The sequence below is a fragment of the Danio aesculapii genome, chromosome 7 (assembly GCF_903798145.1).
Source record: "Danio aesculapii chromosome 7, fDanAes4.1, whole genome shotgun sequence".
In the NCBI taxonomy this organism is placed as follows: Eukaryota; Metazoa; Chordata; class Actinopteri; order Cypriniformes; family Danionidae; genus Danio; species Danio aesculapii.
Window position 1 is genome coordinate 31,060,067 of NC_079441.1, and position 127,516 is coordinate 31,187,582.

The 127,516-nt window shown below is 35.9% G+C and overlaps 2 protein-coding genes across 3 annotated transcripts; one reads left to right on the plus strand and one right to left on the minus strand.

The window, feature by feature from the left end:
- Positions 1-38,198: 38,198 nt before the first annotated feature.
- Positions 38,199-103,079, minus strand: kcna4 (potassium voltage-gated channel, shaker-related subfamily, member 4). 2 transcript variants are annotated; one of them, XM_056461614.1, is made up of 2 exons: positions 99,387-103,079; positions 38,199-40,201 (listed from the first exon to the last, which is right to left on the minus strand). In XM_056461614.1, the coding sequence occupies exon 1, from the start codon at positions 102,611-102,613 to the stop codon at positions 100,604-100,606; it is 2,010 nt and encodes a 669-aa protein (XP_056317589.1). In that variant the 5' UTR covers positions 102,614-103,079; the 3' UTR covers positions 38,199-40,201; positions 99,387-100,603. The 2 variants fall into 2 exon arrangements, with proteins under 2 accessions (XP_056317589.1, XP_056317590.1); XM_056461615.1 differs by lacking the exon at positions 38,199-40,201 and adding an exon at positions 75,484-75,561.
- Positions 103,080-113,286: 10,207 nt separating this feature from the next.
- fshb (follicle stimulating hormone subunit beta) lies at positions 113,287-116,869 on the plus strand. The gene is made up of 2 exons (XM_056462849.1): positions 113,287-113,460; positions 116,512-116,869. The coding sequence occupies exons 1-2, from the start codon at positions 113,287-113,289 to the stop codon at positions 116,728-116,730; spliced, it is 393 nt and encodes a 130-aa protein (XP_056318824.1). The 3' UTR covers positions 116,731-116,869.
- Positions 116,870-127,516: the final 10,647 nt, after the last annotated feature.

The following is a 127,516-nucleotide window of genomic DNA, read 5'->3' on the forward strand; positions in this document are numbered from 1 at the left end:
ATCTTGTTTTGATTATAGGAGAATCAGACCAAGGAGCAAAGTCTTCTCCAGCACATTCCAAAGATTCTCAATAGGGTTGAGGTCAGGACTCTGTGTTGACCAATCTATTAGAGGTGTGAACCTACACTGGTCTCACGGTTCGGTTCGGTTACGATTATCATGCTATCTATTCGGTTCAATTCGATATCTTGGTGTATCGCGGTTCATTGACAATGCTTTCCATACACAGTTTTAGATTTTCTTCACAGCAGCAATTCTTGTATTAAAATGTATAAGTATATTTATATACTATTTGTAATACAATTTTGTCATTTAATACAAACAGTCAGATATAGAAACTGTACCTTTTAACAACACGAGCATTTATAGCAAATAATATAAACAAATATAAATATCCTGCTCGCTTTCTGATCCTTGTCCACCAAGTTCTCTTACTTTGGCTCTAGTGCGCTGCGCTCTTCACAGATGAGTGACACTGATAAGCGGAAGCAGCGATCACAGGAAGTTCAGGTCATTTTACTGACTCTTACCTTTGAGTCTTGTTCATTGAGATGGACGAATCTTTTTTAGAGTCATTTCGTTCTTTTCGTTCAATTTGCCAAAATATTATTAAAATGTTACAAGTTGCTTCTAAACTCATCTACAACTAGCACAGACATTGACCACACTACAAACTAGTCATAACTAGAATGCTATAAGAAAGAGAAAATCATCATTTATTGTTCACCTGGTGTTTTGTCTATGATTATCAGCTCACCTTTTTTGACAGTATTCAAATTTAAGTGGTTCGTTCACGTCACACAGACCCATATAAGTTAAGCTTAAACAATACACACAGTCGGAGCTGAAAAGAGCCGTTCATCACGTGGCAGCATGTAAAGAGAGATGAATCAAATCCAAAGACTCGAGAAATGAACAAATCTAATGTCTTTCACGCGATGAACGAACGACTTAAACTCGATAAAAGACTCGAAAAAATAACTAATCTTCTGCTCCCCCTGCACAGTTGTGCGCATGTGCAAATGAACGAATCACTCTGAAAGGACTCGTCGCTCTCGAGTCATACAAAAGATTCGTTCAAAATGAACGAATCGTTCAAGAACGACCCCTCGCTAGATAACAGCTTATTCATGATAGACACAGTGGAGAAAACTCTGCAGGCACGCGCTCGTGTCTGTATCAAGAAGTATCGCTGTAAAACAGCCGAAAGGAGAAGAAAAGTCATGCCAGCAGGTTAAATGGGCCACAGTGAGTGAGAAAGAGAGAGAAATTAAGTTTACTTTCATTCTCTCAATCGCAGTGAAATAGAGTCTTCTGCTGTAAGTGTCAGTGAAAGACTGATCCAGCAAACACACATGCAGTGAAATAGTGCACAGTTTCTGTGTTTTTAAGTAGTTGGAGTGTTGTAAATACTCGCGTTCAGCTGCTCGCCTTCCTTGCCATAGTCAGCTATAGCACATATGAGATAAATGTCAGTACATAATAACCGGTTATGATTATTACTGAACCGACACCGAATTGTCCGCTTCTGCATCTCGGTGCACCGAAGAAACAATTAATTTCGACACCCCTACAATCCATGTGTAACGATGATGCCTTATTCTCTCTGAACCAAGGCTTCACTGTCATCTTGGAATCTGAAAAGAAAAAATGCTATTAATGGATTAACTTGGTCATTCAGTATATTCAGGTCAGCAGACCTCATTCTTTGGACACTTTGTAGAACCTACAGACCTGACCAACTCCAGCATCCCCAAATCACAGCACTGGCCCCACAGGCTTGCACGATAAGCACTATATGATGGATGCATCACTTTATCTGCTTCTCTTCCTATTCTTATGTGCCCATTTCTCTGCAAATCTGGACTCATCAGACCACACAACCTTCTACCATTGCTCCATAGTCTAATCTTTTTAAGGCTACACAGCTGTTTAGTCCCAATAACTTTCCCTTTATTTTCCCTAAAAAACATAGCGAGACAAGATTTACTGTTTTTTTATGATTCGATTGAGCTTGACATTTTTTTAATACTTCCTCAAACATAATGGTTCCCCATGATTCTTCCACTTTTTAATAATGTGTTAGATAGTTCTTAATCCAATTTTAGTACTTTCAGCAATCTCCCTTGATTCATGCCAATAATTTGACCCCTTTGAAATAGATGAACATCTTTTCACAACCACAGGATATGTGTCTTCTCACATGGTTGTTAAAGAAATGAGAAGCGTCTCTCTTCATCAGTTGGGGTTAAATAACTTGTTACCAGCTAAAACATAATCATCCATGCAGTAATTATCCAACAGAAGGCTCTTACTCTTAAATCCAGTTGGTGTTATATTATATTATTCATTTATTCATTTTCTTTTCGGCTTAGTCCCTTTATTAATCAGGGTTCGCCACAGTGGAATGAACCACCAACTTATACAACTTATGTTTTGCGCAGTGGATGCCTTTCTAGCTGCAACCCACCACTGGGAAACACCCATATACTCTCATTCACACACATACACTACGGCCAATTAAGCTTATTCAATTTACCTACTGTATACCACATGTCTTTGGACTGTGGGGGAAACTGGTGCACCTGGAGGAAACCCACGCCAACACAGGGAGAACATGCAAACTCCACACACAAATGCCAGCTGACCCAGCTGGGGCTCGAACCAGCAACCTTCTTGCTGTAAGGCAATCATGCTTCACACTGCGCCATCGTGACTATATTATATTATATTATATTATATTATATTATATTATATTATATTATATTATATTATATTATATTATATTATATTTTTAATTGTGATATCTAATTTTTACATTCATTTATATTTCTTCATTCATTTATTTTTTTGAGAGTGTCTGTATTCATGTACGTGTCTTGTATTCACAGTGCTTATTTAGTCAAAAATACAACAAAAATTGTAATATTTCGAAATGAGATTACAATTATAAAAAGCATTTTATATTCTAATATATTTATTAACATTTATTCCTGTGGTGGGGAGGCAGAATTTTCATTAGCCATTACTGCAGTCTTCAGTGTTGCTCGATCTTTCTAATCAAAATCATTCTAATACGTGGATCAAGAAACGTTTGTTATCACCATCGTTTTTTAAAATGGTTTTACTGCTTGATATTGTTGTAGAAACCATGCCACATTTTTTAGGAATCTTTATGAATGAAAATCTAAAAGAGCAGTACTTACAGAAATCTTTTGTAACATTCTAAGTGAAGTTTTACAAACAAATTTCAAGAGGAGCTAATTGATCGCAGCTGTCTCTCATCTGTAATCAGCAATGATCTAATTAGATTGATTCAAGTTTACACTAAACAGACAGATTTTGCCCTACTACCTTTTCTTCATTTTAGAAGAATCCCCCCTTCCACTCCATCTCCTCCTTTTCCTCCTGGGAGCTCTCGAGACCAATCTGATCTCAGACCCCCTAATATGCTTATTGACCAGGAGTAAGCTCTGGGGTTCGTTCTTCGTACGTGAATTACTCAGTTAGCTGGATTTGGTTATTGACGATTTGATGTGTGTATATATATCAGTTTGAAAATATATATTAATAAAACGTAATTAATAAATTAATAAAAAATCTGCAGTCTGAAATAAAATACAAAGACTGTCACCTACTGGTGGTTCAAAGAGAAAATTTATTGATATAAACTTTTTAAATACAAACGTCTACAATCGCATTAGTACAATTTTTGTTTGATAATAGACATGCACAATATTCAACTTTTTTGAATAATACATTTATGCAGTCATGGACATGTTTTGACAGCTAATATGAGGGTGATTTGATGCTTTACAAAAGTTGCAGACACCTTTACCAACATCAAAATGTTTTTGTGATGCAAAATTATTTTAAACATCCAGTTATTCTTTACACCGATTAAGAAACCGGCTACTATAATAAAGAAAACCCGCTGTAGCTGTAAAACTAAATGAATTGTTAAATACTCTTGACAGATGAAAGTGTAAAGCCTGTAGCCTACAAAAAAGTTGAAAAGTTATTGCGTATCGTATTTAACAAACCGTTTTCTTAGAATTTTATGTAATTCATGGATAATTGAATATTAATTAGATGATGTCATGATGACAGTCAGCCAATCGTTGCATACACAACATGCAGCGATCTCAGATCAGTTCATCCAGACATTTTAATCTGATTTGCGAACTTGTTTGAAGAACCAAATTAGCCAGAGATCAGTTACCAAGATTAAATCCAGGGTCTGTCAAATCATCTTAGATCATTTAAGCGTACGAAGAACGGACGTCTGGACTTGAATTATTTCCAAGCTCAGGATTCTCTCCCCGGACAGCATGCCAAACCTGCTAATAATGTCAAGCAATATCTAAGCGTGAACTCTTGAAATATATTTTCTGTTTTCAGTTTAATTAATCCTGCATGAGTAAATAAAAAAAAAATGAAAAAAATATCCCAAACGTTTAAATGTTAGTGTAAAATAAGAATATTTCAACATTTACGTTTCTGTTTGTTGTGCACTCGAGCTATTAAAATTTTTCAATTATATTTGTTAATTATTTGCATATATATATATATGAAATGACATTACATTACAAGAAATTAATCAAACATCACATCATATAATTGTATTTTGCAAGTAAATATGCATTTCTATGACTTAGAATTGTACGATTGAGTCACATGGACAACATTTTTTTGTCGTAAATCCCATGAGGTTAAGTTAATGATGGCACAATATTCACTTTGGAGTGAACTAGCCTGTGAAGTGATTTGATGAGGCCTTTATTAGCCCTTAACCGGTGATCCACTCAGAGATTATGGCTGCTGTATGCAAAAGGCCAAGCGGGAAACATGTGTCACTTCACTGTGTCTGATGCAGGTAAGACTGAGCTGCTGGCTTTTATGCGGACTCTGGCTGAGATGTGGCCTGGATTTAAATGTGCTTTGATTCAGACGGCTGATGGGGATCAGTTTATCACCAAGAGCAGCGACACTGGCAGTGTTTCTGCAAAAAGGCCAAGTAACAAACATGGTAAAAATGAACCTTTTAGCTTTTGGGCTGCTGCATTATATTTAGAGAAAAAGTCCATTAGTACATTAATACTGTGCTCTTAAATCCAGCCCGTGATTTTACAATACAATTAGAGCTGTTTTGATTGAGCCAAGATGGCTAAAGCAAAGCCAACTCCACTAAATGACAAGCATTATGTTTGAAAGTCAAGACATTGCAGAGGGGTTTCTCGACACTCTTTAATGATTCACTGGAGGCACATCAGATAAATTTTGCCCAGATGTGATGCAATGACAGCGTAACATCATCCAGAGGAGACCTTGGACAAAGAGTAGACACACACACACTTACACACACCCTCTATTAAAACAAACATTGTGCAAAAGGTGCTGCTTGTGCTTTCTTTTTTAAGATGGGTTAATTATAAATATGTGAGAAGCAGCTCTAAGGACAAATGTGCCATCTGTTTGCAGCAAGGGAGAGTCTGTCCTTTGCCACCCAGTTCAATGTCAGGACACCACTTCCTGTTTACTGTCTGCTGGAAACCCTGGACTTTAAAAAAACAACAACAAATTGACAAGTAAAGATAATTTTGCCTTTTAAAAGACATATTATTCAGCATTCACTTATACTGTTGCATTGACTGATGTGTGTCCATAGTGTGTATAATAAAAGCCAGTGTACAATAGTAAACATCAATGATCTGATCCATTAGCATAAATCAGTAAGAATCATTGATTTCATGATGCCAATGACATTGTTGAGTCATTAACAGTGAGTGATTTTCTATTTTTCTTTTGTAGTTTGATTCATATTAGCAGTATAGACACCAGTGGGGACTCTGTATTACGCTGCTGTCATTTTAATAGACAGATCATATACTGTATACATGTGATTTGTTTCAGAGCTGTTTACAATCACAGACGTGACTGTGTGTGTTTGTGAAATTTGTGGTTTTTATATAAGCTTGTGTGTATCTAACAGGGTATATGCGGTAAGAACTAAAGAGAACTTAAAGTTAACATATACATGATGTGCCGTCTGTCCATGCCGTGCTTTGAATGTGTGCGCTTGGAAAAGAGTTTATCAGGAGTTTTGTGCAAATGTACACTTAAGAAAATTTCTGTAAATTAGCAGTTTTCCATGTTTTGTGATTCATGTTTTTATTTTAAATTTTTTTTATCCCCACTTATTCGTTTGTTGCTTGATCAGATGGGCGGCACAGTGGGTGCTGTCGCCTCACAGCAAGAAGGTTGCTGGTTCGAGCCTCGGGTGGGTCAGTTGACATTTCTGTGTGGAGTTTGCATGTTGAATTGGGAAAGCTAAATTTTCCGTAATGTATGTGTGTGAATGACTGTGTGTGGGTGTTTCCCAGTGATTGGTTGCAGCTGGAAGGGCATCTGCTGGATAAAACATGCTGGATAAGTTGGCGGTTCAATTCGATGTGGGACTAAGCTGAAAAGAAAATGATTGATGAATGCCTGATCGGATACGTTTGCTGCCGGAAGTTAACGAGAATTGATTATATTATTTATTTAATTTCCCATTAATTGTATTTTATGAACCTCTACCTCTACCCCAACCCTAAACCCTAGCATCACAGTAATTAAAAACAGTAGATGTACAGAGTATTTTTATGTTAATCATTAAATTACCCAATAAATTGTATTTTTTTAAATGTTTACCCCTACCCCAACCCTAAACAGTACACAGTACTGTCACAGTACTGTAAAAATATTAATTATGGTTATACAGTGTCACAAAAATTATGCTATATTGATTTGCATATCCGCAGCTGTATCCTACCTAGACTTTACCCATTTATGCTTTTGAATTGCATTATGGGGCCTAATCTTTCTTCTAACAACTTTTTAAACTTTGAAAGTTTAAAGTGATATATTGTCTGGGTTGGTGTTGTATTTATCAAAAACCTTGTAATATACTGCCAGTACATTTTCTGTTCTTTTACAGACTTATTTATCTACAGTATATATTACTTCTTATACATTATTTTATTTCAAACTACTAAAATATCAATAAAAGTCACTTTGTTGAACCTAGCATTGATTTTTCAACATCAAAGGTCAACAGAGCAGAAATCAAGGTCCTATAATGCAATTCACAACAATAAATAAATAGAAAACACTAAATAAATAAATAAATAAATAAATAAATAAATAAATAAATAAATAAATAAATGTAAACTGTTAATTAAGATATTTTTACAGATAACAAACCTTGATGCAAAACTGCAGTGGTATTTGTGATTTAAACCAAACAGATGTTTTGTCTTACACTGGGTGTAAAGGCTCTGCCTTCTATAAATGGGTGGGGAGCATCAGTTCATTTGCATAAAAACAGCTTGTCTTTTTAAAATATGAGCATTGTGGCCTGTCAGGTAATTTGATCTGAATCTTTCTGGGGACATCCAAATAAAAAAAAATTGCATGATAGCATTGAAACATTTTAGGATGTTTAAAACCTAGAAAAGGAGCATTTGGTGTAGCTGAAAATTGTCATATTAGAAAGGCAGTACAATTCTAGACCTAAAACGTTGTGACAAAATCATGAATTATTTACATTTCATTATTAAAACAAGCTTTGCAACTCTACATATTCAAATTAAACACAGAAGTGATTATATAAGTTATTTTATATTATATAAATAGATTATTTTTTAATAGTAAGGATGCTTTAATTTAGTCCAAACTGACAGTAAAGACATTCAAAATGTTCCTGCAGTTTCAATGTTATTTGTTTCAGTGTTATCTAATCTTTCAGTAACTTTAATTTTTTAAGTATTTTTTATTTTAATTTATAATCAGCCAGATTAATTTATAATCTGCTTTAATCTGCTTATGTATGTTGTTGTTTTGATTTTGTAATCTTTAAAAATACTGTATGTCTATGTAGCTTTAATATTTATTCATTTTTTATGCTAGTTTTTTTTTTTATTTCAGTTATCATTTAAATATTACAATTTATTTTATGTTTATAGTTTTAGTTTTAGACAGAGCTTCATGGTTGACACAAATACTAAGCAGCATAACTAATTTCTACATTATTGATCATATTATTTTCTGAAGGATTCTGAAGTAATGAAATCTTATTATTGACATTAATATTTTAAAAATGATTTAGTGAAAAAGTAAAATATAAAATATGAAAAAATGTAATAAGAGTTCACAACAATATTGTTTAATCTTTATTTATGATTAAATAAATGGAGCCCTCTATAAGAGAATTCATTCAAAAGCCTTACAGAGTTTACAATGTAGAATGTGAAATGCTGTTAGATCTTCTCGTGTGTCATGATGGTGAAACCTCAGTGTTCTTGCTGGAGCCTCTGGCATCTTTGCGTTGTCCTGGCAGCTTCCTGAGGGAAGACCACTGGGTACGAGGAAGCTCAGAGCCAGAGCTCGCAGGGCCCCTCTGTCTTGTTTGGCCCTGCCGAGTTTACAGTCCTGGTGACTGGTGCCAAGTAACAGTCTCACGCCGCTACTGAATCATGAAGCGTTTCGCATTGAAGTAGAGAGTGTGTGAGACTGAGGACAGATTGAATGATTGTATCCATGTACAGTCATGCTGGTTCATGACCGCTGCCCTGTGAGGCACTTACAAGAGATTACAGTGACTTCTCAAGTGCCACATATCAGGTTCTCCTTTATTTTTAAATGAGCGCTTAGGAGTTTAGTCTTTACTTATTGGGGCTGATTTAGTTCAGATGAAATTACGTTATTTAGAGAAGAAAAAAGCAAGAAAATGAAGGTCAGCAATGAAAATGAAATCAGCTAAGATAGTACAATAATTACATTGTCAATGTAAGCACACAGTTGGTTGTATTATTGTTTTTAAATTATTAGTAAACCACAGTACAATTTCTGACAGTATTACCGTTTAAAATTTTCATTTTCATTCAAACAGTGATTGATTGTTGTGATTTTGAAAACTCACTGTAAATCTTGTAACATTTCGATAGACTGTTAATAAATATATATTCATATATACTGTTAAAGTGCGTTTTACTTAGGCATGGGATGAGAACCGTTTAAAGGTTTACTGTGGTTTGGAAAAGTCCAGGTTTTGTGTTGAAGGAAAATGTTCTGTAATATCGTTCCTAAGGTATATGTATGTTTTTTTAACGAATATTTAATTTAGTTTTTTAGGGCAACAGTATTTTTAGCAGAAAAGGACCTTCCATGTCAAAAGCTAGTGGTCAGCCCACGATTCTGCAAACATTTGAAAAACTAATCGCTAATGCACCAACATCCCTGCTTGCTATAGACCTAAACAGTGTCCAAAAAAAGAAAGATATCCAAAGATCACTTTTAAAGTTATAAAGTAATCTGTGTTTTTGAAATGAATAAAAATAGCAGAAGTCAATGATTTATTTAATTATTTAGCCTGACATTTTTACTGTTCCAAAATATTTATAATTTAAAAAGAACATATTTTAGAGCAATGATCACAATACCGTGGTACAGTGAAACTGTGATATTTTAATTCATCATACCGTCAGAATCTTATAATGGCATGCCTAATTGTGCTATTTGAAGTGTGAGGATAATTTATAAGTTTGACTTCACAATATTTAAATGCAAATCAAATTCAGTAAGAAAGATGACAATAAGATATTTTGGTCAAATTTCACAGCGCTTTTTGGGTTTTATACAGCAGTTTTGTGAAAAAAGACATGGTAAACATGGAGCATGTAAGGTAGCTTTACAAGTGCAAGTAAAAGAAAAAAGCTGGAATGAAAAATCATAAAAGCTCAAATTAAGTACACAAAACAATACAAACATGAGCAAATAAATTGCTATAAAAGTGCAGAGATCCACGTTTATGTTGTATTAGCACAAAGTTGTATACAGCTGCAAATTTGATTCGTTTTTTTGTTAATTTTCACATCACCAAAACTTGGTGGAATGCTTAAGTGTTTGTGACGTATACTTTGAACATTTTCAAGTCATTTTAACAAACCCATGATAATATTGATATCTGTGGTAATTTTGGTCACTATGAAATTTTCATAGCATTATATCTCTAGGCTTTATACTATGTACTTTTCTGCTTTATATATATATATATATATATATATATATATATATATATATATATATATATATATATATATATATTTGGTTCAAGCCTTTATCTTGATCTGAATTCATTTTAATCTGATCTGTTCCTACAGTAGTTTTCTTAGTCTCTGCCCTGTGAGGGCAGTGTAACTTTGGCTTTGTTATGCCTCGAATTTGAAGCATCAGATGCACCTTAACTTTTGTCAGGGTCTGCCGCTCTTCTGATTCAGACACACCACACAAAGTAGGAAGAAAAAAAGCTAGACAGAAAAAAAGAAGCGGAAACTGCAAGGCCACTCAATGAGGCGAAACACTGCAACAAGACACTTTTTTTTTAGTATATGCCAATTTTGAGATTTGCTGGGCGTTTTGGCTTTTTAAATATTTTTTAAGTGTAATATCAAGAAAGAATTCAAATGACATGTTTAAGTATTTTTGTGACACTTTATCATTTTGTGTCTTTTAGATTCTAGTTCAAGTCAAATATTTAAAGGGTGTTAAGATACAGATTGGTCAGTCTAGACTTCAGCAGCACGTACAGACCCTAAACTTTACAGTTTTATTCTTATCCATACTGTAAAGGGTTTTTTGTCCAAGGATTATGTTTATATATGATTTGCCTAATTATATACCACATATTATTCTGCAGTGTTTTCAGAAATACCAACTGATTAACATATTCACAAAATTCACAAACCTTTAAGTCTAAATTGTAAAAAAAAAAAAATCAATGAATATAGAAATAAAATAATAGAAATATTATGTCATGCAGGTGTCGTAAGCAGAGCGCGTCATTTGTGACATGATTTTTTGGCCAAACAATCTGTCTGCTGTGTGGAAATATGAAAGCAGTCCAGCAGTGAGGTGGCGGCAGCAGAGCTTCTTTCAGCACTGTCAGTTTGATAAGACACCTAAAGGTTGAACACTCAATGCAACACAATGCGTTCTCTGAGGGAGTTCATGCAAAGACAGTGATGCTATCACTTTCCTTGGTGTGGAGTAAAGAGTTCTGAGTAAGCTGAAAGTTTATAAAGCAAGAGTGTAGGTATAAAGAAAAGTTCAGAATAATGACACAGTGTTGATTCACAGAGTGTTTGTATTGTGTTCTTTCATTCTCTGTAGTTAGCTACTTTTTGATTCATCAAGATATATTGATATACAGTTGAAGTCAGAATTATTAGCCCTCCTCAATTAGCCCCCTTGTGTATTTTATCCCTAATTTCTGTATAACGGAAAGACTTTTTTCAGCACATTTCTTAACATAATAGTTCTCATTTCTAATCCCTGATTTCTTTTATCTTTGTCATAATGACTAGATTACTAGATATTTTTCAAGATACTACTATTCAGCTTAAAGTGCCACTTAAAGAGTTAGCTACACTGAAAAAAATTATTCAAAGATGATTCCTTGGATTTACTCAATTTTTTTACGTTAAGTGGTTGTAAACAATTTATTTGGGCTCAATTTAAACAAACAAATTAAGTTGAACATTATTCAACTTAATTTGTTTGTTTAAATTCAACACAAATAAATTGTTTGCAACAGTTTTGCATGCAACACTTTTTTTAGTGTAGGTTAATTAGGCAAGTTAGGGTATTAGGCAAATCATTTCATGTTGATGGTTTGTTCTGTAGACAATCAGAAAAAAATATTGCTTAAGAGGGCTAATAATATTGACCTCAAAATGTTTTTAAATTTTTTTTATGCTATCATTCTAGCTGAAATAAAACAAACAAAATTTTCTCCAGATGAAAAAATATTATAGGAAATACTGCGGAAAATTCACAGGAGGGCTAATAATTTTGACTTCAAGTGTATATGCATGTTTTTTTTTTATTGCATGCATGCAAACTAATGAAACTAACTAGAATAGAATACAGTTGTAATATTTGTTGAATGGTAAACAGAGCTAGATACAGTAAACACAATCTGGCATTTGTTAGATGTCACCATTGCTATTTTCCCAAGTAACATCAAAACTTACCAAATTGGAAGAAACATTCATTCATTCATTTTCTTGTCGGCTTAGTGCCTTTATTAATCTGGGGTCACCACAGCGGAATGAACCGCCAACTTATCCTGCATTTGTTTTACACAGCGGATGCCCTTCCACCCTTTCCATCTCTGGGAAACATCCACTCACACACATACACTACGGACAATTTAGCCTACCCAATTCACCTGTACCACATGTCTTTGGAGTGTGGGGGAAACCTGAGCACCCGGAGGAAACCCACGCGAACGCTGGGAGAACATGCAAACTCCACACAGAAATGCCAACTGACCCATTCGAGGCTCGAACCAGCGACCTTCTTGCTGTGAGGTGACAGCACTACTGCTCCACTGCGTCGCCCATTGGAAGTAACATTCGGACTCAATTGCAAAAATATCGCTCCATTATTGCTGTGGTAGTCAGAACTGGAAGACTGGGGAATAACCTTCCTTGAGTGCATGTGAGGATAGAAATGTGCAGGGGTTAGGGCTGCACGATATTGGAAAATTCTGATATTGCGATATTTTATTTTTCTGCAAAAGATATTGCGATATGAATACAGTTTCACAAGACAGTTTGAATAGCAACGTTTGATGGTTTTCTGGGCAGTCTAACAATATTCAGGTATTTTCACAATGCAAAAAAAAGCTATATAGTCCAAATATCAAAAAAAAAAAAAAAAAATTAGACCAAGTAAAAGTATTGGTTAGTTTTCACCATCAGAAGAAATAAGTGAAAATTAGGAGTTTACTTGTTTTAAGGAAATTTTCTGCCAATGGGGTGAGTGAAATAATCTTGTCTTCACTTTGACATGTAGATATTTGGAATAGAAACAAGACAAAAATTCTAAATAAGAAATGTTTTTTTTGCATAATACAAATAAATACAGCTCCTGGCTCCTGGTCAACTGTAATTCAGACTAGACATTGCATATGTTTTGCGATGTGACACAACCATGTGCATATTGCGAGATCGATGCTGAAATGATATATTGTGCAACCCTAGACAGGATCTAGAAATTGAATTGAAATTGCATCAAATTTAAATAAATGCTGCATGATTTTCAAATAATTTTTAACTATGTTCCATGTTATATATTAATCTGCAGATTTGTAAATTCCTTGTTTTTTCCAATTAATTTCAGTATATTCTTGTTAATTCTCATTTTTTTCTCATTAATTCCCATAGAAAGTTTCCACCTTTGATGATTCCCAGGATTTGTAACCCGAATTAAGATATATGAACACACATACAACACTGTCTAATAAGACTTCACAATATTAGAAAAAGTTTACATAGTAATATATATATATATATATATATATATATATATATATATATATATATATATATATATATATATATATATATATATATATATATATATATATATATATATATATATTTTTTTTTTTTTTTTTTTTTTTTTTTGCGCTATACATTGCGATATGAATACAATTTCACCAGATTACTTAGGCCCAATTCCAATTCTACCCCTTAGCCCTTCCCCTTATCCCAATTCTCTTTAGCTTGAAGGTGTAGGGCTGAGGGGAGGGGCTAGATAGCCCTTGACATGGAGATTTTTCAGGACCACACACGAAACCAAGGGGTAAGAAAATTTCCCAGAATACACCAGCTACAACCACAACATGGCTGCACATGGAAGTAAGGAGATCCACAAATTAGTATTTCTTTGTCATTATTACAAATTTTTACAACAAACAAGCATATGTTTTAATACATTCAATATGATTTACCGTCACGCTTAAAGAATTAAAAACCCCGCTAAATCTCGCTATCTATAATCCATAATAATAACTCCAGTAAAGTAATCCCACAGCATACTTTAACGGTGACTGGGAATGACCTTTTTACAGTGTCTGGTATAATGTTAATGTTGTTTTCGTGTGTGTTTAGATAAATATGGCCATGGTGTAAATACACAGTACAGTTACGATCTGATTGCCACATTTTATCGTTACGATAACATGTAAATATCATTGCCTTCAGTGATTTCTTAAAGATAAATACCACATAAATAACACATTTTCCTTGTGGTTCGTGCTATTTACAGTGCATTTTTGTATTTGCATGTGTTGTGAGTATTTTCTTATAACAATCTATAAATGCAGTCAAGTGTTTCAAGTCTAACAGTATTGAAGTACAGTAACTGAATGATGAAAATAAAAATAAAATCAATAAAATAAATCGTAGTTAAGGTCACAAATAGTTCAATTTCTTATACCTGAATACTTTTAAAAATCATACAATCACTGGCATCAAAAACACATGCAAATTGAAAACAAACTCAACGTTGCATATATCCTGCGGTGTGACTTGCGAATGATCACGTTGCGATATCGATGCTGAAACAATATATTGTGCAGCCCTACTGTCTAATTACAATGCATCTTTGTCTTGCTTTTTTGTTTTCTGCAATTCGCTGTTTGTGCAATTATCAAGATGTTCAAGAGTACCGGACTGCATTATTGCCAGCCGATAGCATAGTTTATTCTCCTAAAACACATTAAAAGCAGGGCTGCTGTACAATATATTACAGTTATTATTCCTCTGGCTCGTGATAACACAGGCACACTTTATCACCACAAGTCAACTGCTCTTACATTGCTAAATTCTAGATATATGAGCCAGCGCAGGCAGTGTGACAGAATAGCTGAAGAGCACATTAAGATCACATATTCTGTTTCTGGGAGTGATGGCAGTAGAGAGGGTGAGTTATGCACACACACCTTGTACACATTCATAAGATAAGCAGACCCTGGAGCGGCTCCGGGTGAGTAGCCACAGGATGGATGTTTTAGAGGGATTTACAGCCGCGATGGCTTGTAAACATTTTTAGGCACGTTGCCAATAAGAAATAGATGTAGCTGCAGAATACAGAGCTCGGCTAACCCTGCTTTTCCTGGCTTCACCCGAGGAATCGTTTTCAAGCAGCCATTAGCTAGAATTAGGATGTTAACGCTGCCGTTTACAAATCTCTACGATTGCGAGACAATAAACAGATGTTCAGGCGACATTTTCGCATGCGCGCTGTTACCTCGCACGTCGCCGAATCACTTTCACACTCCAGAATTCCAGACGGAGTCAGAACTCAGCATTTCACAGAGGCAAAATGTTTGTAGCCGAAACAGTGAATGCAGATCTCAGCCCAGCATGTAAGATCTTTTCATATGGATTTATTTATTTATTTATTTCCACAGACGAGCGGCAGACCCTCTGCAGGTAGTCCTGTTCATCACAGAGACAGCATGTGGATCTGAGCTTAGCCAAGTCCAATCCCAACCTCTCTCCGCCTGTCACTTAGCCAGCACAGTGTGACACATTCAAAGCCTCTCCACTATTCATTAGCATAGAGGCTGTGTAGAATGAAATAAATATCTTTCCCTGCCTCATCAGTTTGAATTTGAGGAAGGAATGGGTTACGTAAGTCTGCTAAATTTATCAATGCTCATTTCATGCAAAGCCCAAGCTTACAGGCGGAGCTTGTGTGGTATTCCAACAGGAGGATGCCTTTCGTTTCCCTCCAAGCCATTTTATTCTATTTCTGTCCATGAAAAAGGAAGACAAGATGCAAGATTTAAAAAAAAAAGAGCATTGCCATTTTTAGTGGGAGTTTCTTGGTTTGGGGGCAAAAAAATAAGCTTGTATTTGCAGTCTGTCAAATTAGACGTCCATAGGAATTCATTTGTCATTTGAATCACTGTGTTTGGGTACAAAGCGCCGCAAGAGAAAAGAGAATGTACATTTTTAAAATAAACATACTTCACCGGCATTGATGGTTCCATGAAGAACCTTGAAAATATTCTTTACAGTGACAAATGTGTCTTTAGAAAGGCTTTTTACACCAAGAAAACATCATTCTTTTAAAGTTCCCTTGAGATATAAATAATTTTTTTAAGATGTTAGTATCAGTATGTTAGTCCCAAGGAAATCTGTAAGATAGTGCACTTCAAAAGAGTGACAACATTTGCATTTAGAAGATATGAACATACAAATCTTGCAGTTTGAAACGTCCACCTTTTTTCTTACTCCGCCTTTTAATTTATTCTTCAGTTTCTCATCAAATCTTCTGAGCAATCACTTGCTCTGTAGCAGAGGTCACCAAACATGTTACTGGAGGGCCAGTTTTGCAGAGTCCAGCTCTAACTTTAATAAAACACACCTGAACAAGCTAATCAAGGTCTTACAACAGTAGTTGTACTTGAACCTTCCAGGCAGGTGTGTTGACGCAAGTTGAAGGTAAACTCTGCAGGAACACCAGCCCTCCATAACTGAGATTGGTAACCCCTGCTCTCTAGTATCTGAGATTACTCACACACTTAAAAGTGCTGTGTGTAGGATTTTGACTCTTCTGAAGCATAAAAATACCATATTATGTTTGCAGATATTTAAGAACCATGCTAAGTGAACAATCTTGTTATGTCTGAAAAAAAAAGATCAAGTCAGATATTCTGCTTTGAACGGAACGTCTGTCTTTGTTTAGGTCCCTTTAACCTGCCCAATGCCACTTTAGCCAATTATATTTCAGCACCCTGAGTTGCCTTGGTGGAAAACAGTGCATTTCATTCATTTATTTATTCGAACAAAATCGCCACTTCCTGATCATCTGGCACCAAATATCTACAGTAAAAAAAGGAATTTGCTGCGGTAGGAGAAGCTGCGTCAATCTTTTCTTAATTTAATAAATGGATTGGCACGCAGTGGCGTTTGAAGGCGTGTGACATGGAGCACAGACAATCTTGACAGTTCTGGAGGTCATTAATAATATAATAACACTAATACTGAAATGTTTTCGGCGTTTTAGAATGACCAAAACAAGCTCAGCCTGCTGGTTTATCCATTCGCAGACATTTTTATCCTCACATGATCTCTTAAAACAAAATCACATGACCATGCGCATAATGGAATTTCTTTGGTAAAAGTGTTTCCATCTTTTCTTATCGAATAGTTTATCCTACTCAGGTATGCGCATGTTTTTATGCGCAATTTCAAAATGTATGCACATCACAGCGTTTCCATTAACCGTTTTTATGCGCATATCCAAAAGGAGCATAATAGGTGGATGGAAACGTAGCTAATTTCAGGTGTTGGTTAGAACAAAAACTTCTTTTAATATGAAAAATATTCTTCTGTCATGTGCTGTTGCTTTTATTTAGAACACGGTTTAAATCAGCCTTTAGGCTCGAGACTCGCTCCTATTGGTCTTCAATCTGGCAACATTCGATTGCATTTGTTTTGATCCAGGAATGCAAAACCTATAGTTCAACCACTGGGTGTCGAACTTACATACTGCACCTTTAAAGATACTTTTCATTAGCTTTTTAATTCATTATTTGTTGTTGATCTCAACCCCTCTCATTGGCAGAGGTATGTTAAAAACAAAACAATATTGGCTGTTTGTTAAAAAGGGGAGTAACTACAATATGCCCGCCCTTTCTTTAGGTTTGAGTTGAAATTACATCACACATCAAATAAAACTAAACATTTCAAAGCACTTTATGGGATCTTTAAGAACTGTTTGTTTTTTAAATATCCACTCTTTGGAACCTTTATATTTAATGTACAACATATAATAATAAATTGTTCAAAAGGGAACCATTTCAGGTTCATCAAACTTTTTTTTTTTTTGTTTGTTTGTTAATATTAAAAACTTTTTTTTGGTCTTAATAAATAAATGTAATAATATTTTACACAATTTGAATAGGTTTATAATTTTAATCAACGCTTTTCTGTGGATTTAAAGGTCCTTCGTGAAAACATTGGTCCCCATAAAGAACCATTATTTTTAAGAGTGTATGCTCAGCCTTTGAAACAGCTTTGTACAGTACATGGCCAAATGAAAGGTTTGTTGTTGTGTGTGTGTGTGTGCGTGTGTGTGTGTGTGTGTGTGTGTGTGTGTATGGTTTGAGTCTTTGATGAATGAATTGGTATTCTACCAGTGTAAGGCTGGAAGTGAACTGCTCTGCTCCCACAGGAAACTGTTAGTGTCCCTCTTTCTGTCTCTCTCCTCTCTCTGTAAGGCTGAATGATATGCCCCATGCCTGTGAGCTGCTGAGCCGTGTACAGAACTGACTGACAGCTCCCTCCGAGCAGCTTAAACTAAGACGGCACAGCACAACACAGCTCAACAATACACTGCATATCACTTACCTGCACCACTCAAAATTAAACGTGCAACAAAACGCTGCACGTGGCCAACGTTCCACCTTACCTTAGTGTTTCACAATCAGATGAGAAATATATGTGGCACAGCTTGTGTTTATTCATACCAGATAATGAAAGGTTCGTCGTTGAGCATAACTTGGAATATTTCTGATGTTGTGTATTGATGTTTCATAACCCATTTTTCTTGATATGTCTAGAGCAATTCACATAACAAGAGTTTTGCAAGAGTGAATGAATGGATTGTTCTGTAACTCTGTAACTCAGGAGTTTGAATCAGTCTGACAAATCCTCTCTCGATCTATGTTAGCTAATGAATCAGCATTTGACTCACTTACTGAACTGCAAGTTCAGTAACAAAGCATTATTATTAAAGCAATCAAGTAAAAAAAAAATATATATATATATTGTGTTAATCTTTATTTGTAGCTTACCACACTCATTGTTATACAGTAAAATAAAATTTAAAAAGTAGACATAACTAGAGTAATGCTATATGACATGAAAATAAAATAAATATTCGCAGACATTTTTATCATCACATGATCTCTTAAAACAAAATCACATGATCATGGGCATACTGGAATTTCTTTGGTAAAAGTGTTTCCATCTTTTCTTATCAAATAGTTTATCCTACTCAGGTATGCACATGTTTTTTATGCGCAATTTCAAAATGTATGCACATCACAGCGTTAATAAAATAATAAAATGGTCCCAGTGTGTGGCACGGTGGGTCAGTGGTTAGCACTGTCACCTCACTGCAAGAAGGCCGATGGTTCTTGTCAGTTGGTTCATGTCAGTCAGTTGGAATTTCTGTGTGGAGTTTGCATGTTCTGTGTTAGTGTGGATTTCCTCCGGGTGCTCCATTTTTCCCCACAATCCAAGGACATGCGCTATAAGTGAATTGGATTAACTAAATTGGCCATAGTGTATGAGTGCATGTGAATGTGAGTGTGTGTATGGGTGTTTCCCATGGCTTGGCATTAACACCCGCCAACTCGGGTGGGTTCTCTTTGGAATAGATTGAAAAAGCGATTCTTATTTACCAACAGTCGTCCTGTTTTTTAAATCAGGGCTTGAGATTTTTTGTAAGCAGGAGTGGTTGCCGCTTTTGCTTTAACCATTCTTTGGACAGATTATTAATATGCCTAACATTAACAACGTGGTTGCAATCATTCTTTCATTATCACACACAAAATGTTTTTCACATGCTTTCTTACAGTTATTTTTGTTAAAATGGTTTAATTATTATCCTTTATAATTACATTGCTGTAATATGTTTTATGTAAAGTTAACTGGCGATTTTTGTTGAATAAAAGGCACATGTATACAGCTATATTTTGACACATTATTTAGAATTTGTGAAATAATTAGTTTGGTGAGAAATAATTAGAAATAATTAGTTTGGTGTGGCCATAGAAAAAATGTGTAAATCCTTATAGTGTTGACCCCTGAAAAGTCCTCAATGTGCTCATGCACATTGAGCAAGGTCACACACAAAAAGTTAAATGAACGAGGAGGCATGTAGAAATAACACAAAATTTTAATCAACTAATTTTAGCATACCAAAGTCAAATTTTTGCATATAAAATATATTTCCCCAACAACAAAATTGTGGCTAGTGAAAATGTCAAGCCCTGGTGTTTCCCAATACTGGGTTGCGGCTGGAATGGCATCCGCTGTGTTTAACATATGCCGGAATAGTTAGTGGTTCCCTAATAACAGGGATGCCAACTTTTGGCTTTAGCTTGGAGTGAGAATTTAAGCCCCGCCCATATCCACAAGCCATGCCCCCCACAACCAAGCCACTCCCCGTTTATTTATAAATATATAAAATGATAAATATATAATTTTAATAAATACTTTTTAAAATATTTATTACAAATTAGAGTATCATTCCTATTATACAATTATTCTATTATAAATAAATAAATGAAAAAAAAATCAATTCTAAATGTAACTGAAAAACAATGTAAAGATACAACTGAAGTGATATGCTAAGATCATTTAAGAAATCTTTTGCGTAAATATATTAATTTCAGGACAGCAGTGGCTCTGTGGTTAGCACTGTAGCCTCACAGCAAGAAGGTCACTGGTTCGAGTGACACATGTGCTATAGGGAAATTGATGAACTAAATTGGTTGTAGTGCATCAGTTGGAGCATGAGTGTGTATTGGTGTTTCCCAGTACTGGGTTGCGGCTGGAAGGGCATCCGCTGCGTAAAACATATGTCGGAACAGTTGGCAGTTTATCCCGCTGTGGCGACCTCTGAAATAGAGACTAAGCAAAAGGAAAATGAATGAATGAATGAATATTAAATTAGAAGGAAATTCTACAGATTGTATAGAACACAAACAATTTGTGTGTTGTCTTAGACCTGACCTATGGCCAAAAATTAGGTTTATTAAGTCTAAACTCCCTAACTTCATCCCTCCTTTCTGTCAGGAGATATGCTAGTCAAAATAAAATCATCATCATATTAGTTAAACTTTAATTTTGTCGATTTCCAAAACTCCCTGCTTGCGAAAATGTGCAACTTAAATTGATCATTTTTAATAACATCATTATGACACTGAGAGTAAACCCTTCCCTTACAGAAGATAACAGGTTTGTTTTTGGAAACTTAGTGCGTGTTAAAATGTGTTTCACTTATTGTTTTTGCTTTATCCATCAAGATAATAATCAGATTACGTTTTAGTCAATTATGGCCTTCATGTCATAATCAATTATGGTTTTTATGTAGACTGAGAATCCCAATGCAAGTCTATGAAAGGCAGGCCCGGATTAAGAATTCAGAGGCACTGGGCACAATGTCTTGTAGGCCCCCTATCTGGCTGCACCCCTATAGTTGAATTAAAAAATAAGGCCACAATGTCTTGTATGCCTCTTACCTGGCCGCACCCCTAAAGTTGAATTAAAAAATAAGGCTAATAAAATATTTTTTTATAAAATTAATCTATAATGTATTGCCTGAATTTTTAATATATGATACACAGTACATATAAATGATACACAGTACATATATTTCTAGTCTACAGTCTTTCACAGAAACAGTACTAAAATGTATATTTAAGGGTATTTTTAATGTATAACTTCTACAACTGTATAATGCATATGATTTGGATATAACAGCTCTCCAATCCAGTTCTATGAGTCTTCCATAATATACACACTTATTAATGATTCCTACCTGTCTTCCTCATGGTGAAGAGTAGGCAAAATCTCATATGAAGTGGGGGAAAAAAAGAAGAACGTGTTCATCAGACGCTGGATTCAAACCGGGTTCATAATCGATCGCGTCAAAACAGGATGCAATGCGCTTGACAAGCAACGCCACTCAAACTGCTATTTATCGCTCTCTTTAGTTATGTTGTCTCTGTCAATCAAACGGTGATGGGCGGGAATCACTCAACTAGCTTATTCCAACGAGGTGCGCTATTTGCAGCTAGCCTAAATAGGGGTGCGTTTCTCGGCACTACACCTGTTGCACAACGCATGAGCAGCGCCTATTTTTTTCGGCATGCATGTTCACAACCGGGTTTCATATCGGGAGCGGCAACGCGAGCAGAGCATCAGCGTCAAGCAGGGACGGTGCGAGAGTCGCGCTGGTATGTTTTCTGCGCGCATGCGTCAGTTTGTTTTTGATTGCATTGCTTTCACCAGCGTTGAATCGGTTGCACATACAGAGAATAACATCTTTATAAAACGATAAAAGTCTTTAACACCGTCTTTATTATAACAGAAAAAATATTCACGTGATGATTTTTGTGCGTGAGAAAATGGATGTGTAGCGTGAGAGTGTGAGAATATGGTCAATTGCGTGACTCTCATGCCGAATGCATAAGAGTTGGCAGGCCTGCTGATAAATAAGACGAAGCTGAAGGAAGATGAATGAATGAATAGTCCCAGTGTATATGGAGTATATTTTGTATTTAGTTATCAAAAAGATTATTGTTAGATGCAATATGCTTATCGTTTTTATGTTGTATTGAAAATTCAATGTGTATCAAGGTCATGTAAAATGGTCATGTAAATACAAGTCATGTTTTTAAAGGTAGTATCTTTTGTTCTTTAAGGCTGTGTTTATTTAACCAAAAACACAATAAAAACAGTAATACTGTGACATATTCCATTTTTAAATAACTTTATCATGTGTTTTTTTAATGTAATTTAATTTTGTGTTTGTGATTCAAAACTGAACTTTCAGGCTCCAGTCTTCAGTGTCACATGACCCTCACTGTAATATGCTGATTTAGAATGAAAGAAACAGTTGCATTGCTTTTATATATATATATATATATATATATATATATATATATATATATATATATATATATATATATATATATATATATATATATATATAAATATATATATATATAAATATATATATATATATATATATATATATATATATATATATATATATATATATATATATATAAATCATTAAAAAGCACCCAAAAACATTCATCAATTACACATAAAATAATTCAGAAGTATTTAAAAATTATTCCAAATAAATTTTGTCATTTTAAATGTTCTATTCATCAAAGAATCCTGAAAAGTAAAATTTATCATTGTTTTTCTACTAAAATATCTAGCAAAAAATTTATTAAACATGGATAATAATAATTAAAACTTATTAATAATTGAGCACCAATAAAATTTAGTCATAGTAGAGCAGCAATTCAGCATATTAGTGTTGATGACACTATAAAGTGGGCCAAAAGTGACTTAAAAGATCAAATCTACACAATCTGTGGCAGTTCATAATCATTGTATAATTTACTGAATCAGTGGATTTTTTCATATGCTTCCATATCTCATTTCTCATCTAACGTCACAGCCATAATTATGTTTGATTATCATGATTACTTCTTTTTTTTATAATATATATATTTTTTTTAAACAGCAAAAACGTTCTGGGCATATTGATTTGTAACAAATGCCTTAATTTCTTTATTTCTCTCTGAAAGGTTTTGCTGTGTTTTAGGATTTATGACCTCCCTCAGTGGCTCCTAATGTAAAATAGTTTGCGAACCCTTGTTCTACAGCACACTTCATCACCGAATGCTGCAGTTCTATGCATCATAAATGCTAAACAGGAATTCTAAAATTGTGCACCACAGCATGTCTCAACACAGGGGGCAAATCTCAGCACGGGATAACTCAAATAGGAGAGCATGACACTTATTCAAATAATCCCTAAACTGTCCTGCCAATCAAACCACACGCTTGCATAAAATCCTCACGTCACTTGCATTTGCAGCCTGTTCTCTGCATGCAGTCTCTGTCACTGCGTTTCTATTTCATCCCAAATTACCACACACTCTTCAGTCCTTATTGAAATCAGCTAGTGACTCACTGTAGGATCAAAACACAGGGCTTGCAAGAATTCCCGTTTTCTTCACATCAGCGCCATCCATTATCGCAACCTCCTCTGAACATTCCTGGTTGAAATCTGAGTTGAGAGAGAGCTCTGAACCCTTTTCAATGTTTATGCTGCAGCTCTCATAAATGTCTGCCCATTGTACACGTGAGGATGTTTTACAGTGCATGAGTGATCACATGACCTCTTCTCAAAGTAGGATGCTGTAAACACAAGACTCAGATCTGATATCTAGATTTTTTTTTATCCAAAACTATTTGCAGTACTTTAAAGATTGGCAGGGATCATGAACCGTTGTGCTTTTTATTGTCTTATGTTTAAATTAATTAAAGCTTCATACATTTTTATTTAAATGAAAGTGTAAATGGGATGAGCCTAGACACATTTTAAGGAAGAAAATGTGTGTATATATTTTTTTTCTCAGGGTTTAATCATAGAAATTAAATTTGTATTATAAATTGTATTTGTTACTGAATATATTTACATAGAAAATGGATTGAAATAATATTTCACAATGGACCCTTTTCGCCAATCTGATTTCACCAAGTAGGACATGTTCCTGGATTAACATCTACGTTGATCCTGGAGCATCATTATAATCAGCCAATCAGAATTAAGTGGTAGGTCTACCGTTTATATTAAGTTTATGCTTACGGTTAAGTTTATGCACTTCTACATGATTGTTATCCAACTATTATTGCCCTCTGATTTGGGGAATAATTTACAGTTGTGATTGAGATTATGGGTAGGGAATAGGTATGGATTACATTTTCAAACAAAAATTATGTACCAGGATCAACATAGATGTTAATCCAGGATCACATCGTACTTGGCAAAATCCTGAAGTGCATCAGTTTCACACATTTAAAAAAAAATTTTTAAAGTCATGAAAACATTATTATGGAGTTTTTCTTTTATTATTTAAGCAAATATGAATGTACTTTTTTGTGGTACTCTGCTATTCACAGCTCTCTAATGTTACCCAACTATGATGGCTTCCGCTGCTGAGATACCCTGAAATGTGAAAAGGGTCGCACGTCATGATTTTGCCAAGTACGATGCAATTAGATGATGCAATTTTACCAAGTATGATTATTTGCTCAAATAATAAAAGAAAAACTCCATAATAATGTTTTCACAACTTTCAAAAAAAAACACAAAAATGTATGAAATTGACAATGGCAACCAGAGGTGATAATAATTTCAGATTACACCTTGCATATGCTCTAATTAGTTTTTTGTAATTTCATGCACAGATGATGTAATACAAAGTATAGCTTCATAAATGTACATACTATTTTTTTTTAAATCAATACATTTAAAACTTTCAAGGAATTAATATGTTGATGACAAATAAAAAATATTTTATTGTATTTTATTGATTTTATTGTATTTTTGGTTAGTAGACAAAATGTAAATCTTTAAAATATATAAATATGTGTGCTACTATTTCATTAAACTATAAAAAATTGTAAATAATTGTATTATTAGTGGCTGGGCAATATGCCAAAAATGCAATCTCTGTAATTATTTTCCATATTGAATGATAACGATGTATATTTCAATATACAGTTGGTTAATAATGCTTCCCGATTTAAAAGAGTATCCCAACAATGAAGCCATAAAAATTAGAGGGTCTACTGTCTATTAAATGGCACAACATTTTTTTGGCCAGTAAATTTGCGGTGGCCGAAAATTTATTACATCTCTAATATCAACACACTTTTAGATTATCATTGTTGCACATTTGCTTTGTGATTGGCACTTAGATCAATATAGAGTAAAAAAAGTCCAGATATTATCATTGTTATTGACATAAATGTTATCATGATTTGAAACATCGTTTATCAGCCCTATATATTTAAATACATTGTTATATATTATATGTTTGGTGGGTGTACATAATGTAGCAAATAAAATACAATATAATAATACATTTTTTTAAAATGTATTTACCATTTTATTTAATAATGATTGACATGATGCGGGAATTTGATTCTGATCCCAAAATACTGGTAGTAGGCCCAACCAGCATGATTCAAAAACTCTTTCACATAGTCAGCATAGTTAGTCCAAACAGTCATTGAGCTGTGCAGAATGGATTTCATTCTCATTTGGTCTGAAACTTAATTTGAAACTCTAATCCCTAGTCTTACGCAAACACATGCATACATACACGCATGGCCACCTAGGATGACGAGGGCACTGGCAGGTCAGGGGTGTCACAGCTGAAAATATCAGACCGACTCCTGCTGCTCAGGTTCAGCCCAGGCCCCCAATGACTGGCAGAAGCCTTTGAAAGAGTGTGTGTGTATGTGTCCGTAATGCGTTTGTGCGTCAGTCAGAGGCCTTTCCAAAAGGACCCAGTGCATTGTGTGCTCCGAAAGGTTGAGCGGGCGAATGGAAATATCCATTGTAGATGATTGACAGGGCCTGACACCCTTATATATCACTCTGTAGGAAATATACGTCCCTCCTTTCCCCTCCCCAGTCGAAATCCTCTGGGATAGAGCCGCTTAAGCACAGCGTTTCTGCACGACTGTGTTCATGCACTATTCACAGGCATGAATGTACCATTCAGTCGCTCACAATCAGAATAAATGTAACCAGACACCTATTCGGCTGTGAGAAGAACGCCTCTGCGTATTTAAATATCTGCAGTTAGACTTGAGTAATCTATCATATCAACTTCAGAAACTCAACAAATCCTGGTATTCATGTTTGTAGGCAAGCTTTAGCTGGGAGCCTTTTGCAATAAGCAGTTTACGTTTGATAGTGAAAGAGTGCACCTCAGTTTATATACAGTTGAAGTCAGAATTATTAGCCCCCCTTTGAATTTTCTTTTCTTTTTTAAATATTTCCCAAATGATGTTTAACAAAGCAAGGAAATTTTTACAGTATGTCTGATAATATTTTTTCTTCTGGAGAAAGTCTTATTTGTTTTATTTCGGCTGGAATAAAAGCAGTTTTAAATTTTTTAATAACCATTTTAAGGTCAAAATTATTAGCCCCTTTAAGCTATATTTTTTTCTTGATAGTCTACAGAACAAACTATCGTTATACAATAACTTGCCTAATTACCCTAACCTGCCTAGTTAGCCTAATTACCCCAGTTAAGCCTTTAAATGTCACTTTAAGCTGTATAGAAGTGTCTTGAAAAGAATCTAGTCAAATATTATTTACTGTCATCATGACAAAGATAAAATAAATCAGTTATTAGAAATGAGTTATTAAAACTATTATGTTTAGAAATGTGTTGAAAAAATAAATCTTCTCTCCATTAAAAAGAAATTGTGGAAAAAATAAACAGGGGGGCTAATAATTCTGACTTCATCTGTATATATCTTATTCATACATCCCCCTTTAGTAGATCTACCATGTGACTCTTCTCTTCTCTTCTCTTCTCTTCTCTTCTCTTCTCTTCTCTTCTCTTCTCTTCTCTTCTCTTCTCTTCTCTTCTCTTCTCTTCTCCACTTGTATTTTTGCTCCAGACAATTCACACTGGCAGTTTCCATGACAACAAATAGAAATTTCCCTTCACACCTCATGCGGGTGCATTTCACCGCCAGTGCATCGAAGACAGCGCCCGCCTCCCATGTCACAAACTGTCTGTGCTACGCTCTTGTGCTCCAACCTCCATTTCTTCCCCCCAAAAAAGGCCCTCTCCCCCCACCACTACCCATGTCACTAAGCCTTAGCTCCAAGCTACAGCCCACTAGCTTCTTCAAGGCCTCACGCTGGCCGCGAGGGCACGAGTGTCATATAGAATCACGCTCTCCGGACCTCATTTCCTTATCTCTCGGAGGCTGGTTTGGTATTATGGGTGGGTTAAGATGAGTCCCATGTATGGAGTTATCAGAGCTGAGAATGATGTCAGTAATTGCACAGAGCGGCTGAGGATGTGCTGTGTGCCCGTGGCGGTGTATGTGTGTGTGTGTGTGTGTGTGTGTTTTATGGATGGCTGAGTACGTGCAGTCTTATGTGTTCTGTTCTCTTACAATTCAATCGTTTCTGCATCAACAGTCTTCTCTCTCTCTGCCAGAGCATTACTTCCATTCACTCTGTCATGCTCCTATTCTTGTTCATACATTTTTTTTCTTCTGCACTCTTTCACAATTTTATCTCTTCCTCTCATTCCCGTGGAACTGTCCCTCGACTGTTATTCTGCTCTGTCATCCATTGTCCTACTCATTTATTTGAGTCTTTTTTCACTCTCTGCACCTCTCCCTGTCTCTTATCTTCCTCTCTTTGTTTCTCATAGTCCTGCAGAGCTACCAGACTAGTCTAACATATATTCATAGATGCCGAAGGGACCCATTTCAAAAGAGAGCTTCTGTTGCCAAGGCAGCAGATTTTCTCTCAGCAAATATTACGGTATGTAGTTACAGCACATTTAAGGGTGAAGTAATGTTGTCAGCCCTTTGTATGCCTTGTTGAGAAGTAACTCATAGTGATTGCCATCATCCATCAGCACGCGAAGAACTGGCTCCATTCAAAATCACGAGCTGATCGGGCCACACCCCAGAGGACTGGAATGACAGGAAGTGGAATTTACTGAGGCGTAATTCGGAGGAGGTTCCATTCACAACATTTAAAGTTCAAGGCTTTTAAAACAGCGCTGGTAATATTTGCAAGTTCAATTTCAGTGTAACCAGGGTTTACGCGAGGTCTTAAAAAGTTTTCAATTTACTGAAATATTTAGTTGTACATCTTAAATCTTTTTTAAACAGGTCTTAATTTTCCTTTGTTCATGTAATGCTACCCAGTCTGGCCTAAACCCATACAATTACCAACAATCCATCTCAATAAAACTTTAAACTTTTTATTTAAAAGGTCATTTTTAACTCTATTTATCATAATGGTTTAATTATTGTCCTTACAATAACATTTGTTTAAAAGTGCTCCATGTATTTACTGCTGAGGACACTGACCTGGGGTGCGTTTCCCAAACAACAACAAAATTCGTGGCTGAACTATCAGCTGAACGATGTAGTGATGAGTGTTTGCCAAAACCATAGTTTCTTTGTCGCAGACCCATCATTTAAACCATGTTAGTTATAACATAAAAGGTCCATAATGATGCTTTAAACGGGGTGGAGTAACAACTTCTTTAGAGAAAAACCCCATCATTTTTTGCCCAAATTTAATTGTTTCACACGTGCACGCTTAAAAAAAAAATCCTATATAAGTTTTAGTAAAAACATGCACTGGCTTTTCATATTAATTTATATATGTTAACGGCACAAATAGGGCCTATGTTTCCTTTACAAATATTAATGAGAATATTTTATATTCTATTCTAAAACATAAAACCACCTGGCTAATGTATTGGAATCTCATATATAAATCATATAAATCCTTAGACTAATGGTTGTAATTTACAGTAGGCCATTTATTAAGAAAAGAACAAAAAGCCTACTAAATAATAATAATAATTATTATTATTATTACTATTAACATTATTTATTATTATTGTTATTAGTATTATTAAGTAGGATAATGCTTATTTTTTACAATTACTTTAAATTACAATTAAAAATGTAAAATTTTTACAAGTACTTTTACAATTTGGCACATACAAACCACTGCAGAAATGTTCTAAGCAACAGGCCCATGTCATATAGGCCTACAGTACAGATACATTTCTTAATAAATAACCTACTATAAACTGAAAGCATTAATGTATGCTATACATTTTTGTTTTCACAAGCTTTGGAGACGTAACGTAAATTCTGCTTTTAAATAATAGGTCACCTATAACTTTCGTCATGAGCCAAGGCTGTGTTCAAAATGGCATAAATATTTTCAAAGTGCACTATGAAGTGAACGCAATTGTCAATATGAAGATCGCTAAAACTGAACTGTAAAAAATACTTTGAAAGTAAATTACATGTAAGAGAGATGACTAATGTTTTTTAATCATTTTAAGTTTGAATGTTGGAATGTTCTAAATGAATAGGGCAGAGGGTTGATAACTGGAAATATAACACAACCAGGAACTATGCATCTAACTTCAGCTCGAGAGGTGTAGTTGCAAACGTACAAGATTTCGACGCAGTTTGCGAATGTTCGTTGGATCGATGGATTTGGGAAAGGCCAAATCAATAAACTATGTTTGTAACGACGGAACATTCAACCTTACTTGGCTAATAATGGCTTTCGGAAACGCACCCCTGGACAGATTGTTTTGCATAGATTTAGTTTATTATAGTTTTTAAAACTTTTAAAACATTTGTTCATTTTTTTTTTTTTTTTACAGAAAGTTTATGTTGGAAAAAAAAGAGCTTGCTTGTTTTTACACAATATTTAAAATATTTTTCTAAGAAATATCTAAAATATATCTATAAAATATTTTATTATTAATTTATTATTGTATTATTAAATGCATTAAATTATAATATTTTTTTATAGGGAAAATAAAAATCTTTTCTATCTGGGCCATTTAAAAAAATCCTTAGTGTTTAGCTCTTTATGAGTCTAAAGTTTCATTCATAACAGTCTTAAAAATGTCTTAAGTCTTAAATTTAACTTAGTGAAACCTGCAGAAACCCTCGTAATTCTGTTTGCAGTTCTGCATCCTGTTTACTGCAGGAATTTAAATTGGATTAACTGTACTGGAGCGTGTTGGCACGTGAACAAGGGACGAACTTTGACATTACACAAAAAGGCAACCATAAAGCCGCGATCTTTGAACTCAACCTTCACAAAAGACAAATGGAAGTTAGTGTTGCAAACACTGGGCAAATATTCAAAGCTTTCCAATTAAAAGATATGCATCACGTTGATCATTTAAGAGTTGCAGATCCTGACAAGTGTGTCATTTATTATGCACACATCTCATAAATGATGTTAAAAAACACAATTGAGCTCCTGCTCAGTTGCTGTCCGAAGGGGGAAAATAATTTGTCTAAATCTTCCTCGGCCCATGACCGGCAATCATTTTTGGGCAAATCAAAATTTTGATTACCACTTGATTGCTTTAATTGGTTGAGAATCAAACGCCGCCTGGAGAGGCCCTGGGAAAAGAGCTGGTAATTAGGATACAGACTCGTGATGAGGACGAGGGCACGATAGCATAGCAGGAGAGAGATTGGACATTATCTGAGGACGAATTGGGGGAACCTAAGAATGGGGGAGATTAGGCTGAAAAGCCAGAACAACCAAGGGTACGGCGCAGAGAGAGTCAGGTTAAAGGAAACTGTTGGAGCGTAAAATGGTGTAGAATTTCTATGGACAGTAACAGGCCAGGCATTATGTTTCCAGCAGTGTTAGGGATAAGACTAGCCGCTTACTGCCACGTTCCCTGGTAGTGTGAATGCCACAGAATGCCCACCATGTGCTTGGCTATTGTTCTGTGTCAGGTTTAATGTTACACCTTTGAGTGATGTGGCCTATTCCTGGAAGACAGCCACAAGCCCTGAGTCAAAGCCAGCAAGATTGACTCCAAACCAAATATAATGCTACTCCGCACAGGACATTCATGGCCTGTTTCATTCAATGACCTTGCATGAGGATGATGCATATGGGATCGTGCTTCTCAGACCAAACACAACGAGCTCATTGGCAAGCCAGTCAACATAAATGAGTGTATGCACCCTGACTGTTCCGGCCAATGGTAACAAACATGCTCGGACACAGCTAATGCGAATGTGACAGCTGACATTCCACATCTGAAACATTACGTAAGCGTGCTGAAGCACACATGCAGAGTGGAAGCAAAGACGGGAGGACCTCTCCGATTGTTCCGGGTCCTCTGGCAAGTTCACCCCGTTTTTCAGACAGCAATGATGGGCGCCAGTCTATAAATATCAGCACCCCAGCGCTGATTTACACCCTGTGGCCGTAGCCCAGAGTCCACAGGCACTGACCTTCAAGGCGGAATGCAAACACACAAAGACAAATCTGTCCCTTTCCATGTCAGCTTCAGTACAGTTTACAGTAAATAAAAAAGCCTACAGAGAGCGGGACGATCTATAATTAAAGTAGAAAGGTCACCTGTACCCTAGTACCTGTTGACTCTTGTCCTCTAGCCACTGGTGACTTTTCCCTGAAGTCAAACAACAGCGAGAGATAAGACTGGCACTAATTAACACCTCATTTATTTGGTGCACTGGTGTGGACAAGTGAATGTGCGTAAAAGAGGAAGGACCGCATCAGCATTCAAGTGTTATTGTGTTTACATCGCCGCGTTTGAGCGTATGCGTGTGACCCCTGGATAGAGCGCAGCGGTGCTATTTTCTTTGCAGGGTGTGAGCTCGGGCACATTGTCTTTAGTGTGAGTTCGGCTACCGTGTCTGGAGCAAATCCAAGAGTCTAGTAATTGCTCCATGCAGCTACTATGTTAAATATTTAAAGGCTGCCATAGATGAATGACTGGAGGATCAGGTGTCAAAAACAAGTCTGTAGGCCCTCGCAAGCAGAAAATGTCCCGTAATGGCAAAACTCTTTTTCTTGCTTTAATTGGAGACACCCTGAACACATGGCGAGGGACTCAAGTTACACCAACTGTCACACACAAATGGAGATTTGAGTCTCAGAAGTAGAGAAGGATGAGCGCTAACATAATGAAGAGTTGGATTACCAAATTGACTCATTGAAAAATGCGCACACACAGAAGAAAGATAAGAAAATGGCCTTCTTTGTTTTTATTTAATATATTATGTTTTGTTTTTTTTAAATTTTCAACATTGCACATAAGTTCATTTCCATCACATCTCATATTGCTGCCTACAAAATGATATGCATGTAGAAAAATCCAGAAGGTTGATGAATTAACCCCCTCGAAATAAAAATCAACTAAAAGAAAGTAATGATACAGGGTCTCCAATATACAAAAAAAGTAATAAATAACACAAATACATCGTCAATCAGGATGCAAGTTTTCAAAACCAAAGCATCATGCAGAAAGAAAGGGCAAGCCCATCCAAAACTCACATGAATAGAGGAACATCTGATTATGTATTTACTTTTTTGAAGGGAGGGTGATTCTATACACTTTCCTGCCGTCCGCATTGTTCACGGTTTGAACACAGACTCGCCGAGCGCATCTCCCTCTGCATGCTTGTTAGGAGGCACAAAAGCTGACCCAACACACACCAACACACCTCTCATCGAAGTGGAAATTCCACCTGTGATCACCAAAATGATCCAATATTAGATTCATATTTCTGCCATGCTGTATGATTGACGCTGGAAGTAAGGTGATCTGGTAATTGAATAAGATCAATATTCTTCTCTGGTTTTGGTTACTGTGTGGGAGCAGTGGGAGCAGTCAAGCATTACGTAGGTAACTCTGCCCTTTACGACACATTACACAATTGGAAAAAATGCCTGATCGTGATTCTGAGAAACATATCTAAGGGTTGTGACACACCAAGCTGACAGTCGGCCTTGTGAGTTTGGCCAATTCCTGAATTTGATGACAGCAAACTAATAATTCGAGACGCACAAATGCAAGGCTGACCTAATGTTTCATTATCACACCTGAGCATTCCGATATGCAAGCAAAACCAATGTCATATCGACACGTGACAACTGGAATGAAGAAAGTGATTACGCTTTTCACATTTGTAGTCATAGTTTTGTTGACACTTGGAATGAGCAATATAGACTATTAATACCTACTTATGAGTTATTTCCTTACATGTACAAGTTAGTTGGTAGGTAAAATAAACAAGTTCAATTATACCTTGTCAAAGCATCAACAACCATGGCAGCCAGTTAACTGGGTGTATTTGAGACTATGTATGCAAACATCAGATATCCAATGCCTTTCATAAAAAAATGTGATCTTTGCGCAGTAAAACTTTGCAAATCAATGCATAGTGTACTTAAAGGTGCAGTAGGTGGTTGTCTTCAGAATTTATTTATTTTTTGTTGTGCTGGTTAAAAGTCTCTTCACAGTCCAATAGTAATGATTAAAGTAAATGATCTAAATGTGTTTATTTGCATTTTTATAGTCTGGGTAAGACATAAGACTAAAAAATGTTCTTCTTATTAAAAATGGTCAGGCCAATAATTCCCATAATTCTGATAAGTAGCCCAAACTGTCTGTCAACAAATGTAGATTTGTACATCTGCGCATCTCTTCACGCAGATCCACTGTTTGCACGTGCACGAGTGACAGCGGTAAAAACAAATGCTGAATCAAAAGTTTTTAAATTCCTGAATCAATATTGGAGTTACTTTTGCACACCGGAGGAAGGACGACTCCATGGCTGAATTATTTCTTTTAGACAGGTAATGTTCTGTTTTAAAAGTATTTTAGTCACGCAAAGCTGATGTACATTTTGTTGTTTTATGAATGGGTTATATGCACAGAAGTGTAGTTCAGCCACTGAAATATTCCGGCGATAGATTGATGTGACTATTTTCAGTTTCATAAGGGACTGTAAAAGCATCAATAATGTAGACATTATTGAACATCAGTAAAAACATCAGTAAATAGCGCTTTTCCACCTAGCCTGCTTTACTGAGGGGATGTTGGTTTTATATTCACATTGGTTCATTTTTGAACAATGACAACCTGTGACGCGCTCCCTATACTGTTTACCATGTTACTTTAAATATTCAGTCTGAAATAGCATGTAAGTATGGCTTAGTAATAAGTGTAATTTCTGCATGCTGCCGGCCAACTACTAAGCATACAGTAGTCGCTTTAGGTCAAAGCGCGTGAGAGAGTGAGACCAGCAATACTTTCATGCACATTATGACAAGTTTTGCTTGCTACACAACTGATAACGTGGTAGATTTTACAGTTTTTGTTCAGAATTGTAGTTTTATAAAGTAATATAAAGTTTTCTAACTGGCGAACGACATGATCTAATGGGTTGTCTACTGTCATCGTTAAGGTGTGCGTTCATGATGTCATGAAACGTGGCTTTGGATGGCAGAGGTTGGACTGTGTTTCAAAGATATTACGCTAACCGGTTAGCATTTTGGCAGATCACCTACTGCACCTTTAAGAAACAAGATGGAAACAAAATTGCCACCTTTACTCAATCAAACTGTGTTAACGCTCAAATGTGATGTTTTATTTTTAAATGCTTGACTCTGATTGTCTTCTGCATTCAGCTATAATGTGGTGTGTGTTTCTGCGCAATTTTCAAGCACAATGTAGTCGCGTAAGGTGACAACAAAGTTGGCTTTCATTGCTGCAAGTTCTTTAATGTTAGCTTGGTGTGTCACATCCTTAAGCTCAATAAAATCCAGCAGACAGTCACTTGTACACAAAGTACAATCTTTTCCAATCTGAAATGAAGGCTAGAACAATTTATAAAATTGTTTATACATCAAGTATCACATTGGTGTACTAAGATTTTCTTTCTATGATTGCTATACTTTTGCACTTCTAAGGATTCTCTTCATTTTGAGTCAGTATCTTGCACACAGTAGCTGAGACGTTTTATTTTGCAATCAAATAGAGTTTTGTTCCTTTAAATACTGCATATACATCAGCCTATAAATAACATATAAATATTTGTGATTATTTAGTGTATTTCCCCAGTTTTTTTAACTTTTAGATCATCTTTGCCATCATCTAATGCTTGATATTTAAAAACACTAATCCAATAACACTGTTTAGTGTCACCTTTAACCAATCTCACAATGAATATCCTCTACATTATACTGCTGTGATGCCTAAATTCATATTGTTGTTGTTGTTTTTTTTAATCATTAAGACAATATAGCAAATAATTTTAACATGAGCCATTAATTTTCTATCAGCCATAATATGAAAATAATTATTGGTATCATTTTATTAACAGTGTATCCCTAACAGCATTCAAACTTCTCATCTTGTAAATCTCTCCATTGCATTACGTATTCAGGAGAGAGCCACCCAGCAAAAGCAATATGAAGAAAATAATCGATCAACTCAATGAGAGGATGTGCTGATATGATCTATCTCGTTTAGCAGGTAATTCTCCTTTCTTTTTTTTTTCAGAGGGCAAAGCTTCCTCTTCCTCCATAGCCAGCTGACCAGTCAGCACTGGCAGAGCATCTCCATGGTAACAAAGTCTCCTCACGGTTGGCTGGTAATTCTTGGCTGTTGACTCAGTGTGTAATGAAAGAGCCATGCGCATCGCATCGTGGATGTTAAGGAATTCTTTTGTTCTCGAATGTAAACCATTCCCATCCACTGCGCGGAGCACGGAGCGACATGTCATAGTGACATCATAGTAGCACTAACACATATTTACATATTAAAGTCACATGCAGATCTACAACATGTGACGAAACGCTCCATGTTTAGTTGCTTCATGGCGCTGATCCACCTGATGATCTCGGCTTCAGTTTTTATGAAAAGCACTCAGCAAGTGGTCCTCTGCTAGAGAGTCCAGTCAACTAACTAACACACACGCTAAAAAAAGAGAGAGAGAGCTGAGGAGAGAGAGTCTGCAACCGGCAGGAAGGACTTCCACGAGGTGCACAAAACCATTAGGAATCGAGAGAACAAGAGAAATCCAGGGCCCGGGACTCGAGAAGGCTAACAGTCAAAAAAGTAGATCTGCCTAACATGACGCGTGACCTTGAGGACACAATAAAATAGACATCTGCTTATGTACATACGTCGTGTTTCGTGTGCATCTATTTTCACTAGGTCTAAATCTCTTCAGGAAATAAAAAGGTCCAAACATAGAACATAGAGACTTTTCAGGGTTCGACTTTGGTTATATAATATTCAAGGCTAGATTTAAAAAAATAGATAGTACACTTCCATAGAACTTTGCATACAGATTACTTGAATGTATTTCCATGACAACGAAGCAGCTGGTTCATTCTAGAAATCGGTTTTGTGTTTATATTCTATAAGGTCTGACCACGTTGATCCTAAACGTCGCACATATCGCCTATTCGGAGGGGTTCAGACAGGACAGACACGTAGAAAGAGAGGTACACAGAGCTGTGTGCATAAGCCTGCATGCTTGGTTGCATGTCAGATAGGCAGGGAAGGAGAGCCAAAGACAAAGAACGATAAAGGAGTGGGAGATGAAAAGAGAGACAGAGGCAAGGAGGATTGCGGGGCAGTCATTTCATATCGTCTCTTTCTGCTGTTGTGTCTCCCAACAGAGTGAAAGAGAGAGAGAGAGAATGTTAGCTAACTGGGAATATGACTTGCAGATCGCTTTATATGTGGCTTTAATTTTATGCTGTCGGTGTGTGGCACTGTAATTTGCAGTCTTCACTTTGAGAGCACTGTTTATAGAGGGCGAATTGAACTGCAGTACCAAAATTCCCAGTTCACAACAGCAGAGCGTTGCTATTCGTTTTCTGACAAACTGATGGCGAATATTTTTCAAACAAACTCAGTAGTGGGTCATCACTGATATTTAAAGTGGATGCAGGCAGAGAGAAGCAGTCTCAGCTTGCCATCTGAGCACTGGGCATCAGTCCAGTAATGCACCAACTCAAATGAATAACCAGCTGTCCACCAAACGTGATGGCACCCACAATTGAGCGTTCATTATTTGTCTGCACCTTAGAGACCAGCAAGGTCACAAAACTAGGTGCGTTATTAAAATGACTCTTACTGAAGTACTCTTGTGTGTGTTAAAGGAATAGTTCTCTCAAAAGACATTATTTACTGACCATCTTGTTGTTCAAAACCTGGATGACTTTCTTTCTTCTGTGGAAGACAACAAAAATATATTTTGAAGAATGTTTTTCTACATTAGGCCACATTGGGATGTTTACATGAACTGTCATTATTCTAAATCATCATCATTTGACTCAATTCGAATTATTTAATTTTAGGTTCTGACAGTTCTGTCAGTGCTGGGGTACATTTCGGAAATCTATTGTTAGCCAACTAAGGTTGCAAGTTCCATCGTTACATAGTTAATTGATTTTGTGTTTCCCAAATCCATCATTCCAATGAACATTCGCAAACTGTGTCGTGATCTTGTACGTTTGCAGCTACACTTCTAGAGCTGTAGTTAGAGGCAGAGTTATTGGCTGTGTTCTATTCCCAGTTATCCTCCCCAAGCCCTATTCATTTAGAACATTCCAACATTTAAACTCGGAATGATTTTAAAAACAAACAAACATTAAAGCTATCTCTCTTATGTGTAAAGTATTTTTTACTGTTCAGTTTGAGCGATCTTCATATTGACAATTTCGCTCCCTTTGTTATGCACTTTGAAATCGTTTATGACAAAAGCTTTAGGTGACCTATGGAAAGCAGAATCAAAGCTTGTGAAAACAAAAAAATATATAGGTTGATGGTGTTAATGGTTTTAAGTTATAGTAGCCTAGGGTATTTATTAAGAAATGTACATGTACTGTATATGACATGGGCTTTTAGGCTAGAACATTTCTGCTGTGGTTTGTGTCAAAGTTGTAAAAATTGACATAAAAAAACAATAGACTACTTAAAATAAAAAAAAAAAAAAAAAAAAAAAAAAAAAAAAAAAAAAAAAAAATATATATATATATATATATATATATATATATATATATATATATATATATATATATATATATAATTTTTACGTTTCTAATAAATAGCATACTATAAATTAAAACCATTATTGTGATGATTTATATATGAGATTAGAATATATGTTGGCTTTTTGAAAGTGGTTTTATGTTTTAGAATAGAATATTCTCAAAAATATTTGTAAAGGAACCACTGGGCCTATATGTACATATAATTCAATTAATATGGAAAACGAGTGCATGTTTTTACTAAAACTAATATTGGATTTTTTTGTTGTAGATGTGTGCGTGTAAAACTATTTGCACAAAAAGGTTATGGGGATTTTATGAGGTTTTTACTCCACCCCATTTAGAGCATCATTATGGTTGTTTTACGCTATAATTAACGGGGTTTTAACGATGGATCTGCGACAGAGAAACTACAGTTTTGGGGAACACTCGTCAACAGTCGCTCTTTTCACAAATGATGCAACGTGCTTTTGTACTTCAGCCACAAGTTATGTGGTTGTTTGGGAAAAGCACCACAGGACAGCAAAAGTGTATTTACTGTTACTGTGCTTAAGAACATTTATGGCAATTGGTAAACAAGCTGATTCTTTGCAGTTAATCTTTTAAACTGATTCTCAAATCATACTAAATGATTCGTTCATGAATCGGACTGATCCTTTGCATCTTTTCTCAAATGAACAACTCACTGAACTCACGGTCACAGCAAGTCTCCAGTTACTGATTCAAATTATTGTATCATAAACTTTTATTTTAGTTTTAATTTAAAAAAAAACTATGTTAAAATATTTATGTCCACGCATCTCCCCACTGCTGTAACACATACTGAAATTACAATTTTACAAACAGATTTGTAGGTATAGGAATAGTAGGTATAGGTGTATGTTAGTTTCACTTGTTTACACTAATTATCTTTGATTATCACTAGCTGTGTAAGACAAGTTTTGGCACTTAACACTTTTAAAAAGTTGACGTAAGTCATGAGCTTTAACAATATATTTTCTCTTCCCCTAACCGGTTCATAAGATGTGAAATTGTAATAAACGAGCATGCTTGTATGAGAAAATATTTGAATTCAAGCATTTCTATGCTTATTTGTTCATGTTGATTGGATTATTCAAGGTCCAAACCATCTCTTTCAATTCAATTAAAATTTAATTTAGATTGAGCTGAATAAGATCAATGCCACTGCAGTTTGATCAAGTCATCAGTTAGTTTATAAACTGGGCATAAAAACCAGACTCTTTGCAAAAGAGAGAAAGTCATACATGTTTGGAAAAGCAAATATTGACAGAATGTTCTAATTTTTGGAGAGAACTGTCCTTAAAAACCCTTAAGGTTTTGATGAAATGTATATTGCCACTCTAATCTAAAAGCAGTTTGATTGTTGGAGATTTGAGTGAAAACAATGTGTCTGAGGGGTATGTGATTTGACCCTGCATTCATACAGTAAAAGTGTGACCCGTCCAGACTGACATCATTGAGCACTGCCGCTGAATTTCTCCATTCCAGCTGGCAGTCTTTTGGTTTAGGAAATGAAAAGAGAAAAAACTAGATGGAAGAGGCTGCCACCGACATACAGTAGACTTTCCCTTCACGTATATTTAACAGCTTTCATCAGGCCTACCACCAAACAAACAAAACAAAAAAACATTGAAAGAAACCAATCAAAACAAGTGGCAATATTACACCCAAACAAACATTTCTCTATTATAAGAAAATATTCACATCTGTTGCAAGACACTGATTCACTCATAAAGAGGAAAATGAAAACATGTCAAGCTTTTTTTTTTTTTAAGAAGTCTCCTGCTGCAGGTTCCTCTACATAGAGATGTACTGTGTCTTTAAGGCATTTATTGGGGCGGGTCTTAAACAGTTTGACACCTGGCTTGATGATGGACACCTGTCTTACTGCTCGTTGGAGAGGCTGCAGTGTCCACTCTCAATCTGATGTACACAAGTGGCTTCAGTGACACCTTCTGTGACGGGACCGTCCCGTTCAACTCGCCATCCGATGACAGGCAATCATGGCCATTCCTTTCTGTAGGAGTCCAAAGGCTGACGGAAAAGTCTCTCATAGGCAAGACTCACAACACTGCAACAGAAAGAAAACAACAGCTTTTATCATTTAAATTGTCCGTCATCATCAGATTTTACTCTTATGACTTGGCAGAGCAGCAAATTAAATTGTGAGTGATCTCAATATTTACATTGACAGAGAAGAGCAGTGTCAAGAGGCGTATGATGATTGTTTGGCAGACAATCTCAGACCATTTTAACCTATTAAAAATATATCTTTGCCATTACTTGACAACAAGAAAATCTTAATGGGATTAAGGGTGATTTAAATGTCACTTTAGACGCATTTTCTATGCCACTTCAGCATGTTAAAGTATTTATTCACCCTCAAGTTGTTCCAAACATTTATGAGTTTCTTTTTTTCTGATGAACACAAAAGAAGATATTTTAAAGAATGTTGAAATATGGTAGCCACTGACATACATAGTAGAAAAATAGCTTACTATGGAAGTCAATGTTTACTGGTTTCCAACATTGTTCAACACAAAAGAATGAAAATATTTTTGGGTGCACTATGCTTTTAAGAGTATCATCCCCTTCCCGTAGTGTCCTTCAATGACACAACAATCCAGATTGGTATTTACAGTTGGTATTCAAACCAAAATCATGCTGATTCCCACAAAAACAAAAAGAATGAGAAAAAGCACTTGAGAATGAAAGCATGTTCTTTTCCTCTGTGGAGCTCAAAAGGAGATTTCAGGCAGAATGACAGCATGTTGACTTTCACTGCATGGAAAAGACGCTATGGAAGCATATCAGACTGCTTAACATCTACTTTTGAGCTCCACAGAAGAAAGAAAGTCAATGAGGTTTGGAATGACCTGACGGTGAGACTAGATTTTTAAATTTGTTTATACTATCCCTTAAAGTGATTTACAATACATCTGAATTACCATCAGAATTCAGCCAGAACACTTGCCAGTCTCCTGAAATTAAACATATTTTAACCTTAGAGGCCGGAGTAAAGCAATGCCAGATCAAGACAGCATAAGTCCCTGCAAGACAGCCAATTGACCAGTTTCAATGCTGCATTCGGTAATGTCTAATGTGGCAGTGGTGGCAGAGTAAAGGCCACTGGTTGAAATGCTGGTGGTCGTTTCTGCTCTTCTCATTCTGAGAGGATTTCAGCTGGCCAAAAAAACAGATGAACAATCCAATCTCCAGTGTAGACTGATTGCATCAGAGCAGTGCCAACCCGTCACACTGATCCAGAAACGAAAGCCTTTGCCTGCCAATGGATGGCGACTTTTGTCAGGCCCTTTTGCAAGAAGTATGCTTCTGAGGATTTCTTGCACACAAGATCCTGAAGATACTTACATTTTTCTGCCAATAAATCTGACAGTTTAGTCAATCCTGCATATCGGAATAAGTAAGTTAATTTGACATACATTTGGTATCAGCTCTCTCCCAGCAGGCACAGAACGTCAACATGATGTCAAATTGACGTTGTCGTGGGACGTTGCATTTTGTTTGGAAATGAAAATCGGGTTGACATCCGAACCCAATGTCCAACATCGGACAGATGTTGCATTCTGGTTACTTTCCAACGCATCCTAAAAACAACAAAATATCAACATCTAATGATTGACACGTTATGTGGACGTAACTACTATGACGTCTATCAGACGTTGCCATACCTGATGAATAAATGTTAGTATTTGACATCAATATGACTTTGGTTAAAGATGTTGGCTCAACGTTGGATTTTGATCACTTTCCAACAGAATCTAATATCAACATCATTTCACGTCACTATTGAATGTTAAAATACCATTGTCCTTGGATGCTGGCGACCTAAATCTAACCTAATATTAACGTCTTATAACGTTGTGCATCTGCTAGGCTAATATGTTTTATCTTTAAAAGGTGATGAAATGAAATTATAAAAATATAAGTGTGGGTTCACTAAGATTTTTTTTTTACTTTTTTAAGAAAATCATTTTAATTAGCAAGGATGCGTTACCTTAAGCAAAAGTGCCAGCAGGGACTTTTAAAAAAATATATTTAATTAATCAGCACAGCCATTTGCATAGTCAAAAATAAGAAACATTTTCTGATAAATATATCAACATATATCAAAATGATTACTGCAGGGCCATGCACATGAAAATGATGTAATAACCACACAAAAAATCAGCTGTCGTCACAGAAATTAATTACATGTTAAAATATACTAGATATAATAATTTACTACTGCTTATAATAGATATAATAATAGAAAAATATTATTTTAAAATATTATAATGATTGCAAATCTTTTTATCAGATAAATGCAGGCTTGGAGAACAGAAGATATTTCTAAACTGTAAAAAATAAAAAAGCTCTTTCAAAAATCAGTGCAGTACAATTTAAATGAAAAGTTTAATTATAATTATAAAGTATAAGTCTTTTTTCCACAATCTATTTGAATGATTTAATAATCTCAATAAAACTCTTTAAAACTGAAACTAAGTGTGTTCAGAGTGATGAATTACTGTAATTGTGTGTCATAGCTTGATTAATTCGGCCAGGCAAACATGTCTAAGCTACATGAAATGCCTGTTTGTTTTTCTGATTCTTCTCATACAGCTGAATTCCTAATAGACACTAAAGTAATAAATAAACACTGGCACACTTTTGAACTGGCAAGCTATCAAATGTGTGAGATCTGTTTCTGTGCTGAGAAGTCAAACATATAAAAACATGCATATGGTCTAATCAAACTGTAATATTCTGAGCTGATTCGTGCCACTGGAAACAAGCAAACCCCTCAGAGCCCCTGACTAACATACTCTTTGTGCCTCTGACTTTCTCTGCTCTTTTTCCTCCCTCTGCTTCTAAACGACGTTCATATTTTCCTGGCGCAGGAGAGGTCAAAACATGACTGAATAAGGAATTCTCCAGTAATTGAGTCCAATTTTCCTTTTTCTGAGACATTTCATTCCGTAGCTAATTTTAGCTCTCCTGCACAGTTTTTTATGTTGTGAAGAGGGATCCAACATGAACCACAAATCCCATCAACTCTGTCAAGGATCAGATTTACTGTACGGCTTGGATTAACGGCTACAGTAAAAGTAAAGAGAGAGAACAAATACATTTAGCTTCAGAGTAATTATGAAAATGTTGTCGTATTTACAATAATGGAAGTCACTCTACTTTTTGAAATCAAAATGAAATAATGATATGTCTAATTATTAATCACACACATTAGATGTCTAAGTTTGATTAAGTAGTTTTCCAAAACCATCAACAGTCAACAGAACTATGGTGTTATTTATTTATTTTCTTTGTTTGTTTGAGCCTGTTGATATGTAGTGGAGATTTTTAATAACAGCAATAATCAGCAACAAGTTAGGAATCATTCATTGGTCAATTCATTCAGTCATGTATTCATTCAAGTATAAATTGTCTCTGGTTGAATTCAAAACCGCAGTGTTGGGCAGCTGGAAGTGACACTACTATCTTAACTACGTTTCTCAGTAGCATGCTGCTTTCTAAATCAAATAGCTTTTCAGTAGGAAAGCTATTGTTTTAAGCAAGTAGCGCAGTAGCGTCCACACAAGGTACATTTACTAATCACTGATCATAAAATGATGCCACCGCCATTCACAGAGCTGTGAAGAATATATGTATTGGCAGTAGACAGAACTGACTTGGATTGAAGTTGCTTCTATTAAAAAATGAAAAAACAAGCTTTTTAGCTTAGCTTGCTAAATTTTCAGGGGGTAGCTTTTAGTGTAGTTAAGCTACATTTTAAGTAGAGTAACTAGCTTAGCTCACTACATTTCTAAGTGACTTGCCCAACACTGGAACTGCATAATACTCTTACTATATCTGTTAAAGAAATAGTGCTAGCTTATGATTACTAATTCACCTGCTGAATTTGCATCAAATACACTGATTTATTTAATGACGATGCAAGTATTTGTGAGTAAATCACTGAATCCTTCACTGAACTAATTCAATCTGACAGATGCATTAAGGAATAAAGCAAATCTTTCAAATCTAAGATTGAGTCAAAAAGTCATTCACTCAACCCATCCATTGAAACACAATAGTTGCATTCCAAATGACATACTATACACTTATGCACTTGTACGCTCAACCATGTAGTATATGAATTCAGTGTTGCACCAAATGGAAACCTAAAGTTTTTTTTAACTAATTGGAAATTCAAACTGATTCCCTGGAGTTTAATGATTGCCAAATTGAAAAAAAAAAAAAAAATAGTAATAGTAATTATAATTATCAAATGTAATTAAAATAGTAATTATCATGAGTACAGCCGTATTCACCATCGGGGAGACATAATAATTTACGTGGGAGAATTTTGAATTCACAATCCAATGTAAATAAGGAAATCCAACCTCAGCACCTGATAGCTCCTATGTGAGCAAAAGTGTTCAACATTCCACACTTATTGTTAATGGTTAAATAAGTACGTCATCCAGGTATTTAAAGTGCACTTATATTTAGAATTTTCAGTGTGAATGCACTAATTTATACTACACCATTTATACTAGGGCTGCACGATATTGGAAAAATCTAACATTGCGATTTTTTTATTGATTTATTTTGCAATATATATACATATATACACAGAAACTTCAGAAGCTAATTTTTTCAAATTTATATTATTTCACCCAAATGAAAACCCACCCCTAAACCCCCACAAATTATACTAAAATGTATGAATGTGATGTGTGTGTGTGTGTATATAAACAATTAATTTTGACACCCCTATTGTACAATCACATTCATACATTTTAGTATAGTTTGTGGGGGTTTAGGGGTGGGTTTTCATATGGGTGAAATCATATAAATTTGAAAGAATTAGCTTCTGAAGTTTCTGACAAAATATAAAATAGTTACATTTCCTCATGATATCAGGCTGGATTAATTTAGGAACGAAACTAATTTTGTGAATGAGTCACTAAATCACTAAATAGGCATACCTATCAACATTAGGTTTGAAAATAAGGGAGACCCCTTAAAACACGCACCCAAAACAGTGTCCACTTTCACTCCGCTTCAAATTGCGTGTACAGAATTAGTTTGGGAAACAACGTCTATTTATTACTATAGAGCTATGGTCTATTTATATTTATTTCAAGGTGTTTTGAATGAGTGTCATGCCTAAATAAAATGAAAGCACAGAACAGACTCACATTTAAGAGCAAAAGGCATCCCCTTGTGGTTCGGCAGTATGGTTTGTGTATAGGAATAATCGGGCCTTTATTGTTTATTGCCACCCTTCATAGAATGATTGAAAATACAGGAGAAATACAGGAAAATACTTTTACGGGATGATGATGATTGTATGCTAAACAGGTCAATCAAACTCAATTTATTTATTTTTTTAATTAACCTGATTTTTATGATTTATGAATTAAATAACACCATAATTACTGCAAACTTTCGCTTCAGTTTTGTTTGGAATTTTGTAGAGGCTATATATTTTTTAGAGCTTTTGTAAAGCTATGTATAGTAACTGACATTATTGTATATAAAACAGAAGTTACTCAATATTACTTTGTTCACTGAACTACTGCATAAAACCAACATCACTCTGCACTGTTGATCTGAATAGCAACGGAGCCAATATCAACAACAGCCATGATGATACTCAGAAACAACAGCAATCTTGCAAATCACAAATATAAATCTGCCTATAACACCGATTTTAACACAAGAGAGACCTCCAGGTTATTCAACCAAAAAATATACTATACTACAAAATCATCAGACGCATTCAGTCAAAAACAAAATGTCCAGAGCAGAAATCCACATCATCTATCACCGCGGATCTATCTTGAGCCCTGAGCAATGCATCTCTCTTTGGTTTGCCTGAATGCCTACATCACTGTTATTTTTTTTCTCGTTCTCCATCTCTCTCTCTCTTTCCTTGTCCCTCTTTCTCTGTCTCTTGGCTGCCATCCCTGTAGCAGGCAGAGCATGTAGTAAGTATGTGACAGAGTGTGTCGCTGGAACCCTCGGCGCTCTGATTTTGGGGGATGTTATTGGGGGGTGGGGGTGCACAATGGATGCACATGTGCCTGATGTGCCTCTGAGTCATCTGACTCTATGACAGACCGTCAGTGCGAATTAGCGGCATCCCGCTCACGGGGGCGGAGGCTCTGGAACATCATTAAAGCAAAGACGTCCTCCACCCCCTCAAAACAAGCCACAAACACAACCACGTTCTACACTGAATGCCTCCTTCTGTAGCCAATGACTCTGATCAAGAGAATCGATCGCTTACAAAAGCCGTGGTTCATCTGCGAGACAATCAAGACGACAACACGAAGCGCTACGCTCTGTCGACTGATTATCGCTTTTTAATCAGAGGAAGTTTAGTTGTCTCGCAGAACAGCCTTGAGATTGACAGCAAAGCATTTACAATTAGAGATCGGTTTCTCGATTCATCCATCACAAACATTTCTAATCTGATAAATCGGAATTAAGTGGCTTGACAGTTGAATGGGGAAATATGACATGTGTAAGAGTGTTCCTAGATAAACTTGAACACTGTGTAACCTGTAATGTGACAAGACTTTGTATTAAGCTCTTAAAAGCCTTTCACTAATTCGGTTGCACAATGAAGCGTGACCTTCAATATAACTGCACATTTTCTGAGACTGGATCACACATACACCTGAAATGGCACACATTGAAAAAATATAAAGAACAAATATTTAGATAAAAAGTTGTGTGACAATTAATACAAATAATATATATATATATATATATATATATATATATATATATATATATATATATATATATATATATATATATATATATATATATATATATAGTTGAAGTCAGAATTATTAGCCCCCCTGATTTATTAGCCCCTTGTTTATTTTTTTCCCCAATTTCTGTTTAATAGAGAGATTTTTTCAACACATTTCTAAACATAATAGTGTTAATAACTCATTTCTAATAACTGATTTATTTTATCTTTGCCATAAAGACAGTAAATAATATTTGACTAGATACTTTTCAAGACACTTCTATACAGCTTAAAGTGACATTTAAAGGCTTTACTCGGTTAATTAGGTTAACTAGGCAGGTTAGGGTAATTAGGCAAGTTATTGTATAACAATGGTTTGTTCTGTAGACTATTGGAAAAAAAATACAGCTTTTTAAGGGGCTAATAATTTTGACCTTAAAATGGATTTTAAAAAAATAGCTTTTATTCTAGCTGAAATAAAACAAATGAGACTAGGGGGGGGGGGGGGGGGGGGGGGGCTAATAATTCTGACATCAACTCTGTGTTTATATGTGTGATTTTTCAATACATATTTTCTAGTTTTACGTTTTATTTCTTGATTTACTTATAAATAGGTAGTTAGTCTAGAAAAATCAACAAAAAGTGCGTTTTGTGTGAGTGTTTTTGTAGAAGTTGTAATTTACATGTTAATTTACAGAGTTAGCTTCTCACAATAAACTAAAATCCAACTTTTGATTTTATGATCCTAACTGATGCTTTGGTCCTTCATAGAAGTAACTTTTCCTTAATTTTTTATTAGTCACATAAATGTCTCATGTGACAGGCACTAGGACCCAGAGGTAGGCTACTTGGAAGTGATGTTGTATAGAAAACAGATTAAAAGCGCAGATACTGAATTAACTCTATATGATTGGTGTCACAGTCAACAAGTCAGTCCTTTTTTTCATACATTCTGACTGATTTATCAAATAATACTAAGCATTTTATGACAACTTTATATAACATATTTTAACTGTGTATTTTACTTTCCTTTTACTAGGTTTACAGTGCCCCCATGTGAATCAGTCACGTTACCACGTGCGCATTGGGACCCTGTGGAGGCTATTATTCAGCAGAAACTGTAGTGCTACACACATGACTGTTTAACGTAATGAGAGATATTGTACACCGAGTTATTCTGTACTCAGGTTTGCAGTTTTAAGTTGTTAATACAAAAGAGTTCATCTAAACCAATGGTAAATTTAACCATGTATTGCTGACCTTACTACGAGTGCTAGGGTTGGGCAATAAAATCAGTATCAGTATTTACTGAGCAAACACCATTGTCAATATCGACAAAAAAAAAAGGTTCTGTATGAAGTTTCGTTATGAAGCGCTATAGTTTTATTAAAATGTGACTGCTGAGCGCGTGCCTTGGAAAATATGCCAATAAGCTTAAAGTTTATCAGAGAACTTTGTCATTTCCAATGCAGCCACGCGTTTTGCACGACGCACATATGGGAGCGATGCGCACATGTACAATTTCCTGCCACACCTAGTTGAAAACATCTCAACTTTTGCAAATGCCCCAAGTGCAACGCGACTCATATAAGTAGAACTAATCAATCTGCTTCAAACTTTGATTAGAATATACACGTTTCAGTAATAACGGCCGGCTAATTACATCAGTCAAACACAGCAAATCCAAACACTGCAGTGCTTTTTACTTTTCTCCATAAATTTGTATCAGAGGTGAAGCAATGGTTTGTTCGTTTGTCATCCTCTGAGAAAACGGTTGATAGTCACCTGGCTACAGAAAGATGGCAGGGGAAAGAAACCAGGTGCTCGCACTTGCCACTTTAGGTCAGAATAACAACACACGCAAAAATGAGTGCGGTGGCAAGCAGCAGTGAGGAGATTGTAAATAAAAAAGGATGTAAGGATGTCGCCAGAGTGGCTTTTTGGTTTCTTTTCTTGTGCATCCCAGCCACTAGCTCCCCATATGAAAGAGTTTTTAGCATAGGGTTAATATAGTTATTCAACTTCATAATTTGTCATTTTGAAATATGTTTTTGAATACTCATTTCCACTGAGTGGTCCAGTACAGTACGGGTCACCTTTATCAGGCTTGTGTTTCCACTACCAAGGGTACCCTTTTGGTGGGCGTGGTGTACGACAAAAAGTTTAAGTCGACGTCATTCTCGCTCGAATAAATGTCTGCAGTAAAGCCGTACAGGTCGTTCACATATCATATGAGAAGCACTTCTCACAAAAACAGATGCTTTAAACATAAATACTTGTTTATAAATGTTTATAACTAACTTTTCTATGACCATGATTTGATTATAACTGCAGATCAATGATAGTGCGAAATAGCCTACTGTAGCATCTGCAATTATATAAATAAATAAATGCAACATATATGAACGCATACAGACCCTTACAGTCTCCGATATGTTACCAATTACAGATAAACTACACAGCATACATTTCGTCTTTATTTGACTTCAAAAACAACACGCAACACAGCCCATAGAAACCTCTCATCTGTGTCTGTAATATTCACCAGTACATGTAGCCTCTGTTAAATAAGTAATTTTGTCATTCTGAGTTCATAATATTCCAAAAGGCGATGATAAACATGGCAGTTTGTTTGTGATTCAGGTTGCTGAAACAATTTGCTCCTGTGTTTTGTGGGGCTTCTCCTTTTTTTCCCTGCTTCACTCTCGCTTTTTGATAGTGGAAAGGGCCATTAAAGCGTACCGTACCACTCAGTGGAAACGAGCCATTACTGTATCATTATTATGGTGTTGCTTACAAATGTTGCTCTAACTTAAAATTTGCTTTGATTGTTCATTATTTATTCTTTACACTTATGTTTATTTTTATTATAAAGAGATCTGCTATTTTATTTTAAATAATTTTGCTTTTGACGATTAAAACTATTTGCCTTAGTAATCTTTGTCAATTAAAATAAAGTGGTTTAAAAAATCCTGATATACCTAAATGGATTAAAAAAATACTCAAAAATTATCGATAACGGATGATATGAAAGATGATATAGTAATAATTTTTCAATAATTTGCAATATCGCCCAGCCCTATACTCCAGTCTCATGATCAGTGTCTTGCGCATGCACAATGCATGTGAGTTAGCCACGCCTACTTATTTACATGTTGCGGCACCAAATAAAAATAATCTATTAAGTTTGATGATTTATTCCGCAGTCATGTTGTCCAAAAACAAATAAAATACCATATATGTGCTCTACATGACAATATGTTTACTTTAAATCTACAAGAAATGTCATCAGTAGTTTGTAGAACATTCATTCATTGATTTTCTTTTTGGTCAACTTATCCAGCATATGTTTATGCAGCGGATGCCCTTCCAGCTGCAACCTATCTCTGGGAAACATTCATTTACACTCACCTAACCAGCCTAACCAATTCACCACCACATGTCTTTGGACTGTGGGGGAAACCGGAGCACCCGGAGGAAACCCACACGAATGCAGGCAGAACATACAAACTCCACACAGAAACGCAAACTGACCCAGTCGAGGCTCGAACCAGTGACCTTCTTGCTGTGAGGCGACACCACTACCTACTGCGCCACCGCATGGCCCAGTTTGTAGAACCACTAAAAAATTAAATATTACTCAAATATAACTATTTCCTAGTGCTAGGTTGCGGCTGGAAGGGCATCTGCTATGTAAAACATATGCTGGATAAGTTGGCAGTTCATTCCACTGTGGTGACCCCTGATAACAAAGAAACTAAGCCGAAGGAAAATGAATGAATGAATGAATGAATGAAACATCCATTACAAATATCTTAAATGTGAAATGCCTGAATTAAGTGGATTGACAACACGGAGGGAAAAATGACACATGTAAAAGCATGTGTAGATAAACTTGTACACTGATTGTACACTGTGTAACATGTAATGTGACAAGACTTTATATTAAGTTTTTCAAAGCCTTTCTCTAATTCTGCGGCACAATGAAGCGTGACCTTGAAAATTGCTGCACATTTTCTGAGGTAAAAAAGAGACTGGAGCACACACACACACACACTTGAAATGTCAAGCACACATCTCAGTGCTGAAATTAAAAAGAACAAACATTTGGCTAAAAAAAGAAGTGAATGAAAAATTAGATAAATAATTTATTAAAAACAGGTTAGCCGAGAATCACCTTTTACATCTCTTCTACTGTGTGACAGTTAAAGTACAAATCAAAGTGAATGTAGCTGTTATTAGCATTTATTTGCTATTAGACCCTTCTAAAAGCCACATCATCTCAGGAAAATGAAATAAGTGCATTCCCCAAGTGGATGAGCAACCAATTTTGCGACAGTGTATGGACGTTTTAGCTTGTACAGGGTTATTAAACTCCATTTTTAGCTGATGCTTCTGGCAGTGTTAACAAACACTTTCTTGTAGCTGCATGGTGACTAAAAAGGGCAATGTTCAGAATGACGTTAAAACCGGCTTGTCAGTGGTGTTGCTCTGAGGCAGTGTTTATTAATAGATTTAAATTAGGGGAATAGTAAAAATGGATAAAGTCTAACAGATTTAATTGTACACTCTCCCTCTAGCTGCAAAATGATCAAATGTACAAACAGATGTGTGCATGAAATTTACATAAACACTTGAGAGTTGCATGTCCAAATAAGGACATCACTGTCTGACTAATTCCTCCGTAAAGGGATGTTTCAATCAAATCATCAAGCTTCAGTTATTTCAACGTTCTCTCTTGGCACTGGACTTCACTTCAAATACCTGAATAAGACATATTAATGTTGTTTAATCTTCTATTCTTTAAGCTGGTAGGTGTTTTGAATTTAACTAACTTTTTATATCAAAGTGAACTAAACCACTTAAAATACATAGTATATATAAAAATAAAGTATAAATGAATGTATTTAAAGTATATATAAATATATTTATTAACTGTTTTAGATTTATATAAAGTATTTATTTATTAGTAATTTACACCATCTACCTTCATCTATTTCTTCTTATTATATTTATTGTTAAATGATTGTGCTCCTCAATATTTCCTTTGGAAAATATTCAACAATTTTGTAGGATCCTTTGATCAAAATAACATATGAAAAACTGAATTGACTTGTTTGGTAATACATTATTATTATTGTTGTTGTTGTTGTTGTTGTTGTTATTATTATTATTATTATTATTATTATTATTATTATTATTATTATTGTTATTATTATTATACAAATACTTTCAAAACTTTTTCTAAGGTCACCTATGATGAAAATCATCTTTTGTAAGCTGTTTGGATGGAATTGTGTGAATGTGTAGTGTGTCCACTGTCATACTGTGGTGATATATAACAACAATAAGTCTCTTCTTTTTTATTTCCTGACGTTAAAATAGGATCCAAATCCCTCCCATTGTGTGGCTGACTGCAACTTGACGTAGGAGTGTGATTTTCACGGCCACCTAATTGATTGACAGCCATGTACTAACATGTCTGCGTTGCATATAATCATGTCCACAATACAGGACCTGCGCAAAGCAACCGGGATTAAAAGATCTGTTCGGCTTTCAGTGATCATCATCATCATCATCAAATGTGATCGAGTATGAGTTTTACAAGTTTAAAACGTTTTTAAAATGTTTGTAATCCTGGTTTGTGGACGTTAAATCAGGTTTATTTTGCACATTAACATAACGGATGTCCAAACAGTAGTGTATATTACCATGTATCCTGTCACATTTGCCATGCAAAAACAGTGCAAAGCTAAACGTGTGTGTGTGTGTGTGTGCACACGTGCATGCGAGCGAACTTTATAACGACATTGTGTGTGACTCATCAGTGCAGAAAGGCTTGAATTAACTCCACAACAAATATATCAAGTAACCATTGGTAAAGTTCTTACAGTAGTAAGGGAGATCTGTTTCATTCTTGTCTGTCACTGTGCTGTTTGTCTACGTGAAGGCTATGGCTCTGAGACACACATGAGAATAATGGGCAGGGAGAACCAGCTCATTCGCATTAAAGGCACAAGCAGCTACAATGTTATAACCGCTCAAATTTCCCAGATTTAAAAAGGTATAATGAATAATCTGATGGGGATTTTGAGCTGAAACTTTACAGACATTCTGGATACACAAAAGTCTTATATTAAATCTTGAAAAAGGATTAAAATAGGTGGCTTTGATGTATATAACTAATAGCTAATGTTACATGCAAACTAATTACCTTGAAAATGACATAAAAAGACTTTTTAGTTTCATCAACTCAGTTAAATATTCTTGGTGTGTATTCAAACCAGCTTACTTCAGTTTAGCCAACTAATGCAGCATTTGCTACAAATCACATGTATTTACATATTTATACCTGTATTTAAAATCAATCTGATTTATTTGTTGAAACCATGAAAACCAATTACCTTACAAATAGGCAAGGTTTACTGTTGTTTGGAAAAGTCAAGGTTTTAAATTTTTAAAGGCAAAAATTTTCTGCTAGATCCTTTCTAGGGTATGTGTAGGAATTTTCATTTAGTAATTTAGCACAACAGTATCTCCAGATTTGTAATGAAATCTGTGCTATTGAAACTAATGAAGACAGCAGAAGTCTATGATTTATTTTAATTATTCAGCCTGATATGTTTAGCTACTGTTCCAAAATATTATAAATGTTTCTCAAATTAACATATATTGTGTTCAGAGGGGGAAAAAAGATGTTGTTTTTTTCCCCAGACATTTAAAAAGAGTATATTTTAGAGCAGTCATCACAATACCGTGAAACTGTGATATTTTTATCCAAGATTATCATACCGTCAGAATCTTATACCGGCCCATGCCTACTCACAAAGATCAGGTACCTGTTACTCCAGTATATGAAGTAAAATAATCAGTGAAATCATCCAGCCAGCAATAGCACACATGCACACGTGAACATAACCAACAGAAAGACTAGCACTGCAAAAAGCTGCATATATTGTTAACTTGTATAGACCTATCCTTAAATTACCACGCACTCCATACCTTCAAAACAGTGGTAAAATCCACTAAAATACAGTCAGAAACACTTTAAAATCCAATCATAACAGAACATTAAACACCCACAGATCTCCCCCATATTAATAATGTGCAAAAACGCATAAATTAACACTCAATTTCATCTTTTACTGAAGCAACGCATGCTGGGAACTAGAAAGCTTGACAAAGTGGTACTTCACAAATCAGTGTATCTAAACTAGGAATTTCTGAGTAAGAAATGCATAGTTCACAGTACAATCTTTCACATAATTACTATTTTATATTTTATAATACACTGGAAAAAAGACAAAAAAAACAGTGGCGTAGTGGGTAGCACGATTGCCTCACAGCAAAAAGGTTACTGGTTCAAGCCCTGACTGGGTCAGTTGGCATTTCTGTGTGGAGTTTGCATGTTCTCCTGTGCTCTGGTTTCCCCCACAGTCCAAAGACATGTGGTTTAGGTGAATTGGGTAAGCTAAATTGTCTGTGGTGTATGTGTTAGAATTGAAGTGTATGGATGTTTCCCAGTGATGGGTTGCAGATGGAAGGGCATACACTGCGTAAAACATATGCTGGATATGTTGGTGGTTCATTCTGCTGTGGCGATCCCAGATTAATAAAGATACTAAGCCAAAAATAAAATGAATAAATGAACGAATGAACATAAAACAATTAAGTTGTCCCAAAAAAACTCAAGAATTTTGTTGTTTTAGCTCATTTTAAATAAGTAGTTTGAACAAGCAGTCTGCAAATCACTTGTGATAAATGTTTGAAAGTGCCCCCCTCCCCAGACATTCATAAGGATGCAGTAAAGATTATTAGTATTATTAGTGCAGTAGTTTCATTTTAATGACATAACTTCAGATCGTAAACATCTCTCTATATTTTCAAGTGGTCTCTTATTTACATTACATAATCTGTATATCAATTCTGATGTTTTTAGAACATTTTTATATTTTTTATAATATTTTATATTGTCTTTTATTTTATAATCAGCATACGAATTATCATAAATGTAATTAAATGTTTGAGAGTGCCCCCCCCCCCCCCCCCCAAAAAAAAAAAAAAACATTTGAAAGGATGCAGTACAGATTATTAGTATTATTCGTGCAGTACAGTTTATATTTAATGACATAACTTTAAATCGTAAACATATCTCTACATTTTCAAGTGGTCTCCTATTTTATATGATATAATCTGCATATCAATTATGATAAATTTACATATTCGAGAGTGAATATTTTTCAAAAGGATTTCACAATTGAATGTGTCCTTGGTGAACAGAAAAAATTCTGTCTCCTAAAAAGAAAACTTACTGACCTCAAACTTTATATACAGCGATGCGCATATACAGTATTACTATACGTCTCAATTGCCCTTGTCAAAAGGATAAAGTAAAAGACATTTTACCGCAAGTTCCCCTGTTTGCAACCCACATAACTGATCTCTGCTCCCAGGTGAAGTCAGCGCACCAGCATGGGTGGTGTTGCTCATGAGGGACTATTTTTAGGGATGTAAACAAAAACAATGGTCCCAACGTATTTCCTGTTTTACATTTTTCATTACTAAAGCTTTAGAGAATCCAAAAGGAGCCACATATTAATAAATAATGTTATGATAGCTGTTTTAACATTAAGTTATGACTGCATTCCCTCTTGTTACAGTTATAAAATAGTTTGATAACAAGCAGGAGATGTTCATGGGCCAATGACATCACCACATTGAAATGGTCTATAAGCGTATCCTTCTCTAACAATATTTACTGCATGTCTGTAAAGAAGATCAATGTAAGGGGTCTGTACTGGATGATTTACGAGACGGCGATTACGTAGTGTTTCTTACAGAACTTACAATCGTTACCAAGGAATCCGTGAACCAATAAACATGCAGATGCCAACAGAGATTATGAAGCCAAGAGTATCGGCCTTTGATCCACAGCTCTCCCTCTCTCTCTCTCTCTCTCTCTCTATCTGTGATATAGTCGAACGTCAATATGCCTGATCACTGAGGGCTGAAATGGATTGAGAGAGATCTAGAGGAGCGACGTAGTAAGTGTGCCAGTCGCCTCGATGCTTCTCTTCACCTGAGAGGAGATTTATTGTTTGCTTTCAGCCTCATCAATCACACAGACGTATCTGAAACAGAAATGATATCAGCAGTCATCCCGTGCCCGTTTTCATCTCTTTTCATGCGCTAGATTTATGCTGCCAATGACCTTCATCCCCATTAGAGGAAGACAGATCTAATGCCTCAGACGGGCACTGCCTAATGCCAATTATGTCTCGCTGAACAGCCATGAGAAACACGTCTGGCCTTCCAGCATGTGGGGGTACAATGTAAGACTAACACAATGTCACAGAGAATATGCCCTGTACCAATGCTGACCTAATACAACTAATGTGGTGCGTGCTAATAAATGAGTTCATGATCATTTACTTGTACCATCCATAGTACATAGTTTCTTTCCCAAACAACTTAAAATGCAATTCCTAAGTGCACAAGCAGCACATTCCTAGTGTTTTCTGTGAATAACAAATGAATTTAGAGTCTGTATTTCCCCAAAAAGCAACTGTTCAGATTTAAGTAGCCCGGGCCAGGTTTGCAGGTCATAAGCAAGCAAAAGGAATGACGATAAATTATGTGTACTGCAATCTACAACAACACAGATACAAAATAGGTTGAGACAGTCAATGTTTTGGCTGTATAAATACCAGAATCTATATACCATAAATCATCTTGCTCGATTCATTTGAACACTCTCCTCCCAAGAATGTTGCATCTGAAATGCACACTCAACATTTACTGCATGTTTTCTATCTTTTAGCATCAAAACTGCATTGCCATAAGCTATTAGCATCTAGCCCTTGGAATAATGACATGAAGTTTTAGATATAAAGGGGCAAAGATTTCACTGTGGTGGTACCTTTTCAAAAGGTATAGTGTTGTACTTTTTAACTACTAATATGTACACTACCAGACAAAAGTCTTGTCGCCTATCCAATTTTTAGGAAAAACAAATAATAACTTGACTTCTAGATGATCGTTTGGTATCAGAAGTGGCTTATATGAAAAGCAAAGGCCTCTAGATTACACTTATTTTACCAAAATAAAATATGAGCATGCCTTGATTTTTTTATTATTTCATTAGGACAGTAAGGTCTGACTTTGCTTAGACAAAACGTCTTGTCACTTAACAGAAATAAAGTACAGTATAGAATATAAAGTAATGGTGCAGTGGAAAAAGAATTAATATTGCGTATGACTCCCATGAGCTTGGATGACTGCATCCTTACATCTCTGCAATGATCACTTCAAATCACTTGTTAATAAAGTCATCTGGGGTGGCAAAGAAAGCGTTCCTGCAGGACTCCCAGAGTTCATCAAGATTCTTTGGATTCATCTTCAATGCCTCCTCCTTCAGCTAACCCCATACATGCTCAATAATGATCATTATCTGATGACTGGGCTGGCCAATCCTGGAGCACCTTGGCCTTCTTTGCTTTCAGAAACGTTGATGTGGAGGCTGAAGTATGTGAAGGAGCGCTATCCTGCTGAAGAATTTGCCCTCTCCTGTGGTTTGTAATGTAAGGGGCAGCACAAATGTCTTGATACCTCAGGCTGTTAATGTTGCCATTCACTTTGCAGATCTCTCGAAAATCTCCATACTGAATGTAACCCTAAACCATATTTTTTCCATCACCAAACTTGACTGATTTCTGTGAGAATCTTGGGTCTATGCGGGTTCCAATAGGTCTTCCGCAGTATTTGTGATGATCGAGATGCAGTTCAACAGATGATTCATCTGAAAAATCTACCTTCTGCCACTTGATCAACTAGAAGTCAAGTTATTATTTGTTGCTCTTACAACTGGGATCAACAACAAGACTTTTGTCAGGCAGTGTACACTTTAAGTACTAATATGTACCATAAAGGTACAAATATGGACCTTTTAGCTACAAATATAAACTTTTTGAGATGGTACCACCCCAGTGACTGCTTTTTTTGAGAAGTTGCATAGGTTATTTTACTTGTAGACTAATGACCATAGTTCCTACAGTACATGATTATAGAGTAATTGAGAATGAATTGTGAAGATCACAATTCTGAGCAGACAACTTAAAACCTGTAATTTAATAGATGTTCTGATTCGAATGAATAATGAATTGATGTTTTGAATGAATCTCTTGAATTAATGATTCATTGACAAGTACTTCTTTTAACTTCTCCAACTACTGATGTAATGGTGTAATTGATACAGTCTTCATGTGAAGCATCAAGTTACATTTTAAATTGCTACCATAGACAATGTTTGCCTCTCCTCTATAAACATTCAGCTCAGTACTTCTGTGAGAGGTAGAGATCGTAATGCAGATATAAAAATACTGTGTGGTTACAACAAAAATAACAGAAATATTAACTAATCAATATTAATAACTCTATATTAACTATAATTAATTTTATTTATAATGTGCTTTTCATAAACCCTATGTAAACTATGTATAACCAAGCTATGATTTTAATTGTAATGCAATCACATGCACGTTTGTAAAGTTGCTTTGGAACAGCAATTCTTGTTAAAATCTCTATACAAATAAATATAAAGTGAATTATAATGGCTAAAGACACCTTAGCTGCTCTCTCTGAGTCAGCAGCAGCATGAACAATGATCCCAATGTCCCCTGTGATCAAACTTGTAAAAGTTTAAAATAGACATGGCCAAACCCTTGTCATTTATGAAAATGATTTATCACATGTTTATCTGAATCAGCATGGCTATCATTTTTGGGTGAACTTTGCCTTTGCTCAAGGGTAAAATGATGATAGCCAATGGAATGTGAAAATGGGGTTTGATGCTAAGTTTAAATAGTTTCAGGCCACATCTTTAACCACAGCCTCACCCAGATATGCGATATGTTTTGTTGAATAAAACAGGACACCAGGTTCTATTGGTAAGACAGAGGATGATAAAAGCAGACAGACAGCAGAACACAACAGAAGGTGTCAGTAACAGAAAAGACAATGCCAACAGCCAACTGCATCTCATATTTCTGAACTTTCTGCTCCATTTCCATATGTGATAGCACAAACCTGCTCTTAACAGAGAAATGTGTAATGTCTATCTGTCACCAAACAGAATTGAATATTAATAATGACAGGTTTTGCTCAATTGTTTAGGTTTTCTCAAACACAGAGATGGTTCCAAAATTCAGACCATATAAAAACAATAATTGGTGACACTTCAATTAAAGGGGTGTTCATAAGTCATTAAACCTTTATAATCATGGCATCACACGTCATGAATGTGAATCAGATTTAATATAATGATTGTCATTAAGTGTTATTTGCTATGATGTTTTAAACACAAAGATAACATTTTTTTATTATGACAACTTGACATAAACAAATACATCACAACCTGTTTTTGTCTTTGTCAACTTGACATGACCAAGACAACAGCACAGTGACTACAGTACTACAGTGTTAAAAGCAGATGTTCCATTAAAATGTCATTAAATTTCAATGACACTGTTCAAATTTTTATTTTACAAATTAATGACACTTTGAATGAGACATTTTAATGACAAATAGTTTGTTCTAATAAAAAAGTGATCAGAAAAATAATAAACAATTATAATGGTCTCATGACGATGTTTATGACAGATTTATGACAAGTTCATGACAAAAATGAAGACTGGTTGTGGAGTATTTGTTTATGTCAAGATGTCATAAACAATGACAACTTTGCATTTAAAATGACATAGCGGACAAGTGACACTAAATAGTTGTCATAAACATACTTAAAATCTCATTCACATTCATGACTTCATGCCATGATTATAAATGTTTCATGAAAGTCTTATAAACACTTCTTTAAGTAAAGTGTTGCCAAATCATTTTCCATTGCTGCATAGAGAGATGTACAGTGCTCAGCATAATTGAGTACACCCCTTTTGAATATTAATATTTTTATCCATTTCTTAGTGAATAGAAACAAAACTGTTTTAAACAAAACAGTTTTATTAAACAGATATATTTATTAAAATAATATTTTAGTAACCAAACATATTTAGAAATGGAAGGACAACACAATTAAATTCAAGCAAAATATTGCAAAAACATTTTTTAATAATAATAATTACAATAAACAATAATTAAATAAATAATTACAGCCTACAAAATGTAAACTTTTTTTTAACTTTTTTATTATTTTTATTTTTTGCTTCTCTTGATTTTTCCTCTTTTTAAAATTTGTATTTAATATTGTTCTCTAACATATAAATTTGGGTGTACTAGTTTTTGGACCATTATTGTATGTTATTTTGTTGGATAAGCTCCAGATTTGGCTTCAGTACTGATTAATCTAATGTACATGCACAAATATAATATTGTATAGCTTCCTATTAAAAATATGAATTTAAAAGAGAGATTTGTGAGGGGTGTACGCTGAGTATGAATATGAATATGCTGAGCACTGTAAAAGAGAGTTTCTATAATTATTAATCTGCTTTGTTCAGCTACAGTGTATTTTTATTGTTATTATTATTATTTTAGTCACAAAAAGTCAATTTTTTACAAAAGTAGTCAAATTTATAGTTTAGATCAAAATAATTATAAAAGATAAATTATGTAATTTAATAATTATGTCAAATAAAATGTAAGAATATTGTATTAATTAGATTGTTGTGCAAGCAATTGACAAAAGTAACTGTTGTCAGTGACAAAAACGTTACTCAATGTAAGCTGCCACTGCATCATCCTTTCAACAAGATTCAGTCAAAATGCTGATTTGTCTCAAGTCTTCAAAAGCATGTCAGTGAATCATTCATTTAAACTGATCATCAATTTATTTCACATTTTTAATTTTTTAAAGAATGCGCAATTTAATTATTGAAACCTTCAGTATAAATCATTAGTTGGAAATGTGTTAGTTGCCTATTCAGAATAATTTAACAAAAATGTGTAATTATCAGCTCATCTAGAAGCATGTAAGTCCAAATAATAGCCATGTTATTTAATTAAAATTATGAAATGCTGAGTAATAAAAATGCACCTTTCAAAACCACCAGTGCAATAACATTGTTTGCTTTTGGATTTTCAAAAAGAGATCGAATCATTCGTTCAAAGAGATTTGTTCAAACAAGTCAATTCATCCATTAATGAAAGTGTTTATAAGCAAGTCAGTGAATCAACAAGCATTCAAATAAATTCAGCTAGTCCAGAGAACTAACATTTTGACAGAACTTCTAGAAAATAAATATTAATACTTGTGATTTGATTAGTTGTCTATTAATAACCATGATCTCGGCTTCCAACAGTGTGATTCTCACTTTATCCAGATGCATTTATCTCTGAGTAATAATCATAATATCCATCTAAAGATATTCAGTTTTGATAGATAAAATCTTCACCTACAATAATCCCCACTATCAGCTGCACCATATTGACTTTCAAAACCCCCAATACAATAATATTGTTTGCTGATGAATTTCGGAGCTGAGATTTCAAGCTGTTGCGGCTGATAGGCATTTAGTGAAGGTGAGTGGGAGGTCTTGAGAGAGTTTTTTTTTTTATCAGCGACAGGCATCTTCATCATGCTGTTGGCCGGTGCATGTTGAAAACACTTCATTCGCTTCACGCGGCCCCTGCATAACACCTGCACGCAGCCACGTACTTATTTGCGATTCAACAGTCACTGCCTTTGATATTACCTCACAAAGTGAATTTAAAAGCCATTGATTTTTCTCCTTCTGCCCTAGCAGCCTATGATTCAGCTGTCAGCGACTAAGCTGCACAGTCGTCGGACTTAAAACGCTTTCTCTGCCTCCTCCAAACACAAACTCACATACATGCACGCACACACACACACACACACAAAAAAAGCATGCACAGAAACGCGCCGCAAATCAATAATGCTTTACCTGACACTATCTGTTGCAGGAATACTCAGCTCTGTCGAATGCACTGAGGCATAGCGTTACGCATTTCGTGTTTGGTTATTGCAATTTGTGACAGATGAATGAATGCTCTCGGGGCTCAAGATGCCATTTACATTAGCAGTCAGGCTAATAAAAATGAATAAAGCAACGGCGGTTGAATCACGTGTAGCCGCATATATTTCTGCTACAGAGAAATGAAAAAGCCATTTTCATATTTTTTAATAAAGGAACGAAAGGATCCTTAACATCTTGGAGGAATTAAAGAGAGTAAGCTGTGTTGTTTTAAAAGGAATAGCTCAGTCAGACGTCACACGTTCCAAATCTGTATGAATTGTTTTCTTCTGCTGAACACATCCGAAGATATTTTATGAATGTGGGTTACACAACGATTGCTTTGTTGCTGTTGGCTTCTATTGTATGTAAAATGTACTGTAAACATTGATGGAGACTTATGTGTTCAGCAAAAGGACATGTTTGTAATAACTTGAGAATGAGTAAATGATGACAGCTGTAATATTTTTGGATGAGCTATCCCTTTAAGGCAAAAGCACAGCTATAGGGAAGAAATGACCAACTGAAAATTCTTAGAGATTAACTGGATTTAGGTATTTGTTTGAGTAAAATGCTAATATTTAAAGCTTTCTATTAAGGTCTGATCATATTTCTTCCAAATCTGAAATAAAAACATTGTCATTCAGATACTTTTTCCCCCAGAAAATGAGAATCAAACTCAGGGTTGTTCCACCATTATTCCACGTTTTCTAGTATTGTGTTATCTAAAAATGAATATCAACATGTCTAAAACCACAGCACCTTTTTTATGTTGACCAGTGATTGTTTTATCCTCTAAATGACATTTTGTAGTAAACATTCATTCATTTATTCATTTTCTTCCGGCTTAGACCCTTTATTAATCTGGGGTCGCCACAGCGGAATGAACCGCCAACTTATCCAGCATGTTTTACACAGCTGATGCCCTTCCAGCTGCAACCCATCACTGGGAAACTTCCAAACCCACTCATTCACACATATACACTACGGACAATTTAGCCTACCCAATTAATCTACACTGAAACAATTATTCAAAGATGAATCCTTGCATTTACTCAATTTTTTTACGTTAAGTGGTTGTAAACAATTTATTTGGGCTGAATTTAAACAAACAAATGAAGTTGAACATTATTCAATTTAATTTGTTTGTTTAAATTCAACACAAATAAATTGTTTGCAACAGTTTTGCATGCAACACTTTTTTTCAGTGTACACCACATGTCTTTGGACTTCTGGGGGAAACCGGAGCACCCAGAAGAATCCCACGCGAACACAGGGAGAACATGCAAACTCCACACAGAAATGCCAACTGACCCAGCCGGGCTCTAACCACCTTCTTGCTGTGAACCGATCGTGCTACCCACTGCGCCCCTGTGACGCCCCTTATAATAAACATTTAAATCTTAAATTCAAAAGAAACGTCATTAGTGGTTTGCAGAACAAGCCCAAAACTACATTTTACACAATCACATAACTATAAATTGCAAATCTAGAGAAACAGAGAATTTCCAAGCTGTATTTGTCCTATTTGTTTTATACAGTATATATTCCGAATCCTTTGACTTTGTTGTCTCTTTAGTGCTGCTTTTTAGCTTAGTAACTAGCAGCAGCAATCTCTCAGTATAGCAACACAATTTTAAGTGTTGTGTTTGAGTTAGGGCTGCTGTATATTGAAACATTATCATTATAATGATAATAATATATGCAATATCTGTATCACAGAGGTGTGATAAATGAAATTCATTTTATATGCCAAGCATTTGTGAATTGCATGCATGGGTTGTTTATCCAAATTAGACCAATCAGATGGTGCCCTACTATTTTTATACCCGCCTCCCCAGTCAGTGCTGTTATGCTATTGGCTAGACCTGGCCCAAAGGAGAACCTACTGCTCAGAGCAAAGAGCTGAAAATAAATACTAACGACAGGAGTGGAGACAAGAGGAAAATCACAACAGCAAATCAGAATATCTGCAGAGGCTTTCAGTCATTATGTTCTAAATGTTAGCACCTTCACATATTTTTAAGTCTACAGTAGATTTAATTAGATAAAATATGATATACATATTACAGGTTTATTTAATATGATCATTAAATAAATAGTACATAATATAATGCATCATATTATATAATTATAACATTTCTCTCTTATATAAAGGTACAAACAAAATCACTGGAGCAGTACCTTTTCAAAAGGCGCACTTTTGTACCTATCAGGTCCACAATTGTACCTTAAAGAAACACCTAAAATGTACAAATGTATACATCAAACTTAGACTAAAACTATTTGTCAAAAATACATTCGATCATCTGAAACTGAAATAAAATAAAAAATTCCTGATAAATGAAAAACTAAAAATAAATGAAACTAACAACAATTAATAATGAATAATTAGATATTTATTTCCAAATACAAGTAGTCGTTTTCAGAATAAATAAGCACTCATTCTGTGGTGGAAAATCTGACCTGTACCTGTAGGTGCAATTTCATAGACAAACACATCAGTCAAATAAATGCATGATATACAAAACATTTCTATTCCCAAATAAAATGGGTTCTCTTTTCTTCATTTGCCAAAAAACAAACGAGTAATTGTACAGTTTAATCTTTAATATGAAGAAGTTTGTCTGAATTCTTCATACTTTTTACTTTTATTTATTGCATTTCTGTGGTTTTGGATTCAGTGTTTGTTCAACCGATTATTTTATTTTTATTACTAAGAGGTCTTAAACATTCGACTTTGCTTTGGTCGACACTGGAAGTGTTTTTTTTTTAACTCTACTAGAATTATTAAACCAAAACTGAAACGAAATATTTACAAACTAAATAAAAATGTGTTCACAAGATGAAAACTTAAGTACAGCTAACAAACCATTAATAAAACAAACTAAAACTAAACTTAAATTACATCTACACTGGTATTCGAAGCATTAGAGTATTTCCAGAGTGAGACAAATTTATTTTTTATTTTATTTTATTTATTTTTTTATACAGGGACAATGTACAACATGACATGTTGTGCCAGAGTTAGCTATAAAGCTAATTTGCATCTGCAGTCCCTGGGCAGGAAGTTGTAACAAATTTAACAGTAAAAAATAATACAATATACACTTACAGTACAATACATGCAATACATCATTGTCAATAAAATGAAATCAAATTAGTGGCTGCATATTTGATTTTGTTTAAGCCAAATTTTAAGAACAAATTTAAAATGATTAAAAGTGGTACTCTCTCTGATATAAATCTCCCTTGCAATGAGCACCGCAGGTTTCTGCCATTTCACAAGCCTCATCTTAATGAAATCAGAGTAGCTAGAGGTGGTGAGAGATACAAGAAAGATGTAAAGTGCAATGTCACCACAGTCAGAATGAAGGCTGGGTGTCAAGAACTAAACAAAGATGTATATTTACAATTATAAAATGGAAAAATCTCATCATAAGGCTGCTATCACCATGACACTTTAGCTATGGATTATTTGTCAAGCAGATAATAGTGAATTTACTGTTTAGTCCTTGTCGGTTATGATGGTGTATGTCTGTTACACATGCACAGGGATGGAATAACATGAATAATATTTTGAATATTTAAAATGATTTCAATTGTCTTCATAACCTTTTGTCTTCTGATTCTCTGCCTCGAAATGACTTTCAATTATCATACACAAATCGCTCTTTCTCCAACCACAGGACTCCAGTCTGCGTTCTAACACCCCTTTTAGCGATCCAATCAATTCCTGAAGAACTAAATAGTTTTTTTGATTACAAAAGTGAAATGGAATTTGAGAATGGCTCATGGTGTATGCAGGTTGATTGATATGAATTACTGTACCATAGGGCTGTGGATATTATAATTGTTATTTTATTGATGTGCAAGCTCACATTATCAAGTAAAATAGAGAGAAGAAACAGGTATTGAGGTATCCAAAAAGTACACTCTAAAAAAATTGATGTTGTTGCCCAAAGTTGGGTCAAATATGAACAAAACCAACCGTTCGAATGATACGACAAATCAATGAAAGTTTAAAATATATTTGTATATGTTTTTGAATTTTAAAGGGGACCTTATGCCCATTTTTACAAGATTTAAAATTAGTATCTTACGTCCCTAGAGTGTGTATGTGATATTTCAGCTCAAAATACACCACACATTTTTGTTATAACTCTTTGAAATTGCCCCTTTTAGGTTTTGATCCAAATTGTGCTGTTTTGGTGACTGCCACTTTAAATTCAAATGAGATTGTGCTCCGAGCCCGCTTTTATTTATTTATTTTTTTTTAAAGGACGGAGCTACAAATTTTTACGCTCATAGCAGCAGTGGTTGCTCATAAGTGGCTGCTTCTCACACTGGGCTGTCTATGCTAATGAGAGAGAGAGATCGTCACTAATGGACGGGACGTTCCCCGTCTAATGACATGTACAAAGAGAGAATGTCAATCAAGGTGTTTTTATGTTTTTATGACATGTGGTTATAAAAAATTTAATTTATTCATTTTTACCATTACAAACCGGTTATAATTACACAATGTTGCCACACAACCGTGATTAAATCCCTTATAAAAGTCACTCTTGCATAATAGGTCCCCTTTAAATCTATAAAATATATTTTAGTCATCTTACACAAGGTTGTTTACAAAATGTTATAAAACAATAATCAAACAAGAAGTACTTAGGTAGCCACATTTTAGCTGCAGTTTTATGGCTTAATTCAGAACAACACTAATTGTTTAGTTCCTGAAAGAATCTGTTCAATCTGAATCCAAATTTGAACAAACAAATGTTTTGAATGAATCATTTGAATGAATGTTTTTGTGAATCACTCAGCATGTTCCATCACATGAAAGGCCTAAAGCACTCAATATACCAGCATACCAGCAAATATTCAATATATAGCAGGGCTAGACAATAAGGACTGCCCGATGGCCCGGGGCCATCGTGCGAGATACTCTGGACAGTAGACAAGATTGTTACTGAAGTTTAATTTGGCTGCAACTTTTTCAATTGTGTGCAAATATAGGGTGCTTTCACACCTAGACGTTTGTCTCGGAACCTGTCTCGTTTGCTCAGTTAGCGCAATTCGTTTGGCATATGTGAATCCCAAATCGCGCTAGAATCCCAACCAATTGGTCAGAGATCGCCTGAATGAGGAGGTCTTGTCTCGAATGAAACTAATTTTGGAGCGGATAGATTGTTGTGAGAAAGCAAAATGATCCAATGAACTAACGACCAGGTTATATAACAGTAAATTATGGTTGTGTAAAACCCATATATACAGCTATATGAAGAGAGAAGAAAAATTGACAGGAATTACCATCTGATAATTTTTCCATATTTTATTAATATAATAATTTGTATTACGCCTATTGTTTTGTTCATTTCTGCACTTACACCTCGAAAGAAAGATTAACATTGATCTGCTTCATGATCTGAGGGCAGTCGCGGTTCATCTGTTATTTCTCCCTATAATGTAAGCTAATAATTCTAGCCGTTTTTTATAGATTGATTAATTCAATAGATAGATTTTTACAAAACTTGACAACTGAAAATAAGGCTGTTTATGAGAAAGTCTTACCTCTTTGATTTATATTTGGTGACGATGTGGGTGTCACATTTTCCTTATAAAAAAAAATATATATATATACAGTTAGGTCCATAAATTGTTGGACATTGTTTACCACCTACCAGCGCTACCAGGTGTAGGTGCTGGCCCAGCTACACGAGGGTGGTTCTGACCCAAGCTTGTTACACGAGCTCTGCACCGCAACCGACTATGCTCTTTGGACCACTAAGTCAGCTGTGTGTGCGTTGGGGAGGACGATGTCCACATTACTGGTCCAGGAGCGCCACCTCTGGCTAAACCTGGCTGATATGCGCGAAGTCGACAAAGTTCGCTTTCTTGACTCATCCATATCCCAGGCTGGCCTGTTCAGCGACACTGTTGGTGAATTCAATGCGGTGAGAGAGCAGTCAGATGCGATGGGTAATGTCATCTATTGGCGGAACTTTTACCCCGCTCCGCCCACCGAGCCATCCACATCGGCTGCTTCTTGCCGCGGGCGCCCACCTATGAGAGCTGCCCCGTCTGCGCCTCGCGTGGAGCACCTCGGAAGCAGGCAACCCCCCTGCCCAGGGCGCCGTTAAGTCCGGTAAACGGACCGTGAAGCGTGCCTGAGACAGGCCATCCGGAGAAGAGGGGCCAGGCCCCATTTCCAACAGCACTTTTTACAAAAACTTAAATGAAAGAGCACTTTTCCACTTCCCCAGATGTGACAGCCTAAACTCTTATTATGCACAGAGACAAGGTGCTCCGTCACCTCCACCTGTTGGGGCTTCAGGTCAACCGAGAAAAGAGCAAACTCGTCCCCGTGCAGAGGATCTCTTTCTCAGGCTGGAGCTGGACTCGGTCACCATGACAGCGCGCCTCTCCGGAGAGCGTGCTCAGCTAATGCTGAACTGTCTGAGAGTTCGACAGCAAAATAGTAGTCCCACTGAAATCTTTTCCAAACATTTCAGACATTTTCCCATTGTGGATTCTCCACCATAGAATTGAAGTTCCCCATCCGAAGGGGAACGCTCTGGTTACTAAAGTAACCCTCCTTCCCCTAGGGGGGGAACGGAAATGCTATGTTCCATCGCCATAATGATTGACCCTTAGCTGTGAGTATTAGTCTCTTCAGCTAAAAAAGGATGCCTCAGCCTTGCTCTCGCTGTGCTTTTATTGCTAACAATTGCAACAAGCTTCAGCTGTGCAAGCTGACGGTGCCAACTCATTGGCATTTCATTGGCCCGTTTACATACTCTTTCAGATGATTAGCTTTTTGAACAAAATCCCTATAGTGGATTCTCCACCATAGCATTTCCGTTTCCCCCCTCGGGGAACGAGGGTTACTTTAGTAACTGGAGCGTTGTTTTGGCCACACCTAATGTTTTTGATTGGTTTGTTTTGTCTTTTCAACCTAATGATGGCTTGCTTGACTGATAGTGACTGCTCTTTGGATCTCATCTTGAGAGTTGACAGTAACAGATTACAAATGCAAATAGCACACTTAAAATTAACTCTGGACCTTTTATCTGCTCGTTGTAATTAGGATAATGAGGGAATAACACACACCTGGCCATGGAGCAGCTTGGAAGCCAATTGTCCAATTACTTTTGGACCCTTGACAAGTGGGAGGCACATATGCAAACTGTTTTAATTCCCACAGTGTTCACCTGATTTGGATGTAAATACCCTGAAACGTAAAGTTAAACTATTAAGTTTTGGTCGTGTTGGTGTATAGAACCAAAAATGTTAGAATTGTGTCAATGTCCAAATATTTATGGATCTAACTGTATATATTATTTACATCACAATTGTATTTTAAATCATCAGTATTCAAATAAAAGTTATGCTGAATAAAATGTGTATGTATACAATTGTGTCTGGTTTTTGACTAATTATTTAAAATATGTGGCTAAGAAACAGCTATTAACTTCTCTTTTTTTTTTGGTGGGGTCAGTGAAAATTTTGGCAGGGCAAGTAAAAATCTGAACCACTGGTCCGATCGGGCCAGTAGAAAAAATTAACATTAACGTTAACGTTGAACCCTGTATATTTGTCAATAATAATAATAATAATAATAATGCATACTGTAAAGAAAAACTAAATTGGACATTCTCAAGACACATTCCAGTGATTTACATGTAATGTTACAATTAAATATACACAATTATCTCTGGAACCCAAGTCATCATCAAATTATATAATACTACATTGCTATAGGTGAGAGTACATACAGAACAAAAAGGCGCAGTCACATATCACGCACACACACGGTGTCACTGTGGTTAACTGTACTAAAGCTGAGGCGAGGGAATTTGCATTATTTAAGCGACAGGGAGAAACTTGTGGAAATGCATGTGGAAGAAGGAGAGAGGGCAGCAGCTGTGCTTGGGGATCCAGCCTTCTCTCCAGCAGTCAGGAGCACGAAAGCACTTAAGAGCTCCACATGTTGCATATAGCAAAGCCTGAGGGAGCACACAGATATCATGAGTTCAATCGTGGCGTCTGCTGCACTGCAATGAATATGGAATCACTATAAACAATACGCAGGTAACTGAGCGAGAAAATAAAGCTTGAGAGGTGGAGTGTGAGTGATGGAGGGGAAAAAGACGGAGGAGTAGTTGACGAGGGTTATGGCTCCCCCAGTGGACAGTGCTATATATTTTTTATTTGTCATTTTAGCATGTGATTAAATGAGTGGCTTTTGTTTAAAAAGACTGTTGTGGGTTCAACGGTGTAGAAATCTACCTTCCTTGCTCCGTGGCTTAAACTTTGCTGTTTCCATGACAACTGGTGTGTGTGGGTTTTTTTTTTTCTATATTTTTTCTCATAACAAGAATCCTGCATGAGATCCACCACTTGCCATTGTGATTACACTGCAAAAATATGTCCCTTCCACTCATTAAAATCTGTTAACATTTGTGTTATTATTGGTTCTCCAGATTTGCCATTAATAGGTAATGTACTGTATGCTGAGAAAAGTCTTGATTTGGGATTTATTTAACAAACTACTGATAATCTGTTGTCAAAATGTAGAATTTATTTATTTATTTATTTATTTATTTATTTATTTATTTATTTATTTATTTTGGTGAAACTTTTTTCTTTTTGATGGTCCGTTTGTTGAATTTAAGTTACATTGCATCTACATGCCAACTAATTCTCATTAGATTATAAGCAGACTGTTAGGTTGGCGTTAGGGTCGGGGTTAGTGTAAGTTGACATGTACTTGCAAAGTTTCTTATTTCTTACAGTCAGTTAAATGTCTATTGAAGGAGCAGTATCAACAGATATTAAGCAAACAGTCTACTAGTTGGTCTACTCAAACTAGTCTACTCAAATGGACCATCAAAATAAAGTGTTACCATTTTTTTCCAGTTTGTCTGAATACATGGAATTGGAATATTTGACGTTGGCATATTGTGATTTTCAGCAAATTAATCTTCAAAATAATCAGAATCAGACTCAGAAAGAGCTTTATTGCCAGGAATGTAAACACATACGAGGAATTTGTTTTCATGACAGAGCTTCTACAGTGCAACAGAATTACAGAGAAAGGACAATAAACAGATAATAAATATAAAAAAAAAAAGAAATAAGTAGTGAATGCAAATATACAATTGACAAGTATATTACAGATATATTACGTTATATGTGCGGCTGTTATGTGCAAATTGGCAATAAAGTATGTTGTTAAATAAATAAGTAAGTGTATTTGTGTATAAAGCAGTGATGTTTGTTTCACAATTATTATCATCAAGTGTTCATGAGATGGATTGCCTGAAAGAAGAACTGTTTCTGTGTCGGGCTGTTCTGGTGCACAGTGCTCTGTAGCGTCAACCAGAAGGTAAAAGTTCAAAGAGGCAGGGTCCAGAATGAGTTTGGCGGCCCTTCTGCTCACTCTTTATAAGTACAGTTCTTGGAGAGTAGGGAGGGTTGTAACAGTGATTCACTCAGCAGTCCGAACTATTTGACGTATTCTTCGGACTAATAGAATAGTTGTATACAATTACAATTAAATGTTTAACTTAAAATGCATTCCTATTATTTTCAAATTCAGAGAACTGATAATAGCTTTGAAGTCATCATTCATATTTTAGCTCCTTTATTAATCTGGGGTCACCACAGTGGAATGAACCACCACCCTTACAGCTGCAACCCATCACTGGAAAACATCCATACGCTATCATTCACACAACCCATACACAATATCATTCACTACAGCCAATTTAGCTAACCCTATTCACTTATACCACACTTATTCCACTCCGGGGAAACCGAGGAAACCCAAGCGAACACAGGGAGAACATGCAAACTCCATACAGAAATGCCAACTGACCCAGCCGGGGCTCGAACCGGCGACCTTCTTGCTGTGTGGCAATTGTGCTACCCACTGCGCCACCGTGCTGCCGTAATAACTTTGAAATGATCTCTCAAATTATTTCCAGAGCTGCATGTGTGTTGTTGTTGTTGTTGTTGTTGTTGTTTTTTTATCTAGCTGGGGGCTTAAACCCAAATGCACACAGGCTCATGGGGACTTGTGTCACTTTGGGGACCTAAATTAAGAAACCCACGGGTAAACATGCTTAGAAATGACACAGAATGAGGTATTTTTAAAAAGGTAAAAATGCTGGTTAGCTTTAGGGGTAGTGGGATTGAATATACAGTCTGTAAGGTAGAAGCAACATTATGTCTATGAGAGTCCCCACCAGGAAATGAGAATAAGTGAGTATGTGTGTGCACATGCACCAATTTTAGGAAAATGTGACGTTGTCAAGTAAAAATCTAATTTACATGACATTTGACCTGTAGCTTGATTAGACGCTGAACAAAAATGCATTATTACCAGCCAAATAACCCCAGTGCTTGCATTAAACCACCAACACTTCACATTCAGATTCTTTTCTCTCTCATTGAGTTAAAAGCATCAGAGTTTGCTGGAATTCACCATCTATTCTCAATATAGTAGCTCTGTAAACTCACTCTGTACACATCTGCAACCTGCTCTAAACACACATCTGCAACCTACATCTAAAATCTATGTAAACCCGTTGCCAGAACTTAATGCTTATTTTGTTGCATTCATGTTAGCCGCTATATAAATCTATATACCGCTATATTAAGAAGCTGGTCACATTCACAAAGTGAACGAATTGCCTTTGTGTAAAAATTTGAGGATATACCATAGACTGTAAAATATATGGACGGAGCATCCGTGACGTCACCCATAGGTTTCTGAACACTGCAAAAGAAGCTACAAGTAGGCGCGGCCAACCGTCGCCATTTTGTTCGCGCGTCATCGCACCCACGGCGGGATACCAAACAAGGGCAAAGAGGCGGAGAGTGGGCGGAGCTACAGACGCCTGCTGGCACTTTGCTTAGACCTAGCAGACAGACTTTACTTTGGGAGAAACACTTGATACTTTATTACCTGCGACTCGTTTGTGTTCTGACCACATGTGCTTGGCTGTACACTATATCAATAAAGTGTTTAGACTTTTAAAAACACTGTAGTAAAACATTGAGCCACTAAACATTGTTCTTATGACGTTTTTCTACAGGAGGAAAACGCAAATTACTTCCAAACACTTCAGATATAGTCTGTGTAAGTAAATACAAGACTATTGATGAAATCCAGCATAACACTGTATGATAACGCTTCAGATGACTGATCTAGAGCCTAAAGCTAATCAATCTGTCAGATTCTGGAGTGCTTTACGGGTCTAAAGAAAAATATTAATGATAAATGATCTTAAATAAAACAAATACATTTATAGAGATGGTATACAAGTATATAACTTTACTCACATGGGAAACGAGGCCACGTGAATGGTTTGTGAGCACAATTAAGTGCACACAGCATCCCATATCATCTGATAATTGTAAGAAATAAGTCCAAAAGGCAGCTGACTGTGTAAAGCCACATAAAACAGAACAAAAATACGATGAATATGCCAAGATCAGTGGCTAATCTGCCGGATTCAGCTGAGGTGAAGTGACGGCGACCAGCGAGACCTAGCTGTCACTCAAGTGGCCACGCCCTTAATTATGCAAACTTACTATAACCTAAAATAAAGGAAATGGATGAGTTATAAAAAAATTCACCCCCCTCACAGTTGTCATGGAGGGTAACAATAGCTATATGAACCAAAATCGTTCTTTGTACCAGGCTGTAAACACCTTTTTTTCTGCTGTGAAGTTGGCCATTCTAGCAGTGGGCTCAATTGCAACTTGCTCTATTATGGAGCCAGGACTAGCGGAATTTTGATGAATTGCAGTTTCAGTTACTTCCGTATTGGCTTCCCGAGAGAGAGCGGGAGGTTGCCGCTTGGGATATACGCATGAGAATTTAAAAAGATCTTTCACCCAAAAATGAACATTTACTCACCTTCAATTGGTCTTAACCCTTTAGGAGTTTCTTTCTTCTGTTAAACACAAAATAAGATATTTTGAAGAATGCTGAAAACCTGTAACCATCCACTTCCATAGTAGGAAAAACAAATACTTTGGTAATCAATGGTTACAAGTTTCCAGCATTTTTCAAAGTATCTTCTTTTGTGTTCAACAGAAGAAACAGGATTGAAACAAGTGAAGTGCGAGTAAAAGATGACAGCATTTTCATTTTTGGGTGGACTATCCCTTTGTCATGCACAAGCTGTAACAAAGCAAAAACAAACGCTCTCCTTCAATCCATGAATGTGTTTCTCACTTACTGTACGCAATCTCTGAAATGTCTGTCATAAGAAATCAATGCATGTTGTCAGGAATAATTAAGCAAAGCATCTTCTTATAAGACAAGGAAATGCACTCTAATGAATAATTATGAGACACCGATACATCATTGATTATTGTAGTCATTTGCTTTGTCACAATCTGTGATGGCAACAATTAACATGTAAAGACAAAAATGACACAAAAAGCTCAATTACCCATGTTTTGTCATACAATTAAAATTAAATGGATATTTACAAAAAAGAAAGAAAATGTACTCCCCATTTACTCATCCTCGAGTGGTTCCAAATGTTTTTCCTATTATTATTTGTTCTGATTAAATCTGTCTGCCATTGACATTAATAGAATAAATACTATGGATGTCAGTGGCTACCAGTTTCCAACAATCTTCAAAATATTGTCTTTTGTGTTCATCAGAAGAAAGAATTTCAAACAGATTTCTCAGTTAAACCAGGGTTGTCCAAACTCTGTCCTGGAGGGCTGGTGTCCTGCATAGTTTAGCTCCAACTTGCTTTAACACACCTCCCAGGAAGTTTGTAGTATATCTAGGAAGAGCTAAATTAGCTGGTTCAGGTGTCTTTTGATTAGGGTTGGAGCTAAACTCTCCAGGACACCGACCCTCCAGGACCAAGTTTTTGCACCCCTAAGTTAAACGATTAAAAAATATTATTATTATAATTATTATTATTTTTAAGTTTGGCTGCATAAATGTGCAACACATATTTGTTAACTCGCTACATGGTAACACCTGCAACCACACCTAGAGCCTACAGGCATATTTTGACAAAGAATTAAAATGAAAGAAGGATATTGCTGGCCACAGTTTGACATAGACGAGTTGATGCCAAACCAGCGCTGATGCTGATGGCCTCTGTCCTGGATTCGCGTCATAAACACCTCCATTTATTTGCATTATTGGAGAAAGAAGCAGCAAAACAAAATTTTCTGAAATGTGCTCTGATTTGGAAACAAGTCAGAGTGTCTGGGTTTTCTCTCTATCATCCCGTGCTCTGGCACGACTCATAAACACAGCAAATATAGGCTATAGTTTTGATGATTTAGTGTACGACCAGCAAACCAACCTTTTTTTTCCATTTGTAAAATTATTAGTAGTTCTAATAAAACATTCATTTTTAAAATAGCCTACATAATCTACAAATCAAACAAATCCCAAAAAATGTTGATTTTGCATAATGATAACTTTGCACCAAACTGAGGCTTTCATTTTATAGCTTATAAAACATGTACTCAAATGAATGCAATATCATATTTAAACAACATAATAGTTATATGCTATAGTAGCCTACAAAATTCAACTTACAGTTTGCGCCTTGTCATTGTCTTTCATCACGTGCAGCACATGCATAAACCGTGAGCGTTATGGAGAAAATGAAAGCACAGAATCTGTAAGGTAAAATCAGATGCTCAAAACATAATCTTTAAACTAATGACTTCCATTAAAAATGTTGACAGAGGTTTATTAAAGGCATATTTTGCGTGACATGATCGATTTGAGTTAGCCTGTTATTTTTATTTGACGGAGGGAAAAAAACATGACTAGAAAAAAGCAGCCTATGCCGGTTCTTAAAAAGGATTCAGTCAGTGTTTTCGTTTTGTAATCTACATGTGTAATTAAGGTGAAAAATATCTATGGCTGTATTTATTTATTCTTATTTTATTCTTTTTATTTAGTTTAACACTGCAGGTGTGTGAAGATGTTCTGTTGTTTACATGTTCTGTTTGCTGTTTTTTACATGTTAAAAATAAATCAGTATTTTAAAATGCAGTATCTAATGTGTCAGACACAAAATAGACACATCAATATTTTTTTCAATTAAATAGTAACTTAATATTGATCTGATCAGTTAACGTTTAATATTCAGTTAAGGATCGGCAGTTGCCGGTTGGCAAAATTAACCGAAATGAGCATCCCTAATTACGACAGAATTTTCATCGTTATAGGTGAGCTGTCACTTTCATGAATGCTAACATTGTCTTCTGTTAGATGCAACACAAACAACCCTTTTTATAAAAATGAAGTGCTTATAATAAAATCAAGTCCTATTAAGTTCACTGCCTTCAAAATAATCATTCACTGCTTCCTTCTGTGAAAACACTTCTATGCAAATGAAACTGCTTATCCTGCATCAACACAAATGTTACAAAAGAAAAAAAGACATTATTCCAATCAAGCAACAAGCAAGTTCTGCTTCCTCTCATTCTCTTTCTCATATACACACACACACACACACACACACACTTAACTCTAGAGCTGGTACCATAAAATAGATTTTAGCTAAGGTTTCCATGGCAACATTAACATTTCCGCCCCCCAAACTAAGACAGCTCTATAGCTGTACAGCGACTGGTGGAGAGAAAGAAACACTATTCCTCCATTCCTGCAGACTGAACAACAAGGGGAAGTCGGTCGTCTTTCTAGACCTCTTCTGTCTGTCTGCACACACTCTAGTTTTGGGAAGGAGTTTTATTTGAATGACTGTGTAAAGTTTGCAGATACATTTTGGCAGTGATTGCATACAAGCAAAGCAATCAAGATAAAATACCAAACATTTATTCTAATGCCTCAATGATTTAATTTTGTGCACGTCTCATTTGTGAGTCAATTAATCAGGAGTTATTACTTTGTTCCTGGGCACAGTGAATTGATGTAAACGCATCTTGTATTTACAATAGGAGGAATCAAAAGTTGTTTCAGTATAAAATATATAGCAGTTGATTGGTTATTGTGTCACTTTATTGCAAAACATTATCATAAATCAATGTCACATCAATTTGCCTTTGTCTCAGCCATTAAATGACATTCTGCTAACTAAAACTTAACATTTATGTGTTACCTATATAAAAATGTTGCTGCAATATATTTAAAGTTATAAATCAAAATCAAAGTAGGACATAAATGTAGTCAAAAATAAAACTATATTTGTCCCTCACCATAACTCGGTTCACTATTTGCAGTTTTGCAGATTTTTTTTTTACAGCGCATTGTGTTCTGTGTTCTGTGTCTTTAGTGCATTGTGTTCTGTGTCCTGATTGGCTGTAGACCATTGTCACTCAGTCTCCTTCATGCCTAGTCTCCTGTACCGTACAGAATGCGTTCAGCTTGCCAAATTCACATAAATCTTCGATCGCTAGGAGTGTGACTCTGAAGTGCTGTACTGTGTGTTTGCAAGTGTTCTCCCCAGCAAAACCCACAATGCTGACAAAACTTTCTGCACTGTCAAAGGCACCCATAGCACCTATAAGGCAGAGGAAGATTCAAACCATCACACAAAATGTTGGACTTTTGGACATGCTAAAGGAAGGTAGAAGCTATGCGAGTGTTTAAACAAGAGAGAAAAGTGTGAAAGTGTTAATGCCTATTTGAGAAAATAGTGTAGTGGGGGGGGGGGGGGGGGGTTACAGCCTTAAAACATCTATAATAATTGTAAAAAAAATAAAGCGGGCTACTTCGCGAATTTCACCTATTGTAATCCTATTTTTGGAACGTAGCTACCGCGATTAACAAGAAACCACTGTATTCATTAAAACTGGTTTGTCAGAAATAACATAATCTCAATCTTTCAATGTTTGAAGGAATTTTAGATTTTGGCTGTATTATACTAGCAGAACACACTGTAAACAATGCTGGGTTCCACACAATTCATTCGTGTTATCCCAACACAAATCGATTAAGTTAACGTAACAAATTGAAGTGGATTAAACATAAAACATGTTATGTTGTCCCAAACAAAATCTCAAGAATTGTGTTGTTCAACTTATTTTAAATAAGTAGTTTGAATAAGTGGTTTTGTGTTTAAAAAAAACAAAACCATGGCACTTAAACAAAAACATGTTTTGTGAAGAAAAAAAAAAGTATTAGTGATGATTATTCATTCATTAATTTTCCTTCGGCTTAGTCCCTTTATTAATCAAGGGGTGCCACAGCGGAATGGACTGCTAACTTATCCAGCATATGTTTTACACAGCGGATGCCCTTCCAGCTCCAACCATCACAGGCAAAGTAATGATGATTACAAATACACAATTTCTAGAAATCACCGATTTAGCATGACCAGCTTCTCTTGCTATACGACTGCGAGGATCATCCCTTTGGTCTTCTTCTGGACAACCTGCTGTCAAAGGGTTAAGAATGACTCAAAGTGTGCTAAGTCAGTGAAAACCGGAAAGTTCGGTTGGCAGTTAAATAGGGTTTGCCAAATAATTGAAAACTTGCAGGAGTCAAATAATAATTTTTTTTTTATTATTTCTAACACAACCTAATTAAGAGGGTGACACGTTGGCTCAGTGGTTAGCGCTGTCACCTCACAGCAAGAAGGTCGCTGGTTCCAGTCCAGGCTTGGTCAGTTGGCCTTTCTGTGTAGAGTTTGCATGTTCTCCAAGTAGGACATGTTCCTGGACCAAGGTTTATGCACTTCTACATGATTGTTATCCAACTATTATTCCCCTCTGATTTTGGAAATAATTTATAGTTATAGGGGGATCCAGGATCGTATTGTACTTGGCAAAATCATGACGTTCAGGGTGGAGGGTGGTTAGAAAAGAATGTTTACATGTATATTGAAATAGGGCTGTGCGATTAATCGAAATCGAATCACAATCGCAATTTGAAACGTTGAGATTAGCTAATCACTAGAAGCTGCGATATGAAATATATATGCATTATTTCATTTCCCCTACCCAGAGGAAATGTGTGACTGCCGTCTGTGTGTGACAGTACTCGCCGTTTCAGTGAGCACACTTTCGTTCTGCCCAAACAGAATTGTGCAACTGAACTATGCCCAACACCCACAATAAAAAACAAACAAACATGAAAGCACAGACAAGTGGAATGATGGCATCTATCACTTCCGAAATATTAATAGACTAATAATTAGACTATAAATAGACTAATTATTATATTAAAAAAAACAGTACATTGATAATATGGGAATATTTTGGTTTTAAAGTCACAAACACTAAACAAAAACAGGTAATCTGTAAGAATTGTTGCCACAGCATGAGGAAATGCAACAACCTTAAAAAAGCACCACAAGTGGCTATATGAGGAGTGTCTTGCTAAAAAGTTGACTGAAAGTATTGCCATTGGCACTCAGTATAATAGCAAGCAACAGCAAAGTACAATTTCAGAGTTGTTTCAGCCATGTTAGTTTGATGAGTGTTCTGTATATTTATAATTATTATTTTTTGTTTTATAATAACCCAAACTATCTCCCTCATTTGAGTTCAACTTGTTTACAGAAAGGTAAGGTCATTTTATTTGTGGCTATCAGTGGTGTAAAGTCACAAGTTACAAATACTCAAGTTACTGTAATTGAGTGTTTTTTCTTAGGAATACGTTACTAATTAGTTTTAAAAATGTGTACTTTTACTTTCCCTTGAGTACATTTTTAGTGCTGTATCGGTACTTTTACTGCGCTACTGTCCTTCAACCTGAAGTCACTACTTTATTTTTTCTTGTCTATGGGAATTCGAAAAATCAGTCCAGTGATTCCCGTCCAATCAAATCGCACATAAAAGGTAAATCGCTTCATAATGATCTCAAGACAGGGCAACGCAGTGGCGCAGTAGGTAGTGCTGTCGCCTCACAGCAAGAAGGTCGCTGGTTCGAGCCGTTTCTGTGTGGAGTTTGCATGTTCTCCCTGCGTTCGTGTGGGTTTCCTCCAGGTGCTCCGGTTTCCCCCACAGTCCAAAGACATACGGTACAGGTGACGATGGGTTCCCAGAGATGGGTTGTAGCTGGAAGGGTGCTGTAAAAGGGTGCTGGATAAGTTGGCGGTTCACTCCACTGTGGCGACCCCGGATTAATAAAGGGACTAAGCCGAAAAGAAAATGAATGAATGAATGATCTTAAGACATTTATAACTGCAGCAAACTAGTTGGAAGCAATAAAAGCGTCCAAGAAGATGTCCAAAATCTTTACACGCATTGACCCAGAGACTGTTTAGATACATGTCACTGATGAGAAGATGATGGATATTTACTGTTTAATGACTGAAATGGCCTTAACAACATGACGTCAGATTGACGTTGTACCCCAATGTTGCACTGTTTGTTTGTTTGTCATTTTGTTTGGAAATGAAAATCAGGTTGATGTCAACATCAGGCTGACGTCAGTGTCCAACATCCAACCTAAAATCAACTAAATATCAACATCTAATGATGTTACACCTTGAGGTTGTGTGGACGTTACCACTATAACATCTATCAGATGTTGGATTTTGGTTGCCATACCTGATGAATAAATGTCAGTATTTGACGTCAATATGATGTTGGTTTAAGATGTTGGCTCGATGTTGAATTTTGGTCACTTTCTAACTAGGGTTGCACAGTTTGGGTACTATGGTAGAATCGTGATACTATGGCTCCAAAATACTGGTGGTGCCACTGTAGTTTGTAAACGGTAGTATCGTCATTAATGGTTTATCTACAATAGATAGTGTTGCATGTAGAAAAGTTGCTAAAATGCTCACACATTTGTACAACAATAGACCATTTTATTTAAATAGTCTATGGAGCCCTTTAAGGTTGCAAAACTGTGTATAATGTGATTATTAACTGTGTTAATATGATTTATTAGCGACCACGACAATCTCTTTTAAAGAACGACTCACAAAGTGAAATTTTGATTTACTTTGGATTGTTACCTGAGAAGAAAAAAAGTAGATGAAAAACCCAAAATAGCAACAGGAAACATTGAAACTATTTTTGACCACTTCATATAGCCTAATTTTGTTGGAAAAATGCTCTTTTGTAACAAGTTTCATTGGGTATAATTTGTATCTTTATTTTATTGTAACTTTTGTAGGTCACCTACCTACAAAACAACCATAAAGAATGAATACATTTTAGGTGAAGTGGGGTGCAAATAATATTTTTGGGCTTAAAGGGAATTATGAATTACATTCAAATAGGCCTACTATAACATAAAATATAGTATTTCTGACAACTTTCTTTAACTTGAGTTATGAATTACAGTACCGCAATACTACTTGGTATCGTGATACTTCAGCTAGTTTAGTATCATAGGATTATTTAATGGTATTGTGACAACCCTATTTCTAACACAACTTAAAATCAACCAAATATCAAAATCATTTGACATTGTTATTGGACATTAAAATAACATTGTCCTTAGATGCTAGCTAGACATAGAATTTTGGTCACATGATATCACAACCTAAATCTAATCTAATATTATGGTCTCATGATGTTATGTGCCTGCTGGGCAATAACTAAATGCACTACAGAATGCTACAGAAATGTACACACATCCACAAATTACATGTAAATGCATCAGCTTTTTACAGCAAAATACTCACTACTCACTACTCTTGAGTACTTTTGAAAGGGCTACTTTTTACTCATACTTTGAGTAATATTCACGACGGATACTTTTACTCTACTTGCACTACAAGTTTAGGCAAATAATTGTACTTTTACTTGAGTATGATTTTTCAGTACTCCACCACTGGCGGCTCTAGAGAAAAATGAGTGTTTCATTTCTAAATATTTAAAACCAAATTTGAATAAATGTTTATCTAAGTTAATATCTTTTCAGTTTCTTTTTTTAAACTAACACTCACTGCATTTTAACAGTAAGAGGCTACGATACAGATTATTGAGTTGAAGTTTGTCTACAAAATTAAAACGCAAATCAAATCTGTCAAAAAAAAACGCAATTAGATATTTTGCCCAAATCGCACAGCCCTATGTTGAATTGATTCTGTAAATTGTTGATGCAAAAATAATAAATATATTGACAAAAAAAATGTACTAGGTTTTCGTACTAGGCTGTGACCTCAAAATATAGGGAATTTTTAAAGGGATGGTTCACCCGAAAATGAAAATTGACTCACTATTTACTCACCCTCCAGTTTCACTATTTACTCACCCTTTATGAGTTTCTTTCCTATGTTAAACAAAAAATAAGATATTTTGAAGAAAGATGAACACCTGTAACCATTGACTTCCATAGGAAAATCAAACACTATTGAAGTCAGTGGTTACAGGTTTTTTTACTTTTTCAAATGATCTTCTATTGTGTTTGAACATTTGGAACATGTGAACGGAGAGTAAACGATGACAGAATTTAAATTTTTGGATGAACCATCCCTTTAACTGTCCTCTGATTGTGATCTAAACTACCAATCTCACTGACGGCCCTCCACAATCAAATATGCATTAAACATTTGGCTAGGAGAACAACTAAATGTGGAAAATAAAAAGCCCTCTTGAGGAAAGCACGGATACTCTAGTGCCCACCGCAACAGTACTATAAATAACAGTAATAAAAACACATTAGTCTACGTTTACACTACAGTAGCAGCAGTGTGTCTATCCCACAGAGAGACAGGAAGTGCTGGCTAATTCCAGAGGCCCAAACTGCAGTTTCTCAGCCTGTTCTCTGGGGGCAGCATGACAAGCCAATTAAAGCGCAGGAAACCCACCAAGATAAACATTCAGAGCAGTATTATCACAACAATGAAGATTTCCTTGCTCAATGCAGTGCAGAAATTGGAACTGGCTGTATCACTAGCCAAAAGCCAGACACTGATAGACTGTTTCCTCTGCTATATCATTACAGTCTTACAGTATATGCAGTATGCTGAAGATGATGAGCCTGCATGTACAGCTCAGCACTTTTTACGTGCTATATATATATATATATATATATATATATATATATATATATATATATATATATATATATATATATATATATATATATATATATATATATCAAGTACATAAATGTCAGAAGGTCAGTGACTCCCGTTTGACTTCTCAGTCTGCCTATAACCAGAGCAGGAATTACATTGGGGCATAGTCAGTCCCGTTTGTAATTCCTTTCTTCTGATGAGTGTGAGTTTGTGTATGTGTGCGCTGTGAACCAGAGACAGTCTAAAATGCAGAGCAAGGCCACGGTGCCTCCCCAGGACACTACAATGTCACATCTTGAAGGATGGTGTCATTTAGAGGCAATGGATGGCTGAATAGCTTGACAAGGAAGGGCAAGAAACTGGATTGTTAAAGGTTTCGATCTATACATTTGGGAAATGTGTCTTTGCGGCGATGCAGTGAATAACTAGTGGTGTAATGATTCATTTGTTTTGCTAGAATGTGACATCCAGTGACTACTACAGATGTGTTCAGGCCATTGATTCGGTTTCTGAACCAACAGAGCAGATACATGATCACAGAGTACAGAGTCTTGGAAAACCTGGAAATCTCATGGAATTTTGTCATGGCATTTTCCAGGCTTGGAAAAGTTTTGGAAAAAGAAAAAGTTTTGTACAAGTCATGGAAATTAGTTTAACAAACATACTTCAATATACAGTTGAAATCAGAATTATTAAACCCACTTTGAATTTTTTTTCCTTTTTTAAATTTTTCCCAAATAATGTTTAACAGAGAAAAGAAATGTTCACAGTATGTCTGATAATATTTTGTCTTCTGGAGAAAGTCTTATTTGTTTTATTTCGGCTAGAATAAAAGCTGGGGGCTAATAATTCAGGGGATTTAATAATTCTGACTTCAACTGTAGATTAGTTGTCTTTACTTCTTTTCTGTCCTTGGCCAAAAACATGCTCTCACATTATTACTGCTGTGTAAGCATTATCTAAACAAATTTTACATTCATTCATTAATTCATATTCTTTTTGGCTTAATCCCTTTATTAATCTGGGGTCGCCACAGCGGAATGAACCGCCAACTTATCCAGTATATGTTTTACGCAGCGGATGCCCTTCCAGCCCAACCCTGGGAAACATCCACATACACTCATTCACACTCATACACTACGGACAATTTAGCTTACTCAATTCACCTATATGTCTTTAGACTTGTGGGGGAAACCGGAGCACCCAGAGGAAACCCACGCGAACACGGGGAGAACATGCAAACTCCACACAGAAACGCCAACTGACCCAGCCGAGGCTTGAACCAGCGACCTTCTTGCTGTGAGGCAATCATGCTACCCACTGAACATAAAACTGCCTTGTGTGAATGCGCTTGAATTTAAACATAAACACTTTTCATTACTTTTAAATGCAGGAAAACTTCCTTCAAACATCAATATTATTATCTGTTAAATATGAACATGACATGACATTTACTGGTAAAGTCAAGGTAGTAATCACATTAAGTTTATTGTATTAACGTTATTTTACTTACATGTTATATTATATATAAGTTAGTAGACAGTTAAAGGCTTTTATTGTCATTCACATAACCATATTAATGAAATTTCATTCCACTGGCTCATATAAAAGTGTATAAAATCTAGAAAATATTTAAATATTTATTTAAATATAATAAAAATATAGCAAGTAAGAATAAACACAAAACGTACATTAAAGGAGAAATGAAGCACTCAGTCAAGTTTACATTATTTTGTACATTGGATTCCACTTTAATGAAAATAAATTAAACAACCTTGATTAATGTAACCATTTAGCAGAAAACGGCATGTTTTACGATAGCTTTTAGACCTAGGGCATCGCCATCTTGGAATATCGCTGTGTCTTATGTCACGGGGTTGGTTCCGTTCTCTCGGCTTAACAGATACCATGGAAGCAATGGACTGAAAACGGAGACTGCAAAGACTAATTTAACACAATGCGTGACGTTGTGGACATGGAGCTGGTGCAAATACAAGCATCAGATGTGTCTAATATAAAATATATATGTTTACTCTATTTTTCATTTTTTTCCCCTTTTAATTACCGATCATTTGACGCGCTTTGATCCACTCTGTATTACACTGCCTCACTGCCTGTCTTGGTGTCAACCATGGTAGTAACAGACTGAACACTGGACAGCCTAATTTAACCCAATGCATGAAGTTGTGAATGTGCATCGCAGAGCTGGTACAACAAATACAAGCATTTAAGTGTCTTAACGCGCCGCGTCAAAACCTTCTTATCTAGTCAGATTGGCACTCTTGTTCTCGTGCACGGAGCTGCTGAAGTAACAGTAAACAGCAGTTGGAGGCGCTCAAGTGCAAAACTGTCAATGCAAGCGCACACTGAAGAAGATGCCCAGAGGCGATATGAACGTGGAGCTGCTTATTGCACTGGTGAATAATAATCACTTCTTCATCGCTAAAGCTGGAGCTGCTACTTGAACATCCATGCTTGTTCGAGTCACTAGTAACTTTAACAACAAGCATGTAAACTTCCTCTCTTACTCTTCTTCTGTGTTATAAGCGGGGTGTCAGAAGCTTAAATTTGTGTAGCGCCATCTAATGTCAAGGAGTGATTTTGCATACTCTTCTGCGTGACACCAGTGAAAATCACTTGGGTTTGAATGTGGAAAAACGTCTCGTAACATGCTGACGATAAACGCAAACGCATCCCGGTGTGTACGAGCCTTAATTGTTATTTTTTGTTAATTCATTTTATATTATATTATATTATATTATATTATATTATATTATATTATATTATATTATATTATATTATATTATATTATTTTACATTATTTTACATTATTTTATATTATAATATATGTTCAGCATCCATAACGTTTATATTTAATTATTTGTTATGTTTTTATATTTAGCCTATATATGTATATTTTAATACCTATTATTATGTTTTTTTTCTGTCAGGTTCCTTTCGGTGTAATCTGTCTTCCTTCTGTGACTTGCAGAAAATACATTAGGGGATGTCCTTTGAGAATCCTATAAAAGAATAGTGAACCAAATCGATCCGCTGTCAGCTCTAATAGCTATACATATATTAATGAATAGATCCATTAAAATTGAGATATCGAGAATAAGATACTAAAACCTCTCCTGTTCCAGAAGCGTTCCAGCACACGCCACGTTCAATTGTGGCAGTGATATAATCATGTTATATATGATCGAAACGTCTTTGTCAGGGATTGCATTCGATCTTCACTCTTTCTTATTTAAATGACAGTTTATTCTTGGAGAAAACTGACAACAACTTCCATAATTTCCAACTGATCTGCCGTCTAGCGATATTCAGATTTTACTCTTTATCATATTTAGCAGTCCTGGAGCATCAGTCATTTTTTTTTCACAGAACAGGATTTTCTCTGTGCGGAATTTACAAATCCTTTTCCTTCAGGATTATTGCCATTCTCAGTTGTGCTCTCAAGCATAATGTATGTTGTTGAAATAAAACACAAGTACCCAGAGATGGCAAAAATACACACATTCTTTTCTCAAGTAAATAGAGATACTCATGTTTAAAATGACTCTGGTAAAAGTTGAAGTACTGACTACACTTTTGTACTCAATTAAAAGTAAAGAAGTACGGCCTGAAATATGTTCTTAAGTAAAAAGTATTCATTGCTACTACATGTTTTAGTTGTATTATTTTTAGTTATTAGGTTTATTTTATTTATTTTTTGTATTTTCAGCTGCAAACTAGCCAAGCAACATCACTTTACAATATTGTCCAACAACACTGCTTAAAAAGATGCCCTGTGTATCATCACCTGGACACAAAACTTAATTTTATAGCTGTTAAGAACAACTGCTGCCATAATGGTTCATATACTCGAAAACATAATTCTGTAGGCCTGTGTATTCATAAATCATAAATGTCTTAAATTTAAGACTTTATTTTTATCCTATACATATTTCAGGTTTTTTTTCTTTGATAAAATCAACAAAATGAATGTATTTGAACACATATATATATGTTTTGCATTATGCTAAACCTGCTTCATTTTCTGCAAACAGCAACACTCATGCAGCTCATACACTCTCAGAATAAATGGTACAATGTAAGAAGCTACAAACCCTTGTCACTGTTGCAGTACCTTTTTATGGAACAGAATTGTACCTTAAGACAAAGTAAAAATTTGTACCATTGCAGTTTGTACCTTTAAGGACATGATTTGTACCATGGGAAACCAAAATGTACCTTTGGTTTTTAAAATCTGCAGAGACAATATTGTACCTTCATCAAAGGTACAAATCTGATCCATAAAGGTACCACTGCAGTGACAAGACACTTTGTAGCTTAACAGTGTCAAATGTGTTCCTTCAAGAACTATTTAAAGGCATTTTGCTACAGTAAATCCAAAATGTGTCAATTTATTATAAGTTTCTATTTGTGCAAATGCAATAAAATTAAAGAATAAAAAATAATTTAACATAAATCAAAAGATCAATTTTTTGCCAAACATTTCACAACACTTTTCACTAAAATGTTACAGAAACATTCTCCCATGTACCATATAAAACATTTTTCTCCGATTTTCACACAATGCCCTTGTAATCGCTTAAAAGTTCATTTAATTTACTTATTTTTAAAATAGAAATAGAATTATGCAAAAGTACTGTAACTAGATATGCACAATGTTTGATTAGTTTTACAATACCAAAATGTCTGCATGAACACTTTGCATATGCAGGACTTTTGCCAGCTCACATGTGTAGTGGAAAGCAAACACCAAAAGGTGCAGATATCAATAATGAAGATGTGCTTCTCAGAAAATGCTTACCAAATGTTTATTAAAAATGCCTTAAATGTTTAGTTTACAAAACCTATAGTTTTGTTGTTTTGTATTATAGAATTGAATAATTAATGTTTATGAGTTTCTTTAAACATATGCTTTTAAATGATTATACATTTTTTATATGGAAATTATTCATAAATCACTTTGCCTTTCCAGTAATATTTATTTTCATAAATATTGTAATAATGGAGGAATTGTCCAACACTTATGAACCTTTTTATGAGAACAATTGTGTACCTTCATTTCAGTTGTACCATAAAAGCTACAGAACAGTATCATAAGAGGACTTTTCTGTGCCATATAAGGTACAACTTTTACATAAGGTAATTTTTACCACCGTGTGCCTTTTGTTTCTGACTGTGTATGATTTCAGTAATTGTTTTTTGTTTTGTTTGTTAGTTTTTAAAGTATTGTGTATATTTTATTTAATGGATAAAGTCCAATACATGTTAATAATAGCAAGAAATAATATAGATCGCGCCACAAAACACATTAAATGAAAGTAATGAGCTCGATTTAAAAATATAATAAGTAGAAAAGTCATGGAATTTTGACATGGTATTTTCCAGGCCTGGAAAGGTTTTGGAAAAACAGAAAAACCCACAAGGTTTTGGAAAAGTCATGGGAATGGCATTTACATTTAGTCATTTAGGAGACATTTTTGAAACGAAAAGTGCAGTGTGATCGCAGCTTTATGATAAAAGTAGTTTTACCTACTATTACTAGTTTAACAAACTATTAAGATTATCTAAAATTAGTTTGACAGATGTTTGTATATTGGAATGGAGGTTAGTTGTTTTTACTTCTATTTTGTTGGCCAAAACATGCTCTCACATTATTAGTGCTGTTTAAGCATCATCTATTTTGCATAGAAATAAAAATAAATTGCGTGTTTTACGATATGCTGTATTAATTGAAACATTTCTTATGATTTACTATGTATATGTAGACATTACATGAAACATTAGGTATGAAAATTGACTTGAAAGTCCTAGAAAAGTCATGGAATTTATGTAGTAAAAATGTGTATGAACCCTGAAAGTAAAAATTTGTCAGAAAAACAAGTAGTGGAGTAAAGTACTAATACCAGAAAAATCTGCTTAAGTACAGTAATGAAGTGTTTGTATTTGGTTTCTTCCCATCTCTGCAACACCCACCGGTCACAGTACTTGAACTACAGTATATACAGTATAAGTCAACATATAATTTGACACAAAATGGCAGGTCAGCTAGAGGGAACATCCATTTGATTTCCAATGGAAATGTTTTCATTAATTGTGAGCTCTCACGCAACACTAATAAAGAAGGATGCCACTAGACACAGCCGTACCACCAATCATTTCCTAAATAACCTCAGGAGCTTTTAGGATTGTCTTTTGATTACTTTTTTAATGCTCTGCTCTTCTTAATGCTGAATGTGATGCAGATGACAGACGTGGTTTGCTGCCCTTTGCTAAGGTCGTGAAGTTTGTTAGAGCGTCCCATTGCGTGCGTCCCGTCTTAGGTCTCTCATCAGAGGGGTCAGTCCTATTAGTACAGACAATGCACCCTGACCCTCTGGGCATGAGCCGTCAGATAAGAGAAACACAAGCCAACAAGACAGAACTGCTCAGCAACACACACATCCTGACCTCCAGTGCCCTGCCCTATGGGAGTGTTATTAAAGCCCGAAGGGAAGTGTTTTTGTCGATGTGTGTGTGTTTGTTTCGTGCCCATGACAAGTCAAGCACACAAACAAACACGTCAAGCACAGATATGCTGACAACAATAGAACCGAGCCTTAAACTTCTTTGCGAAATACAAGGAATACTGTTCATCAAGTCTTTTTTTTTCCCACATGCTCAGGTGCAGAGTCACTCAGTCTGTATTCCAGGAAAAAATGAGCGTGTAAACCTCAGCAGACATGACTCCAGGGTGAAAGACCTTAGTGTTTCCTTGAATCAGCTCTTGTCTTAGTGACACTTCTGTCCTGTCTACCAATCTATTAAATATGCATCGAATTCACTCATCTATTTCCTATCTTTTATAGAAGTGGCATGCTTTCATTTTTGATGTACTTTGGATGAGTGTATGCTTCCTCTTTCTGCAGTTTTCTGTGAATGTCCATCACTAATAATCAATAATTTGATAATATTGATGTGTATATCTGCATTGGCTCAGCAATTAAGCAGTTTATTTAAAGATGCAATAGGAGATATTGGAAAATGCTGACATTAGACTGATATCACTGAAAGCCTAAAGCCTGGTTTATACTCAACACGTTTGCTAGTGAAGCTTGAGTTCACTTTGAAGAGATTTGTCTGAAACAGGTACATCTTTATGATCCATCCATGCGTAATCATAAGGAAAACCAGACAGCCGTGGGAAAGGAGGAAAGTGTTTGATAAAATATTTAGATAAACTTGAGGGATAAGTTTGTTAAAACCAAAAAGTGGAGACCCATGTGGTTTTAATACACAATTAAAGAATATGTTTTTCCACCATTCATAGGTTTTACACTGATGTATAATTTTGAATTTAAAACAATTTCATAGTTAATAGTTAACAAATGATTTCTTTGATGACTGGAAAAGAATATTTGAACCTATCGGTTTACAATATAGTGATGCCCTGTTTTTCTGGGCTTTATTAGTGATAATGGTCAGGAATGTTGGACCATTATTCCCTTGGTATATAAGCAGAGGACACAAACTAACTAGACAGTAATGTGTGAATTGTGGAGTGGGCTAAATTATGAAAAATAAGTCAGTATTTTTTAGTAAGTGTACTTTTTTTTTTTCCTTGATTCCGGAAACTTCTTACTTCTCTGTTTATCCGTCTGACTTTACGATGGGTTTCTTTTGACTGCCCCCTGATGTTATAAAGAATATCACTATGGCGAACACGTCAAGTATATAAGCCTTGTCCATTTCATGAGGTCCGCGACACAAGCCCAGCCGAAAGTATGAATCAGCTTTAAGCCCTATCCTGCAAATCACCATCCAAAGACATGCCTCCTGAACACATGTAGACGCATTAGACGACATCACTACCAGTGTTGGGCAAGTTACTTCAAAAAGTCATTTATTGCTAATCACTAATTACATCAATAAAAGTTGTTTAATGACTTTGTCTGAAAGTTTACTTAATGACTCAATACCTAATTAATCATTTAACTCAATTTTAATTTTAAACATGAATCAAAACACTAAATATTTCAAAGTAATAATGACACTATATTTACACATGCAATATATTTATTTACTCAACTCAGCAATTCTTAAACATGTGTTTTTGTCCAACAAATCTAACATTCTTTAGTGAAAGAATCTATTTTCATCTCCAAATATATAGTATCCTTTCTCTTTTTTTACAATTACCATGCTTCCCTAAATTGGTTTATACGAAACTGCAGAATTCATGAACAATATCTTAGGCAGGTATATTTTAAGTAATTGTAATTAAATTACCTAAAATTCAAAAGTAATTCATTACTTAGATTTTTCAGTGAACAAGTTATTTAATTTCAGTACTTAGCTACTTTGTAACTAATTACACCCAACACTATAATAAATCACGTAACATTCACCAGACAGAATACTTTGTAGTACAATTCGTATTTTAAATACCTCACTAAAAAAGGGTTGTAGGTTGTTGATGTTTGCCTGCTATTATTTGTCTGAACATTGTCCGTGAACGCGCTGATGACGTTATCCTTTCTGCACAAACAGGGTGTGCAGAGGTGTGTAGTTACATATTTTGAAAGGCAGGTAGGACAGCCTATCATGATATTCAGACCGAACGTTTTAATTGGACAAACTATTTCTTAATCATACATCTTCCCCTGAATATTAAAATGCATATAAATACATTTGGACCTCTTAATGTACTGATTACTATCAGGATGTGAAGAGAATTTCAACCAGCACAACTCAAAATGTTACAGTCACCCATTGCACCTTTAAATAAAACCATGTCACTTGTATTAGCCTAGCACTTTACAGTTTAGATTAAACATTTATATTATTAATACACTTTTTAAATATAATATTATTTATTAATTACTATATTATTTATTTTATAAACACTTTATTATATTATAAAGCAGTGTTTATGATTTTATTTGCAGATGTCTGACCTCAACAAACTGAGCAGAGGAATTGAACCAAAAGTTTTCCACCTGAAAGAACCCATTTATTACATCACTTATTACAGACACTGGTGACTGTAAGCCACGGCAAGTAAGACTCTTAAAATATAAGATGATTTGATGTTTTTAGGACATAGCAAGGTTAGCTTTAGTGTAAAAATGTCACTCTCTCTCACACACACAGTTTTAAAAATCTAATTGTACTTCACGGTTGCACCTGAATCATTAAGCTAAAGCTTTTCACAAGAAAAAAATCTTTTAAACCAAGTCAGAGAGTTTTTCTTCTTTCTAAAAGATTATTCCGTTCTCTTCTTTATCACCCTAGTACATTATTGACCCTCTTACTGATCCATGTCTTAGCTACAGAGCTGCATTAAACTATTGGTCACCATCCAAACTAAACTCCCTGTGCACTAGTGCAAGGAAGCCCTGCTCCTAAAACCCCCGTTTGTACCCCTCTGAGCATGAACATGACCTCTGTGTCATTAAGATGTTAAACATTGCTCTACGAAGAACAAGAAGTAATGCTAATTTGTCAGCGGCATCGCACACCACCTGTGCTTGGGGCCACACAATGCTCTTGACACTAACAGCGGTTTAGAGGACAGCACTTAGCAGCAGGAATAAAATCGCTAATTTACAACGTTACATCAGGCTAACTCACTTGTCATTTCCCACCCAACTGATTTTAAACACTTTTAACGCTGTTGTTGTTTAGACGCACAAGGAGACGAAGAGGGGATTACAGAGTGAAAAATCTGCCATGACAACTCAGTTTCTAATCTATAGCGCTGTTTATTTTCCTATCATCCGCTAAGCCCCGATGTATGTGTGGGTTTGGTGACGAAGCCGAGCTACTCTTCTGTGTCATACTACACACATCACGCACGGCAGCTAATTAATGCCCTGAGTAGAGGGATGCTGATTGCTTTCGCTTGGACTAATGCCACATTATTCTGGCTCTCCACACTGCTCAAATGCCAGTCTTGATATTTACAGAGAGTCAGTGTTATGGGAATGAGTGGCGTTACACTGATCTATCAATATGGCAAAATGTCTTTCGTAGTCACGGGTAATTGATATTAGGAAATCTAGTTTAATATCCATTTGGCGTGGCATTGAGCCTGATATTTATGAAGGTGATGTGGGTGAAGGGTTTCCACCGATTTATTACGAGCTCGAAGACAAGCAAGCGCACACATAGTGTATGGACCTACGCTTTAAACAAACAATGTGTGAAGCGTACAGTCCACTGATCTCCGAAGAATTACATTCACTTTTCTCCATCTGACATGCGTGTGATTCTAGTCCTTCAACACAGAAGTGAAGGAGGCCGCCACAGATTGAGGGATACGCTCGCTCGCTTGCTGTGGTGGTGCTTTTTTTTTCAATGACTGTGAAAGGAAAAGAAGCTGAAGGAACAGAGAAAGAAAAAGACGAGGACAGATTGAGAGAAAGATGCCAAATAATGAAAGTGTGAAGCTTTTAGTTTGGTAGCCATTTTACAAATGCAAGACCTGGAGTTGGAAACAACAGACTGTTTTCACAAATTATTTTCAGATTCAATTAATTATTTTTAACATTTAGGCCCAGAGTAGGTTTATGATGGTATCAGATTTTCTTGTTGGGATTAATTGGTGAAGCTTTTATCATGGTATATGGTATTATTAAGATATTAACCTAAGCTGCAAAAAAGCAACATAGGCTCATTCTGTAAACGTAGCCCTATATACATTTCTGTAGATCGCGATTTATGTAGCCAGAAGTATGTATGGCTGCATTTCATCTTTAAAATGAATGTTACGGGGTGGTATGATGCCGTTTCTTTTCTTGCTTACCAGCTGACTGCTTACACACCGTATCAACGGCTTTCCCACGGTTACCAGTTTGTCCGGTAGCTCGACATGTACAGTTGAAGTCAGAATTATTAGCCCCCCTTTTCATTTTTTTTTCTTTTTTAATTTTTTCCCAAATGATGTTTAACAGAGCAAAAGAAATTTTCACAGTATGTCTAATAATATTTTTTCTTCTGGAAAAAGTCTTGTTTGTTTTATTTTGGCTAGAATAAAAGCAGATTTAAAAATTTATTTAAAAATTATTAGCCCCTTTAAGCTATATATTTTTCAATAGTCTACAGAACAAACCATTATACAATAACTTGCCTAATTACTCTAACCTGCCTAGTTAACCTAATTAACCTAATTAAGCCTTTAAATGTCACTTTAAGCTGTATAGAAGCGAAAAATATCTAGTCAAATATTTTTTACTGTCATCATTGCAAAGATAAAAATAAATCAGTTATTAAAAATGTTATTAAAAATATTATGTTTAGAAATGTAATGAAAAATCTTCTCTCCGTTAAACAGAAATTGGGGTACAAAAATAAACAGGGGGGCTAATAATTCAGGGGGGGCTAATAATTCTGACTTCAACTGTAGTTCACCTATAGTGCATGTCTTTGGACTGTGGGGGAAACCGGAGCATCCAGAGGAAACCCACACAAACACGAGGTTGGCCAGAATAACATGGGAAAATGTTAATGTTTAAACTATTTATCTAACTAATTATTTCTACAAGCATTTGGCACTGTTATAAACACCACAGCAAATACAATCTGAAAATACTTAAAATCACTCTAAAAGTTTGAATAATAAATAATTATTGACAGTATTTGTAAGTGGGAATCAACGTTGTTCATTAAAACTATATTTTGAATTATTGAATATCAGCATGTTCGTATCCAAAGAAACCTAAACTAATGAGCTCAAGATGAGGAACAGCCATTATTTTACAGCCGGCAACAAACATTTAAAGAAATGTTCAGCACATCAAATAACTAGCGCTGTGATGTGTTGGTGCAATCCAATATGAAGTAGACCAGCAGAAAATGAAGACACAGCGCTGGCGTAACACCTCTCCAAATGCTATGCAACATTAACCTGTAAACGAGTGCTTAATAGCCTGGGTTATAATGAATATGACGGCCTGTGCGTATATGTGCAAATGTACTGCATGACTCAGCAAGCGCAATCCCATAACGTTTAAGCCTATCAGTATATCATCATTAACTGAGTATCACTTCAGATTTCAAAACCTAAGCTTTACTACAAAGTCTGTCCACTAGGATTATTTGCAATGCAGTGGGACAGTCAGTACAATCTAATAGCACTGCAAACAAGAATGTATGATATTTGTATTAAAAAGCAAGCACAAAAATAACTCTAACACATACATCATACACCATATGATATATTCTTGCTTTATTATGTGAGAAAGTGATTGACTGCAGTAAGCTAGTGGTGCATTTACAATCTACTATAAAGAATAATTACAATACTGAAGATCAGTTTCGGGTAGTTACTCTTAAAATGTATTTATTACAATCTTAAGTCACTTTAGCTAAAGTAATGAAATGTGTTACTTAATTACTGTTTACGTCAAGTTTTTATTTAAGATTAAGACAGGCTTAATATTGTAATATATTACTTTTTTACAGTACCTAACACTACTTAAGACTAGATAGATAGATAGATAGATAGATAGATAGATAGATAGATAGATAGATAGATAGATAGATAGATAGATAGATAGATAGATAGATAGATAGATAGATAGATAGATAGATAGATAGATAGATAGATAGATAGATAGATAGATAGATAGATAGATAGATATTTTTATTTTATCTGGCTAGCTTTAATGCTAGGTTTTAACTAATATGAGCTTTTTTTAATGTGAGTGATAATAAGGTCCCACTTTATATAAGGTGGCCTTAACTACTACTGTATGTACTTGGACTCAAATGAATTATGTATTACAAGATATACTTATTGTGTTAAATACATGTTTTTACATTGTACTTACGACTGATTTAATACCTAAATGTACTCACATCTGTAAAATATTTCTGTAATTACACACCTAGGTAGTTAAACCTACCTTAACCTAACCTTAAACCTACCTATACCACCAAACCTGTCCCTAACCTTACCCATATTCCACTTTGAGAGCACCAGAAGTGTTCGCCAATGCATTATGAACACAGTAAGTACATTGTGTTTATTCTTTACGCAAGTACATAGTAATTAAGGCCACTTAATATAAAGTGTAACTGATAATAAATAACAATATAATTTCAAAGCGTTTCAAAATAATAATTTCATAGCAAGTGCTGAGGAAAGTTATTGAATTTTGATTAAGGAAAGACTTTGAGCACCTAATAACGAGCACAATTAAATTGTTCATAACAAGACCAGTAAAGATTAAGAAAGCAAGGCCTTGCTTACACACATTTGCTTTTGTTTTAAAACACATTGTTTCCCTATGTTTTTGACCTCTATAAACACTGAGATTTTTACTTTTTTCCTAATGAAAACGCTCTGAAATGGGGCTAATTTTGAAAATAATTCTTCCTGTTGTATAGTGGGCCCTTTTTAAAAATTAATTTTGGTCACATGACTGATGGTAAACAATGGTGAACATTGTTGTACAGAGCTCAGCATATATAAGTGCACCCTTCACAAATCTCTCTTTTAAATTCATATTTTTATAGGAAGCTATACAATATTATATTTGTGCATATACATTAGATTAGTCAGTACTAAAGCCAAATCTGAAGCTTATCTAACAAAATAACTTGCGATAATGGTCCAAAAACTAGTACACTCAATTTATATGTTAGGGGAAAATATTAAATACAAATTTACAAAAAAAGAGGAAAAAACAAGAGAAACAAAAAAATTTAAAACTTTAGTGGAAATTTTGTAGGTTTTAAATTTATTTTGCAATATTTAGCTTAAATTTAATTGTACAATCTTTCAATTTTTAAAGATGTTTGGTGACTGAAATATTATTGTAATAAATATATCTGTTTATTAAATCTGTTTTGTTTAAATGCACCAAAATACACTGTCTATATTCACTGAGAAATGGATAAAAATATTAATTTTCAAAATGGGGTGTACTCAATTATGCTGAGCACTGTATATCAATTGTTTTATGTGGCTATCCTGTTTGATAGCTTTGTTAAAGATTAATAACAGTTTGTACTTATTTCATTCTTCAACAGAAAGGGATAGTTTACTTACAGTGTTGTTTGGCAGCTGAACGAGACAACACTCTCATGCAAGTGCTTTCACATATTTCTATGCGAGTCAGCAACTTTTAAAATATTGAAAACACTAGTGTGAGAGCGTTTTTAAGCTAGAAACACTGTCAACTCTATCCAGATTAGTTTAGATATAGCCTAAATATAAATATGTCAATATGACCCTGTGTTTTTTAGAGTTTAGTTCCAACCTTGATTAAATGCATGCGATCCAGCTAATCAATTCCTTCAGGCTGATTTGAAAACCTCAAGTATGTGTGTCTGAGCTAAAGACTGTGGCCTTCAAGGAGCTGTGATTCACATCCTTGGTTTAGAGTTAAAACTTTTCTGTCAACTGCATGCATGAAGCCATGGAGACATCAATATTATGCCTAAAATATATCCTTTGACTTAAAGACAGAGCACACTGGCTGTAATTTAATGGTATTATGTAACCTGTTATCAGCGGTGCATCTACTACAAGCTGTAAGAGGATCACTTTCGAAAAGGGACACTGTACATAGTGTGCATAGTTTATAGACGTGACGGCATTAACAGCTGCTGAACACCAGTTGCCTGTTGCTCTTTTGTCAATGTATACAACAGTTTTCCTGAAACAAGTGCAATCTGCAAGACAATATCAAGTACACAACTGCCAAGTATTTAGAGCTGGGTGATATGCCAAAAATGCAGTCTCCATAATTATTTTCTATACTGAACGATAACGCTATATATTTTTAATATAAGTTGTTAATGCTTCCAGATTTATAAGAGTATCCCAACAATGACTAAAGCCACAAAAATTAGTGGGTCCATCAAAAGGCACAACATATTTTTGGCCGATAAATTTGTGGTGGCCGAAAATTCAGTACATGTCTAATATCACATTTTAGTTGCACATTTCTGCTGTGTGATTGGCTCTTAAATCATTATAGAGTAAAAAAAGTCCAGATCTTATCATTGTTATTGACATAAATTTGATCACGGTTTGATATAATATTGTTTATCAGCCCAGCCCCACAAGTAATCGTGTTGTGATGCAGGTGATGAGCAGGCCACTGTTATTATCTCCCTGTACACTAAAGAAATGATTTATTGGACTTGCTTATTTTTTGAGGTAAGTGGTTGCAAACAATTTATATGGGCTGAATATAAACAAACAAATTAGTTACTTAATTCAGCCTATGCACTGTAAAAAGTGATTAGCTACTTAAAGCAAGTAAACCAATTGCCTTAAAAGCAACAAATTGACCTTACAAAAATAATAAACAGTTCAAGTCAGAATTATTAAACCCCCTTTGAATTTTTTTTTTTTTTTACATTTTTTTATATTTCCCAAATTATGTTTGTCAGAGCAAGGGAATTTTCACAGTATGTCTGATAATATTTTTTCTTCTGGAGAAAGTCTTATTTGTTTTATTTCGGCTAGAATATTTTTTAAAACCATTTAAGGTCAAAATTATTAGCCCCTTTAAGCTATTTGTATCTAGCAAAATGACACAGTAAATATAATAAATCTGATCTTCCAGATTCCAGCATGTCTTCTAAATTCAATACAGGCTATAATTGTAGATTTTATAAACTTAAGGAAGCACCAAATATGTAATATTGTAATAATTACAATATTGTTTTTAAAAACAGACATGCTAAAATAGTCTGACACTGTAAAAAGGGATTAGTTGACTTTAAAACGTGAGTACAATTAGCATACTTATGAAAATGAAGTCAAAACAGTTCCAAGTTACAGTGGGTTTACTTACATTATCTTTGTGAAGTCAACTTGTTGCTTTTAAGGCAATTGGTTTACTCGCTTTAAGTAACTAATCACTTTTTGCAGTGTATAAACACAATTTCTTCATGTTGTTCCAACACAAATCGAATAAGTTAACTTAGTTGTTTTTACAAATTTAAGTGGATTGAACATAAAACAACTAAGTTGTCCCAAAACAAACCTAAGAATTGTGTTGTTTCAACTCAATTTAAATATGTAGTTTCAACAAGTATCAAAAGTCCTTTTTTTGAAGTGTAAATTGACTGCAACAATTTTGCAAACATCATATTTTGAGTGTAGCATGTCATGACAAAATACCTATTTACTACAGATTAAATGGTCATTATCTTGTCTAGAAAAAATCAGTAACAGTTATTATGACATCAAAAAATGAAGCTCAGCACACTTCATGAGCAAATGAGGATTTTTGGATTCCAAGGGAACGCAGCACAGTCAGTCGTCTCTCTGACAATAAGCCCCTTGTTGCTAAGCAATTCAAGGCGTTGTTGATGTATTATTATGAAACAAGAAAACATGAGATCTGAAATCACATGCCTGCTGAGATCACGTGGAGCACCTGTTTCAGGGCCTGACAGGCAACTAGCGGGTCCACGCAGATGCATAAACACCTGCGCACATGCGTAAACATCTGGATGGCGTGTAAAACTGAGCATGAGTAATGACAGCATGACTGAGTGAGTCTTGATGCAGCAGAAAACACTTACCTGGGTTTCCGATGCACCGCGCATGCTCAGTGGTCATCGTGCACTCCTTTGAGATGAGGATTCGCTGTGCATGAAGTCCACCAAGTTCATGTTCCCATCAGTGCTGTAGATTTCCGCCAGCATTTTAATAAAGGGATGCATTGTCATTTGGTAAAGGGATGAAGACAGATAGTTGCATGAAGCATTCCCCTTGAAATAAACTCCCAAGACAGTAACTTGAAAACAGTGGCCAAACTGATCCTTCAAGCCACGGTGTCGGTGTTGACTCTGTTGTACAGGGTGTTTTACTTTGTGAGACAATGCAAACCGGTTATTTTGGACTCTGTATGTTAAAATGCTGCGAAAGAATGACGCCTAGATCGAGTGATGGATGAACTGTAGTGTGGTGTGAATCTTGTGCTATTGAACAAAAACGAACATGATTGATTTGTATTCAATACTCACAAAAGGGACTGACTATAATGACTCTTGAGTCACTTTGGACGATGCACAAATAACTACACAGGGTGTGCTAAAAAGGTTTTACCAGAGTGTAGTACATACTGAATACTGCCATGCGGACACATGTTTGCCATAATGGGATTTTTAAGATAACATAGCCTTAAGTTATGCAACATGCTGCTCTCCAATTAATTCTAATAGCTGAATTGGTCGTGGACAGCGTATGTTTGCTATTGTTTGGAATTAATCATAAATGCAATTCATAGCATGATTGTTATGGGGTCTTTTTTCTCTCTCTCTAGCTCAGTATTTCTTTCCTCTGCATTAAAGTGGGAGACTAGAACATAATTGATGATAGTGCAAACGATTTAAACGTTATTGCATAATAGCATTAGATAAGAACTCGCCTCTTTTTCCTACAATTACTGACAAATGTAACTCATAAAGTGCCTATGCAAGTTCCTTCATTTAATGAACCGGGAGTCGCTCGGTTCTGTCAACTGAACTGAACAGGTGGGCTGATAGAGACACCTCTCCACGTCACGTAAAGCTGGTGATTTTTGCGTTGCCTGTCATGTGATTACAGGGTATGTTTCTCTACAAAAGTAGCCAGCCACATTGCAAAAAAGTTTCAGCTCAGGTCCAGAACTTAATGTGTGTGAGACAGTGTGTCTGCGCACGCGCGTACTGTGTGTGTCTTCAAGTTGTGCATGTGTGTGCTGTTAACTGATTCATTTGTGCAGTCATCTTGATGAAAGGTCATCGTTCTTCCATAATCATACATCTGTCTGTAGGGTTCGTGAATGTGAACTGTTTTTCCCGCCTAAGTCAGTACCGTTCCCTCTGCTCGGGCTCTGCGTGTCAGCCCCGCACAGAGATTCCGTCACGCCCTCCTCCATCTCCATGTACTCCGCAGCCTTATCACCTAAAGACGAGCCCGATGGGGACCCCTTGAATTTTCTCAGGAAATCCGGAAAGTAGGGGCAGCCCGGCGGGGGTTGTTCCACGGCGGGCGCCTGGTCCTCGTTATCAGTCTCCCGGTGGTAGAAGTAGTTGAAGTTGGACACGATGACAGGGACTGGAAGTGCGATGGTCAGGACACCGGCGATGGCGCACAGCGAGCCCACGATTTTGCCCCCGACCGTGATGGGCTTCATGTCCCCGTAGCCCACCGTGGTCATGGTCACCACAGCCCACCAGAACGCATCTGGGATGCTGGTGAACTGTGACGAGGGCTCGTCCGCCTCTGCGAAGTACACCGCGCTGGAGAACAGGATGACGCCGATGACGAGGAAGAAGATGAGCAGCGCCAGCTCTCGCATGCTCGCGCGTAAAGTGTGCCCGAGGATCTGGAGACCTTTGGAGTGCCGAGACAGTTTGAAGATCCTGAACACCCGGACGAGTCGTATTATTCTCAGGATGGCGAAACTCATAGCCTGTTGCCCGTTGCCTTGCTGCTGCGCGAGATCTGTGCCCAGAGTTATGAAATAAGGCAAAATAGAGACGATGTCTATAGTGTTCATAACGTTTTTAAAGAAATCAGCTTTACTGGGGCTGGCGAAGAAGCGCACGATGATCTCAAACGAGAACCAGATGATGCACACTGTCTCCACGATGAAAAAGGGGTCGTTGAATGGCGTAAATCCATTGTCTGCCTGCGTGGAGTTTTTACCTGGGATGAGGAATTCTTTGTCGTCCCTGAATTCTGGCAATGTTTCTAAACAAAAAATGACTATGGATATGACGATGACCAGCACTGACACGACCGCGATCCCTCTGGCTGGACTTGAACTCTCTGGGTACTCGAAGAGCAGCCAGATCTGACGCTTGAACTCGTCCTCGGGCAGCGGCTTCTCCTCCTCCTTCACGAAGCCCTCATCCTCGCGGAACTTGAGCATTGCCTCATCCCCGAGTTCATAGAACTTGACCTCCTCGGAAAAGATGTCAAACGGCACATTGACGGGTCTCTTTAAGCGCCCCCCTGACTGATAGAAGTACAGAATGGCGTCGAAGCTCGGTCGGTTTCTGTCAAAGAAGTATTCGTTACGCAGAGGGTCGAAGTACCTGCTTCTTTTTTCGGGGTCTCCCAGGAGAGTGTCCGGGAACTGCGCGAGAGTCTTCAGCTGAGTTTCAAACTTTAAGCCCGACACGTTGATGACAACTCTCTCGCAGCAGCCGTACTCATTGTAAACGTTTTCATACCCTGACTGAGGACGTCTGTCCGTTAACGACACCGTTTCCTCCTCATCATCCATGTTATAGACAAAACTGGACCTCTTGCTTCCCCTGTCCTCCTCTTCCTCCTCGCCCTCCGCCTCCTCCTCCTCCTCGATCATAATGTCCTCCTCGGATCCTAGGAGCGCCAACTCTGAGTGGCGTAGATCCCCGCCGAGAGCCGCGCGGTTCCGTCTCCAGCGCGCGACGCCTCTTTGCTTTTTTCGCTCTCTGAGAAGTTGCTGTGGTGGCTCGTGGTGTTGCTGCTGCTGCTGTTGCTGTTGCGGCTGTTGGGAGGAGGAGGAGGAGGAGGAGGGGCGCGAGGCGGTCCCGGCGCTACTGTTGTTGGCATTCGTCGAAGAGGCGGCGCGACTCTGATGCGGGTGGTTGTGGGGATGGCCAATGGACCCACCTCCCTCTCCGACCGCTCCAGCTTCAGCTGCCGCCGCGGCCGCTGCGCGAGACTGCCTCTCCCTCTCGCGCTCTCTCTCCCGGGCGCGAGCCTGGGCATATCCATAGGGCAGGTGGGTGTTGCAGCCCCCACTGTCCGCGCCCACCATAGCAAACTCCATCTTCTCAAACTATGAGGCGTTCAGAGTGATGGAGAACGAAGCTGAGCGAAAGAAGGGCTCGGCAAGTTCATAAATGCGCTTGACTGGCACAGTTGGTCCGCTGCCTTCGGAAGTGCTTTCAGCTCTTTCAGTGCACTTTTACTTGTTGTAATCGGACTTTACAACTGTAACGAAGCGACGTGCTTCTGGTGACATCATCATCATCATCGTAATCATGAGGAAAATGTGTCCAACAGTTCTAGAATCCATGCGCGTGGCGTGCGCGCCTGCCTTATCCAACAGAAAACTGGATGCATTAGGAGAGCGCGGCTCCTTTCCGTTATCCGAGGTGCTCGGTCACCGACTTTATTCGCCTATGAAATCACTGGTTCCCATCTTCGCTGCGAGGGAGGGGTGGGTGTAGGTTTGTTCCGTCCTCTGCCCCTTCAGCGGCTATGAATGAATCACTGGATCCGCTTGACACCAGCAACAGCTGCAAAGACAAGAAAAACGTGTTGTAGAATGCAAAGTGCTCATCATAATTTAGCTCAGGCACACTGTGATGGACACAAACACGAGCAGAAAATTTTTAAAAAGTAACCAGAGACCTTACTCAATATTCTTGTGCTGTCTGCATAATAATACAAATATTAATAATAACAATAACAGGGCGCATCCTTATTGATACAGGCCAGCCAGGCAGGAAAACAGGAAACAGCGCGAGATATTACTAATCCAAAAGCCCCTGACAATTAATTATAATCAGTCTTCGCACGCATTTTAACATCCTTCTCATGCACTCCACCTTCCATTATTCGAGCCACTTACGTAGGGAATGATACGAGGATGTCTTCTCCGCTTCCACCCTCAATGTAACGAGCTAGAGACGGCTGAGGATGTAAATCCCAGGTTTGTCCAAATTTCCCTCTTGCTCTGGGAATCCAGATATCCCTCGACGTAGCCAAACGCAGAACATGACACCTCAACAGTCAGGTGAGATCGCATTCGAGGGATGACAGTTTGGCCGCGGCTCGCCGTTGGCTCTTTATTCAACAGGATCTCTCATCACCTGCCCATCTCCCCTCCCCAAAAAACATGCACCGCTGCATTAAGCCTGGACTCACACTCACCAAAGATCAGGTGCTGCTGCCGAGAGCATGCTGCGTGGCTCGATATATCAGACGAGCGGCGTCAGAATCGAGATGTATCAAAGTTTTCGGATGCCATGTGAAATAGCCTTAGGTGGGTATGCGCAGCGCGCATCTGTCTGCCGCTCAGTCTCGCCCGTTGACCATTGTGCTCGTGTTATTGGGGAGCTGCGCTCCGCCGCGAGAGGCACGTTTGCGCAGCGCGGAAAGTCCTAGATCGCCCCCCAGTGGCGACAGCAGGCTTACCGGTGTGCTGCAGATCTCAAACTTCGACAGCCCCTTATGCATCTGTTGACATCCAGTTCATCGCAACTGCCTACCCAAGAGACTGCTGCATAGCGCGAGCTGCACACACTAAGCAGCCTGTGTGTGGCTCTGTCAAAAAGCCACAGACACTTTCTGTCACGGCCAGTTTGTGTATAGCCATCCTTTGGAAAAACAAAAGAATGTAAACACGACATTAAAATGACAAACGTGATTGTGTCGTGAGAGCTCTGCACTTTACTCAACGATCTATTAAACAAGCAAGCGTTTACACAAAGAGCATAAATATTCACCTCTTAGCACAGTCATAATAGGGCTTTCAAGAGAGTCCAGGGACCCCGAATGGGCAAAAACGAAGTGGTGCGATTTTGATGTTTAGTTAAGTTAAAATACTGACTCAAGATGTTTACATTTTGTTTAATGTTATGTTTTTTAGTGCGTTTATCATGGTTTGAAATGATGACTGTTCTTTCTAAGCATGAGAGATAACATTAGATTAATCACAATTTTGGTAAAATAGGCTAAAACCTAAATCTGAAAGTATTTATTTATTTATTGTGGGTCTACATCTAGCATCTCTGAGTGAGATGATAAATTATGCTGTTAACTTACTGGAAAGTGAATTTTTCGTCAGAATATTTCAACACGTTGATCAAAATATAATCGCTAAGGGATGTGTGAACATTAAACGGTTTGAAAACACCTGGTTTGGCACTCAGTCATGAAGACTGGTGGAGCTGTAAAAAAACAAACCCCCAAAAAAGCCATGGCCATTAAGATGATTTAAACTGCATTCTAAACTCAAAATTGGCTTTCCAAAGTGCTTAATGCTTTGAGCTCATATTCTGTTGGTATGAAAGCAAAATGCAAATGATTACTCCCACTACGCCACCTGCCTGTTTTTCCCGGCACTCGATTTTATAACAGAGGGCTTTAGAAATCCAGTTTCATCAGCAGCACTGAATGCTTTATAGTTATCACCTGAAAAACACATCTTTGCCTTGCTCAGATTTGCTCAACAAAGCCCACAGTCTAGCCGACTCTCCTGCGAATGTGTGTGTGTATGTGCTGTCAGAATGATTGTGCTGTTTAATTCAGCTCATTAGTAATGCAGGAGACATTGTGTTTGCTCTTGTTTAGACAGTTTGCATTGACCAACCTTTACTACCTTGGCAACCGTGCGCTGACATCCCACTGTTTAATTATTCAAATAGCCCACCTCAATAAGGAAATGCAGCTTGTTTTGGCCTTAGCTTTTGTTTTTGTCTGTGCTTGTCTTTTCTGTATGCAGTTGGCACTAAAGAGAATAAAAGGGGGCAGTATTTCACAAGATAGCACTGCATTAATGGTGGGCAAGTACACAGGATGGCTGCTCTTTATGTGTAGAGAGAGTAAAGATTGTGATTGTAGTGTGAAGGTTGTGGGTGTGGGATTGGATAATGGCTTATAGTTATTAGGATAATGGTGCCGCCTGCACTGTAGGCCAGAAATGAAGCCTTGAATATGACGATGGCACCAAGTGCATCAAGACTGGAGTAAATGTGAGAATTACTGGAGATACAGAATCAGGCCTTTTTTGGATGCAGCGGTAAGAGTGAAAAGGCAGATTTATTCGTCATTAAAAAGCCTTATTCGGATGGGGCTCTTGTCGCAGCATGATAAATGAAGGTCAGTGGGTCATTTTGGACGATTTCCAAGATTTGTACAAATCAGGAGTCAATGACTGTACAACCTTCAAAAGCAGTGGAAAGAGACGGGGGGCGAACATGTCTGAAATAAGAGCTTTCTTTTGTCAAGGTTGGAGCTGGAAAGAGAGGAGACAGACGAAGATCTATAAAAGAAAATGAACAAAATCCAAATGAAAATCTAGAACTCTTTATAAACTTTTAAGCAGATAGCGATTGAGGCAATAATGGCTAGGCTTGCTGCTGTGAGGAATGAATATTAGAATAGTTCTGTTACCAAAGACTTAAAAAACTGTAAAATGAGGTCAGTGAGGTTTTTTTTTAAAGGTAAATACTGTATCACCCAAAGATTTAAATGCTGTCATCATTTAAACTCAGCATTGTCCAAAACATACTTGAGTTTCTCTTTCTTCTGTTGAATGCTGGTAGCTGGCAGCCATTGACTTCCATAGTAATCTGTCCCCTACTGTGGAAGTCAATGGATACCAGCATTACTTAAAATATCTTCTTTTGTGTTCTACAGAAGTAAGAGGATCATAAAGGTTTCAAACCACACAAGGGACGGTAAGTTGTGAGGTAATTTTCATTTTTGGGTGAACTATTTTCCTTTAGGGGATTTTAGACATTTTGGAGATGAAATGTGACAACTACTTTAGCTAACTATCATCAGAGTATTATTGAAGTATCACAAATATTATTAGAATGTCAAGTAAGCTGACAAGTACTTGCAAAGTTACTTATAGTCAATGTCCAATAAGGAACCAGCTAAATCAAGTATAAGCAGATATTATGCAGACAGTCTGATACTTATTGCTAGATGAATGGTTAAATGCGCTACCTGACAAAAGTCTTGTCGCCGATGCAAGTTTTAGGAACAACAAATAATAACTTGACTTCTAGATGATCATTAGGTATCAGAAGTGGCTTAAATGAAAGGCAAAGGCCTCTATATTACACTTATTTCAACAAAATAAAATATGATCATGCCTTGATTTTTAATTATTTAATTAGTACAGTAAGCTCTGACTTTGCTTAGACAAAGATCTTGTCACTTAACAGAAATAATGTACAGTAGAGAATATAAGGTAATGGTGCAGTGGAAAAAGAATGAATATTGGGTATGACTCCCATGAGCTTGGAGGACTGCATCCATACATCTCTGCAATGACTCAAATAACTTATTAATAAAGTCATCTGGGATGGCAAAGAAAGCGTTCCTGCCGGACTCCCAGAGTTCATCAAGATTCTTTGGATTCATCTTCAATGTCTCCTCCTCCAACTTACCTCAGACATGCTCAATAATGTTCATGCCTGGTGACTGGGCTGGCCAATTCTGGAGCACCTTGACCTTCTTTGCTTTCAGGAACTTTGATGTGGAGGCTGAAATATGTGAAGGAGCGCTATCCTGCTGAAGAATTTGCCCTCTCCTGTGGTTTGCAATGTAATGAGCAGCACAAATGTCTTGATACCTCAGGCTGTTTACTTTGCCATCCACTCTGCAGATCTTGCGCACGCCCCCATGCTGAATGTAACCCCAAACCATGATCTTTCCTTCACCAAACTTGACTGATATCTGTGAAAATCTTTGGTCTATGCAGGGTACAATTGGTCTTCTGCAGTATTTGTGATGATTGAGATTCAGTTCAACAGATGATTCGTCTGAAAAATCTACCTTCTGCCACTTTTCCAAATGATCAACTAGAAGTCAAGTTATTATGTGTTGCTCTTACAACTGGGTTCGATGACAAGACTATTGTCAGGTAGTGTACACTTGCCAAGTCTGACTTACTGTACATTATGGATTGTTGTCTATTGTCTTCAAGCACTCTAAGATCAGATTCTAAAAGCAGAAGACAAACAGTGCTAATATACTTTCACAGTGTGCTGTAATAATAGTAAAAGTCACAATCCTAACTTATATCTCCTTAGCAAAATCTCAGATGGCCAGACAGTATTTAATCTTTTATGATTTTTTAAATTATTGTAGTCCAGGACGCCTTGAGCTGTGCAGTGCACATTGTGATGTTTAAATGTGTGATATGAACGCAGTGCGCTTAAACAGTTGTTGAGATCATATCTTCAAATGAAAGAAGTAAACACTTGGGCCCAGAAACAATATGTCACAATGACATTTTGCATTTTAAGTCTGGTTGCATTTGTTTAATCAAAAAATTATATGAAATAGTTTATCATTTAACTATACAAACTTTATTTGTTATTAATATTCTTTTTATATGTTAATGTATGTTCTATCCAGATTTAACTGGCTGGTCTTCGATCTTGTAGACTTTGATAGGGTTTTAAAAATAGCATTTGACAATTGGGTGATTTTATTTTATTTATGTAAACTTGTAGCAAAAAAATTGAATGTGTTGTTAATGCAAAACTTATTAGCTGAACATATTTCTAAATGACAATTGACACTGAACACGAATAAATTCATAAAGAAGTAAAGTCAAGGAATAGCTTTTATGTTTTCTTGGGTAAGTTTCTGCATAATCCCTGGTCATAATTAAAAAGAAAAAAGCATTATAATTTCCATATCTCTGCTACTCACCAAGTGGACAAGACTGAACAACTTACAATTCAACTGAAAATAGAAGATACAGTACCTGACCTTTAGGAAATTGGGAATTTGAAATATTTAAACATATAGAGATTCTAAGAAAGAACTTGTTTTTTTTTTTCTTTTTAAGATTGGTTTTTGACCTTTTTGCCTTTATTAAGCGGATAGGACAGTTTTACAGATAGGAAACGAAGTGGGAGAGAGAGGGGGTAAGGATGGGAAATGTCCACGAGCCGGGATTCGAACTCAGGACGCCCTGAAGTGCTACTGCACCATATGTCAGCGCGCTAACCACTAGAAAGAACTGTTGACGGTCTGTTTATTTTAATGGTTGAACTCAAGAAAATCACCAGTAATGAGGTGCTTTGATGGTTGCAGGAAATAAAGAACTCTAAACTCTGGTTTTGACAGTTAGAGATTTAAAAAAATAAAAAGGCGGGAAATAAAGAGACTTAAATTTTGGCTGTTTCTCAATTCCAAGAACGCAGAGAACGTACTCGTGTTCTTCTGAACAACAGTCTTGCCAGGTCATCTCGGAAGAACGAACTCGGGAGACCGCGAGAACACAGAACGCGTCCTGTGAGAAATGAGATGCTGTGCTCTTTTTGATGATCAAATTTTTAAACGGAAAGTTATTTAAACATTACAGCATTCATACAACGATTTATTGTTTTTTCTCTTTTCAATATATATAACGTGCACAAAAAACATACAAATATTCTTTGCACAATACAAATAAAACATTTTAATACACATTTTGGCAAATAACCTAATGTGTTTATGCCTCTATTAAGATTTTCATAGTAATGTTTACTTTCACCGTCTCATTTAGGGAAACTCCTGAGATAAATAAGTTATCTCTCTGAACTTTAAGAATAAACAGGTTTAAAATGCTGCCCTTTCCATCTCCTTCATTCAGTCGCAATGACTTTTGGGACTTCTAGAGCGAGTTCGGTGCTCATGTCTGCATCGATGCATCCTTGAAACCAAGGATACATACGGAAACATTCACACATCCTTAGTTCTAGAGGTCTTGAGTTTTAGAACTGAACTTTGGCGATTGATGATGATGTTACACCAGAACTTGAGGACGGATGATTGCTGAAGAATGCATATTGAGAAACGGCCTCTGTGGTTATAACAGTTAGAGATTTAAAAAATAAAAAAGGCAGGGAAATAAAGTACCCTAAATTCTGGTTTTGACAGTTACAGATTCAAAAAACAAAAGAGGGGCAAATAAAAACAGTTAAGAAAAAAGGCTGGAAACAAAAAATACTAAACTCCAATCTGTGTATTAAACATCGAAAATGTCTCCACTGTCACTTTAAATCCCTTTAATGAATCAGTCATTTTTGAATACAAGCATTAGATCTGTCAGTAACATTTTTCATGTCCAAAATATACACTGACATACCAAACACTGCCATATGTGCTGTTAAACTAGTATACGGTCTAATAGCAGTTAATTTTTCTTGCAGAAACATTTCTTACATCTGGTATGATTAACTGTTGCAAAAGCTAGCCATGTGAAAATCTGAACAGATGCAGGAGATTGTGAAGACTGATTGATTTTTAGACTGTTCAGAATGTTGTTGAATATATCCAGCTTGGCAGATTTGTTTGTCCAAGCAGGAGCAGTCGAAGCAGTCGTGTGGACGAGACAGGCTGTTGTTCCTGGGGTTTTCAATGGGGTTGTCCTGCAAAACAGTGACCTTGAGCAGAAGAACATCAACGGTGGCCTTTACACAGATCTTGTTCTGTCTCAGCCTCTTGCAGACTGAATGCCATGGCCACAGGGCTTTAGGGGATTTGTGCCACCTCCACAAAAGCAAGCGCAGTGGTATGATAAGACATGGCTGCTTTCAGCTAGTCGTAGGCGTCACGTCTGACAGGAAGGTATAAGTGCCCGTGTGAAGGGAGCTGAGCTGATTTTGTCTCCAGCAAAACTCCAGCAGGTAAGATTGACATGAACTTTATATGACAGTGGAGTTGGACTAGAGTTTGAATGCTGCTTTGTGCTGTCTGGTACAGTCTATTTAGATAAGTGTATCCATCGCGATTACTTGTATTTCAGCTAGGAATATTTCAGCAAACTCTTCTTTTTGGTTAATGCAATTTGAACTACAGCTCTGGATGTTAGTTATTATCAGTTTTCTAGAGATATTATTTTATAAACTGATCATATGTCTAAAATATATAGGAGAACCTTATTATTATTATTATTATTATTATTATTATTATTATTATTTTTCTCTGGAAATTACAGTTGGTTAAAAATATACTTCTTATTATAGTAATTGAATGTAATTGAAAATCAGCATTATTCCATCAAACATTACTTACTCAACTCTTCTGAAAATTTGGCATTTTTCAATATTTTGAGCAAAATTAAAAATCAAATTTTTTCATAATTGTATGCAAAAAAATACATTTTACTTCAAATTTAGAAGAAATGTCATAAAAAATTTACAGATTAAAACACTAAATTACTAAAACAAAAAAAGCTAAATTATTTACTATACATAATATATATATATTCAAATAAAGTAAAAATCAAATGAAAAGTTTTAAGTAGAATATCCATTTAACTCCCCCACCAAGAAAAAAATGTTTTGAGTGCATTTCTAATCTCCTGATATCACTAGTTAACACACACAATGCATTTTAAATCCTATTATTTCTAAAATATCAACCTCTATTAAAATATAATCAAAATAAATCATTTGTGAATACTAAATCATCTTTATTTTGTGAAGTATGCCCTAAAATATTTCTCACAACAATTACTTGCCATTTTTTTTTTACAATAAAACCAAAATCAAGTGTAGAAGTGCAACAGGATTATGTTTGTTTGATTTTTTTTTTGTAAGCCAACAATGCTGTGTGTGTATACCATTATTTAAAATATCATTTATACCATGTATACCATTTATTTAAATGACTTTAACAGTCATTATTTAAAACAGTCAAAATACGGTCAACCATTTGGTAGAGCAGGCAGTTAAAGGGATGTTTAGATCAGATAAATAGTAAAAATAATAATTTGATATAATTATATTGCAGGGGTCTTTAAAATGTCTGAAATCTCAAAAGCTAAATTTTAGGCCTGAAAACATCCTAAATCTACTGAAATATTGTGTTGTAGGTCTAAAATCTTTCTTTTAACAGGTCTCAGTTTTCTTTTGTTCAAGTTTAGCTACCCAATGTGGCCATTAACACTCATACATACAATCACCGACAATCCCAATCTCAATAAAACTTGAAACTTTTTTATTTAAAAATAGCATTTAATTCCTTTCTTTACAGTAACATTTGCTTAAAAGTTCTCCATTTATTCACTGCTGAGGATACTGACCTCACCTTATTATTGTAGACTGAAGTAATTGGCAGCTATGTTTTGTTTTATTATTCGTAAGGGCTAGAGGGTTTGTGAATGGATATATTTGAAAATTAATAAAAATATCCAAACAAACTATTATTATTGTATTTTTAAATCCAATAAATTTGAATCATTTTTGGTAGGGCAAGTGAAAATCTTTTCTAACTGGTATATTCGAAGAAAAAAAAAATCCTTAGCATACACCCCTGTGTAAATCTAAAATATCATTCATAACGGTCTTAAAAATGTCTTTAAAAGTTTTAAATTTAACTTGGTGAAACCTGCAGAAACCCTGTATTATATTTTATATATTAATCATATATGTCTTTAGTTTTTTTTTTTTTTACCATTTACATGTTCTAAATCAGGGGTGCACAAACTTTTTCCTTTAAAGGACCAAATAGCAAACTTGATTGAGGCCTGTGGGCCAAATATACAATTGAAGTCAGAATTATTAGCCCCCTTGTTTATTAAATACCCTCTATTTCTGTTTAACAGAGAGATTTTTTTCAACACATTTCTAAACATAATAGTTTTAATAACTCATTTCTAATAACTGATTTATTTTATCTTTACCATGATGACAGTAAATAATATTTGACTAGATTTTTTTCAAGACACTTCTATACAGCTTAAAGTGACATTTAAAGGCTTAACTAGGTTAATTAGGTTAACTAGGCAGCTGGTTAGGGTAATTAGGCAAAGTTAATGTATAACGATGGTTTGTTCTGTAGACAGTCAGAAAAAAAATTGCTTAAAGGGGCTAATAATTTTGACCTTAAAATTGTTAATAAAAAATTAGCAACTGCTTTTATTCTAGCTGAAATAAAACAAATAAGACTTTCTCCAGAAGAAAAAATATTATCAGACATAATGTGAAAATTTCCTAGTTCTGTTAAACCTCAATTGGGGAAAAATTAAAAAGAAAAAAATTCAAAGGGGGGCTAATAGTTACTTGAAATATATATACCATAATAAATTTGCCATGGGTAATTTCCTAATGTATTCGGTAATATTTAAAAATACCTAGAAAATGTTGCTTTAAATCATGTTAACTAATTCAGTGTCATTTGTAGCATTTTATAATGAACTTGTAACAGTAAAAACCTAAACAATCACATTTATAACATAGTGGAGTTCAATGCGGAATACACTAGTCGAGCTGCTCTTGCCTTTACCTACATTTTCTCACAGACATCTTGCATTTTAAAAGTCTGATTCATTGACAACTTTATTTGAATAATTTAATTTCAGTTTGTAGCTCAGCAATAAAACAAAGAAACAAAAGGTTGCGTTATATTCAAAACGACAATCTGTTTTAAAGGCATTCGTCCCAATGATGGGCCAAAATCAAAGGTTACCATGGGCCAACTTTGGCCATGAGCCCTACTTTGGGCATCTTTGCTCTAAATGAAAACATTTAAAACAAATCCAGAGAACCAAAAATAAACTTAAATTCTCTCTTGAATTTTTACAAATATTTTCTGTGCCCTATAGTTTAGCTTACACGTTCAATGGTGAATATCGTTTTAATATAATTATCAATTAAGCAACAGTTTCCTTCACTTTGTAACCCCAGGCAGAATAACCAGCACATGTGTTGTTATTGCTGTATTGGCTGCAGTATATGAATATTTGTGGCTGACCTGCAGATGAGGATGCGTGTGCTTGTTCTGGCGCTGCTGTTGCCGGTGTTAATGAGCGCAGAATCAGAATGCAGGTGCAGCTGTCGACTCACAAACATCTCCATCACCGTGGAGAGCGAAGAATGCGGGAGCTGCGTCACAATTGACACCCCAGCCTGTGGAGGACTATGCTTGACAAAGGTGCTCTTCTAGCCTCTACTTCAACATTTATGTGTGTGTTTTCCATTTGTGACAGTTTTGCGATTAAAAAAAAAAGTATATACTACAATACCTTGGCTACTTTTTACATTTTTGGAGAGACATGAGCTGTGTTTTTATGATCAAATAACAACAGTAGATATTATTAAATATTATTACAGTTTAAACTGTTTTCTATTAAAGTTTACTACAAAAATAAAGATTGCTATAATGTCAAAAGTTAAAACTAATTACTTCCACTTGTTACAATTAAATGAATAAAGTTTGACTATTTTTTTTAATCTCTTTTAGGTGTAATAAGTTTTAGTAACGGCGTCACTGTGGTGCAGTGGGTAGCACGATTGCCTCAGCAGCAAGAAGGTTGCTGGTTTGAGCCCTGGCTGTATCAGTTGGCATTTCTGTGTAGAGTTTGCATGTTCTCCCTGTGTTCGCGTGGGTTTCCTCCGGGTTCTTCGGTTTCCCCCACAGTCCAAAGACATGTGGTATAGGTGAATTAAATAAGTTAAATTGGCTGTAGTATATGTGTGTGAATGCAAAAGTGTATGGGTGTTTCCCACTGTTGGGTTGCAGCTGGAGGGACATCCACTGCGTAAAACATATGCTGGATAAGTTGGTGGTTCATTCCACTGTGGCGACCCCTGATGAATAAAGGGACTTAGCCAAAAAGAAAATGAATGAAAGTTTTAGTAGTTTAAGAAAACAAGAATGTACTGTACACACAGTACAGTACGAATCATTCAATATATTGTTAATATAATTATAATAATAGTAAAATTACTTTTATAACAGTACAAATAATTTCCTGCCCATGTCAATATAATAATAATTTTATGTTTTGTGGTAAGCACAAGTATTGTTCACTGTTAATAGCAAACAATACTTATACTTGCCATAAATAAATTACCAAAACTTCTTACACCTAAAATAACTTACTTAGTTTATCACTGAAAACTGTCATAAATTAAGTTTGTCAAACTTAATTGATTTAATTGCAACAAGTCAAAGTAATTTGTTTAATTTTTCACTTTTTACAGTGTATAATGACAAAAGTGAATTTTCAGCAACCTTCAGAGACATTATAATATTCAGATTTGGGGTTTAGGTATTATCAGTTATTATTGGTTCTCAGTTATACATAGTAGGATGCTCCAATCAGGATTTTTGCAGCCGATACCAAGTACTGATTCCTTGTCATGGTGATCAGCCGATACCAAGTACCAATTCTGATGCTTTAAGCATTATAATGCATAAAGCACATTTAAAAAAAAAAACAGCAATTTGGAAAAATTGCAACCATGGAGGAATTCAACATGTCTCAATAAAGTTTGAAGCGCATATTTGATGCATAAGGAGTTAAAATACACACCAATAATTCCATTACTTCATTACTACAAGGAAATAGGTCCATAAACTACTACTTATTGCAATACGTTTATTACAATAAGTTATATTATAAGTTATATATTATATATATCATTTATATTATTAAATATTCAAGTAAAAAGTTTTTTTTTTTAAATTCCCTAATATTTCCAGGCAGGATTTAATGAACTTGCAATATTTCTGAAAACACTGAACCTTCGATTCTGATGTGTAAAAGGATTTCAGTTCTTATGTGTCCTCTGCTTCTAAACTAGTAAACAAACAATGGTGATCAGTTCATGAAATTGGCCAGATTAGCAAGTACCGATTGAGTCATGAAACGTGATTATCGGCTATACCAATATCTGGCTGATTGATCGGAGCATCAATAAAACACAATAACTTTTTTTTAGCAACTTTATAACATTTTTGTAGACATTTTTTAGATCAAATAAATAATCAGTAATCATTTGTAAAAATGTCTGTTTTTATTTTTAGTTTATAAAAATGTAAATAAAGAAATACTAGCTAAACTAGCTGATAAAATAAAATTAAATACTAGAAATAAATGAAAATCAGACTGAATTTCCTTTTATTTATTAATTTTTTCACATTTTTTACCTATTGTAATTAGTCACACTTTACAATCATTAGTTAATGCATTCTCTAAAATTCTTGTACAGCGTTTATTAGTCATAATTCAACAATTACTAATGCATTATTAACATCCTCAAGTTCATGCTTGTTAACATTAGTTACTGCACCATGAATTAACATGAACTAACAATGACTTTAATGAAATAACTCATTAACTAGCATGAGCAAATACTGTAGTAAATGTGTTGTTTATTGTTTGTTTATGTTCATGTTCAAGCATTAACTAACATTAGGTAATACAACCTGATTATATACAGTAATTTGATTAGCATTTACTGATTTTGATTAGTTTTAATGGGCAGCACGGTGGTGCAGTGTGTATAGCTCTCGCCTCACAGCAGGAAGGTCGCTGGTTCGAGCTTCGGCTGGATCAGTTGGCATTTCTGTGTTTAGTTTGCATGTTCTCCCCAAGTTCGCATGGGTTTCCTCTGGGTGGTCTGGTTTTTCCCACAGCACAAATATATGCAATGTAGGGGAATTGAATAAGCTAAATTGGCCATAGTGTATGTGTGTGAATGCAAGAGTGTATGGGTGTTTCCCAGTGTTGGGTTCTGATGTGAAAACATAAAACATATGCTGGATAAGTTAGCGGTTCATTCCTCTGCAGGCGACCCCTGATTAATAAAGGGACTAAATATATGAATGAATGAATGAATTATAATAAATATAGGTATTTTTGCATCATTTAGTATTAAATGAAAATGGCAACTTTATATATATATATATATATATATATATATATATATATATATATATATATATATATATATATATATATATATATATATATATATATATATATATATGCGTGTGTGTGTGTGTGTGTGTGTGTGTATATATATATATATATATATATATATATAGAGAGAGAGAGAGAGAGAGAGAGAGAGAGAGATTTTTTTTTGATTGTCATATATTTCCTGAACCATTTGTGCAGTGACAGTTATTGAGACATTCATTCTGCTTTTTGCACCAGATAACAGGAAACCAAAGATGTTTTTCATTTTTCTCCAGGATCGAGTTTACGTTAGTTCCGTGGCACAGCACACCCAGAAGGTCTGTAACTTCAAGAACTTGATGTACAAGAGCTATGAGTTTAAAGGCTGTCCTGCAGGGGTTGATTCAGTCTTCGTGTACCCCGTGGCTCTGAGCTGCGAGTGCAACCAGGTTAACTCAGACACAACAGACTGGGGAGCTTTCAGCGAGGAGACCCCCAGCTGCAGCAAACACTAGACCACTGTATCATGACCATATTAACAATGAACATTGCACAATCAAATAAAACAAGGAGTACAATTAGATCGTTTAAGGATATAAATTATTTACAAAAACATTTGTTTTTCATGCATCCCACAATTTAATTTGGCGGTGTTTTTGAACCATACTATACTAAAGTACTTGAATTAATCTGTTGCGCTATATAGTAGTATATATTGGCACTATGGTATGGTAATTGGAGTACTACAAACAACCCAATGCTATACTAGTTTTAATTACAATATATTATACCACGACACACCACAGATTATTGTAGTAAAAACTAAAGTATGCTACAGTATTATTACAGTTTTTTGGTTTACTATACTTAGTACTACAGTGTGCTATTGCATTCATTAACAATGGGCTGTAAATACTATAATAAATAATACGCTTAAATTTAATACACTTTACTATAGTATGCTTGAAAAACACTCTAGTATTTACTGTGAGTTACTATGGTATTTTTTCATTTGGGATCTGTCAAATTTTTGTTTTTTAATTTTCAGTCAAATGGAAAGAAAACCCTGATAATACACTTGTGTTTCTTTTGTCAAACTTATCAATTGTGTCTGTAGATTTCAATTACAATACATATTTTAAAGGCTGTTTTCTCTGAATGAGTTTTTCCTCCTGCACTAAAACATAAATCTCCATTTCAGCATCACCTGCATACACTAAAATGTACAATTGTATTTATATTTTGAAGGATTTTACGGAAATAATATTTTCATATGTCGTTTGCCTGATTATATGCAATCTGTTTATTTTGCGATTTCAACCCAACATTATCCAATGCCAAGGTTTTCACTGTAGATATGCAAATAAGCACATAATTGATTAAACAGTGCATCATTTGCATATTTAAACAACATTTTAGAACACTTGTAGTACTTTTCTGTGCAATTCTTAACGTAATTAGTCAATTGGAGAAGTATGGGGATTACTATTAGTTCATTATTATTCACTTGAAGTGTGGCCTTAAAGCGGACCAGTTATGCCGCTTTTTACGAGCTGTAAAATAAGTTTCTGATGTCTTTATGTGAAAATCAGCTTCAAAATACCCCACAAATAATGATTTATAACTCTTTGAAACTGCCACATTTAGGCTTCAATTCAAATTGTGCTGTTTTTGGTGCACGGTATAAAATTATATGATCAATTAGTCATGACTACATATGTTTTTAGTTAATTGTAACTTATTAAACTAAGTTAATCGTGTTCTATCTTACTTTTATAGGTTATGCAAGCTGTTTTAATCAGTTTAATATAATATAGGTTAAATGGCTCATAAGGTTAATTTGATTCAGCTTAAAAATTTAAAGGGCACCTATGATGAAAATCATCTTTTGGAAGCTGTTTGGACAGAACGTTTAAATTTCCTGATGTTAAAATAGGATTCAAATCCCTCCCATTTTGAAGCCCACCGCAACGTGGCGGAGGAGTGCTGTTTTCCCGCCCACCGAATTGATTGACAGCTGCGTATTAACATGTCTTAGTAGTAACACGAAAAACAACAAAACAGGACGTGTGCAAAGCATCTGGGATTAAAAGATCTGTTCAGCTCTCTGTGATCATCAGTCATCATCAGATGTGATCAAGAATGAGTTTTACAAATTTTACAAGTTTAAAATGTTTTTAAAACACTGCATGTTTGTAAGTGATTTTACTGTCTTTATTTCATCACCACAGCAGCATGTCAGTACAATTGTAAAAGAAAATGCTTCAATCCCAGTTTGTGGATGTTTAATCAGGTTTATTTTGTCCATTAACTTAATGAAAATTCATACAACAGTGGATAGTAACGTGTAAGTTAAATGCACGCGCTGTGTGTATGTCTCCGCTGCATGTGTATGTGTGTGACTCATGGCAGAAGGGCTTGAATTAACTCCACAAAAATACATCAAATAATCATTGGTAACTTTCTTACTGTAGTATTATCTACAGTTGAAGTCAGAATTATTAGCCCCCCTTTGATTTTTTTTTTTTTAATATTTCCTAAATTATGTTTAACGGAGCAAGGAAATTTTCACAGTATGACTGATAAAAAAAATTCCAGAGAAAGTCTTATTTGTTTTATTTCGGCTAGAATAAAAGCAGTTTTTAATTTTTTATTAACCATTTTAAGGTCAGAATTATTAGCCCCTTTAAGCAAATTTTTTTTCGACTGTCTACAGAACAAACCATCATTATAAAATAACTTGCCTAATTACCCTAACCTGCCTAGTTAACCTAATTAACCTAGTTAAGCCTTTAAATGTCACTTTAAGCTGTATAGAAGTGTCTTGAAAAATATCTAGTCAAATATTATTTACTGTCATTATGACAAAGATAAAAAAAATCAGTTATTAGAAATGAGTTATTGAAACTATTATGTTTAGAAATGTGTTGAAAAAATCTTCTCTCCATTGAACAGAAATTAGGGTGGGGGGGGGACAAGGGGGCTAATAATTCAGGGGGGCTAATAATTCTGATTTCAACTGTATTTGTTTTATATCTGTCTGTTATCTGACACAGCCGAGGCGGGGATTGAGGCACACTCTGACAGGCACATGGGAACGGTGGGCGGGGAGAACCAGGATTAAAGGCACAGGCCACAGAAACATTGTGGTCAAAGCAGAAAATTCCAATATTCTGAAAGGTATAATAAATAATCTGGTGGGTGTTTTGAGCTGAAACTTTACAGACACCTTCTGGAGACACAAAAGACTTGTATTAAATCTTGAAAAAGGGGGAAAAATGGGGCCCTTTAAGGCAAGCAGTATTTCTTCTGTTTACTGTTTAAATTCAAATAAGATTGTGCTCCCAGACCTATTTTCAACAGAGGGAGGAGCTACAAATGCCTATGTGTCAGCATAACAGCAGATTCAAGACATTATCTGTGAAAAACTGGAAATGTCAAAAGAAGTGGCTCACAAGAAGGCAGTCTATAGAGACTACGGTGTTCATTTGTGCCTAAAAACTTTTATAAAACATTTATAATGCCTGTTAATCGCTGACATAATCTTTAGAAGATACAGTGTGAAAAATCTATTGGCAAACAACTGCTTCTCACTCAGGGCTGTCTATGCTAATGAGGAAGAGATCGTCAATAATGGGCAGGACTTCGCCCTCTCTGATGATCTAGACAAAGGGAGAATGTCAATCAAAGTGTTTCTGCACATTTTTAATCAAGTTTGATGATAAAAAATAGAATTAATATTTTTTACAATTATTGTCTGGCTATATTCACACCTTGTTGCCACACAACTGTATTTAATAGATCCCCTTTAAAATATAAGTATTTTTTAAATGAAGATAAACCCCGCTTTAGCTCCAAACTCCCAAAGGTCATCAATGAGATGCAGTTTCATCCTGATGTGTTTCTGGAATCTTCTGTGAGCTCAGTCGTGTCGATGGTCTAAATCTGACATAAACGGCACCATTAAAACAGCTTTCACAAAGCGTAAACAGAACTCATTTCCTGAGATAAACCATCTGTTCCCAAGTGCTTATGCACACAGTCATGTTCATTTTGCTTGTGAAATTGGAGCGTTTTTTACCCGAGCTTATAATTGTCCTTCTGAGAGCAACTGTACAAATGTGTGTCTGTGAGGATGTTCTCTGATACTCTGAGCAAACTCACTGGAACCATTCTGCATTTACATAATCAAATCAGTAATGAATCGATATGAATATCAAAGAGTTGGAAGAAAAAAGGGGCAATCTCGTACATATAAATGGAGAAATGAGTTATGTCACATCACAGAGAGCCTTTAATACACGTGTGTGTGTGGTAATCAAAGGAGCAGATGATAGAAACAAGAGAAGCTACATAATAACAGATGCTCTTTAAGGTGTCGTCTGCAAATGAGAACATGCATGAATCACACTTGCTTTATTGGGTGTGATTGGATTTATTATTATTTAGGGTTATTATTTATTAGGCATGCGTTTAAATGAAAGAACATTTCTTCAAATGTGTCAAATAAAATATTTCCTTTTAGAGCATTTTATTTTTCAGAATATGAGTAACAGATGTTTTTATTTGTTGTGATCGAATATCAGGATTAATCTTCTAAATAATGAGCATTCAAGAGTTCACACTTTGCTGATGATTGATAATAGTGTGTTTGGCATGTGAGAGCTCTGAGCCCAGAAGATCCTTGAGCCCAGGGCTCCTTCCCATTTCATTGGGAGAGAGGGAAGTCTGAGCTCAGGTAAGCCACGAGAGCTCCCCCAAATTTGTTCGCTCGGACTATTCCTTGATAGTTAGGAGTTGCCACGATGGAATGAACCGCCAACCAGGGAGGGCAGTATTTATGATACATGTATTTCAAATTTGTATTTTAAATACAAAATAGTGTTTTGTAATTTGTATTTGATAGGGCTGATGAAAATTGCTTAATATTTTGTATCAAAGTACTTTAGTGTCTCGTATTTTTGTAATACTGTTAAATACTTTGTAAGTAATCTACATTAAGACATCATATAAAGGCACCCTTTGATTGATGCTTTGGATGTTATTGGCTCTTCCGTTTAAAGAAGAATTAAAAAAAATCTTAGGGAGTAGTAGTAGTAGTTTTGGATGGATTGCTGATGCTTTGCCGTTAAAACAAACAACATAAAATTAAGTCCTAGTTTCAAATGCCAGTACACTAAAAATGATTCAAAGATGATTCCTTGAATTTACTTTTTTTTTGTAAAAAATATATTTGGGCTGAATTTAAACAAACAAATTAAGTTGAACATTGCTACGTTTAATTTGTTTGTTTAAATTCAACACATGTAAATTGTTTGCAACTGTTTTGCAGACATCATTTTTTTCAGTGCAGTTGTTCAGTAGGTCCACTGTATAGTTAATAAGGAGGAAACGTGTGAGCCTTAAGATGTCACAACATATTAAAAAAATATTTAATAATCAAAAACTCGGTTTTTACACTGAAAAAAACACCAAAAAAAAATAGATTTCTAAAAGATTTTGGGAACAAAAAATTTAAGTATTTAAAATATTAAGAGGTTGAATAATCAATATACAGAGATTATGGCATTTTTACTGGCCACATTTACTATCAAACATTGTTTACTTCGCTGTCAGTTTAATGGGGAAGGGATTGATCAAATAGGTCTAACTAATGGAAGATTTGCAAAGACATGCCATGCTCCTTTGTAAAAGTATTTTGTCGTATTTTTAAAATACAAAATACTGTATTTTATTTTAATACACATTGCGACTGCTGTATTTTGTTTATGTTGATACAACTAAAATTAAGATATTTGGTATTTTATTTTAAAATACAATTCAATGTATTTTTGCCCATCTCCGACGCCAACTATACCAGCAGATGAACGCCCAGAACTAAAACAGAAACACCAACTGGCCCAGCCAGGACTCGAATCAGCGACCTTTTTGCTGTGAGGTGGCAGTGCTAACCACTGAGCCACCGTGCTGCCGTGTCCTGGATTAATCTAGGAAAGAGCGAAATGAGTAGGGGTTGAAGGGGATTTTCTTCAAGGTGAGGATGGCTAAATATTTACATGCGTTTGGATTCGTCTGATTGGTAAATGATATGATATTCAATTCAATTCAATTCACCTTTATTTGTATAGCGCTTATACAATGTAGATTGTGTCAAAGCAGCTTCACATAAAAGGTCACAGTAACTAGGAACAGTGTAGTTAAGTTTGTAGTGTTTAAGTTCAGTTCAGTTTAGCTCAGTTCAGTGTGGTTTAATAATCACTACTGAGAGTCCAAACACTGAAGAGCAAATCCAACGATGCGCGGCTCTACAGATCCTGAACCATGCAAGCCAGTGGCGACAGCGGAGAGGGAAAAAAAACTTCACTAAAGGCGGAAGTGAAGAAAAAAAACCTTGAGAGAAACCAGGCTCAGTTGGGCACGACCATTTTAATTTCTCCGCTGGCCAAACGTCTTGTGCAGAGCTGCAGTCTCAGTGGCGGAGGCTGGAAGCTGGCCTCAGCGAAGACTCGTCTGTCTCTGGAGCGTCATAGGAAACAGTCTCATGTTCTCCACTCTTCCATGACCATCGCAGTAGTTGTTCAGGATTCGGCCAGGTCCAGGATATGGAAACCTTGGGATCATCTCGTCGTTGGTCTTGGATCGAATCAGTGACTCTGCATAGTCTGAGGGCCTCGGGAAGAGTATCCCCAGGTGGAAATGGAGAATAAAGAAAATAATTAGCGTAGCTGATGTTCACAGTGTATATCAGCAAGATGCATAACCTGTGTGGAAGCCCCGTAAGTGGTGCACTAAGTGTATGCTTTACTGAACAGATAGGTCTTTAATCTAGTTTTGAATTGGGAGAGTGTGTCTGAGCCTCGGACGTTATCAGGAAGGCTATTCCAGAGTTTAGGAGCTATAAATGAGAAGGCTCGACCTCCTTTACTCGACTTTGCTATTCGAGGTACTACCAGAAGTCCTGAGTTTTGAGATCTTAAAGAGCGAGTTGGATTGTAGCGAGACAGAAGATTGGTTAGATAAGCAGGAGCTAGATTATTTAGAGCTTTATATGTAAGAAGCAATATTTTAAATTCAATACGAAACTTAACAGGCAGCCAGTGTAAGGAGGATAAAATTGGGGTGATGTGATCAAATTTTCTAGACCTGGTTAGAACTCTGGCAGCTGCATTTTGTACTAATTGAAGTTTGTTAATAGAGGATGCTGGGCAGCCAGCAAACAGAGCATTACAGTAGTCCAGCCTAGAAGTCATAAAAGCATGGACTAGCTTTTCTGCATCTGAGATGGATAGCATACTTCGTAACTTAGCTATATTTCTCAGATGAAAGAAAGCAGTTTTGTGACATGGGAAATATGATTTTTAAAAGTTAAATTGCTGTCTAATATGACACCCAGATCTTTTATAGTAGAGCTAACGCTAACTTTGTATCCCTCTAATTGTAGATCGAGTTGTGAGATCTGCTGTGTACAGGATTTAGGCCCAATAAGTAATAATTCTGTTTTGTCTGAGTTTAAGAGAAGATAATTGTTGGTCATCCAGTCTTTAACATCTTTAATACACTCAGTTAGCTTGGACAGATTAGACGTCTCGTCAGGTTTAGTTGAAATATATAATTGAGTATCATCTGCATAGCAGTGAAAGCTGATCCCATGTCTTCTAATAATGTCTCCCAGGGGTAGCATGTATATTGTAAACAGTAAAGGGCCTAAAACTGATCCTTGAGGCACCCCGTATTTTACTGGGCTGATTTGTGAAGGCTGTCCATTTATATTTACAAACTGGTAACGGTCAGATAAGTATGACTTAAACCATTGTAGGGCATGTCCTTGGACACCTGTAGACTTTAAGCGATTAATAAGGATACCATGGTCAATGGTGTCAAATGCCGCACTAAGATCGAGTAGAACTAATAGCGAGATGCACCCTTGGTCAGCAGCTAAGAGTAAATCGTTGGTTATTTTCACTAATGCAGTTTCTGTACTGTGATGAGCTCTGAAACCTGACTGAAACACTTCAAAAACATTGTTGGTCTGCAGAAAGGAGCATAATTGAGCAGAAACAACTTTTTCTAGTATTTTAGATATAAATGGAAGGTTTGAAATAGGCCTATAATTAGCTAAGTTGCTGGGTTCCAGTTGTGGTTTCTTAATAATAGGTTTAATAACAGCTAACTTGTAGGGATTTGGAACATGGCCTAAAGATAAAGAAGAGTTGATAATGTTAAGAAGAGGTTCTCCTATAACAGGTAGCAATTCTTTCAGTAACTTTGTTGGAATTGGGTCCAATATACACGTAGCTGATTTAGAGCTATTTATAATTTTGTCTAGCTCTTCCTGTTGTATGATTTTAAAGCACTGTAGGTTATTTAGATTCAGAGGCGTGTTTACTGGATCTGAAGTATAAGGCGGTGCAGAAAGTTTAATATCTCCTATTTTCTGTCTAAAGCCTTCTATTTTATCACTGAAAAAATTCATGAAGTCATCACTACTAATTTGCGGTGGAACGTTTTGTTCCAAAGATGACCGATTATTTGTTAATTTAGCAATGGTGTTAAATAAGAATCTAGGATTGTTATGATTATTTTCTATCAGTTTGCGGAGGTGCTCAGCCCTGGCAGATTTTAAAGCCCTCCTATAGCTGGACATACTGTCTTTGTATGCAATTCTAAAGACTTCTAAATTAGTTTTTTTCCATTTACGTTCCAGGGCACGGGTTGCTGTTTTGAGAGCGCGGGTATGACTATTATACCACGGTGTAGTTTTATTCTACATTTGAATTGAATTAATGGAAATATGGAAAAAGCCCAAATTTTTGTGAGCTGTGCAGTCTTACCTTTTAAGGTCCCTTTGAAGTGCTTTAAAATATGCTATTTTAATTCAAAATTTGACGTAATTTCAACTGAAACATGAAGACAGGGTGGGACATAGAGTCGTGCTTTCCCTTTAAAAAACAGCCAATAGCCTTTTGCTTTTATCTCAGCTCTGCCAGTGAGAGTGATTAAGCTCAAGCGCATCAAATGAAAAGCAATTGAGAAGTGTCTTGGAGGGGGCGGGACATGTCAGATACTAGAGAGCATTTGATTGGTCAGAAGATTTGATGAGAAACTGAAGTTTGAGGTGATATCAAAAATACGTTGATTCATTTAGGTTGATCCATAAGGCTGTGTGTGTATATATTGCTCCTGTCAAATATTTATTCTTTTTCTAATATTTTTAAGTGATTTTTTTCACAGTATTTTCTATAATAGTTTTTCTTATTATTTGTTTTATTTCGGCTGAAATAAAAGCAGTTTTAAATTTTTTTAAAACCATTTTAAGGTCAATATTAATAGAACCTTTAAGCTATATTTGTTTTCGATAGTCTACAGAACAAACCATCATTATACAATAACTTGCCTAATTATCCTAACTTGCCTAGTTAACCTAATTAAGCCTTTACATTGCACTGTAAGCTAAATAATAGTATCTTGAAAAATATCTAGTCAAATATTATTTACTGTCATGACAAAAATAAAATAAATCAGTTATTAGAAATGAGTTATTAAAACTATTATGATTAGAAATGTAATGTAATGTGTATTTATATAGGGCATTTATTGTGTATGGCCATACACCCAACAAGCTGCACAATCATGAGGGGGGTCTCACCACACCACCACCAGTGTGCAGCATCCACTTGGATAATGCGACGGCAGCCACAGGACAACAGCGCCAGTCCACTCACCACACACCATCTATAGGTGGAGTGGAGAGACAGTGATGGAGCCAATTCGGTGGATGGGGATGATTGGGTGGCCATGAACGTAAGGGTCGATTTAGCGACATTGGCCTATACACCGTGGTTACACCCCTACTCTTTTACAAGAAGTGGCATGAGATTTTTAATGACCACAGAGAGTCAGGACCTCGGTTTAATGTCTCATCCAAAATACAGCGCCCACTGACAGTGTAGTGTCCCCTTCACTTTTACTGGGGCATTAGGACTCACACAGACCACAAGTTTATCGCCCCCTGCTGGCCTCACTAACACCACTTCCAAATGTGTTGAAAAAAACTTTCAGTTAAACAGAACTTAGGGGAAAAAAAATAAAATAATGACATTTTAACAGGAGGACTAATAATTCTGATTTCAACTGTTTATACATACACACACATATTCATATTTTTCAAGAGTTCACACTAAGCTAATGATTGGTAATAAATCTTGTTTGGCATGCTGTCCCGGGAGAGAGCCCTGAGCTCATGAGATCATGGGCTCCCTCCTGTTTGCAGGGCGAGAGGGGAGTTTGAGCTCAGGTCGATCTCGAGAACCCCACCCCCTGATTAAGGATTGCTATGAGGATGTGCTGGTGGTTGAAGTTCGTCTATGGTGCTGATATGGTTTTGTCAATTTACTTATGTCTCATGTCTCTGGACTGTGGGTGAAAACCGGAGAACCCGAGGGAAACCCACGCGAGCACAGGGAGAACATGAACTCCGAACAGAAATGTCAATTGGCCGGGTAATACCCGAATCAGAGACATTCTTGCTGTAAGGCAACAGTGCACACCACTGGGCTGCCCTATAGAGGAAAAGAGGGGGAGAAGGGGTGGAAGGGGGATTCTTCAAGACGAAGATGGTTATTTATTATAAGTTAGGAATCGTCTGATTGGTGAATCATACGTTAGCTAATGCGGGACCAGCCATGTCAATCATGAGCAGCTGATGCTCTCGAAATTAGTTTATAAATGAACTTCACAAAGTTGCAACTAATTTTTTACTTAAAATTTAAATAACCAGTAAATGTAAAAAAAAAAGAACTATACAGTGTCAGCTTTAAAACTGCACCATCAGTTACGTACGCTGGCCTCATTTTTCCTCAGATGAACTGATCAAATGATCTGCCTCATTTGAATTGTTCGCCAATGCATTATATGGCTGATTCAAGTCTACTGTCTTGCTGTTTATCCGTGTTATTGTTGTGCGGCTCCAGGGTGAACTGGGTCTATGACAGATTGTTCTTCATGTTGATGTTGCTGGGCTCGCAGCATGAGCTGAAGCCCTCCATGTGCACACAGAGACAAATGGGCCAATTAGAAAACCATCTTACACAATATCTAATAGATGAGAGCACCAGACAAACACCACACTGCCCTGAGGTACTGCTGAGGTACTACAGGTCCACCGAGTTCATCAGGGCTAACAATGTATTAAAATCAAAGGAAATAGTTATAAAATCAAACCAGTGCTATTTAGCTGTTTTATATACAGTTAAAGTCTGAATTATTAGCCCGCCTGTTTATTTTTTTCCCCAATTTCTGTTT

Excerpts from the sequence above, each read along its gene's own strand:
- kcna4 (XM_056461614.1), bottom strand. The coding sequence starts at position 102,613 with ATGGAGTTTGCTATGGTGGGCGCGGACAGTGGGGGCTGCAACACCCAC.
- fshb (XM_056462849.1), top strand. The coding sequence starts at position 113,287 with ATGAGGATGCGTGTGCTTGTTCTGGCGCTGCTGTTGCCGGTGTTAATG. Across the intron at positions 113,461-116,511 it reads GAGGACTATGCTTGACAAAG|GATCGAGTTTACGTTAGTTC; the intron begins GTGCTCTTCTAG and ends ATTTTTCTCCAG.